At 46.1% G+C, this 122,341-nt stretch overlaps 1 protein-coding gene and 3 long non-coding RNA genes across 4 annotated transcripts; 2 read left to right on the top strand and 2 right to left on the bottom strand.

Annotated features, from left to right (window-relative positions):
- Positions 1–18,751: 18,751 nt before the first annotated feature.
- LOC125759564 (uncharacterized) lies at positions 18,752–49,475 on the bottom strand. The gene is made up of 6 exons (XR_007417166.1): positions 49,350–49,475; positions 41,826–41,878; positions 34,169–34,249; positions 26,166–26,210; positions 23,764–23,805; positions 18,752–18,987 (listed from the first exon to the last, which is right to left on the bottom strand). It is a non-coding gene; the product is annotated as an uncharacterized LOC125759564 (long non-coding RNA).
- A 5,689-nt stretch (positions 49,476–55,164) lies between these two features.
- Positions 55,165–71,550, bottom strand: LOC119402185 (carbohydrate sulfotransferase 14). Its single transcript, XM_037669302.1, has 3 exons — positions 71,375–71,550; positions 58,351–58,997; positions 55,165–57,248 (listed from the first exon to the last, which is right to left on the bottom strand). Exons 1-3 carry the CDS (start codon positions 71,474–71,476, stop codon positions 56,999–57,001), a joined length of 999 nt encoding a protein of 332 aa, XP_037525230.1. The 5' UTR covers positions 71,477–71,550; the 3' UTR covers positions 55,165–56,998.
- Positions 71,551–81,979: 10,429 nt separating this feature from the next.
- Positions 81,980–96,671, top strand: LOC119402871 (uncharacterized). The gene is made up of 4 exons (XR_005185979.2): positions 81,980–82,213; positions 84,771–84,860; positions 91,380–91,470; positions 96,478–96,671. It is a non-coding gene; the product is annotated as an uncharacterized LOC119402871 (long non-coding RNA).
- Positions 96,672–117,253: 20,582 nt separating this feature from the next.
- LOC125759565 (uncharacterized) lies at positions 117,254–119,114 on the top strand. The gene is made up of 2 exons (XR_007417167.1): positions 117,254–117,337; positions 119,055–119,114. It is a non-coding gene; the product is annotated as an uncharacterized LOC125759565 (long non-coding RNA).
- Positions 119,115–122,341: the final 3,227 nt, after the last annotated feature.

Raw genomic sequence — 122,341 nt, 5'->3', positions numbered from 1 at the left:
TCGTTCTCGTGAGAATTTCGCTGTGTCGAAAATGGAAAAATGCGCACACCAATTACTTGACACAACCAAAATTAATTTAAAGAAATCAGTGATCTTGCACTGTTTCACGTTGCTTTGAAGGAATTTGAAGGCTCGAGCCGCGCAGGCTTATGGGCTTTGCATAGCTTCGTCTTCGTCGTGGTCGCCTAGGAAAGTGTGAATGATGTCAAGAGCATCTAGAACTTCGCGCGAACTTACTTGCCTTTCTTGCGTTTTGTTGCTTTCCTCACTGTCATCATCACACACGTTGATGTCATCAGAGGCGTTAGCACAAAGCTGCGCTCAGCAAAAAAAAAAAGAAGAAATCTTGTTATTATCATCAACATCAACCGACCTAATATAAACAGCAACAGTCGCACCGCTGCCTGTAGGCGGAACGTATGTGCTCGACTGGTCGAAAGAGCGGTGCTGCAATTTTCAAGCTTCTGGGTTCCCAACTAGCTCATGGGTTATAAAAAATGTTGCCGATCACTACTTGAAACTTTCGTTATTGCGGGAGTGCTTTTTAAAATCTCTTCGCTGTCGAGAGGGGCCAAATGCATAGAACTCTATGGACGTTCGCCGGGGACACTAAATTTGTTCGTTGCCGCCGGAATATCGTTCTTGAGGACTTTCGTTATTGAAAGCTTCAGTTGTACTTGCAAATGAGTTCTGCGGAATCCCGCAAGGTGGCGGAAGGGTAAAGAAAAATGAAAACAGACAACAACACGTTTGTAGCTCGAAACCACAAGGCAATCCATACGGATATCTCTGAAAGAAAGCTTCTATTGTACATATACTTCAAGAAACAGCGCAAAAGCGACCGGGCATACAGCAAAAGACGCACACAGCGCTGCGTGCGTCGTCTTGTGTACGTCCTGTAGCTTTTTGCGCTGTACTACAAAGGCTGTTCTTTACAGTACTCTCCCATCAAAAGTGGGCGCGTATGCGGAAATGGAAGAGCCAGAGAAACCTAAAACAGTGGTACAAGTGACTACAAGTACCAAAAACGATCGCCTTCATTCTAAGGGAAGAGGACGACAACGCAAGTTGTGAAAGACAAATAGGTGTGACGTGTACTAGTTGGCCTTGTATTCTTTACAGGAGTATTTCTCGCGCAATCTCTCTTTATGTAGGTGAGATTGTAGCTGCTTGTATCACTCATGCTGAGGAAAACACATAGTCTCCGGCGGATTTACCCCTTCGTTCTTTTAACATGAAAGCTGTTTAAGCTAGTCGTAATGTGCGGCCTATCATAGAACTATCATCGTCATGAACGGGTATGTGCCACAGAATTTGGGCAGATCTCACTACTAACCGCTGCCGTGTGGCTCGTAATAACCCTGAGAACGGGTAGCGAAAGAAAGAAAGAAAGAAAGAACGAAAGAAAGAAAGAAAGAAAGAAAGAAAGAAAGAAAGAAAGAAAGAAAGAAAGAAAGAAAGAAAGAAAGAAAGAAAGAAAGAAGCAAAGAGATAGACGGAAAGAAAAGTATAAAGAAGGAGAAAGAGGAAGAAAGTTCTTGCCGATAAAAAATTGTCTATCCGAAGGCGAGCGTCCAAACCACTCGGCTATCCAGGTGCGCTATCAGAGCATAGCATAGCCTTGTATAGTATAGTGTAGCAAGGGGCTGGGAAAGGGAAGTGAGCGTGAGGAGAAGAGATTTGATGGTGAGGAGGAGGAAATCCCACTGCTCACTACTGGCTAACTAAGAGAGATAGAGAGAGAGAAAGATAAAGAAAGGGAGAGATAAAATAGCGAGAAAGAACGGGAATAAAGACATAAGACGACAGAAAGACTTGGCACGACTAGTGCGAAGCTACCATACTAGCGAACGGGAAAGGCAACGGCGGCTGGGAGAACCCTAAGCGATGGAAGCCCTAGGCCGAGGACGACGCGCCCGTAGATCTATGAGAGGTGCGAACGCTCCAGCCTGGAATTTTGACATCCGTGTCGTGACTAACCTAGCTGAAGCCTAACAGCCTAGAAGCAACCAAATTGGACTTCAGAATCGTCCACTTTCGCTGCTTCAAGGCTTCCGCGACCGAGTGCCAGCTTCGGCAGCTTTTTAGATGCGAAGCATCTTTTGCTCGGTGCTGTGTTGGTCCTTCCCTCACGTGTCCGCTCTCCACTGCGCATGCGTCAACTCTCCACACACTCCTCGCGTGAGCGCGAGGAGGTGGGGTGGAGGAGCTGGCGTGAACGCTGCCTCCACTTCGTTTCTCCTCTCCCGTTTCTCTTTCTCCGCCACAGCTGCGCACTCGTATATAATGCGGCGCTCGCTCGCTCCCGTTGCACTCTCCTTCGCAACAGCGCTATGGACTCTCGCGAAGCTGAACGTAAACGGCGACGCCGGCAAGCGTTTCACTCTCCTTCGCAACGGCGCTGTGGACGCTCGCCAAGCTGAACGCAAACGGCAACGCCGGCAAGCGAATTTCGAAGCTGCGAGGCAACGTGAAGCCGAAGCGCAACAGAAACCTCGAGCTGGGGGGGGGGGGGGGGTGTAACATAAGCGGTACACAACATATACACAGCTACACACACAAATGAAACACACTCGGGAACATACAAATGGAAGAACAATGGAAACACAAGTGAACACCCTGCGCTGCTTCGCATCTCCACATGGTTCGCTTTAGTGGGAGATGGTGTAATTTCTTTTGTTAGATTCACTGCACGAGTACAGCCCCGATAGTGAGTGTACTGCAACATCCTTGCCATTTACTTTCAGTTCGTTGGCTATTGTCTGCGTCTAAAACGCTGAATCAAATCCCGGTGCTCAGTGTAGTGAGTGCGTTGACAGAACTGTTAAGTCAACCATGAATTAACTTGGAAATATGCAGAAAACAACTAGCGCAAGTGATGAGTAAATCTTTTTAGGCAAATTGGTTGATGAGTGTCGAAGCCTTTGTAGCACAAGACAAAAAAATCACGAACATGTAGCAGACACCACACATGAAGAAAAAAAATCAAATGTTTGGGCAGTATTCTTGCAATGAAATAATAATGTTAATCTGGCTAGCCCGCGTTTCCTTTCTTGAGAACTCGTGTCGCCCCTTACCCAAGAGGAATGCTATGCCACGCTGATAGCGCGCACGCCGTTCGTGACCGCGAAGTGCCGAGATCGTGGCGATAACGAAAGAAAAACACGCGCCGTAGATGATGATTATAGTTGCGTGCCTGAAATGCTCCCGAAAATGCTCCATTATTGCTTACACACAAAAAAAAAAAGAACGCGTATAATGTTGTCTTTCTGTCCATCGACACTACACTCTTAAGAAAAAAATAGAGTATTTGGGGAGTATTTCTGCCACGCTACAAGAATCGTCATCTGGCTTCCTCGCGTTTCCTTTCTTGAAAACCCGGCTCTCGTCCCTTTCCGATCGAGAATGCTATGTTACGCTGATAACGCGCGCACCGTTCGTGACCGGGAATAGCCGGGACCGCGGTGATAACGCGAGGAAAGTACGCGAGATGGATGACGATTATAGTTGCGTGGCAGAAACACTCCTCAAATACTCGATCTTTTCTTAGAGTGTAAGAAAAAGTCGAGTATTTGGGGAGTATTTCTGCTACACAACAATAATCGTCATCCACCGCGCGTACTTTCCTCGCGTTATCACCGCGGTCCCGGCAATTCCCGGTCACGAACGGCGCGCGCGTTATCAGATTACCATAGCATTCTTGATAGGAAAGTGACAAGAGCCGGGTTTTCAAGAAAGGAAACGCGAGGAAGCCGGATGACGATTATTGTTGTGTAGCAGAAATACTCCCCAAATACTCGACTTTACCTTACACTCTAAGAAAAAAAAAAACGAGCATTTGGGGAGCATTTCTGCTACACAACAATAATCGTCATCCACCGCGCGTACTTTCCTCGCGTTATCACCGCGGTCGCAGCACTTGCCGTTCACGAACGGCGCGCGCGTTATCAGATTAACATAGCATTCTTGATAGGAAAGTGACGAGAGCCGGGTTTTCAAGAAAGGAAACGCTAGCAAGCCAGATGACGATTATTATTGTGTAGCAGAAATGCTCCCCAAATACTCGCGTTTTTTCTTAGAGTGTAGAGTGAATAATAATCGCCATCCATGTTGCTTGCCTTACATTTTATTGTCTTATCATCGCGCGCCCGGCGCTTTGAGGTCACGGATGCCCTGCGCGCCATTAGCGTAGCGTTGCATTCCTGATACGAAAGGGGCGAGCGCCGAGTTTTCAAGAAAGGAAGCGCAAGCTAGTGAGATGACTATTACTATGCGTCCGATCCAGCCGTTCACCGCCCTCTCCTCTCCTTCTTTTCTACCCTACCCTGTCGGCTAGCATTCGCTCCTGCTTTGTGTTAATGGGGAAGAGTGCGCTTTCCGTGGCGCCCCATGACAGAAATTAGTGGAGGTATTTTTTTGCTGAGTTGTGTTCCGATCCGTGGGACGGCGTCTTGCATCCCTCAAGAATAGAGAGTTTGAGAATTGGGGCTCGAAGGAGCTTGGGGACCCAAGAAGCTTGCGAGCCGCCAGGGCGCATGCGCAGAACCCAAGCCACTCTTGGGCTCTTGCGCTCGCGTTGACTCAAGACGCAAAAATCGAAAACTAGCGTGGGGCCCCAAGGCGTCTTTTGTCACCAGCGAGACGACACAGACGCAGCGCGCGCCACGGCGCAGTATGGCGGGCGTCTCGCATGATTTCAATTTCGCCACGTGTGGCGCTCCGTGCGCTTGACCGAACGCAGCCTGCGTTCGGCCCAATTCTCCAACTCCGCTGATCATCCGAAAGCAAGAGCAAGCTGCCCAACGCAGCTTGGGGGCCCAGCGTCTTAGGTCCCCAATTCTCAAGTTCTCTATTAGGGAGCCTATATGGGTCGGCTCCGTACTCATGATTAGAGTCACTATATATGCTACCTTGAGGTAGCAGAGTTGCGCATAGGTCTCGCTAGCAACCACAGCTATGCGGCGAAGCCGCACTCCCTTTTTGCAGGCGACATGCCTACCATGTCGCCGATCGACATGCTTGGCGCGTCGAAGAACGGTGATTCACTTGACTGTCGATGACTATTGTCAATCCAGTTCACTGCAGCGGCATCGTCAAAAGATACAAAAGTTGGCCCGAGCGTCAGCTTCTCCGCAACACATGGTTGCTCGCGGTGTTTTAAAGACAGATGCGCAACTCTGCTACCTAAAGGTAGCATATAGAGTGACTCTACTCATGATCACTATGTTGGCTGTCACGTTGGCTCTTGAGAGACGCGGTGTTTTGAGATGGCGCGTCTCTGTTCGTGGCGCTATGCGGGATATCAACGGAGACACGTCACTGCGACGCTGCTGCATGCGCTGGCTTTATATGATTTGCCCCACGAGCGCTGAGGCGGCGGCGGCATTGGTTCGAGCCACAAAGGAAGGAACAAATCTGACAGACGCATGATGTAGGAGAGGGACGGCGCGTGTACCGCATCCTCGTAGGAACGTGCTTAGCGCACGGGTGACGCAAGCGTTGCCCTAGAAAAACAGTTGGAAAAATTACCTAGTAAAGCGCATGCCTGCAAGTTCTTCTATAAGGCAAAGATAAGGAAAATTCAAAAATGCGTGTATCAGTTCCAAGTGAGAAGATGTGTAGTTGACACATGCCCTGCTAATAATTCTAGAATGAAAAGCTTCCAGAAGTTCACGAGTTGTAATGCTATTAGTTGGTTGAATTTTGGGTTTTCACGTCCAAGAGTGACTCAGGCTATGAGAGACGCCATGCCGGAGGGCTCCCGTTGATTTCTGCCATGTGAAGCTCATTAACCTGCACTGACGTCGCATAGTACACGGGCCTCTAGCACTGTCCTATCACTGCCTGCATTTTTCAAGATACAATTGCTTCAATACAATGTAATTGGAAGCCAGTCTCACCGCGCTCATCGAAGTCGTTTCCCCAGGGCGTCAGTATTAGATGCGTACAGAAACGGGTCGCGGGGTTGACCACCTCCTCCCAGAGATCCTTGCTGCGCATGCGGCATATGAGAAATCCCTTCTCCTGTGCTGCAGTATATAAAAACGCATGAAGGCAGATTAACAGGAACCTAGTTGAACATATTGAACATCGTTAACCTCTTTACTGCCATACAAAGATGCAGGCAAGAAAGAGGAATGCAGTTTGCAAGATCTTATTTCACAACTGAAAAAGAAAAATCCTGCGCTAATGTCACTCTTTTGTAGGTTTGTGTTTAGTTCTAAATCCTGAGCTTAATGCAGTTTCACTACCGTGAAAATTGACGAAATGCGTAGAACTGGAAACTCAGCGATTTCCTTGGCGCTTGGCACAACGTCGGCAGTCACGCGATTGCCGAGGCGGTGGCGCCCTCTCTCGCGCGGCTTGGATATCAGCCGGACGTTTCAGAAGCGTTTTTCGCAATTTTAGTTAAATTACTGTGATTAATTATTGGTTATTTCTGTAGTTTATATTATTTTAGACCTTTTTAGCTTATTTTGCGCCGGTTTTGAGCATTGCAAGCCTAGTTTTAGGCCTGTATTGACCACTGCGTGATCATGCGTCATGAGACGGATGGACGACAAGGCGGGCCCCTAAAGTGATACGCACTTGAAACACTGCGACAAAAATTTTATTTCAAGGGGCAGATACAGGCGTCCAAAAACCGATACTTTAGTTGTAAACATGGCCTAAACGCCACATATAATTGCGCGTTCCCGCTTTCAGTGCCTGAAATGTTTTTTAATGATTCCCAAAGGCCAACAGCACAACTATTGTTCGGACTACTTTGTGTGCAAAAAAATATTAATTAAAAAACTTTCAGTAGTTCGGCTTAGCGCCATTTTGTTTTGTCTAAGCACACGGATGTCCTTTGCATTTCGCCCTCATAAAAATTTTTCTGCGTGGCCGCTTTGCCATACAGAAGTGACATTCTCATGTACATCACGATGCTTTTCTGAAGAATACGTAGTTACATAACGGTATCAGTGATCCGAAATTCATATTTGCATATCAGTATACACTCCAATAATTTCTCTGCAGTAGTGGCAGTGTTGAGAAGCTTCCTATGTATGTTTAACATAACATCGAATAGAAGTCCTTTCGCATCCTTACAAAGCTCACCCGTTTCTTCAGCTTTGCCCCCGCGACCTGCGAAAAAGGAACGAGGGTAAAGATGGTCAAGGAGCGGTGTAGAATGAACTCACATAGAAGCCCTGCATCGTACTCGATGGTCACGCATTCGCAGATGACAGATTAATCATGGAATGGAAACGCAGTACAAATGTGTCAATTAAGATTGAAATTACCAACATTGTTATGGCACAACAGGTTTCCTATATCAACTATACAGTAAGTTCAACGAAAACGCTTTACGACCACGATCTTTTGATTCGTTGTCATTTTAGTCGTCTCCAGCCATCTGGGCAGTTGACTATTACACAAACGCTATACAGACTGAATCTCGGCCGCTGAATTTTTCACTGAGCGACCGTGACTGAATGAGCCACGCTATAGCGGACGATCCTGCGCTTTATGAAGTGAATACTTCACAGTTGTAGGGGTTAATTGCTAACGAATGGCGCACATATATGGCGCCATTATTCACAAAGCCTAGAACGTTATTCACCTTGCATACTACTTGCGCTTCAGCAGTCTGTAAAGTAGAAAAAATTAGGCTTTAAAAGCGTCATCGCGAATGCTTTAATATCGCCAGCTTCCGAGTTAGCAAGAGATCCTGCGCCACTAAGTACAAAATCACAAATACACAAGCACATTAAAGGGCCCCTAAAAAAAACGTCTGAAAATACAGAGAGGGAGCGGGCTATTGTCTCCTGGCATTTCCTGTCTTTTTGGCACAATTCGTGACGCCAGCAGTCTGTTCACGTGACCTCATCAGGAAATAACCTCTCGATTGGTCCATATGCGAGGAATAACACGTGAGTTGTCTCCCACTATGCTTTGCCATGCAGTTGCAAGCCCGCACTGCCTTGTCTCGCATGACTATTGTGCGCAAACAATTGACTTCACTTCGTTTTGTGAGCTTCCGGCAGCGCAAGCGGAGATAACAACGTGTAGCCGAAAAGTGCGGAATCCTGAGAGGCTCATCGCTTAGTACTGATATTGTCCACGCGTTTTATGAACAAACAAGTGGTGAGCAGGAGATGGCATCTAAGGAAGGTATTGAAGGCAAGAAAGCAAGATTAGCATAGTTTGAACTCACGGCTGAGGATAAATATGAGTCCTATGCCGAGGATGGCGAGTACGATGGGAACGAAGCAGGCAAACAGGACGTCGCTTTTGGTGTCCTCAAAGGACGGCTGGTCCTCCAGCTCCCGCCGTCTGCGAATAGGGCAGGAGTAGAGTGAATGGTATCAAAGTGGTTTACTGAGGCGAAAATCTTTGATATGAAACGCGAAGAATGACCATCGCCGTCAACACCAGGGATACAAAAATTCTCATCGCGTCATAGCGTCACCATATGACGTCATCATGACGTCATAGATAAGAACAATTTGTAATATCAAATTGTAGCTGATATCACAGCTAAAATTTACAATTGTAGCTGACACAGCAGATACATTTTTAGCTGATATCAGGGTTTGCAGCTGCCACCTTGACGTCACGTAACGCGACGTCACATGATGGCGTCATCACGACATCGTCGCTTGGTCCAAGGTGGGCCGATCACCGACGCAGTACAAAGCCAGGTCGGTGTGGAAAGCTTGGGCGCAGTGAAAAACCACGTTAGGTGCAGAACTCTTTCGGAGAGGGCCGCGAGAGGATCAATACATCGAGTGAAAACAAAGAGAAGATTGCTTTCGCGTTCGACTTTTCGTGGGTGAATGCACAGAGGACCCTCTCGAGTTTTAAGTGTAGCGTCAACTCACTCGCTAATAGATGGATTGAAAGGGAGAGAAATTTATATATACATATGACTTACCGGGCCCCATCGCCTTCAAAGAAAATTATAAGAAGCTGAGTTTTCACAAAAGAAAGAACGAAACAGACAGACACCTAGTAACGACTTGAGGAACACGGCAGAAGTACGTATTCCATGTACGCGCAGAAATCTCACTTTCAGGTACTTCGAATGATGTTTCAGCTCGAGAGACCCTCCCTAAATACACGTGAGAAGAGAACTCTTTTTTTTCCTGTTCACGTGTGTTCACCACTAAGCCGACATTACGGGGTTTGCTATAATTAAAGGAACTTAAGTCTAGTGGCAGGAGCAGTGATACTGTTCTTGTAGCTGCCACTTTTATTTCATTTTATTGGAACTAAAAGCATAACATACACTAAAGCCAAACAATAGATAACTTTCAACTGATAAATGCCCTCGTTTGCCAGCTTGATGAGGGTAGGTAAGTCAATATTGGGAATGGTAATGCCGATGTCGTAAATGACACCGGATATGGATGTATCATCTACTGGCATAAATGGGCGCATTTTTTACCTTATGCAAACTCTACATTCGTCAATTTTATACTTATAGGACTATTTTCAGAATAGCCGTGATCAGGATGCTGCAATTAGGGGGAGAGGGGGTTGGCGCCGCAGTTGGCTTGTGACTACATTAGAGCTCATCTGGATAAATAGATCATTAGTGCAACCGAATTTTTTATGAGATGTGGTTATCGAGCTTAAAGCACAATATGTAACAGAAACGATAAAACTGCTTTCGCTAAATGGAATAATCGGGAAACTTAATAAGCAGATGCTACAAGAGTTATTCACCTTGACATGTTCCCAGTGCTGTCTAGATCTCATTAAGGAAGTATAATCATGGCAGTGGCTACTACTGCAATGGTGGTAAGAAGATGACGTACTTATATTTATTCGAGCGACCCGCTTACATTAAGTCCTTCGCTTGTTAATTACAACAACCGAGCCGGATGTTTGGGCTATGCATGCAACTCATAACAATCCTACCGTATCCTCCGCAAAAACCTCATTCGCATAAGCGACAACTCAGCGCCTTAGAGACAAGATTTTTTTTGATAGTGCGAAGGTTGTCTTACCGGATTCGGCCACACCCTGATTTGCTGTAAGAAAGAGACCATCGTTCGCCAATGCCGATGCAAATTAACAAACAGCAATGAGCAATGATTGATTGCGTTCTACAAGGCAGAACAGCCATAACCGCAATTTTTAACGTCACCTTATGATTAACTCAACATTCACTGAAGTAAGATCATAAACCTCCCTCCAGTGCTCTGATCCGAATTTGTAAGATTGTTTGCACAAAACTCTTCAGTAGCCTAAACCAAAGTGAAGCCGCTAGTGAGGCGTGCTATGATTTGTGGTTTGTAAGCGGCTACACGCCCCTAACCATTTACAACTTGGGCGAATAGAGGGGGGGGGGGTGAATCCTTCGCCTCCCATCCCAGTACTTCTACTACTTCTTTTTAGGAGAAGTATAAATTCGGGCATATAAGAGACATGGTAAAAGCCGCATAAAGTGGCATCACAAGTCAGCTCGTACAGGTCAATCAAGCAAAAAAAAAAAAAAAACAAACAAAAAAACACAATCGATTAAGCATAAATATTCACAAAGGAAGACAAAAGATGACACAAAATAGAGGGCCGTAAAGAAGCGCTCAAGTTCACATAAAATGCAGCGAATATGCTGATGCATAACGGTACACGTGAAGTCCTGTGACGTAACGCTAAACTTAGCCCTAAGTCCAGTCACAGAGACAGGGAGTATGTTTATACGTAAAGCGACACGTAAGATGCTATGGTTAGGCCAAATTATATAAATAAGGTGAGATTCCCCTATTTACCAATTGCTTGCTTCAGTAATTTCCAAATATATAACTCGCCTCTAGAAGTTTATTTAGTGATAATTGCTTTTTAACTTGCTATGTCCATATTTGGAACGTACTAAGCGGAAATACCAAAGAGTTGTGCTGTGCAAATGCTTACGTGTGGCGTGTGAGAACGCAGCTGGCTGATCTGCGGGCCAAAATAAAAAGATTACCGAGAAAGTAAACATAAATCTTTAGTAAAACTTGTTGTTGGGCTAGTTGACGCTCTTTCCTTTCGCCTACTTTCCTCGGTGGTGTGCGTCGTCGAATTTTCTTGGAACATAAATCTTGTTTATTCGCTGGCAAAATTGTTGCTTGTGCTCTAAACGGGGACAGAGGCATTTTTTCTAAAGAGCTTGACCACGGAACAAACAATACTGACCTGGAATTTCGATGCGCTCCTCGGTGGCTGACAAAAGGCACGAAACAAAACGAGGTCGAAAAATATTAGCAAACTGTACGGCGAATGTTTCACGGAGTTTGAAAAAGTTATCAAAGTACGGAAGGAAGTACTAATATAGGACACGATACAGGCACTCAGATAGAAAAATGCAACAGATCTTGGTAACGCATTTTGTGAGCACCGCTTCATTTTTTTTTTTCAATCTCTTAGTTTCGAGTCCCAGTGTGTTTCAATAGGTAAGCCAGATACAGTGCACACTTTTCAATGTGATCGCTTATTATTTTGCTCCGCCTGTCAGTAACCCAGAGCACACGCCATTGTCATGTGTAAATCAAAAAGGGTGCTTTCTCATTGGCTATGGTTATAAGGCTGGGAAATAAATGAGGTCTCAATTCGACGCGCTTGTAAATACGCAGATAGCTTGTATTTACTTTCACTAGCTCAATGTTGCTAACCTCTGCTGTCACGTACTCGTCCCTACAGTTGGATTCTGCTCGACTTATTCAGAAGTGAATTCATTGCCCCTTGTACTAAGCTTGTACAGATCGCGGGATCGAAGCCGGGCCGCGGCGGCCGCATTTTAGATGGAGGCGAAAATGCTAGAGGCCCGTGTACTCAGATTTAAGGTGCAGTTTAAAGAACCACAGGTGGTCTAAATTTCCGGAGCCCTCCATTACAGCGTCTCTCATTATCATATCGTGGTTTAGACACCTTAAACCCTATCAATTATTATTAACTGTGCCCAGATTAGGAAAAGTAAACACGGCCCGAAGTCGATAAAGCTGAAACGAAAGTCATTGTGGGCTTTCGCTATATTGCTGGCTTCGACTGTAAAGAAACAGGCAAAAAAAAAAATTACGGAGAATGCTTAGAGCTTTCGAAGAGAGCGAAGGTGAAATCCTAGGTGGACGCACAGTGGTGTGAAATGAAGCTGTGAGCGAACGCCGCGACCTATAGACCTATAGCACGCGTCTCGTCCTTCTTCGCATCCCTCCAGCACTGCTTTTCAAGCGAACGGCGCAAGGACGACGTGGTCGAAGTAGACGCGAAGCTCGGGGGTTCACGTACTTTATTTCTGGACCATATTCTTCGGACTTAACAAGACCTTGAAACATAAGCTCTTTGGGCTTTCGCCTTAAAACGCAGAGTAAGCTGAACTCTCCGTGAGCTCGGAACGTGTGTGTGAACTTCTTTATTATTAGGCCGTCAAATACTTTGATAGCACAGTGACCATAATGATAGTGCCGTGCGCGCCTCTATCTTTATATAACCGGTCCATTGCACATGCACCCACCGCCTTGCGTAAACCGCGCCCGAACGTCTGGGAACCTTCCAGATTATTTTAGAATGTTCTGATAACCTTGAGCACGCAGCGCAAACGGTTAAGTTTCATTCTGGAACTAACGCGGCCGCCAACGATAAGGCTTAAATTTTCTACGGCTCATGTATAAATGCCGACTTGCCTTTAGCAGATCAGATTACCGTCGGCCGATACTCTGTTCGCCGCCATCAGCGTAAAGCGCGGTTCTACGTTTACTTTTCGTTTCCTGGGCACAAGTTGGGCCAATAAATTTTCGTCTTTAATAGCCCGAGTGCCTTCATCTTCGCCGTCACGACCACGTGACAATAGCAATCACAATGCATGTATCTGAAAGAGAAATACACGTCTCTCCATGATCGTATACACGCGCGAGTACTACGCGGGTGAAATTAACAGTGCGGGACAAGATGAACAGGCGCTTTTCGCTTCAACGCATCGCCTAAACATTGAGATAAGATGGCCTCCAACGCTAATGTTCTTGTGGGAAGAGAGCGCACATGAAGGCACCAGCCACGATGGCTTGCGCGGCAACCTACCACAAGTTACCTGCGAAGTAGGAAAGCTGGCCACCTGCGGGCTCTGTGCCGTGCTACCTATGCGTTTAGGGCCACCGTCTGCTCTCTTGTGTGACACGACACTCCAATACTTTACGCCGAACACACAGCGTAAGAATGTCAACATGCGATGCGATGATATTGCAATTGGGCTTTATAAGGGACAGCATGGCGACGTCGACAGCAGAAATTGTTCTGGAGGGTGTCAGTGATCGAAACTGCCATGGAAATGGAATAAATCAACTCGACTCACAGGAGCTGCTCTCGCCAGTCTTTCCAACTTGAGAAATCGCAATGGGCGACGCTCCGAGTGAGGACATTACTCCTGTTGACCTTGCCCCGGGTGGTGACATCACTCTTGGTGACTTTGCTTCTAGTGATGACATCCCTCCCGGTGACCTTGCCCCGAGTGGTGACATCATTCTTGGTGACCTTGCCCCGAGTGGCGACATCACTCTTGGTGAGCTTGCTCCTAGTGATGACATCCCTCCCGGTGACCTTGCAGTGGCGAGTGGTGATGTCACTATGGGGGACCCTGCTCCGAGTGACTCCTCAGGAAAGGGCGACGACTCCGACCTCGATGGGCTCGCCACGGTGGCCATAACGACAGACGACGCTTTTTGTCCGAACAATGCTGTAACTACAGAAATGCAGCTGTTCACAATCTTTCCTTGCAAGGGGTTTATTCAGCATGGATATTCCTAAGCCTCATTGATTTGGCGAGGAAATGTCGTATTGACTTGAACATGACTGTCTTCGGCACGATCACGTGTTTTCTGTTAAATGTCTCCAAAACTGATGATCTTCGTATACGCAGTTGGAGACAAAAGTGCTGCTACAGTATTCAGTATGACATAGGTTTGTAGCTATCTGCAGAACTGCAGTTACCACGTCGAGGGAGGCGATAGTAGGTGCAGAAACCGCAAAAAACACAAAGAACGGTCATAGACGTCAGACTCTGGAGTTTCCAAGACGTGTGGCGCCACCTGTCGGAGAAGTATTGAGTAGTGCATAGACCGACTTCCTCGCACAGTTTGCTATGGGACCAGGTGCAACTAGCGAGTGCGAAACAACGATTGAGCTTAATATCGCGTGTGCTTGCGCATTTAACACACAGAACGAAAGCTGTGAATTGCTTTCCGCTAGTCGGACGCGCCACCGTACCGTCGTGAAGTGCATGCTGGATCACTCGCCAGAACGACGGCGAAAACAGCAGCAGACGAGACCCCTCCGCACGCTACGAAGAAGCGCCGAAAAAGACGCACTGTTGCGTTGTGAATTGCCACGGACGTAAAAGACTGAATAACAACGTTCAGTTTTACCGATTTCCATAGTTGTCGTACGAAGAAGAAAGGCGAGAGCGATGGATATGGGATGTTGCGAGCGTGTTCGGTAAGCGAAGTACCCGCGTTCTCCACAGCCGGTCGCATGAGAAAGTATGGTAATGTTGCTCTGCTGTTGTTTTGCGTACCCCTGATAGAGAACCGTGGTAACCTTGACTATGAAGCTCAGCAGAGGCTCTGACCGCGGTGCTTGTCGTGTAACACGAAGTGAGCAGCTAGAGGCAGTCTGAAGACGCGTGATACGCACACCGCGACGAGTTGGTCGTCACAACACATCATCGCGGACGTACGTTTTGAAGGCTCAGAGTTCTGGTTCTAACTAACTAACACGTGCGCCATACAAGTAAATCGCAGAATGTTGGTCGTGACCACCTGCAGGTTTGTTTCGCCCGTGTCCTCCGCGGTTGCGGTAGCTATCTCGGAGGCCACGGTTTTGCCTTTGGTTGTACCCCGCGAAAGTGGACGCACGTATCCCCATTTGCAGTACACACAAACGGAAGACGACCATCAAGAGACCATTTGAGGATGCGTAATAAAACAGTCCAATGCACAGGAAGCGAGAGATGAATTAACGGAGAATGCAACTGCAAAGGCGAAAATCACCGGGCCCATTCGTCCCTGATGAACGCAGTTTTGTACCACTGATCGTAAGATGCCAATTGATCGTGTATGTACTTTATCGCTGTGGCATTACGTATATACCCGATTTTAACGCATTTAGGCGCTACAGAACGGATGTCGGAGGGCTTGCCTCGAATTCGATGTCGTGTGATGCTCGCTTGTACTTGCGAGTTGCAGCGCGCGGGAATAACTAAAACTTATTTTGCATTGTACTCGCAGTTCGCTTTGATCAGTTTCCTTTGTTTCTGAAGCGTGGATTGGCGGAAGAAGCTTTCCATGTCCTTGATTTTCAGGAAACGGCGCCTCGACACCAACGAAAGAGGAGGGATATATTGTGGCCTATGCACATTCGCTTGCGGACGGCTCTCTTTGCACTACCCAGTTAGTGCCAGGGTTGCGATGAGGGCGCTGGTGGCGGTGTTTTTCGCAGCGCCGCCTGGGCAGAGTCTGACGTCTATTCCAGAGTGGACGACTTCTTTCTGAGATTTCAATGAAATGACTGTGCATATTATAAAGTAGCGTAGGAAATTCACTGCTCCTAAAATGCACACAGGTCAAGAAGCCATATAGTATAGCTTTTTTAAAAGTATGACGTTAAATTAGTACGTAAAATACATGCAATACCAGATGGTTTGCGGTGTTTTCACGTCAGTTATTTTGCTGTCTTTGTAGCTGGATGTTAGCGGGAGCCATCGTTATCGCTGATCGCGCTCAGTTCGCGACAGACCCATCGGTACGCAATCAAATCCGCGTGCTGAGCTACGAAGCGGGACCGTGTGATGAGTGACTCTCCAAATGGGCATTCACCATCGCAACATTTGAAATTCGTCCTCTTGTTTCAGCACCAAACCCATCTAAATTCACTGCTTTCACATTCTATGTTCCCCCCAAAACAACTTCAAGCTGTCCTGAAATAGCAAACAGCGAACACAGCATATGCCTTATTGTAGCTATGAACATATCTACTTCGTCAGTAGTCCCTTCATGAGCAATATTATTTGGCCAGTTCCTGTACTGGTAGGTTAGAAGACACGACGCAGGTTCACCGATGTTTCCTGTCTCAAAGTACGACTTCGCTGTCAAGTTGGCGCTATCTTCAAGCAATTGTGAACTGATTAATACGTCCCTTCTTGGCACATTTGATTTAACCGCGCCCACGTGCAATATTTTTACTTACCGAATCCCTGGAGCAGAAAAAAATGGGACCAGCGAGCAGGAAACCAGACTTCTTCTTCGTCTTCCTTGAATTGTGCGCTAGACAGGAGAAAGCTCAGAAAAGGCTTTATCCGAAAAGAATGATACTGCAATTCTAACGCAATAATTGAGCATTTTCTTATCTAGAGCTTAAAGCTGTGCCTGAGATTTTCAATGCGGATGTTTTTTTTTTAACTTCTAACAATATTCGCTGTATTAAGAACTTGAGTTGTTTTCATGGCTTACCTATAATGAAAACCTGTGTGCACAGATAATGAAGGTACAAGGGACATTAATTGTAGTATTCTCAGCGCGTTGTAGTAATTCTGACATAGATGTGAGAAAAGTAAAGTGGATGAGACGACAACTTGCCGCCGGCAGGGACCGAAGCTGCAAGCTTCGGACTACGCGCCAAATGCTCTTACCGATTGAGCTACGGCGGCGGTCATCCCCTCGTCCACTTTGTGGGGTACTTACGTGCATGCACACCCTGGGAGCGTTAGTCAGCGCCACTGGCAGCCATGCGGGCGAGTGTAGAACATTCTTTGTTTTACCAGCTGGTGTAACTTAGCACGTGAATTAGCGGACAGCTGTTCATTTCTAAGTGTTTTCATGATTTAGAAATGACGAAATTGATTGCCGAAGCCTTATGCTGCTGTTCAATTTTTTATTTGTTAATTCCTACGACTGACGCTTCACTGACGTAATTTGCTTTCGTAGAATTCGCATGTATTTTGATCACTACTATTCGAATTAGTGCTATACCTGTATTTTCATGCCTGAAACTTCATTGGTAATATTCTTGTTGTAATACCTAGCTTGTATTTTTCATAACTTACTGCATCACCGAGTTTGTTTGTTGTGATGCCTTACAATAAACAACCCCGTAACTGCCTTATGGCCAACATTTTCGTGAACCAATTAAGCTGAAATCTGGAAGGTGCTATTTTCTATGCGGTGTTACGAGCGGCGTCGTTGGCCGACGCGGACCCAGGGGGTAGCGTGGAGCTGAGCGGCGGGAGTCGTACCGCAGGCCCAGCGACCTCCAGAACAGCAGGAAGCCGAGGCAGAGAGACCGGCGTTGAGGAAAACTTAACAGACGTTTATTTACATCATAGAGGACAGGATCATCAGAACGGCATCTAGTCCGATCGACCTCTGTCGAGCAGCCGCTCTGCTGCTCCTTAAATATGCTTTATTTCCAAGATAGGGAAACTCCTTAACTGCAAACGTCCAATCACAAACGTGCATGCCCTTGGATGGTCCGTCTCTTCGACACATTGGTCACCGCCCCCAGGATAGCAATGCCTGGGACCACTGCACTCTCACCCTCCACGTCCGATCAGTTCGAAAGAAAGGGGGGGGGGGGCAATGTCACTTCGGGGAACTGAAAATCCTTTTACGAACAAAGGCACCAGCTTTCACCAAAAACAAACTCGTTGCAAATACGCGTTCCACGGAGGAGACCCGCGCGTAGCTGCCAGCTTCCAGCCGAAGCGCCCAGTCCAGGGAAAAGACGGCAGGTGTAGGTGACAAATCCGTTCTCCGAAATAAGGGGGGGGGGTTAAAGAAGCGGGAAGACTCCTATGGGGACAGCTGGCCCAGGACCCTCGCATCTGCTTTGTAACAGCGGCTAAGGATTACTATCTCGATTACGCTTCCATACAACTTCGTACAGACTCGTTATTTCTTGATTTTATACTTGTACTTGTTTTATACTTGTACGTATGTAATCGGTCAATACAACGGCTAGTGCTTCACTGAGTTGGTAACCTAACCTTTAAATGGCCATTTGATTCTTTCCGTGAAAAGTAAAATGAAAACGACGGAGAGGTTGTGATCACCGAAGATTTCTCTACTGATTGCACTCAAATCACTTTTACCTGTAATCTTACCTGTGGCGCGTTTGCAGTGGCTACCGTGACATCATGACATATTTTTAAACGAGATCGCAGGTACAGTCGCGTGGATATACCTTGATGGTCTATTTACTCGAGTTATGCCAATTACAGCCTATGCCACTGCGTCTAGGTTAAGAAAATGCTTCTTATGTCAGGATTCAACAAATATGAACATACCGAGTCTAGAATTCAGTCATTTGCGTTCTTCGTTGAATAGCAAGTGAACTTTCTAATGTAAATCGGGACCATCTGTCACAACGTTTGGATAATCGGTACCACGGCTACATCTTTATTTATGCATGCCTGCTCTGGTGCCATTCCATCTATGTCAAAGCTGGAAGGAGCCTGTAAACATTGATCGCTTTTTAATTAGCAGTCGTCCACTTATAAATCAGTATCAATAGCATTTCGAAATTTCATGCAAATGGCTAGGGATACCAATACATCCCCAATATATTTTTTCCTTCGGGGCTTCTGCTTGGCGCTTCTCCGACAGGTTCACGCTCTGCGAATTCCTGGATGATAGAAGGAAGACACGTTGTCAGTTAATCAGAACCATACTTTCGTGCTGAGAAAAAATTAGCGACTTGTTTTTGACGTTTTCCTATTTATTTTTTTTTACCGATAAACATCGTTAGTCTGAGCAAAATTAACCGGCTGTTGCGCAGCCGCTTACCATCAAACAGCTTAAGACAGGTTGTTTTATTAGACACATACAGGTTGACTATCTGTGTTTCGGTGTCATCACGTTGCTGTCGCAGTGTGCTTCCACAATGGTAAATGCGATAGAGGATCCCAAGCTGTCAGCCTCTGAACAAGTAGGGCTCTTCAACTTTCGGAGGAAGCAGTTTCAGCCAACATTTCTGAAAACAGAATTGAAGACCAGTTTGCTGGTACCAGCATGCCAACAGGGACTGTGAATATTCTAGAACTTACGTATAAAAGAACTAAAACAAATACCAGTCAAACTGCTCTGGTACATCATGCATGTGCCCTTGTGCTTTATGAGTTAACCACGCCGACAAAAGTAACTTTTTCAGTCGCCAATAAGATAAGCTGACAATCGTAGACATTGAAAAAGAAGACAAAAATAAAAAAAAGATGCTGCGACGCCACCATTGCATATATTTTGCACCTAGTGAACCAGCTAGCCTAGGCAAAGCGAATTCGGGAAATGTGCACTTTAAGGTGTACATAAAGCACAGCATAGATAAAGCTGTAGCATTGTGCCAGTTTTTTTTCCTTCATTTACTGTCTTCGCGAACGTGCTTGAGGGCACTGTGTTCCTCAGGAGGTGGGTACGTAATCGCATCGCATGCTTAACATGTAAGGAGCTTTGTTCTTCAGTGGAAAGACAGAGACACGCAAAATGCATCTTGCCGAAAACACCCCAATTCTGTGATATCTAACGCAGTGGCGTAAATCCAGAAAAATCACGAGGGGGGACACATATCGTGCAGTGGCGGCCATTTTGTTTTGATAAAAATGATTTTTACTATATCAAAATTAAAATAATACTTTCAAATGAAATTAAAAAAAAACGTGTGTTTCTAAGCGTAACTATAACATTTCCAGCTCCCTCTGTTTCTCTCTACCTCTAACTTTCAAACTCCTCCAACCCTCTCGCCAGTGTAGGGTAGCATACCAGTTTTCCTAGACTGGTTAACATCCCTTCCTTTCCTCGCTCTCATGTTCCTTCCTTAATTCCTTCCTTCCTTCCTTCCTTCCTTCCTTCCTTCCTTCCTTCCTTCCTTCCTTCCTTCCTTCCTTCCTTCCTTCCTTCCTTCCTTCCTTCCTTCCTTCCTTCCTTCCTTCCTTCCTTCCAGACATGTCACTGAAGTTGAAGCACTCCGCGGTGTTCTGTTTTCTTACCTAGATATTTTTGACATCGACGACCGTCCTCTGGGGCGTACAAGCGCCGTAGCCCACCGTATCGACACCGGTGACGCCGGTCCACATCACAAACGCCCTTACCGTGTGTCTCACGCTGAGCGCCAAGTTATACAGACGGAGGTCGAGAAAATGCTCAGCGAAGACGTCATAGAGCCATCCTCTAGTCCTTGGGCATCACCTGTCGTGTTAGTTAAAAAGAAGGACAACAGGTGGCGCTTTTACGTCGACTATCACCATCTCAATCGGATCACCAAGAAAGACGTCTATCCTCTGCCTCGAATCGATGATGCGCTCGACTGCCTCCACGGTGCCAAGTATTTCTCATCGCTTGATCTTCGATCTGGATACTGGCAAATTTATGTCGATGACCGCGACCGTGAGAAGACAGCGCTCATCACACCCGACGGACTTTAGCAATTTAAAGTCATGCCTTTTGGGTTGTGCAATGCTCCTGCCACTTCTGAACGCATGATGGACTCCCTCCTACGCGGTTTCAAATGGTCGACCTGCCTTTGTTATTTGGACGATGTGATCTTTTTCTCACCCACCTTTGAAAGCCACCTTCGTCGTCTCTCGGCCATGCTTGACGTTTTTCGCTGTGCTGGCCTCCAGCTCAATTCGTCGAAGTGCACGTTCGGACGCCGGCAGATTAAACTACTTGGCCACCTTGCAGATGCTACTGGTGTCCAACCCGATCCTGACAAAGTCCGCGCTGTCCGCGAATTCCCGGTTCCGCGTTCCTCACAAGAAGTTCGCAGCTTTCTTGGGCTGTGCTCATACTTCCGCCGCTTTGTCATCAACTTCGCGAACATTGCTCGGCCCCTCACGGATCTCCTCAAAAAGAACGTGGCTTTTTCCTGGGGCCTATTGAAGTCCCAGCCGAGCCGTTTTATCGAGTAAGGTTGGACTTGTTAGGTCCCTTTCCAACTTTGACAAATGGATATAAACGGGTTGCAGTAGCCACGGATTATGCCACTCAGTATACAATCACTCGAGCGATACCGACCAGCTGTACGACTGACGTTGCAGATTTCCTCCTCTACGGCATCATTCTCCAGCATGGCGCTCCTCGTCACCTACTCACACACCGTGGTCGCTGCTTCTTGTCTCGTGTGGTTGATGACTTACTTCGATGTTGTGCTACTCGTCACAACTTCACCACGTCTTACCACCCTCAGACAAACGGACTTACGGGACGCCTCAACCGCACCCTGACAGACATGCTTTCCATGTATGTATCTGACGACCACACCGATTGGGACATTGCCCTCCCGTTCGTCACCTTCGCCTACAACTCATCGCATCACGAAATAGCAGGCTACTCACCCTTTTATCTTCTTTTTGGCCGTGATCCGTTACTACCTTTCGACTCCCTGCTTCCGTTTGACCCACCTTCCACCACTTCGTACGCTCAAGATGCCATCACCCGTGCTCGTATCGCGCGTACAGTAGCCCGCGCTCGGTTCTCGTCGTCCCAGACTGCACAAAAGTCCCTCTATGATAGTCGCCGTAGGGATGCCGATTTCCCTCCGGGCTCCCACGTTCTACTGTGGCTCCCATCTCGACGTGTTGGCCTCTGCGAGAAGCTCTTATCGCGATACGTCGGGCCCTACCGAGTCCTGCGCCAGGTGACACCTGTCACCTATGAGATCTCTCCGACGGCCAACTCAACGACTGCTACATTCAGAACTGACATAGTCCATGTTTCTCGTCTAAAGCCCTACAATGGTGCCACGTCCATTTAACCATAAAAGGCACCGGGACGGTGCTGTAGCGGCCGGAGTGATGTCACGGGTATGGAAAGGTGACTCAGGCACGGTTGGTTGGTTGGTTGGTTGTTCCTAGAGGAATGGCACAACCCACCACGGGGGATCGGCCACAGGCGCTGAAATGACATCTAATGGAGGAAGACGACAGCGTTGTTGTTGTGGGTTTGAGTCTGGAGCTGCCCTGTTGGCCTACGATCCTGTCCGCTCTGTGCAGCGGACCATTACCTCGATCAGTTTTAACTGAATAAATCATCCCCGTAACAATATGAAAGACAAATGCTATCACTTTTTTATGATAACGCGTAAAGCTATAGCTTTTCTTTCTCCATTCCCCATTATGTAAACCTTTTAGAAATAGCTTCCCACGATTTGCCCCCGGAAACTTTCTTGTAAAGCAATTTTATGTTCACCGATAATTTTTATTGAAATAACACAATAATAGCCGAGCAATCGCACTTATACTTTTTTGTGAATGGCTTCCAACAAATCGTCGACATAAATAAAGGTTGATCATCAGGGATTCTTTAATTTTTATTTCAAAGCTCAGCGTAATAAACGTTTGCGACACGCCAGAAGTAACCCGTAGCATTGCAGAACGCTCATGCTCTACAGTACTTTATGAATCGACAAGCAGCTTTCACTTGTGTACGTTGTTTCTGTTCGTTGGAAGGGTTTCAGATATCAGAGTGTTTTACGGCGAGTGCGCTATCCTTAACAGCCAATAAATTCAAATATGACGTTTGAAAGATAAATATCTAAAGGGGGGACACTAGCAAGGAGTGTACCCCCCAGCCTGAACATAAGGGGGCTCAGGACCCCCTTGACCCCTTCATGATTTACGCCACTGAATGCTTCTGTATTTTAGGCTTCCAGCATATGTACAGGGTGATTTTTTTAGAACTGATTTTCTAATGATGACCTACTACACATTATAATTTTTTTATTTGTGCAGCAGCACAAAACTGTCATGCAGCATGCGGTAAAAGGTGACGTTAAAAAAAACAACGTCACCTGACTAGGCCTCTGGCACCACATATGCATTCAACTGCGCAGAATAATGGCATGAGTGTGGCACACATTACACAAAATTAACGCAGTAGCACCGATAAATAAACAGCAAAAATGACATATAGAAAGTATAATATGTCTGACAGCTTGTTAATTATGACCCTAATCGATGGCAATTAACAAAATTGGACAGATGTTACACTCTTTTAACACAACAAGGCGGAAGCATGGCTGTACTCATGTCATACAAATGAGCCGCAACGAACAAGTACACATATATTGCATGTGTATCTGTTCTCTTTTGTCTCTGTATGTCTTTTTCGAAGGTGTGCAGATGTTGAAGTAGCCGTACGCGTCTATAAGGCAATACGCGCCACTGTGTAGCTGCACGCTTTGTTGATGCTGTGGCTGATGATAATAATGATGTATTGTGCAGCCTTTCGTCATGGGTGAGTAGCTTTGCACTACTCGTTACGCATTTCACATGGATGGAGGCCTGGTGCAGTTCTATGCTTATACCACGCAATATTACGCAATTAGCGTGACTCGTCGGCCGACATGACGCTGGCGTAGGGTGTTTTTCCAAAGCAGTTTTGATAAGACCAACTAAAACACCAGGTGTATTCTGAATTGGGTCCTGAACAATTAGTCCTTTTTAGGTAGAGCAATATAACAATTTCTGTTAGAAAGTCTGTCCAGCTCTGCTGGCACGCCTTGCAGGGATTACAATGTAATATTCCACAGGATTGCCAACTATCTCTAGTGTGCACTTGCCAGACATATGAAGAAAAAAAATATATGCTAGAATTTGAAAATGCAGGCCTAGTCGTTAGGACCACTAGTCTTCGTAGCGTGGGCACCTAGAGACTGCATATTCATAAAACTAATTATTAACTATGTTGATGCAAGAGTGATAGCATGCAAAAGAGATACCCCTGAAGAATTTTCTACAGGGTTGGGTCTACGCACCAGCATCCATTGGTAGAAGATGGGCCTGAAGTCGCAAGCATCCTGCACGTAAGAAAAAAATCAGTGCTCGCATCAAGTAAACAGTGAGTTTTGATGCTTGAATGTGCTTGCATTGCAGAAGTTCTTTTCCCGTTTATCTGCTAGGATGCGAGAGTATGCGCACAGGTGTGGGTAGAGGGAGAGGGGGTGCGGCTGCTCCCTCTAATGCCCTAAGGAGGGCGCCAAGTCCACCCCGTACCTCTGATCAGTAGGACTTGCCTCGCGATTATTTAAAATGCAGGGATATGACCATGCAGGTTTTGGGCGATAATGGCACAAGGACCCCTGATGTTGCCCTCCAGGAGTTTTCACTTCCCAACTTTACTTTTGGACTCAACCCGTAACGGGGGGGGGGTTGTTTCAGAACTCTGCGCAAGCCTATGAGTATGTTATATGTCATAGAGGAAGCGCTGGTCTGGGCTGGTTGGTACGTCATTTGAACGGAATCGCACATAACATTAAAAGATATAGGCCGAAGTTAGAGTGTTGTGGTGATCGCTGTTACCTCGTCCGGCCTGAAGCGCTCTTCGATAGCGTTTCAACGGCGCACGTGGCGTTGGGGGAAAATGGAGCATCTTGATGCAGGGATGTGTTTAACTTGAGACAAAAGCCATGGATGTTGCCCTAATTACTGAATGGTTATCGATGTAGCTACACTCGCGGACATCATTTCTTGGCAATGAATGGAAGGCTAGAGTGCCAACCTACGTGTGTGCTACCGCTGAAGATTATAGTCCCACAATTGCGTCCGTGTTTTCTGCGTGACAATAAAAAAACAACATTGCTTTATTTTCTACGGGGCGCTGTTTGAAGAGAGGGTCAGTGCGCACCAAGGAGACAATTATATTTCTTTTGCTTTATGCAGTGTCATTTCGCGTTTTTGCGCCCGTGAAAACGTCGCACCTTTTACGTGCACTTCATCGTCAAAATGGCGTCTTCGCCTTCAGGTGAGCGCTTGTCACCCTCCAGCTTTCCCGACGACTCGCCGAGGGAGCTTCTGACGAATTTCACTACCAAATGGCTGTTTAAGCCTGTGACGGCCGCTCGAAGAATCAAATGGCCGTCAGAGAAGATACGGAAGGTTCAAAAGACCAAAACTAATTTCGAAACGCGCGCCGAACCGGACTACTTCGCGGAGCAGTACATGTGCAGTAGCTCCACCCCGTAGCCTTCCCTTCATTGCCAAGAAAAGTTGTCTGCGAGTATAGGACTTACGGAGACAGCATGAAACGTCTGGGTTGAACCCCTATGTATACTGTATTGCAGAACTTACACTTTTGAAAGCACAAGCGAACTGCAAGTGATCGCTGCAATGCCATGTTTATAGCTTCCACGTAGAAAAAGATGGTCGGAGCATTATGTGAGCGTTGCTTTAGTCCGGTTGAACGCACTTTAACCTGCTTTTTTTTTGTTAGAGCCGCTGAACATTTTCTTTGTATTATGTCTGTTTTGCTTGATTGTCCGTTTCTTTATTGGTTTATTTTTAGCCGGACCTCCTTTGTGGCCCGGACGAGCCGGACCATCACCAACATGTGATCAAGACGCCTGAATTATATGGTAGGTGTCTGCTCCTTAATTTCGGCCAGCCAGCAATTTTTTACCGTTCACTAAAAATAAAGCACACGCGCACTTTCACATTTCGCACTCATCGATATATAACAACCTCAGCTGGGATCTAGCCTACGCCCTTGAGTACAGTAAAGCGACGCCGCAAGCACTCGGCTACACAGCTCAATAATGGCGTCAGCGTGAGTGATTATATTACCTGACAAACTGCCTTGCGACTTCTCGAGAACATGCATTCTGTTTTCTTGCAAAATAAATGCGTATGTCGTTTGGTTAGATCCCAGGTTAATATGTGCCGGCTTGTTCACTATAGGTTAAACACGGCTCAGCGTGGTCGGGTAAGGGACTTTTACGGCCGAACCTTGCGGAGCGCCAGTCCATCCGGCGCGGCCGAGCATCGAAGCAAAGGGGCGCATGCGCACAGGGACCCACGGGAGGTACTTCGCGTCGTCTGCTACAGCGCTGTAGCGCGCCGCTGTTCCTCTGCAGTAGTACAGCAAGAGCGACGCTCTCCTGCGCCGCTTCGTTTAGATGTGGCCACGCCGGATGCACTGGCGCTCCACGCCATGTTCACCCGAAAAGTGCACGAGCCTGTACGTACAAAGGAAATCACGATGCGCTTTCAAAGTGACCTGAACTATCTTATAAATCTTGCCGAATTGAGACAACTCCGCTAGTAGTTAAAGCCAAAATAAAATCTTTTCGGGTAAATTGGCCAGGGAATAATTAGGCTAAATGCGAAAAGTACGAGTGATTCACCGTGAAATGCACACGCCTACATCTAGTATCGGAATTACCTCAATCTTCTTGCTCCCAAGCCTCCAAATGCCAATGTAAAGTTTCTGTAACAAGAAATAGGAATATAAAGAGCCATTTTGTCCTTGAACTTGTAAGTTTTCCTTATCGCTAGACCTGCAGCAATAATCTCATGGGCTACGAGCTAAGAGAAACATTGATTGATGACTTCATCTTAGAGACTACACTCTTCAAAGCAGTAGTGGTATTTGCTAAGTTATGTAGTACGTGCTTGTCACAACATTCATTATTTATGTAGTAACTGCAGCTAGTAACTGCCAAGGGAGTAACTTTACTACTATGACACTTGCTACTTGCAGTTACTACCTACAGGGAAGTAGTAATACCCCTGTCAGACGGGGCAACTTAAGTGCACTTTGAGGGAGCGCACTTCGCCGCTAGTGCCATTCGCACGCTGTCACACGTGAACGCTTAGTGACACTCGCTGCAAAGCGCACTTGCCGGCGAGTGCGTTCGCCAAACTCACTTCGCCGAGACGGAGTGTGTAGCCTCGACAGCAGTGGCTCGAGAATAAATGAGTTATTATCCAAAGCCGAGTTCATAGCATTTTTGAACTATCGTTTTCTTTATTAGGAATATTCTTATGCATTAAAACATACTATAACACAAAAAACTACTTTGCTATTCTCGTTCTCGGGCAGTTTACAGCCAGGACCGCCAGGGGCATGCCCAGCGCACGCCGTGCAATGGCTGCAGCTGCCGCGTTTGTGCGTAAATTTTATTTTAAGGGCTGGTTATAGCTGTAACACAGTATTGCTTAAAATACATTGCCTGAAATAACAAATATCTGTTGTGCTACTTTATTACCCATCGCCATTACAATCATTTCCAAAGTGCACTTCCCTTTCTCGTGTAGCAGCGCGCAGCCAAAGTACCATTCTGGGGGCGTAAGTACATTCGCTCAAAATGACACTAAACTTGCCAGTGTGACCGAGGTATAATACAAAGTTAGTAACACTGCTATTACGAGAAGCTCGAATAGAAAAAAGTGAAACCTTATGGTATTGTCTCTTCATACGACTAACTCTGTAAATACACAGCACCATGACATCCTCGAATGACAACGTGTATTCGAAGGCATGAACGAATCATAAACCAGACCACAGAAATATACAGGCACGTACAGAACTTCGACTTACATTTATATTTTGGACCCTATTTTTATACCTTACTACGTTCACATACGTGTGCCATGACGTAGCACAAGACTGTTATTCCAACGCAATTTGGAAAAGTATAGTCCCAAATCTTTCGTAACAAATTTACAATTGCTGTATAACATACCGCGGCTGGTAGAGGTAGTAATGATTACGTACCGGCCACGAACGTAAGAAGCCAACGCTACTAATCGTGACACACTAAGTAGTAACGACAATGTTTACAACCTCTGATGTATTTGTAAAGGAAAAAAAAACGGTAGTGAAGCAGTAAAGTTGTCCAGGTGGTGGTATATACTGCAGCTACTCTCCTTTTTAATAGTGTAGGAGCATACTACTGGCATTTACCGAACCTCATCACCTTCAATATTTTTCTTATGCAGCGCTGCCTAGAACAACTATGTGTCTAGAATATACCACCATTTAATGCGGCAGACCAGCTAAAAATTGTCGTCTACTCATATATGCCTTCTGCTTAGCACTTCCTTGGTCCTCTAGTTTATATGTAGTAGACTACTGTCCCTATATTGTTTCAATCTTAAAGGGGTCATGAACCACTTTTCCAAGTAATGATCTAATGGCCTCAGTACCGGAGTGTACTGCCTTTCGAATCGATTGCCGCAAAAATTTCTCGAATCCGTCAAGAATCAGCGGAGTTACGGGGTTTGGCGCACGCTCCCAGCGCATTCTCTCTTTTCTCGTGCCGACGAGCGCACTGGAAGCTAGACAGGGAGGGATGGCATGGGGGAAAGAAGTTACGCCAGCGCGCGTCATGAAACGCGATCGCTCTCCCGCTGTGATTCGCTTGCGCGAGTGCGGCTACCGTGTACTGAGGAGTGCGGCGCCGGCAAGTGGCGGCACTCCGCGGCAAGAAGCGCATCTGATCCGAACGCCGCTCTCGATTTACGTCGGCTATCGGCCAATAAGCATGCTATGTCTCTTGCGACGTACAGCGGACCGACGCCCCGCCCACCGACGAGAGTGAGAACCGGCCTCTGTTTGAAAAGAGGGTGCCTGGGGAAACGGCAACTTCGCGCTCCGCTTGTGGCCATTACGCGGCGCGCACGACTGTAATATTTGGCAGAGCAGTTCATAGCCGTGTCAGCTTTCCGCGGGATGTGTTTTTTCAATCAGCCCAAGGGGTGCTTCATGACCCCTTTAACAGGCACATGGCATCAAGTAAAGTGCCAGCCGTTAAAGCGATGATTTAAATGACGTTCGCTCCTATGCCCGAGTTGAATTTGTAAAAAAAAACTGGGCTGATGCTTGAGCTTTGCCTTCAAGAGTAGAACGCGATAGCGTAATCGAGCCCCGTCAACCATGCCGGAAGGAAAAGAACGTGTGTGCGCGTAACATTGGCCATTTCAAACTATACTAGAACGTCTACTGGACGTACAATTGCTAAGTGCGCATTACGCCATTTTTCCTTTCGCAAATTGACAAAGTACCCACTTCTCGTCCCTTGCGCGACTACGCAGCTGCACACTTTGTATTGGGTGGGCAGCTTTGTGTATAAACCACCCATTCTTTGCGCAATTACCTTGTTTTGACACCTGCTGCGATTCTACGATTCTGCTACGCAATATTACGTGCGTTATGGAGACTCCACCCACTACATGACATTCTTGTAGCGTTTTTGTATAATACAGTTTCAAGCACTGGCGTGACTGCATGGTAGAACACTTCCTTGTCACGCAGAAGGCGTGACTTCGATTTTCACTCCGGGCGAATATTCTTTTATCACTTATTTATTTGCACCTATCGCGAATTTTCGCTCACGGAAAACGCTGATTTTTCGCTCACAACCAACGACGCCGACGCCGACACCGGAATTTCTTCGAAACGAGCTTTTAACTCTGTCGCGTTAAAACGCTATCGCGGTGGCATCAATACCGTCAATACCAATACAGGATATGACGAGTCATTGGTGCTCGTGGTACAGCACCAGCCCCGTTTCTCTTAGTTTGCGCACGTGTAATTTGCGTAGTTCTTAAGATGAAGCTTAGCCAAACTGCTGAGTTTAACCAACCAAATGACTAGTCGCAATAGTCGAACGCAATATGTGTTTCTTAAGATCTAAGGAGGAGTTACGTTGGGTTAACTAGCTTCAGTTTTACGTTTGCACAGTACAAGGCGACGGCGTTAAAAAAAAAGAAACCGTGGTTGTTTACTTTTGCCCTGTTTTCAGTCTGGCAATCGCGATTTACCAACGGCAGCACGAAAAAAAAATGGGCGAAGCTTGCACTAAGTCGCGCAAGGCTTGAAACAACGAAATTGGACGATTCTGAAGTCTCATAATCTGGTTGCTTCTAGGTTGTTGCTAAGCTTTAGCTATATTAGTCACGACAGGGATGTCGAAACCCCAGAAGCGAGCGTTCGCACCTCTCATAGATCTACGGGCACGTCGTCGTTGGCGTAGGGCTTCCATCTCTTCAGGCTATTCTCGCAGCCGCCGTTGCCTTTCACGTTCCCTAGTATGGCAGCTTCATACATATAGTGACAAGCCTGAAGAAAGAGTGCAGCTCACTGGCCTTTTTCTCATTATTTGTTTCTTTCTTTCTTCTCTTCCTTTCTTTCTCTTTGTTTCTTGTATCTCTACTTTTTATATGTTTCTCTCTATTTCTTTCTTTCTATTTCGTCCCCACGTGGGAGGCCTATACCCAGCTAACCAAACTGCTGGTTTCAATAAAAGTTTATTCCTCCTCCTCCTCTCTGTTTATTAAATGCGAAGCATTTCTTAGCGAACTTCTGCGACTTTGAGCGTATCTATCTATCTATCTATCTATCTATCTATCTATCTATCTATCTATCTATCTATCTATCTATCTATCTATCTATCTCTATCTATCTATCTATCTATCTATCTATCTATCTATCTATCTATCTATCTGTCTGTCTGTCTGTCTGTCTGTCTGTCTGTCTGTCTGTCTGTCTGTCTGTCTGTCTGTCTGTCTGTCTGTCTGTCTGTCTGTCTGTCTGTCTGTCTGTCTGTCTGTCTGTCTGTCTGTCTGTCTATCTATCTATCTATCTATCTATCTATCTATCTATCTATCTATCTATCTATCTATCTATCTATCTATCTATCTATCTATCTATCTATCTATCTATCTATCTATCTATCTATCTATCTATCTATCTATCTATCTATCTATCTATCTATCTATCTATCTATCTATCTATCTATCTATCTATCTATCTATCTATCTATCTAGCCCCCTACGACTTTGTGCTCTCCTGGCCGTTTCGTTAATCGGATGTATACCAAAATTGGTATGGCACAACATGACCGCATTACGAACAAAAATGGCAGGTCATGACGTGAAAATCATGAAGCGCATGTCATGGACAGCGTGATTTACATTACACAGCCTTGGGGCTCTTGCGGCCGTTCCGTTAATTTCATATATACCAAAATTGGTATGACGTGACAAGAGTTCATGACGAACATAATGACAGGTCCTAACCTGCAAATCAAAACACGCATGTCATGTGCAGCATGATTTACATGGCGTGGTCTCGGGGCGCTAGCGGCGGTTTAAATGAATGGATATATAAGCAGACTGGTAGGACGAGACATTTCTCTATGACGAACATAACTGAGACGTGGTAACATGAAATGATGACATTCATGTCATGTATGTGACGATTCACATGCCACGCTCATGGTGCATTCGCGGCCCTTTCGCTAGCTTGATATAAACCAAAATTGGTATTGCGCGACGCGACTGTATGACAAACGTAAATGAGAGTGGTAGCATGAAAATCATGACAGTCAAGTCATGTGCAACATGATTTACAAGCCATGCTCATGGTGCGCTCGCGGCCATTTCGCTCGCTTAATATACATCAAAATTGGCGTTGCGTGACGTGACTGTGACAAATATAAATGACAGGTGGTAACTTGAAAGTCATGATATGCATATCATTTACGGCATGATTTACATGCCGCTCTCATGGTGCATTCGCGGCCGTTTCGCTAGCTTGATATACACCAAAATTGGTATTGCACGACGCGACTGTACGATGAACGTAAACGAGAGGTGGTGACATGAAAATCATGACATGAATGACATGTACGACATGATTTACATGCCACGCTCATAGTGCATTCGCGGCCGTTTCACTAGCTTGATATACACCAAAATTGTTATCGCGGGACCCGACTCTATGACGAACATAAATGACCGGTCCTAAGATGCGAATCATGTTATATGCAATCATGTACGGTATGATTTACATGACACTGTCGTGGCGCGCTTCCGGTCGTTTTGTGAACTGGATAGATACCGAAAAAGTGTATGGGATGACACCAATGCATGATAAACATAAATGACAGGTCACGCATTGTATATACCAGAATATACGTTTCGTAAGCATGATATATACGAGATTGTGCATGCATGCGTGCATGGCAAACATGCGATTTATGGTCAACTAGATGCCATGGCATGAATGATTTCATTTGACGCAAAGACAAACAAGGCGACGTATGCAGCTCTTTGCTGGCTGCTTCGCATTACATCGATTCCCACAGTGCGTGGGATGTGCCGGATTTTTTCGATTTATTTCTCTCATGGTCTTTCTATTTTTTCTATCTCTTTATCTCTGCTGCTTCTTTCTTTCGCTTTCTTCTTCTTTCTCTCTCTTTCTCTATCGTTCTCTGTCGTTCTATCTTTTTATGTCCTACTCCCCTTATTTCTCTCTATTTTCTCTGCCTCTTTCTTTCTATAGCTTTCTTTCTCTCTCTCTTAGTGAGCCAGATGTGAGTAGTAGGATTTGTGCAAATTCAGTGGCCCATATCCGTTGATCATGATAGTTTTCTGATAGGCCACAAAAATAACGGCTAGCTCAAATAGTTTCGCTGTTAAAATATCCGTAGCGGAGACATCCAAATAAGTTTGCAGAAGGCTCGGTCACAGCAGAGCTGGTGAGCACGTTTCAGCTTCTGTTGTTAACCATCTGTAGAGAACGCTTAAGCGGTCATTGAGCGCGTGCCGGCTCATGGTGATGATAATTTTCTATTTACGACACACGGCAAACCTCGATCACAGCAGCTCTGCTGTAAAAGTCACAGTTTCGCTGGAAGGGCGAGGCAGTGAATGCGATAGCAACAAACTGCAGTGTCATAAGAAGTAAGGCCAGCAGCCTACTCCTTTAGAAGGAGAGGTAAACTAACAAAACGTTGGCGTAAGGAGATGCGGCCGCTATAGTGCGCGAAGCGACCTTCGTGTTGTCTATGGCTCCAATGAAAAAAATTTCGATGACACAACTACTACAAAGCTATGAGCCATCTGCTGAACCCTGTAAATATACAGCGCGCGCAACCGAGGGCGACACACACTCTCAGCCGGTCAAAGTACGAAGTTCCTGCCGAAGCCCCGTAGCCTCCTCTCCCCCTAGAACTCCTACTTCGGCGCGTTTTTTTCAGCGATGGAGACGGCCGGCACGTTTCCTCGGTGCTTGAGCCGCGATCGCTATCGGAGTTTTGAATTTCGATTTGACGGTGCGCGAGAGCTCGACTGCATTTTAAAGCATATTTTGCCATACTTTCATTTTATGTGTAACACACACACACACACAAGCGAGTTGAAAAGCGGCAATTTACGTGGAGCTACAGTGAGCACACGGCCATGCTTTGCGTGGCATAACCGTCTCATACACGCGAGTAGGCCGTGATACGCAGTAAGCTGCAGTTTTTTATCAGTAACACTGTGACGACATTTAGCAGAACCACGGCGCATTTTCCACTTTGTTTCCAACAGCAGCTGCCGGGAATCGCCCCTCGTCGGGTTCGGGACTATTTTCCCCGAGTACGCGTGTTCCCACTCATACTGCACACGATAGTACGTCATCTCGCTATGCATAATCGCGGTGCCACGTCGCAATTACCGGAGAGTCCTGAGCCGTATTTTGTACTATCTGTAGCTGCATTTCTTTTCAGTGCTTCAGACACGTGATATTGTCACGTGGACGTGACTGTGAAGTACGCAGAGCACAAGCTGGTATAGATGATAACTCTTTACTGGGCGAACTTGTGCCCAGCAAATGAAGAGTCAAGTACAAGCAATACGCACTGCACACTGACAACGGCGATCACCGGCTTCAGCCTTCGCAAATCTGCTCGTTGTGGAATGCGTCGGAATTCATAAATGCCTCATCGAATCTTTGAGCATTACCGCTGGCGCTCGCGTTAGCTCGAGAATAAACAAGGTTACTCGCGTCCTGCGTGTAATCTTGACTAAACGATCTCAAACAATCGCGAAGTTTCCAAGCAATGCGCCGTGGCCTGCGATGAGCGCTAGTAACAGTTTCTCGTGGGTGAACTCCTGCGCGAAATCTCAGCAGAACAATCGCGAAGCATCGCAAGCATAGCGGAGAGGCCAGCGCCGAGTGGTGCTAGCAGATCCTGTGGGTTAAAACCCGATCACATCAAAATAAAGAAATAAGGGCGCGTGGCAATATTGATAACGATTTTTCATGTGCATTGCAGTTCTAATCAGCGCTGATGGCCCTGTACTGTTCCTGAAAAGTGCTTTTTATTTAAAGCTATGTATGAATTTTGCTTTGCTTCGGTCAACCAGCTGAAGATGTTCAGGAAATGCGCTTTCCAGAACGCTTTGTCGTCGCTATAATATATATATATATATATATATATATATATATATATATATATATATATATATATATATATATATATATATATGAAAGTTTGAATGTGAGAGGACAAAACATTCGATAACTTCTGCACATTTCGAAGACAAATATTTGGGTGTAAAGGATCGACAGAATTCGGGAAAGGCAAAATGGAAATTACCGAAAGAACTTACCCTCTTAACTTGGTATGAGTCCATGCACATTTGTATCGGCGCATAGCAGGCAGCCTGGCCTTTCATGGTCAGGTTTACCGCCTTCAAAGAAGAGTAACAGTATCGGTAATTCAGGCTTTCAAATTTCCTGACCGAATCGCGTAGCCTAGATGCGAGTAAACATATCAATTAACGTATCGCTTATGCCCGTTGGTTTATGCAAAAATAATATTAGTGGATTGTGTAATAAAGGTGATAATTTACCACACAGCTGTGGGTAGGCCTAAGCTGCAAGGGAAGTCAGCAGATATGTCGATGGAGGGGCAAATGGTTGTGGTCCGTGTACTTAGATTTATGTGCATGTCAAAGAACACTAGTTGATATAAATTTCCGGAGCTCTCCACTACGGCGTCAATCATAATCATATCGTGGCTTTTAAGGCAGCAGATATTCGTTCGCGAGGCACGAAAAATTTTTACCAGGACAAATATTCTATCAATTCGCGAAGACTTCTTTCCGAAAATATTCATGAATTAAATTGAAGATTGGTGCTGCGCACGATTGGATACGTCTTCGTCCTTTGACGAGCCTGTCATCATTTTGCGTCTTCCACAGTATTCATTTGCTAGAAATGTGGTATTCAAGATTTTCAGCTGCAAGATTGATAAACGTGAGAGACTGGGGCGCTAGTGCAGTCTCCTTTTGTGTGAGTGTACTTTCCTTCAGCACTTTGTTCATATCTACTTTTCTAGTTATGCGACCGTTTTTTTTAAATTTTGCCTTTAAGGTGTGAATGCGAGACCCAGCAATCCATTAGCTCGCCTCACCTCTTTGGCTACCACGAGTACTGAGCTTTGTAAGAGAACGCACTCTAGATTGAAGAGAAAATAACGTTTTACATGAGGAATTTGCGAGGATGGGCAAGGAACAACGGTAGTGAACATTGCTATTAGAATACAAACAGCGCTGACAACTGCAATAGGCAACAACAACAATAACAACAATAAAAACACATCAGGAAGTGCTGACGGCCACTTGAAAGGCTCTGTTAACGCTCGAAGGCTTTTGAACACTTACATGAGTAGGAAATAAAAAAAAGCCGGGAAATACAAAGACACACACAAGAAGAAACGACAAATAAAGAAGTCGAACGCGCCTTAAGTGCGAAGAAGGCGAATTTTTCCGTCTCTTATACGCAGTTATAAGGGCACGCTAACCTCAGGTGCGACAAAACTAACTTAACCGGCGTGAACTACAGTTACTGGCAACTGTAGTTGGCACCTGTTACATGGTAAAAGCAGTCGATGGTTTTCGACTGTGAAGCAGGTCACGAGACACTCAGCTTCACGAATAGAAATATAAAGGTTTAGCTGCTTTTTATAAGTACACTGGCAAAAAAAGTATTTGCTTCAAAATAAATAATTCCTATTTTCACCTTCAGTCCTCGAGCGTATTGCATCAATGGTTTTGACACTTTTTGGCATACATTAAGGCTGGTCTCGCAACTACGGGCGAGTTCACCTCGCCGTCAGTGCGAAAGCCAAGACAGTCCAAACCGTGATATGTATACTGTCACCGTGTTTGGTGCGATGTTTGTTTTGCCGTACTATTTCGTGTATCAGTGTCTCTGCTGTTGTGAAAGGCCTGTTGACAAACATTTGGGAAGACGTTTCGACCTCCCTTCGAGCCACGTTACCATCGACTGGCGCCATGGGTGCCGCCATTTTGTAAATTATCGTCCCTAACTGAGGTGGTAAACCTCAGTTAGGATCAACCACGGTTATTGGGATAACTGCAGTTTAATTGGACGTGACTGCGGATTAAGGGAACGAAGGTTCATCGTAACTGAGGTTAGGGTGCACGTGTAACCGCGCTATTAGATCCGTATGTCGGTCCCTCATGCACGTTGGTGTGCGCTGTCATGAAACGCTGCTCAAGGCGGAAAGTTTTTTCCCGGTAAGCCCTGAGGCTGCGTGAACATTCGAAATTCGGTTCAATGCCGATGGGATACGACTGACCCACTAGTAAAATTTGCCGGCAAGGTAGTTGGTGATACACAGTTCATAGGTATAACAGAACAAGCGTAACAGACAACCAAGAAGACACAGCAGAGAGTACTGACTTCAACCGGTGTCGGGTCATGGTTTATTGTCGGGTCATCTTTCCTGTTTATGGAAAGCCATCAGTATCAGACAAGATATTGCCCAAAAAGAAAAGAAGAAGAAAACATGAAAAACATTTCCATAAACGTGCGCCACTGCATCATCAACTCCAGAACACAACGTGTACCTCCTATGTAATGACAACACAGGGCAGCAATTCTTGGTTCTTCTGGATTTTCTGTAACGCATAGAGTTTGCTCAGGCTGTATAGGAAAATGTGGGCCGAAGTAGCGCCGACCACAAGGGCACCGCCACTACACTACCGTTGTCATTGTTGCCTGCGAAATTTACAGAACGGCTAAAATTCGCACTACGCAACGCTACTGGTGTTGCAAACGCGGGCGGCTAGGCCGCTCCGCAGTGAACGGACAGGCGTCGACCAGCAAAAGACGTGCGTTTATTCGAAGCACGCTAACTTAAAGGAAACGGGGTGGGGGAGAAGGAAGACAGAAAGATACGAGGCATGCGCAGCGTTCGACTGCGCATCAGCAACTGGTGGCCTGCAAGTTGCAGCATTTCCCTTTTCTTAGAATCCATAACGCTCCACGGGTTTTCTTTCACGAGTGGAACGACGTAGCTGGGGTTGAACATCTGCTGCGACGTCCGGCGGTGCTGACTGAAGGGTTGTAGTTCCGTCACTGGGCTGTGCACCAGTTCCCTCGGAGTCATTGTTTGACATTGTAGCGGATGGTCTGTCTGGCATTCGTTTGCGAACTTGGTCTGCGTGACGGTGCACGATACCATTGTCTGTCTCTACAGACACCACTCTTGAGCCCTCCGTTGACTTGACCTTGCCCGGGGTCCACTTGTCACCGGCACCGTAATTTCGAACATACACGGCATCACCTGGCGCGATCGTCCATTGCTCGCAGTCCACCACTGTCGTCCGAGATGCTGGCGGCTCCCTGGGAGGAAAACACATATCAAGCCTTGTTCGCACTTTGTAACCCAGAAGCATTTCAGAGGGGGAAAGTCCAGATTCTTGCGGCGCGTTCCGATAATGACATAACAGCCTCGCCAACGATTTGTGAAGGTCTGTCGTACCCGCCTTCTTCAACCAGTCTTTTACAGTGCGCACCGCGCGCTCGGCCATACCGTTGCTCTGTGGGTGGTAGGGAGGGGTGCGAATGTGAATGATGCCATTTCGGTGCATAAATTCAACAAATTCCTGGCCGACGAATTGCGGACCGTTATCAGAGACAACTGTGCGTGGTAGCCCGAAACGGCTGAACAGGGTGCGCAGCGCATCGACAGTGCTCCGGGATGTTGCCTGCCCCAAAGGAATGGCCTCTAACCATTTACTGTGAGAGTCAACGACTATCAACAACATCTTGCCCTGAACAGGTCCTGCGAAGTCGACGTGTAGCCTAGACCATCTCTCAAGCGTTTCAGGCCAGCTTACTGGCTTCTGTGCAGGTGGCATTGGTAACGCCTGAACGCAGCTTCTACAACTCGAGGCAACTCTCTGAATGTCGTCGTCTAGCCTGGGCCACCAGAACTTTGACCTCGCAACTGCTTTCATGGTAGAAACCCCCTGATGGGCAGCATGTAGCAATTTCAAAAGCCTCGTTCGGACAACGGAGGGCACTACAACCCGGTGGCCTCGGTACAGCAGCCCCCGATGAACCGAGAGCTCGTGCCGCTTTTTGTGGTATTCTGAAAGGTCTCGCTCGTAGCTACTTGCACCTCTTGGCCAGCCATCGACGACATACCTGTAAACCGCAGCAAGCGTGACGTCCGCTGCCGTCGAGGCTTGTAGTTCCTTCACTGGAATAGCCGGTTCGTCCCACTGGTGTAGCAGGAGCACGCACTCAGTCGAGTCTTCCTCGGCACCGACTTCGTGCTGCAAAGGTTGAGGCAACCGACTCAGTGCATCAGCATTTACCAGCTGTTTACCGGGCTTGTATTGCAGGCGATACTTGTAAGCGCCTAGGAGGAGCGCCCACCTTTGAATTCTTGCCGCGGCCATTGCGGGTGTTTGACGATCTGGCCTTAGTAAGCCGAGCAGCGGCTGGTGATCAGTAACAAGAACAAATTCTCGTCCGAGCAGGTAATCTCGAAACCTTGTGACACCAAATACAAGTGCGAGTGCCTCTCGCTCAATTTGAGAGTAGTTTTTTTCGGCAGCTGTCAACGTTCGGGATCTGAATCCGATAGGCCGCTGCTCACCGTCAATGCGATGGAAGAGAACGGCACCAATGCCGTACGGCGACGCGTCGCATTCTAACAGAAGCTCCCGGTCAGGATCGAAATGGGCAAGCACAGGCGCTGAACAAAGCGAGTCTTTAGCACTCTTGAACGCAGTTTGTTCCTTCGCACCCCACACCCATTTGGCGGCTTTTTCCAGAAGCTTGTACAATGGTGCTAGCATCGTAGACAAGTTAGGCATGAACTTGTTGTAAAACGTTATCTAGCCTAGGAATGAACGAAGTTCACTGACGTTCCGCGGCTCCGGAGCTAATCTGATAGCCTCGACGTTTTTCTCGATTGGGTGTAAACCCTTCACATCGATACGATGGCCAAGATAAGCTACGGATGGCTCATGGAAACTGCACTTGTCTAAACGCAGCTTAATGCCATGTTCGCGGAAGCGCTGTAACACCGATCTTAAGTTTCTGTGCTCTCCATTCTTCTCGGACACGAGAACGTCGTCTAGGTATGCCTGCACTCCCGTTAGGCCTTGCAAGATGGTTTCTATGGTTTTCTGGAAAATTGCGGGAGCGGAAGAAATACCAAAAGGCAGCCGGTTGTATCGAAAAAGTCCTTTGTGAGTGTTGATAACTGCCAATTTACGGGAATCTTCGTCCAAAGGTATTTGGTTGTATGCATCTCTCAAGTCTAAGATGCTGAACTGCTCGCCACCACGCAAATTAGCAAACATGTCATCTATCACGGGCAGCGGATAGTGTTCTACATCGCACGCGGGGTTTAACGTGACTTTAAAATCGCCACAAATTCTTACTGCCCCATTCTTTTTTAGCACCGGGACTATCGGCGTGGCCCATTCAGAGTGCGATACGGGTGATAAGATTCCTTCGGCCACCAACCTGTCTAACTCGTTCGAAACTTTTTCGCGCAATGCAAATGGAACTTTCCTTGCCTTGCAAAATTTAGGCGATGTTCCATCCCGGAGAAGAAGACGCGCTGGTGGTCCCTTGACGAGCCCAAGGCCTTCTGTGAAGAGGTCTGCGAACTCTTCTTTGATGGTAGTGTCCGTGCTCTTCGGAAGGGTGAGTGCAGCAACATGACAGAGGGAGTGTCCTTCGGCATTCAGCTTCTGTAACAAGTCACGACCACAGAGATTAGGACCATGGCAGCCTAACACCACTAAACTGCACGGAACGGTTGCCGCCTTGTAGGAAACTTGCAGAGGCAGCACTCCGAGAATTGGAAGCTTCCCAAGATAACAAGACAGCTTGATCTTTGATGGCTGTAGCTGTGGCCACTGCTGACGGTGGGCTTCGTAGACGTTCTTCGGTACCACACAGACTGGAGAGCCAGTGTCTATGTCCATTTTTATTTCCACGCCATTCCACTTGAAAACTTCTTGAATGGGTGGTACCAGCGTGCTAGCAGTGGTTACGGACCAAATTTGCGACGCATCACTATCGCTTTCACCACTTGTGCCCGGGGCTATCGCGGCCATCGTTCGGTTCGTTGGTTTGTGCTGTTCGCACATCCGTGCCAAATGCCCTTGTAGGCCGCATTTGAAGCACCTGCGCTTGCGAACCGGGCATGCCGTATCGCGGTGACTTGATCTACCACAGCATTTGCACTGTTTTTCATTGTTGTGACGTTCAAACTTCCGAGTTGCCGACTTCTGCTGTTGCTTTAACCTTAGAATCTTTCCTTGCTCTGCTGACGTCGTGCCCATAATTTCCGCATCTTGTTCTGCGCTTTCTGCTGCCAGCACCAGTAACTCCGCCTCCTTCAGAGTCAATTCTTTTTTCGACAACAACTGCATTTGCAGATTCTTTGATTTCACTCCGCACACTATCCGGTCCCTTAACATCCTTTCCCTCATTGTGCCAAAATTGCAGTTTTGGGCCAGCTTCCGAATTTCTACTATGAATGCATGAACTGACTCGCCTTCCTGCTGACATCGGTTAAAGAACCTGAAGCTTTCTGCAATTTCATGCGGAGTGGGATCATAATAGTCATTCAGCACGTTCACCACTTGCTCATACGTTGCCTTGCTCGGCTTCTCTGGCGCAAGTCTTCCACACAGAATATCGACTGTTTTCGATCCTAGTGCGGCTACCAGCAGTGCTCTCTTCTTAGAATCATTAGTAATTTCATTCGCTTCGTAATAAGCTTCAGCTTTGATAAGGTAGGACGACCACTTATCTCTGTCTTCGTTGAACTCCGGTAGCGCTTGACTCATGGTGCTCCGCGGGTCCTTTTTGTCGTCTTCGTCATCCGTGAGAGAAGTTCTCGTCGCCACTGTTGCGAACGCGGGCGGCTAGGCCGCTCCGCAGTGAACGGACAGGCGTCGACCAGCAAAAGACGTGCGTTTATTCGAAGCACGCTAACTTAAAGGAAACGGGGTGGGGGAGAAGGAAGACAGAAAGATACGAGGCATGCGCAGCGTTCGACTGCGCATCAGCAACTGGTGGCTTGCAAGTTGCAGCAACTGGTAGTTGTAATATAAATCGAGCACATGCGTTCTTACGCATGAGAGACGTGCGAGCAGGGTTTGATGCTTATTTGGAATATTTTGAGGGAAGAATAAAGGTTGTTCAGGTCATGTACTGCGCGCTAGACTCGTGCCGCAGGAAGGAGTAATTGCATGCGCTTTTGCTACGTGACGCCACCATATACACTTGAGTTAGATGCTGCGGGCGATTGCGCGTCTTCTGAATGGCATTTGACACTTGGAACGTACTTACAACTGTACTCAAGGTGGCCTCACTTTCATTAGCTCCGATCAAAACTGAATACTACTATCAAGTCTTGCAAGCGTCTCAGTAGCTAGTAGCGTTCGCATGGTAATGTAATCGCGTCTATGGCGGCGGCCTTATGGTGGGAAATTGTAACACAAGGGCTTTATGGGGAGCTTTTCCTCTAGTAATCCTATGTTGTTACGTCTGCGCTAATATACAACACCAGCCGTGTTGCGCTACTATATAAAGCCGTTTAATGAAAGCGGTTGCTCTTGCACTGCAGTTGTCTTGCAAGGAAACGTTAAAGCGTACGGAATGCTGACTGTCACACTTTTTTACAGAGCGAACTACCACTGTCAAGCAGCCGCCATAGGGCACGTTGTTCTTGGCAGTAAAGTCAACCATCGTTGCGCATGTTTTGCTTCCTTCTTCACTTTGAGGGTAACTCCACGGGTGCATTGAATAAGGGATCATTTAGACCTGCCTTTCCATTTTACTTGCTTGGGAATTAGCGTTGGCTCTCGGTTTCCGTGTCCTGTTTCTTTTATGTTGCCCCGTTTTTAGCGCTCTTTGTTTCCCAGCCATGTACCAAGTAGCTCAGCAAAGCGCGGTTTGGAACTGGAGAAATCTTACACATGTGATGACACCCACATCAAGCGGTACGTTTTCCAAACAAGCCTTGGTACCTGCAAGAAAAACAAATATAAACGTGAAGTTTGACAATGAATCGTTGTAACACATCAAATAAGATCTGTAGGGTTTATGTTATTGAACTCCCCAGTGCCTGTTTTCTTTCTATTGAATGTTCCTAAATGATTGTGAATCACCATGTAATGTAATAAAAGAGCGCTTGGTGAAACAACTGCACGGTGAAAGCAAGATGACAACTTCTTGCCCCCATTACGGCAGTGATGCGGCAGCTGGTGATTTTGAATTTCCCACCTTGAACACTGTCCTCTATATAAGTTTCTTCACACATACCCGGTATCAGCACGAAAAAGAATATGCCACATGCTGAGATTTTGCAAATCGTCCTGGAATACATCAGCAAGAAATGCCCATGCTTGGCTCACATCTTTACCGACGCGTACGTCTTGCTCTGAACATAGCTTGTCATGTGGTTTATGCATATAATCCACTGATCAATATTTCTCTTATCGCCTTGAACGGTTATCACGAAGCACACGAGCTGAAGTGCATGCGATAAAAAAAAGCCATTCTCTACATCCAGCGGCAAGCTCCTGGATTATGGGTCATCTTAACATATTCGAAAAGAGCCCTACAGAGCATGAGTAACATCAATGCCACTCGTTAACAATATCCAGTGGCCCGAGACATCGGTTACATCCACCACATGGCCATTGTTTCCGGCACACTGTCATGTTTCAGTGAATCCCTGGACATTGCGGCGTGTACGGAAATAAAAAAAAACTGATCTGGCTGCCTTAGAGGTTTATACACTAGGAAGTTTTGGCGAACACACTTCACTAAACGAGATACATCAGCAATGACAAGAAGTATGCCCACGAAGAAAGGAATCGCTAATGGAATATTTCGCGTCAAGGTCTTTTTTTTTCCGTTCCATAGACCCTTTCCTAAAATCAAGACTTCCACATCGCCTTTCAAGTCACCCTGAGACACTCTATCACTGACTTTGCCTGAACGCAGCATTCAGCAGTACCTTTATGTGCCGCCTCGGTTTGACCATTGGCCCATACTGTGAGAACTGTGGTGCATTTTAAACAATGCGACATATTTTTCTTATATTTCCAGGCATACAAAGAAGAAAGAACTTGTCTCTAAAGTAGAATATGCTAGACTTGCCAAGCTCTGCTATATCTCGGGAAAATACTTGGACCTGTGCTTTCTCCTTCCCAGCAGCGTCAAATCTTAAAGTTTCTGTTAGGTTCCCAGAGAACTTAACTGATAAACTGTAAAGTGACTTATATCATAACGATTACGTACTCACATGTGGTTACCACGATCATGATATTTTTTTTTCTCATTTTCATTTCCTGCCCTCCTCCTCCTAGGGTCTTTCTGTTCTCAATCCCCTTCTCTTATACAGAGCAGCATGGAACCACCTTTATGTACGCCGGTAGTCTTCGCAATTATTCATTAAAGAAATTTATCTTTCTTTCTCACCTGCACGACGCGAACGTAGTAGTTTCGAAATGCAGTGTATATTAATAACGTGACTTCAGTTGACATATGTGCACATATTGCTATTTCGTGTGTTCCTTTATGTTTCCTATATATACTTAACTTTGTTTTCAATTGTGTAAGCTTTACCACTGCCTCCCGACTGAGCATTAGGTTTGTAAGCTCGCCAAGCCACCCTTGGGCAACTTCCATAATCTACAACCCCTCCATCTGTCTTGCAAGATGAGAAAATAAAATTGAAATTGAAATAATTTACGCTGCTGCGGCTCGCGAGAATACGATCATACACCTAGTGCATGACTCGTATTGCAGTGTGATAACGAAAAAATGCTAGCGTACATGAATGACAAAGGGTACCTTCGTGCGTTGAGGGACGAAAGTACTGAGACACCGGTTCTCATAACCACACAGAGCTTCAAATTGATTCTTTTTTTTATTGCAAGGTAAACTAGCCGTGAAGGCATAATATTTTGTTTGTATGTGTGTATCAGATATGCGCCATTAGGCCGTCGTTGTGTATGAAGTGAAGTAGTGTCTTGTGGAATTTGTTATTATGTTTCCAGCGGTCATAACTGGTCATGCCATCGTAGCGAAGGTCGGCTTGGTTCCGTCTGCAACTCTGGGCATGTCCATATAAGATAGTATGCAGGTGATTGCATCACTGGGATAGAACAGTACGGACACGTAGCACCCAGTAGCAAATGCGACAATTTCCACGTTGATATGACAGCCGGTGTAAGGGCCACCCTTGCCCGAAGCCTCCTAAGCACGACTTCTTCCGCCCTAGTAAGATGAAGGGGGATGGAGCAGACACACGGCGGGATAAGAGCGCGTGTATCCTGCCAGAGAACATTTTTACGCGCTCGGAGTGACGGTAGGGATTGAGGGGGAAAGGGAATGGATGGAAGATCTGTATTAGGAGGCCAGTGTGCCTGCTCGTCAGCAGCAATATTGTGAGGGTTTGCAGCATGGCCTTGAATACAATGCAACCTGACGCAAGTAGCTGTATTACGATTCATGGTGCGTATCGCCTCGCATATTTCCTACCCCTTCTGAACTTTCTTGTGTTCTGAAATAGCCGCTAGAGAATCAGTGATGTTGTCAAGTTGCTTAAGTGTGGGCAGCTTAGGGGTGACATCTTGCACAGTGTCATGGATAGCTTGAAGTTCCATTACTAGAGGGCTTGGTTCCGTAGATAAATAACGCCGGTGACCACTGATGAAGTTGTGCGTAGTACTCAGGAATGATGTCCTCCCACCGTTTGTAGTATAGCAGCACTTGAATAGACTTTGCAGCCGTTAGCGCATGATGCTTCGGTGATGGTGCGTTAGTCAATAATACTTGTTGTATCGCTGCGTCGTAACTTCGTTCACTTATTAGTTGTGATGGTGGTGAATTCACAGGGAGGCACTGGATTGGGCTCGTCAATGCGAGAGCCACCTTGAAATTGTGCATGCAACGCAGCAACAAAACAAACGGAACACCGATCTTGAACCACTTGGGGACTACTTGACAAGCTGGGAAGTTGCACCTCATGGGTGGGGTGGGGAGGGGCGGGGGTATAGGAGTGCGGGGCGTAGATATGCATGACGTCATTTTTATTGAGGCACTCTCGTGTGCATTAAGGTCGCGGTTCGTCGCCCAGATGTTTCACGGACGAAGGCTGGCCGCTGCAACCTTGCTGTTACAGAGAAAGGCAGAAAAGGGTTTTAAATTGTGGCGCTATCGTAACAGCGTCGAGTGGAGCTCGCTTAGTACAGAGATGCAACAGCTGCTATCTTGTTCCTTGCTCGGCGGCCAGCGCCGGGACTACCTCACGCACTGCGGCCTCCGAGTTCCAAGGTTAGGGAATCTATTGGTCTGCAGTTGATAAACCGCGCCTGCGTATCAACCGCGGTTTATCCGCAGTTAGTCTGTGGGAGGCTGGACGGCAAAGAAGGTGGTATCGTTTATAGTAATCGACAACGTATATCCTAGAGAGCTTAGGGCAGGGGTTCTCAAACTTTATGGCCTTGGGGAACCCCAACGGCTTTTCCAGAATGCCGCGGAACCCGTAACTTCTTGAGCATGAAGACAACTGAAAGCGGGGAGCAGGGAATGGGAGAGAGGAAGAGATGATAACGCCTCTCGACGCGCGTAACCACAGTAATAATACTGCCCGCCTTGGCCTGTTCTCTTTTTTTAACACGAAAGTGTTTTATGCCGGGTCCACCACCACTAACGTATTTCCGTCACGGATACGACGTTGTAAAATATACATTAACAGATAGCAAAGAAGAAAACTAGAAGAAAAAGTTCCGTTGCCAGGTAGTCGAACCTACGACCCCTCGCTCTGCAGCGCGAAACCACTCGGCCACAGTACGTACGTTCTTCAACTTACTAACGGCGAGCTATTTATATACACCATTTACCGTTGGCGGTACTCAGAGCTTGGTGTCTTCAACGTGTTCTTGTTATCACTAGCGAGATGGCGCGACGAGCGCGGTGGGCGCGCTTTAAAAGGCCTTCGCCCCGCGCCTTGCGATGCGAGCGTGCCTCTATAGGGATTGTTTCACGTGCGCGCGCGCTTATCTCGTGATGAGGGCGGTTTGTACGTCTCGTCCTTTCCCCACAAGTTTCCGTTGACGTTAAAAAAAGCCTGAAGGTCACTGCAGTGGCCGCGTTTGCGAAAGGAGCGCGCTGCTCACACACAAAGAAGTAACAGTTGTGACAGTTGTTAGTTCGTGCTCGTCCTGTGTATCTACTTTTCGTGCGCCCTGCTTTAGAGCGCGCTGCAAGTTTCGAGGTACTTGCCGTTCTTCGCGTGACATTATTGTTTGTTGCTACAGCATTCATTCCTTCGCCCTTGTGGCGAAACAATGCACAATAAACGCTCAAATAGCCCTGTGAAGACACGTTTCACTTTCGTGTTATGCCGATTCCTATGAAAGTTGGATCAGCAACGCTTTTTTTTTAAATATCGAAGGCCATCGCCGTTGATGTAGAATCCCGAGAATAGAGACTTGCGATTCCCCCCCGCGAGTCGAGTAAAGCGCCTGCGCACCGCGCACCGTAAGTAATGTGTTCACGTAAACGAAGCGCCGGACGTACAGAGGCATATTTCATTTTTTTTTGCAAGAGAAAGAAGGGGGCATATGCCCCGTGCACAACGAACGGCCGTCGACCGATAAACCGGTCATAAAGCTAAGCCTTAATGCTCGTGTAGCCCGTAGCCGGCATGAAGCGACGCCTCTTACGCGTATCAAATCGCTCATTGCGCGTTTTGATGACAAAACCGACATAGAACAGTGGCAAATCACAGTGTATGAAAATTGTGCCACGCGAACGCCGACGCGCCATGAGCCACGAATAAAGCGCCGAGGTGCGCGTTAATGTCGTTTGAGCTGGTTTGAACGATCGCGAGCATAAATTACTAGCGCTCCGCGCGTTTTGTCACCACGGGTCCGCAATTCGTGCAAGTTTCATGGCGCGCGCTTGGCGACCAGTCTTTAGTGCTGCTATCACGTGCACGTGGGTCTCTCGCTACCCGCAGACGCCTTATGTGTGATAGCTTCGTTAAATTGTATGCAATGCAAATTTACTTATCTAAGTAAATACGTTAGTTGCCAATGGGGGTAAAACGGGAGTGGATTTCATTTGTTCTGGCGGCTCTCGAAACCCTAAGATGTCCTTCACGGAATCCTTGGGTTCTGCGGAACCCAGTTTAAGAGCCGATGGCTTAGGGAATGCAGGAAGTTTCGTAGCCCTCGAGCAAGCGATACCATGTTGCCGCGAGGAGTAATGAAGTCTAGAACTTCTTCCTGGTCGAGTTGGTGCCTATGTGTTATATAGATCTGAATTATGTTTTTTAATAGCTCCTTTGATTACATGTCTGATGGCACGCTTTCACGCCACGGCGCATATATTGAAGCTTACTTTGATTTCCAGCGGTGACCTTCAACAAACAGTGGGTAGTTTGCGCTCCTCTGTCTCTTCTTTATCCTTCCTTCATGTTTCAAACATTGCGCCAGGAATAACACGGTTGACGAACATGTGCAGTTAAGTGCCGCCACGCCTGACGATGGCGCCATGAAGCGGTCATGCGTAGGGTGCCTCGATGCCAGCGTTCCTTCGTAGAGGGTAGTGACAAGTCCGGCAGTGCCGCCATGCTGTGCGGGAGCACGCAGGGATGCGCTTAACTGGGAACACCAAACAACGCGAAAGCACAACACACAGGTGTGGCCGCGTCCAACGGTTCGACAAAATAGAGTCTTCTAGCAAATTATGGAAACATGGTACGCGAATACGGTAAGGAAGTATGGTAACGCTCCACCTTTCCCACTTGTTTTGCTTAACCAACACCGTCTAGACTCTTAACCCGCTCCCACTTCCAGTGAGAGTGCGCCCTCCGAGCGACAGGCAACAATGAGGCGTAATAATCCCACAGTAATTATTGAAAAAGTTTTGTGTTGTGGTATTGAGGTGCCTTCACCGGCAAAAGTACAACGAGCGGGAAAGGAGGAGCACAACCGTATGGCTATACCGTATTTGCGTACCGTATTTTCGTTACTTGCTAAAAAACTCTAATATGATGGCGCCACGGTCAATGGGTGGCATCACCCTCACGACAGGAGGCGCCACTGGCATGGAGACAGCACATGTGTATTTTTTTCGGCCTTTTCAGAAGCGTCGGTCAAACCAAAGCCTGTGTGAGCCCGAGAGCGGTTAAATGATCACGCATAATTTGATGTGCTTTCACATAGTAAAAGTGTCGATAATTGCCGCCTCTAACATGGCAGCGTCATTATAAAAACGACACCTTCAGAACTCCAGTGTGCGTTTCGCTTCAGAAAATGACTATAGGTGGTGCGTGCTAATGAAGAAGAAAACAAAAATTTCTCGCGTAATATATCGCCTTGTTATCACCGAAGTTAAGTAAATTTAGAGAATATAATTGGAGCTCACAAAATACCAGAATAAGGTATCTATTTTTTCTGTTTGTATCAATACCTTCTCTGCATCGTTAGTGTGCAGGTACCCACCGCAGTGGTCTAGTGGTCATGGTGCTCGACTGCTGACACGAAGGTCGCGGGATCAAATCCGACCGCCGCGGCTGCATTTCAATGACGACAAAATGCTTTAGGTCCGTTCGCTTAGGTTTAGGTGCACGTTAAAAAACACCAGGTGCTCGAAATTTTTGGAGCCTACGGCGTCCCTCATAATGATATCATGGTTTTAGGACGTTAAAATCCAACAATTATTATTATACAGCAAGAGTGCACTTGTGCTTCAACAACCTTTAAAAATGTTGCTAAGAATGTAGCTGCCAAAGAAAGTTTGCAACGGCCACTGTGAATTCATTTAACAGCCTGTTACTAACATTTTACTAGCTGCCTACGAATGCAATGCACAGCTGCACCTGGGTAACATTTTCCTTGCTGCCTACGAATGCAATACACAGCTGCACTTGCCATAGATGCACAGCCATAGTGCCTTTGATTCTTTCACATTTGTGAATACAGCTATGTGCCACCCTTTGCGCACATGTTCGCGCGTACAGGGGTGTTACAGGTGTGCGCGACCACAACTACAGTTATTTCAGGAAATACATACCCATAAATGGGCAGAATGTGGAGTCCTCCACATACTTGCTACGGATATGTTTAAAGGCTCTAAGGATATATTGTTATTGCCATGCTGTTCGGCGCTGCTGCGTGATATCTTGCTGTCTCTGGTGTACATTTCGGCACATTGGTCTGCAGGTATGTTTTGTGCCATAATTAAAATAAGCTAATGAACACAAAACGTTAGCGCAGCTTGCACTAATTCGCGCAAGCGTGGGTCGCAGCAGAGCTGCTGGGCACGTTTCAGCTTCCATTCTTGACCATCTGCACGGTATGTCTTGGTCGGTGAGTGAGCGCGTGCAGGTTCATGATGATAACTTACGGCAAAAACTCCTGTAAAACTCCTATAGCGCGTACGTGCCACATAAACTGAGAAAATCGCACTACTCACCACACTGGTCGACTAAAAATTAACAAGGGAACACACTGGCGCGAAACAGCGATGAAGATTTCTGTGCAGACGTAACCAATAATTGAGGAAGATCTGAACGAACAGTCGGCATTAAACCAATCATAAACACCGGGGCCGCACGTCTGAGCGTTGTTAAACATCTGCGCAGAATGCTTTGGTGGTGCTTGAGCGCGTGCCGCTTCATGATGATGAAATTTTTTTATCTACGACACACGGTAAACCTCGTCCATAACAGTTCTGCAGTAAAGAAACTGAAAGTGAGAGTGGCGAATATAATTTTTTTGTCTGGACATTCTTGGAAATTCAAGCGGCCTGTCGCCGGCTCATTGTTATAACCGAGGGGGGGGGGGGATTTGAGACGTTAAAAGGACAACGTGGACTAGGGCAAATGAACGACAGGCGCTTACTTGCAACTCGGGTTTATTGCGAAAGCCAGAAAGAATGCGTACACGAAGAGAACAGCTCCGGAGGCCAGGATCAACACGTGCAATGACTAAGAGTGACAACTCATCAGAACCCAAAAGCACGGAGGTTAACAGAACAGGAGTAAGCAAGATTAGACAGCGGTGAAATCATGGTGGCCACCGCGTGTGCCTCAGGGTATGAGACATGCTCACTTTCATATTCGTAAATGAGGTATTCATAAGGCTTACAAGGCGTTGGTGCCGCTACAGAAGCCCCGCTAGCGTATCGCACTCTCGTTTAGCGGTAGAAATTGTTACTAACTTTAATGTTACTGGTGTAATTGTCACATATCTTCCTGTCCGTACTTGAGCCTTGTGCAATCCATTGTCTCATTTTTATTTTTTTGCTGCATCTACCATTATGCTGACGTGTGTGTAAGATGGCCACTTTGTTCTTAGCTATTTAATCAGCTTTTATTGCCTGGTCTCCGGCAACATTATTTATACTGCTGCTGCAAAAATAAAACAAAGAGAGAGAGGAACAAAAAAGCTGAAATAGACTCCTATATGTGCTAACCTGTATGTAGAAACCGATTTCTTCAAATTACGACAGCCTTTGCTTTAAGTTGACAAAAAAAAAAAACACTCAGAAGGAAAGTCGCTCTTTTATTATGCTGCTGTATGTGGAGCGGTATTATGAAGAAAAATATCATTTTTACACAGGAAAAAATATTGTTCTGTCTGCTTCAAATATTGCTAATAAATTCAAACGAACTCGATTTACTCCGTTAAAACAATTATTTTGTCCTTCGCACGCAGTACGCAGCCGTAAAAATCAGGTATTGCGTACATCCACTGTGAAATATTCCTATAAGTGTTCGGCAGAGCGCTTTCTCGAGCATAAAGAAGGCGAATGTCGCGCTAGGGAACTTGAGCCTCGCCTGTAAAACCGTGCTTCAGGCAGTATTGCTACTGGTCAGCGTCTTTCCAGAACAAATGTGGAAGCATTTACTGAAGTAACAGTGTGACACCTGCTGCGTTAGTAAGGTGCACATGGCTTTTATTGAAGCAACTTCCATGTACGCCGGCTATGAGGGCCCTGCGATAACAATTGTTTCTTTCTATACATGAGTGCAATAGGTGAGTTGTCGTTAGCGTCGCTTAATACGGTTGTCCTGCGGATCGCTGTCAGGATTGGCGGATGCTTTGACATCGCAATTTGACATCGCAACAACTCCGAGCTTATAGACGAGAGAGTGCTTTCTTTCTCGCCTTTACAACCCTTACTACAGGCTACATATCCTCCTCACCACCTATTCCTTCATAAAACAGGTGGACAATGTCAGCAGTAAGCTTTGAGACTATCAGGATTTTGCGCTTTTAGGATCAAGAGCTTATTTCCTCATGACGTTACGTGAACAAATTGCTGGCGTCATGAATTGTGGAGAAAAGACGGGAAATGCCAGGAGATAATTATGAGCTCGTCTTTTGTATTTTCAGAAGCTGTTGAGGGGCCCTTTATTTAAGAACGATTCCGTCTGGATTGGTTAATATAGGCAAAGTTTACAGGCACCCATTACGACGAAAACGATATGTAATCGACATGGCTGACTAAAACCGTCAGTAATTGAAACTCGGATACAAAACGACTTATTTTCGAATCCTGCTTAGCAAGTTTTGAAACTGATACAAGCTTATTTCTTAGATTCAGAAACCGGAGTCATTGTTAGGTTCTTAAAATGGAGAGGGTGCCCTTTTACCACCACCATGCGCAGTGGTCACGGAATGAAACGCGACAGCAATATAGGTCACTATAACAACAAATTTGCTCGAGATTACCACGTCACGTCGCTAAGAAAGTACCAAATAAAGGTGACGCAAGCAATGATAAAAGTTCGCGACCCAATGTAAGCGTCAATTTGACACGGAGGGCGAACGGTCAGAAACATAGTAAGTGCATTAGTTAGACCCGAATTGACTCGTTTATTTTTGTGGGCAGTGCACAATTCTGATGACCACAGATCCTGAAGTGCCAGAGAGAGCGACATATTGCCGGCAGTACTCCACGAACGAGGGCTTACCCATGGAGCACCCGTCTTCGTTGCAGGCCATTGGCGATGTGCATATGCCACTCGCCGCAAGAAACGATGTGACAAGACCAACAGTATACGCCATGACGACGCTGTCACTAGAGCAGTGCTCGCGACCGCCTGCAGTCCAGTTCTTACAAAAAAAAGCTGGGTAATCGACAAGCTGTTCCTGACGACGAAATAGCGTGAGCTGTGTCGATGGGTGCGACCTTCCTCGAAGACCCGAGTCTTCCGTGCTCGTTATTTTTGTTCATTCTCGGGAGTTGGTCGCGTGCGCACTAAAGTGGATATGTGAATTTACCTTTTAGTATAATATTCTCGCGCATTGACATTTTGTATTTCTTAGCTGGATATCTCACGTACACCGCTGTGGAGAGGGTGATCAAATTGCCAGAGTGAGGGAAATCTTAAAATGCCCGAGAACCCAATAATAACAAAAATACATTGCTCTTCGACATTAATCACAGGAAAGCGCTGGGCCGCGCTTGGTTTTAAGAGCACAGCACATTTCAGTTATTTTGACGCAGTCCAAAAAATAGGTTCGGATTAACCCAATTATAACTTGATTAATGAACGCGAAAGCCTTAGATGCCTCATAAAGCACTAAAATTGACCATCGGCGGCGTCGGCGTCAGCACAAGGAACGCAAAAAATCACCACGCGATGACGCTACAGTATGACGTTAACATGACGTCACAGATCGCAAAATTTTCTGACGTCACATAACCCGACGTCGCATTATGAAGCCATCACGTGACATCGTCGCTTGTTCAAGTGTGGGCAGATCACGGAGGCTGTGCAAAACCAGGTGAGGTGCAGAAGCTTTCGGAGGGGGGCGGGGGAGGATCAATACATCGACGGAGAAGAAAAAAAAGAATATGGCTTTCGCCTTCGACTCGTCATAGGCGAATGCGTAAGGGACCCTGTAAGTAGAGGCGTTGGGAGAAATTTTTTTTCTGGTCGGTGGGGGGGGGGGGGGAGGGTGTTGAAACCTTCCTACATTTATGTTCGTGCGTGTGCTTGTACGTGTGCGTCTACATATACACTTGCAAAATTGAAAAATTTCGGGGGGGGGGGGCAGGTTTGAACCACGCAGGCCCCCCTCCCCTGGCTATGCCTGTGAGCTTGTTTTCATTATCAGATATATCACATATATAATTAATACCGCCATGGCACCACGGGGTGATTTAGAAGGCATTGGTAAAGAGCTACTGTTTCAACTCAACAGAAGTTACTCGTGTGACGTATATCGCGAAATTGACAGATACAGTTCTTTACATATGGCAATTAAGCAGACCTGGAGAGGCAAGTAAGTAATAAAGACACGCACGAGGAAGCGCCATGGGCGTCCCTTATTGGTCATACCGCAATATACACACCATACAATTCTTTTTAAAGCAGAATAAATTTGGCGTCTCGAAAAGAGATAAGATAGTTGATAAGCACATGTTCCATATCTGAAAATTTCGTGGGGAGAAGAAAGCCAATCTCTGCATGAACTGCAGTAGGATAGAACAGCATAGGCTAAAGCTTAAAAAAAGGCATAATTTTTTACGAAATTATACGTCTACGATGAGTTTGTAATTACATTTGGCGGTACGTTAAGAAACCTTAGGGATGAATATTAATACGCAGACCTATACTAGTTTGTATCATCATAAGCCATCTATCACCTTAAAGCAATAATTGTGTTTGAATCAATCAATCGATAACTGAACCAGTTGATCAATTAAGGAATCATCACCATAAATGAAGTGTCTGAATAACTATTCATGCTCCTATCATTTTTAAATAAACGATATGCTTACAAGAAACCTTGCTGAATCGTATGGGAATAACTTCTGGCGTGTTCATATCGAGCAGACAGGGAGAAAAGAAACCTAGGTGGCGTCTAAATAGTCAATACTATATTCGCTGAGCATGACTTGGCAATGATTTATGGTTATTTGCTTCGTAGCATGACCATCGACCTAAAATGTTAAGCGTAGTATGTATGTGTCTCTATGTTATTTAATCTTATTTATTAGTTTATCGCCCGACTAACATGATCGACCTAAACTATCTGGAATTGTGAAGCAGCACCTACACTGAATTAGTCTCAGGCACATCAAGGAGTCTCTAACTAACTTGTGTAGAAGGAACACAATGTTCGGTGGCTAGTAGTAATGGCGTATACTTCCCACATCGCGTTATCTCCTCATGACGATGTAATAATATACACGAGCGAGATTGCGCGGCATGTAGACACCGGTAAGTTGTGAAAGCTAGCCGTTTTGCCAGATGCGGCAACATAATTTCATGTCAGTCAGTATGGTAGCATAATTTTTATTATCAACCATTTTTAAGAACACTATTCAATGATCCGGAAATTGCAGCTGGCTTGCAGTTTGGACTAGTGCTTACGTCGTTTCAGCGCTTTTACTGTGCTTTTACAGACTAGGCTGGGTTATATTTGTTGACAATTCAGTAGCACGGCGTAGATCAGTTTACCTATACACAGTCCACTGTACTGATAAAACTCGCTAATGCAGTGAGATGATGATAATAGTTTCTGCGGATTATTATCCCAGCTGCTCTGACGTTGACTATTCCAAGTGCGAGTTTCTTGCTATATGTATAAGACGTTTTCAGAAAAGGTGCACATTGTGAAAATGTTTAAGCCCGAACACTTAGTTTCGGTGGCAGAGGGAAATAAAGGTTCTCCTGTGTGCATTACCACATTAGATGGATCTGTAATTTCGCTCTAATAAACCGACCACAGATCAGTTGCTTGTCAATGCGAAACATAGAGCTGTTCCAGGAAGAACTCAGTTTCAGACAATACAAGAATAAGTTTCTGTCGGCACCCTGCTGAACAAAGGCATGAACTTTCTAATCAGGCAAATTTCCATTTTCATGTCTTCAAAAATCAGTCCCGCCAGAGGGCTTGCGCCAGGGCTGAGTAATTTCCCCTCTGCTCTGCTTTTTAATCTTGCATTGAACACCCTGCCGAACGCCCTCGTATGGCGGAAGCAATTCAACACTCCCTCTATGCATATGGCCTAACTAAATGGACACTTGGGCTATGAACTGCAAGGGAGCAGGACAGTGTGAAACAGGGGTCTCAAACACGAGGCCCGCGGACCTTTAGCTAGCGGCCCGGTCAGAATACGACTATCTTCGTCCCATGTATTTTTTCGTAAGTATATGTTCAAAAGCTGCACAGACATGATTGGTCGCAAGGATTTTTTATCGTGAAACACACCATGTGGTTGTGGGATGCCGTGTCGATGGAAGGACACATCCTCAACATAACACGTAACGACTGTTTATTGGCGTAGTAGCAGCAGCGGGGCGAATATACGGACGCTGGGCTCAGTGGGGTAGCGAAGGAATCAATACTTCCGAGCTTGGCAGCTTGGTTTTATAGCCACCGTCGGTGACGTAAGCCTCCGGTGACGCTGCGGTAGCGCTGTCCCTTATCGGAGGCGTGGTGTAGCATGCAGCAGTGTCACGCCGGGCTAGCTAGTGACGAGGCGGAGACTGCGCCGGTCTGTGCGCAGTGTGTCGCCACATGGTCATCATGCGTTCAAACACAATCGTACAAAAAAAAAAAACCTGTGTTACTGAATTGGCGTCCGGATTTGTAGTTATTCTGGAAATTGATATCGATATGTTGTTCTAATACGGACACCAAATGCTATTATGAAATGACCCTTACATGAGATATGGAAACCACCGCCTTTCAAGTGGCAACGTTTAACTGACATTCTCTGCAAACTACACCGCTCCTTCCCGCTTCTACCTACTTTACTGTCCCGTCCCTTGCAGCAAGAAATTTCGCTACTGCGACCCGATAGCTGAGGGGGTTTGAGAAGCCTAGTCTAAAACTTGCATAAGTCTTTACCAACAGCGGAATTAGCTACGGGACACCCTACCTAGATAAGAAGAATAGTGAAAGAGAAAAGCTGATTATACTCATAAGGAAGTCTCGTAAATTGGCAATGGGACTGCCACCAACCACGTGAACGGAAAAATGACTGAAACTAGGCGTCCGTAATACCCGGGAAGAAGCGCTGGAGGCTCACGAGATCAGCCAGACTGAACGGCTGAAACTTGCCCCTACTGGTCGAACATTTCTTAGAAGGCTTGATTAAACTGTGTAGGAAGGACGCAACAGTTCACAACGAGTGTCACTGTCTCTGAGAGCAAGGATACATGTAGATGCCATACCAAGAAACGTGTATCCAGAATACAACAAAGAGAGAAGACGAGCGAGAGCGACTTAACTACAAAAAATGCTCCCCAAAACAAACTCTGATGAGATGAGACGCACGGACGATGCAGTATACAAGCTCGACGATACGCTGCTCTTTTCACGAACATACAGTGTGAAAAGATGACAGCTGCACCTGTAGTTGTCAGTGAGATTAAAGTAGTGGTAAAGCTCGACATTGCAATGGCGAGTGCACCGCAGAAAGGACGTGCCACTTATCAAGGTTAATCACTCGCGAGCAGCCTTTCGCCATTCGATGGCAGGAAGAATTGCCATGAATGTGCTAAACATAATAAAACAACAAGGCATATTTGAAAGGTACGTGTATGGCCCCCAGAGAAAGCTTTATTGAAAGGCAGAGAATTTAGCCGGCGCTGACTTGCTACTCTGCGTGGGAAAGGGGAGTGAGGATGGAAAGACCGGGAGAGAGACGCAAAAAGTGAACAAAATGTTCACTTTTTGGGGAAAAAATAATCAGCCACTCAGTTTCCTTGCACTCGGACGGGGATGTATGGTGATATAGACTTTGATTGGTGCATCGTCCTAGAATGAGGCAACAAATTTCGCAACATGAAAAGTGGATGATGGTGACACACGAGGTAGAAGCACGTTGAACTAGAGCGGCCGCCACAAGCAATCGATCAGATTTACAGCTGACACATTCACAGGGTGATAACCGATAGCGATTGCATGTTGTCGACTCTTCACACCACAGGGAGAGTAGATTTCGCAGTTGCTAAAATAAAGAAACGTTACGAGAACCTCTGGCTTGTATGCGAAAAAGGGTATTCTGTCGTACACGGTGGAGGGCTGCATTCCACTTTGCAGCCTACGCAGCATTGTCAACTCTTTCTATCTATAATTTGTCTCTGAAGTCTCTCAGAACGCAGGAGTCGCATATCCCTTAAGTGTATAGCCGAAAAACTCGAAGTCGTACATGTAGATCGCATGCAACTGAAGCACCTGCTGTCGTGTGAGCTCCGCAAAATAATGTTTTGAACCGCCATCAGTGACATTGGCAGCAGTCTTTGCATTCTTCTTCGGAAATGACCAGCCAGCTAGTCCAATCCTCGGCAGCAAGAAGTCCAGGTCTCGGTGAAGCGTTTCCACCTTCACAATGAGGTCGTACCTGAAGAGTGAGATAAAAGCAGTGGCTGTTATATCTCTGCAGCGTAAACTATACTCTGTTTCATGCATATCAGTCAACGCTGTGGAGGCTATGGAAGTAGTTCGGTAGGCAAAGTGTATAACTCCGCTCGTCTCATCGCCGCGTTTCGTTGAGCTGGGGCTCGACGAAACGCAGCTTGACTAACAACCGCTTTATTCTTCTCGTGTGTTCTGGCGTTTATATGTGTTGTCACAAGAAGAATAAAGCAATTGTTAATCAGCACCAGTCCTTGTCTCATCTCTTCCTTGTGGTCCATCCTGGTTTGCGCTGAAGTTTTCACCTTGAAAGTTGCGTACCATTTAGGTCCAACCGAAGATTTATTGAAGCATGCTATCTTCAACCCTGCGCAAAATGCCACTGTTAACCCGTTCTCCCACTCGCTTTAGTGTGTGTTTCACACACAAAACCAAAATAACGCAAAATTGGAATTGCAAACAAAAAAAGCGGACGCCTTCACTGCGTTTGAGAGACACAACAGGTTCTACTATATAAGCCGCTACCTGTGTCATATGTTCCACGTGTCGCAAAAGCAGATGCGTAGTGGCAGTGAGACCAGGTCGCGGAAAAGCGTTGCGCTTTCCACTTTATTTTTAACAGCGCTATTCGAGTATCACTCGCATTGGGTTTTCAGGGAACTAGCCACACGCTCCCGTGGTGGCACTCATATTGCTCACGACATATACATCTGGTATACTGTTGTAATACCTGTAAAATAGTGTAGCTGAACAACTGCAGGGTGTCTTTTTAGACAATACAGATTAAAAAAAAAGTCGTATGACAGTAAGGCTCCTGTTGTTGTCGCATACGGACTCTACGCCGAGGAAAAATAATTTGCCCCAGCTGAAGCGACACTGTTGCGACTAGTTAAAAAAGCTCGTTAATGATCTTTTTAATTATTGAAGTTCTTTATGCCCGAAAGTTTCAGCCATGACAATTTATGGGATACCATTTTTGAGAAACCACGAAAGTTGCACTAACTGGAGATATTCATCATCAAAATTTAAAGGCTATATCGAAAATGATCGCGCCCGGCGCGCACTCTGTATAATAAAAACTGCCTCACCTCATGATACAAGGTCTGCATCGAGCAGTGTAGGGCGCCCAATGGGAGTCCCAGGAATCCACAGACATGTTCAATATGATCTTTACAAACTCGGCAAACGTGTAAGTCCCGTTGGGCCCACTACCACGGTAGCCATCTTTGTAGAGTTTCTTAGCTGCCGCTAGCGTCGGCCTGCTTGTGCGTATCTTGTTGACGTACGCCGACACGAGTCTTTCGAAGGGGTGCCGTACGATGATGACCCTGGTGTAGTTGGCCACGATATGGTGTCGCACGTACTCGCTGGGGCATAGTAAGCGAAACTTGCGCAGGAAGACGTTGTAGATGCCGTCAGCGTCGACGAGCTTCGCCGAAGCGTTTTGGGCCAGCAGGACGAGCGCCTTGATGCTCGACGTCGCGGCCTTGGGGACGGCGCAGAAGGCGAAGCGACGATCGTCCACGAGGTAAAGGGCGCGCGGGCCGCGCGTACACTTGGCGCTGCTCCTGCTGAGCGAGTCGTCCCAACTGTTCAACGCCTGTAATTCGCCGGCGTACTTCTCGCAGTAGGTGTCTATTTTCCTGAGCCTTCCAGCAATGTCATCTTCGTCGCTGGGCGTTTCGGCTTTTGTGGATTCTTGAAGGCGGGAAGTCCGGCAATCGCACTGCGCAAGCTGTGGGGCGAGAAATAAAGACAAATTAAAGAAAAGAGTTTCTTTGCCGATGCAGAAAGAAAAGTAGCTGTCCTACCTGCCGCTATAAAAAAACATTCAATCGCTGCGGACGATTGGAAACATGACTGTAAGATTTCGATAATGCCCGTTAGGAAGATAAAGGTCGAGACATGGGCGTCGGCAGGATTTTGTCTCGGGGGTTGCAAAATCGTGCTGCATCGTGACACGGCGGAGGGGCAACGCTGGTGTGGCTTGGGTGCGGGAAAGAGGGGAAAGTGCTCGTGCGCTTTATGGGGGCTGGTTGGCCGTTGCCCCTTTTGCTCCCACCCCCCCTTTCCGACGCTCATGAGTAGACACATTCCTCATTTCCTGACTTCTCCTACTCCTGGCCGCCTGAAAGCGCCCACTTCCTTTCACCTTTCACCCTCAAGGTTTGCTTGTTTTGATATGGCGACAAGGGTGCGATGACTGTTATCTCTGTATCCACGCTTAACGCTATCGTCGCAGTCACGGCGCGCGGAACCACGATCACGAGCAAACGTGTAGGCTCCGGCGCAAGCCAAAACAAAAAGAAGCAAAATGAAGCAAATCAGAAAACAAACGAAATAAACAAACCGAAAAATAAACAAAAGGTATGGCTAGCAGGGCGTGGCCACACACTAGCTTACTTGTAAAGGATCGGAATGAATGCAACGGCGTGACTCTAATCCGCAGACACGAAGGCGCAGATAAGCACACAATATCCTCGCCCACACTCTCGGGCTGTCTCCAGCAGCAATAATAGTGTATGTAACTATAGTCGGATAGAAGTTAAGACAACTGGAGAGGCCCCGCCCAGACGATCGAAGCGCGGTAGCCGATCGCCTCCGCGACTGAAGAAAAAGTCCCGCTGAAGCACGCGGCAATGGTCTCCGAAGGTGGGGTCACCGGCCGTCCTGCTCATGACGTCAGTCCGGAGTGCGCGCCCATTCTACGTGGAAAGGGGGCCGTCAGCTACGAGGAGGAGGTTGAGGTGGGGAAGAGACGTTTGTGCAGGCTTGCGTACATCCACGCTCGAGGAGGAAATGACGCGGACTTCAAAGTTGCATCCGACTATAGCTTCGGTTACAATCTTCGGGACGTTTACATTAACTGCGAATTGCGCATTAAAACAGATGATGAAGAGTGGGTGACTTGGTATCGCATTTTCGACATTAATACAACACGCCAAAAAGAAGAGGGAATGGCTGGGATGCCAAAAAAAGATGACTAAGGAGTACTGAACATAAGCTCTTTCCCTCCGCTAAGGCAAAACGTAGTCAAAGGAATATGCGGTTTATCTTTTTGGTTATTAATCGGGCTGCCGCAACTATTAATCTCTGTAAGTAGTAGAGGCGCCTGGTTTAACAAGTTGTCCACGTACACTTGAAGTTAAAAAAATCACACCTTATCAACGAAGTGAATTATGATTAAGGAGCTGGCTCGGAGAAGATCGGGAAAAGCTGTGAATCTTTTGAACCGGTAACATACATTGCAGCTATGGCCGAACGATCGATCGAGGAACTCGCGCTTGAAGCGAGCATCGGCGCCGCCATCTTCGGCTTGCGACCGCTTTCGGCGCTTGACCGCCGCTTCCCGCACCCGCTCCGCTTCGAGGTTCTCTTGCCGCCGCTTACGTGCCGCCTCCGCCTCGCGAGACTTCTTCTCGGGGTCCTCACGGCGCTGGCGTCTTTCTTCGGCCTCGCGATCTCGCACCGCAGTGTCTTGCCGGCGGGTCCGTGCTGCTGCTGCCCTAAGAGCTCTAACCGCCGCTTGCATCGCCTCCAAGGTATTCATGAGGGTAGCTGCGCTAACTAGCGCGCGCGTCGAGTGTGCAGGTTACAACGCGGGACTTCGCCCCAGCTTAAGAACCTGGCGAGCCAGCTCCTAAAAACTAGACGTTAGTCCCCCATAGTAGCGCTTCAATAGTGTAACATTTTGTTCTCACATTTGCACCCTATGATGTAAACTTATTTTGATTTATAATGCAGAGTCGGAGCAGCCGATGGACTCTGCGAGAGAGCACTCGGCAATGGCGTAGAGCAACGCCTCCAAATCCGCTATTGGAACGGAACCCGGAAGTTCTATCTTTTGTGCGACGAATTGCTCAGAATAAGTTGCGTGTATAGTCGGATACAACTTCAGAAGTCCGCGGCATTTCCGCCTCAAAGACGGATGCACAAAAGCCTGCACCAATGGGCGCGCACTCCAGAGTGACGTCATGAGCCGGACGGCCGGCTACCGCCTTCGGAGGACACTGCCGAGTTTATGAGCGGAACTATTTCTTAAGTCGCGGAGGCGATCAGCTTAAGTTGTCTCCAACTATAGTTTTTCCATTTAGCTGTCAAATTCTGACAAATTCCTGCCAGCCACGTGGCAGTTTCAGCGTCGCTGTCACTATCCGATGAATCGCCCGTGCAGGAATTGTAACTTTCTGACACCGAGCTTTCGCTATCGAGCAGCGGAAGCAATGCCGCACGATTTGCCGAGCATCCAAGTCCGCCATGACTGCCAAAACACGCGACTGCCGGCGGCGTTCCCGAGAAGGCAAACGTGTTAAAGGAAGTACGTTACGCAAAGTTCCGGTACACTTCGGCGATTTTGGCAGAGCAACTTTTCCTGCTGCACGGAGGTACTCCTGCTCTGAATACACTCCGACAGCCTCATTGGAACGCTTGACTCCCGAACTCACTCTGCCCTTGGAACACACTTGGTCCGAGTCAGCCGTTGAAATTCAACATAAATTTCCACAGTTGCACCTCACGAGGGAAAGTGTTAGTCCATTCTAGTGCCTCGGATAAATTATCTGTTTAAATAAGATGACCTGTTAAATGCCGGCGATGGCCTCCTCTTCCCGTCGGCGGCCCACAAGCGGTGTGAAAGAAAGCACACGATTGCTTTGGAAAATCGACGAGCCCAGACTTGAAAGAAACGTACGTACACAAGAGGAGAAAATTTGACGAACACACACGCTGGGACTAGCAACAATTTAATGAAACAGCAGCTACTCGAAACGAAAAACAAGGACGCACATGCGCCGTACATGATACGGTAGAGATGATAGTGCTGCGCATGAGGCAGACCAATCACAAACCAAAACGCCCATGCGCCTCAAAACTGCGCAGATAAAAAATGACAGCGCATAATGTCGTCTAAATGCATTTCAGAAAGGTCACCTCTATTCGTGATAACGTTAAGGACGGTACACTTACAAACCGATGATGTCGATGTTTTTGAATTTGATACGCTTCGATGATTTCCCTCTCAGATATCGTGGCTCGCCTGCCAATTATCTGGGTATCATTAAATATTCTTGAGCAGCCAAGCACTCTGCAATGAGCCGGCAAGTTCGCGCCGCCTTTCTAATGTGACAGACGGATCATGTTATGCACCGGATGGATGGATGGATGCTATGAGCGTCCCCTTTGTAACGGGGCGGTGACATGTCTGCCACCAGGCTCGGAGAAAAAAAAAAAAAACCTTCCTTGTTTTATGTTGGCCTAATACCTTATTTACATTGATTAAATCTGTGTTATTATACCAAAAAAAAATATAAATTCACGGTCTATCTCTGCCTCTTAAGGCAGAATGACCTTATTTTTCCCCCCATTATTTATTTTTGTTCTTTATCTCTACTTTTCTGCCACCAATACTCTAACCGTCTCTTACTTATTTCTATCGCGGACGTGTTCGGCTTTCCATTGTTGTCCCTAAAACCCAAGACTTCATGTAGACTCGTGCCCACACGTATACCTGGGTGAATATCGCCACATTCAATCAGTACATGTTCCATCGTTTCCTTAGTTCCCCCGCAGCATGTACATTGTTCTTCTTCGTTACTGAATCTCGCTCTATAACTACGCGTTCTAAGGCAGCCCGACCTTGCTTCAAACAGTAAAGCGCTTCCCCTTGAATTATCATAAAACCTTTCCCTCCTTATTTCGTTTTTTCCCTTTCGGTAGTTACTCAGAGCCGGCTTCTTTTCCATCGCTGCCATCCAATAAGTCCTCTCCGCCTCTCTGACCTTCCGCTTAATGCTCCTTGTTGCCATATCGCCCGCACTGCTAGCCGTATATTTACTGGTGAGCCTCCTAGTTCTTTTTCTCCACTGCGTGTCAACGCTTTTTCTATACAAATACCTGAAAACCTTCTCTGCCCATCTACTCTTCTTCATTTTCCTCAGCCTCTCTTCGAATCTCATTTTGCTCTGAGCTTTCCTCACTTCAAAGCCTGTCCATCCCACATCACCCTTTACAGCCTCATTTGTCGTCTTCCCGTGAGCGCCCAACGCGAGGCGGCCCACCGTCCTTTGATTTACATCCATTCCTGATTGTACCTCTGACTTCATGCACACCACTGAGTTCCCAAATGTAAGCCCCGGGACCATCACACCCTTCCACAGCCCTCGAAGCACCTCGTACCTATTGTACCCCCATAAAGCTCTGTGCTTCATAATTGCAGCATTCCTCTTTCCCTTTGCTACCGATGCTTTCTCTTGTACCTCCATATATCTATCCCCCTCATTTACCCATACTCCGAGGTACTTGTACTCGCTTACCCTCGGTATTTTTTGGCCCTGTATAAAGACCGCATGGTCTTCGTGATCATTGAATACCATCAATCCACATTTTGTTGCACTAAATCCTAGTCCTAAAGCCTCACATTCCCTTCCGCATATATCTGCCAGTCGCTGTATATCATCTTGACTGTCCGCAAATAAGACAATATCATCAGCATAAAATAGACCTGGAAGCTTCTGCTCAACCATCGTGCCGACCTGTTTGTGTGACAAATTAAATCCAATGTTGCTACCTTCTAGCGCTTTTTCCATCCTCACCATGTACAGCATGAATAACAGCGGGGACAAAGGACATCCCTGTCTCAGCCCCTTGCTGATTTCAACGCTGTCCTTGCTACTTATTCCTTCCCATTCTATACAAACTGTATTTTCTCGGTATATTTCCCTCAAAAGCTGTATACAGTCGTCACCTATGCCCACTTCTTTCAGTATATCCCACAAAATTTCCTGATTAACGTTGTCATACGCCCCGGTAATATCTAGATAAGCTACGTATAAGGGCCTGTTTTCTATTTTCGATATTTCTATACACTGGGTAAGAACAAACAGATTATCGTCTAACCGCCTGTCGATTCGAAATCCATTCTGAAGTTCTCCCAAAATATCATTTTGTTCTACCCACGCTTCTATTTTTAATTTTACTGCCTGCATCGCCAACCTGTATAGCACCGATGTAATGGTTAGCGGTCTATACGAGCGAATGTTATCTTTTCCTCCCCTGCCTTTATAGATTAAGTTCATTCTACTTTTTCGCCAACTGTCTGGTATTTCCCTCTCCTGTAAGCACTTTTCTACGGCTTTCAGCAGTGCTTCTTTAGTGTTATGTCCGAGTTCGTTAATGAGGCTGACGGGAACCCCATCTAAGCCCGGTGTAGTGCGCTTAGGAATTTTTCCTTCGGCTTTCTTCCAATTGAAATTCTCTAGTACTACATCTTCGTCGGTTGCACTCCTTTGCGCACTTTTACTCACCGGGGGAATCCCCTGGGCGACCTTTTTAAATGAATCGGCTGTTATCTTTCGGATGTAACCTAGCGCTTCATACCCTTCCAATTGATTTCCTCCTTCATCTACCATATGTTGTTGCATTGTGACAGACTTCCTACCCAGCGCTTTTAGGTAGCTCCAAAATATCCTAGGCGCGGCCTTCTTCTTTTCGCGAATCTCTGTCATCCAGCGTTCACTTTTACCTTTAATTTTTGCCTCGACTAATTTCTGCACAATGGATTTTTGCTCTAAATATATTTCCCATATTTGGTTGACTTCGTCCTGTGGCCGCTTCTCCTTTTTTGCTTGTCTGTGCTCCCGTGATGCCTCACGTCGCTTCTCGATCGCCTCCCGGATTTCTTTGTTCCACCAACTTTTTGGCTTTCTCTTTCCTTTCCAACAAATAGTTTTCTTCTCTTTTTCCATTTCTTTTGTGATTATATGTAGCAGCTCACTATACTTCCAGTCTTTACCTGGTAGTTCGTCTACTTTTTCCTCGAATCTTGCGGCTATATTTCTTATTTGTTTGTCATTTAGATACGAGCTGCCAAACTTTGATTCTATGTTCTTATTATCAGTTTTATATCCCATTTGTAATATTATGCGTTTATGATCACTACCCAAGCTGTTAATGCCTTCCTCGTCTATTCTCATCTCTCTAAGTTTGTCATATATTCCTTCTGTCATGAGAGAATAATCAATGCTCGATTGCCGGTTTCCGACTTCCCACGTGATCTGCCCCTCACACTTAGGCCCCACGTTAACTATCTCAAGACTATGTTGCTCGCAGAGATCTAGCAATAACTTGCCATTGGTGTCTGAATATCCGTCAAGGTCATGAATGTGAGCGTTCATGTCCCCTAGTAGGATTATTTCGGCATCATGACCAAATTCTTTAATATCGGTGCTTATGCATTTCACTATCTCCAGATTATTTTCTCTGCAGTTATTCCCCGTTCACAAGTAAGCTACACCTAGCCACGTTTTCTTTCCACCTACTGTGCCCGAAACCCATATGTGCTCTGAACACGTTTGTTTCACTCTCTCCCATTTTTTTCTGCTATGAATTAGCATTCCAACACCCCCACCTCTCCTTTCTGATGTGATCCTGTTACATGCTTCCCAAATATAATTGTCAATATGTGGTGGCTCTTCCAAGTCTCTAAGGTGTGTTTCTGTAACCGCATAAACACCTATCTGTTCCTTGCTTAACTGCTCCTCAATCTCTAACCATTTTGTCTTTTTTCTGCCACCCTGCATGTTTATGTAACTAATTGCAACACGCGCCTTCTCCCTTCTTTTACCTTTTCTCTGGTTTTTCGCTATACTGCCTGTCAAAGAGTCCCCCTGGTTGTTTTCCTCATCACAAGCTACCCTGGGCACCGAAGGGCCCGCGTGCCCCCCAAAAAAGCTACTGCGCGACCTGCCAGTCGCCAACCCACCTCATGACCAAGCCTCTTATCGAAGTGAATTCTGTCTCTTTGGAAACCGCCCCACCTGTGCACCTCTCTGTTTATTTCCACTACCTCGATGCCTTTCTCTCGACTAATTCGCCATATCTCTTTGTTTGCGTCGACAACCGCTCTTTGCAAGTTGATATTCCTCACTGGTACTTCCGGTATTGTGCATACCACTATCTGCACCTGAGGGGAAATGGCGCGCATGTCATCGACCCCTTTCGCCAATGTGGGCGCTAGTTCGGCTGATTCTTCATTCAAGACGTCGTTTAGGCCTCCCGCGATTATCACGAGGTTACGTCCATTAGCCTTAGTTGCGAGTTTTGCGCTAGCTCGTCTCATCACTGATCCCAGCCTATGTCCCGGGAACTTCCCTATTAAAACTCGTTTGTCGCCTCTCACCCTTTCCTTGACTGCTTCTTCGCATCTAACTAAATTCGAGTCCCCGGCGATTATCACGTGCTCCGACTCTTCTGCTGGACCGTCCCGCACCTGGCTACTGCCTCGGTTATTAGCCCGTGTCACTGCTGCGTTGTCCCCTCCCCTTCCCAAAACTACTTCGCGGAAGCTGGGTCCTGTGACCCTTGCACCTGTCTTTTCCAAACCTGTTTCCCCCTTCGCGTCTACCACTGTGGGGGTCGATGCCCCCCTGTCGCTTGCTTCTTTGTTCACCATTACTACCCTTGCTAACTTCTCCTCGGCTGACTTAAGCCTTTCCCCCATGGCCATCGTTTTTTCCCGCTCTGTCGCCAACGCAAACTCCAGCTCGGCGATTCTTACCATGAGCTCATTCTGGGCAGCCATCATTATTTCCATTTTCGCCTCTAACTCGCATTGCTTACACTTGGCGTCAGCTCCCTCTGTCTTCTCATCCGTACAAACCTCTATTTTCCATCCCATTCCGCACCCTGTACACTTTACGGTCTTTTTGACCATGGCTAGATCGTTCACACGGCGGATTAGTTACACTTAAAGTCAAATGGTATCACAAAACTCCGCAAGTATGCTATACTTCAAAGCACACGTGTGCCTTTCAGCCACGTGGTGACCGAAAAAAAAAAAAAAAGACCCAGGCGACTGTCACACAGGAAACAGTACAAAATTGTAAGCCCTATTAAGCTTCAATCTAGTGGCTTATGTACTCATATAACTAAAAAACAAGCTCGAATCATGCAAAAAAAAAAAACTTATCTGACGCTGTCATTCCGGAGCCCACGAAAAACACGTCCGTCCTCTCCCAAGTCCCAGCGCCCTTATGCAAAATATGCTGCCATCTAGAGGCCACCGTGTGCATTTCCGCCATGTTGAAGGCTATGTGGGCTTCGCATGTGCACACACGCAGCGTACGTATCAACGTATCGAGGCTAATAGGAACGGCAGTGCCGACATATTTTCGTGCGCCGTGTTTCCCACATTGAGGGAATCGATGTTGAAGAAGGATTTGCAGGGAACTAACCATCGCGTTAATAGATTTCCTCGCGGCCGACGAGAAGCGGCAGATCGTTCCGTTGCTCCGGCTACTGCTTACGACAAACGCCGTGTTTCCATTCGCCGTTCTTAATAGATGCGGTATGTGACAGCATTGGTGCTCATCAGAGAACACTCTTGCGTGTCATGCCGGAACGAGACAGTTTTCGCGCCGTTTGCTTGCAGGCATAGACAAAGCGGCTTAGTGTACGAGCGTCAAAGCTGCATCGCGGCTACTCGTGCATGCCTGAACTGCTGTTGACGTCGTTATGTTGCGATAAGAATTAGATGTTAGACAGGTAGCTAGTTCGTGTCATCGATGCTCAACGAACGGACCGATTGTGCTGGAGCGTTTTGTTTGTAGTTTGTTTTCGATCGGTGCTGAGGTCGTTTCGCACGCGTTCATTCGACGACGCAAAACTGTCTTGCTGCAACGGGGCCCACTGCAGTAGGCCCCGAAATCGACGATGTGAACGCAAATATTACTGGCGCATCGTGTTATTTAGGAGCACATGTCAGAAGGATATTGCATAGAGTACCAACTAATCGCCACCTACTCTTTGGAGCAACAAACACATTTCATTTTCACTTTTCACGTTCGTGAGATGCGTAAGTTTTTTGACAGTTTAATCGTACAGTAGTTCTACACATAAGTTACCTCAGTGACTACTGCAGCGAAATATTTTTTTTATTTTCACGAAAAAGACGACAACGTTTTATTTTCAATTAGATGCACAATAAGTCAGGACGTAGGGTGCCCCTTATGAAATATGCTTTAAAATGGGTCAACATCGCTTTCTTAATTACCGTCATCGCTGCGCCCAGTCGTATAGAGTGCCAAGGCATCTTCCCTGCCATCCTACACTACATGCCGGATATTAAGATAGCGAACAACACTTTATTCGCCACACTGAAAACAGACCTTACACCCCACCGCATAGCTTCATTCTCAACGATGGCAGGCCTGCATGTTCTTGTGAGGGGGTTATTTACACGTAATAACTATCAGCGCATCAACTACAAATGTCGGTAACATCTGCATGGTCCTTACGCACTCATCTGACATCTTTATGCCCCGACTGATTGCTATGAAAGCAGATACAAGCAAGCAGTTATAGCAGCGACAACAATACGATTCGGACACAAGCCTCTAACATGGCGCCGAAGCAGTAGCTTCATCAAACCTCCGACAGATGGCAGCAATTTTGCATAAGGTCTATTTCAAGCGAATACTGACATAGCGTCCCGTCTGCCCTATGTACGTACACTCCCCCACAAGAAAGCGGTATGCGATACACGATATTTGTGATGCATTCGGTGAATATAGTAGAATGGCAAGTGGTGCAAATTCCTTTTCGATTTTCATTCTTCAATGCTTGCACAAAGGCATGACAGCTTGCATGGGGCCGAGAACACGACTCGTACGCCATGCCTTGTGGCAACATTTTTGGCATTGTGTGAAATATTGTGTACATAAGGAAGCAGTGCCACTCGCGTACACTCCTCAATTTCACGGGCGCGTGGCACGCGATCTTTTTCCTTATTAAGTGCGGTACACATTAGGGGGCCGGCATGTCGTACGCTGTCGTAGCTTGGCGTAATGCAGGCAAAACCACGAATAGCATAGGGTCATTCCACGCCAACTGTCCCAGCCTTGGCGCTCGGCCATCTGCGATTTGAATGAAAAAAATCGAGGACTATCTATCCGAAGCAAGAAGTCTCCCGCCAAACTATTTTTGGCGAAAAAAATTTTTCAGTGCCGCAAACCGCATGTGAAGTTTTTCGGAACGCTCGACACTATGGCTCGTAAAACGCGTTTCCAAAAAACGTCTTCTTTCTGAATTAGGCTAGGACAAAGTTTTCCCTACAGAACGATCGTACGCTTTTCACTTAAAATAAGTTTCACGAACGTTTACGCTTTCTTGAGTTTTTTATGCGGCCTCAAATATGGACAATATGGCCCATTCTGGGTATTTTTTCATAGAAAGGTAGCATTCAGTGAAATATAATATTTTTATTAACTGATCGCCAGAAGTCTTATTGTAGCTGAAAATAGTTTGAGACTTACATGGCGTGAAATGGCGTGCACAGCTGACGACAAAGTTGCAAAAAGTCCGTTTTCGCACATGTTTAGTCGTAAATTTTAACATTGAGGTGGTCCTCGTAAACTTATGCTAAATAGCGCATTTACTAACAACATTAGTTGTCTACTGAGTGAAAAAGTTTTATCAAACTACTTTTTCTTTTAAGCAAGCAAAATATTTTTGAAGTTGCGTTCTGCCGGTGTCTGTTCTTGCTCGTGTTTTGTCTTCGCAGGAACGCGTCGAGCGGAAAGTACAACCAACGTGGGCGCGAGGTTCGCCATGGAACAGCTGGACAACATAATCATCTTTTCTCGTGCTTATTTGAGTGCTTTACCAGAGAGTATTGGCCTGAGTCAACGACAAATGCGAACCTCCCTAGAGTGCATTTAACCACATACAGCTGTTCATTGAAGGCCGGCATAGTGTGCTTACGCAACAGCGGGAAGTGACACCGATGCTTGCCACACCCCGTTGCATACCGCTTTCTTGTGGTGGAGTGTACACAGGGCAGACGGGGCGCTGTGTCAATACTCGCTTGAAATAACATGATCCGTCTGTCACATTAGAAAGGAGGCGTGACCTTGCTTTCTCATTGCAGAGTGCGTGGCTTCTCGAGAATTTTCAATGATACCCATATTATTGGTAGGGGAGCACGATATCTGAGAGGGAAATCATCGAAGCGTGTCAAATTCAAAAACATGGACACCATCGGTGTTTAATTGTACCTCCCTTATCGGTATCACGAAAAGGGGTCACCTTTAGAGCAATGTAATTAGACGGCATAATGCTTTTAATTTCATTTAGTTGTTTACCGGCACTGTCTGAATGCGCATGGGCTTTTTGGTTGTGTTGGTTTGCCTGATGCGCTGCGCTATCATCTGTATTGTATCATGTACGGCGCATGTGCGTTCTTGTTTTTCATTTCGAGTAGCTGTTGTTTCAACAAACTGTTGCTTGTCCCAGCGTGTGTGTGCGTCAAATTTCCTCCTCTTGTGTACCCGTCCTTGAAGGCTGGGTTCGTCGATTTTCCACACTATGTACCAACGGGCCTAACACCAGACTCTCACACGATTGCAATGAGTGGCTGCAGTGTTTGACTGGTTTTGCAGGAACTGTGAGAAGACACATTATTTTTCTTTTGTTAGCTTCCAGCACCACTGAGCAGATTAGAATGTTTCGCTGCTGAGCTCAAGGAAGCGAGTTAGATTTCCGGCTGCAGCAGCCATATTTCGTTGGAAGCGAAATGCAAAAGCACCCCAGTACTTAGACAAAAGTGCAATTTAAAAACCCGCAGGCGATCAAAATTAATTTGGAGTCCCTTCACAATGGCGCGCGTAAAAATTTCGGGGTTTTAGCACGCGTACTTGCAATTGCTGTATTTTTGCTGCAGGAGCGTTGACCACGTAATTACTACAAGAATCTCGCCAATAATTGCACATACACAATAAATAAACATAACAGACGAGGGAAAACGCTCGTCATTGTCGTGTTCATTTCTTGTGTGTTTGTGTGTGTGTGTTTGCAATATTCGCGCTATATTCTTGCAGTAATAATGTCACACCAAGCAGCACCACAAGCTGTCCTTCGTGAGGAAATAATGTTTGTGATTACAGACGTTATGCAAAGAGCCACATACGCTGGAAGGAAAGTATCAAAGAATAGGTCACCTTCTTTGGCCTAGCAATCGAGCGTTTTCCCAAAGCCACTCTTGCAATTTGCATTTAAGCACGCATTATTACAGCTCGGCAATTGCAGGACCTTGTAACACTCTTAGCCATTACAACACACCTGAGAGAAGATACGATGCCGTCCGACGATGGCTAGATGGGCTAGCACAACGGCAGCCACGACCAGTGCGATGACCAGTGATTTAGGCGACGGTGTCGCCATGGATGAAACCCCTCGCGCGTAAGCAAGCGGGAGATGTCACACTCGGCTGCGAAAATTCTCTCATACTGCGGAAGGCCTGCAATGGTCGGTGATTGGCACAGTTGTCAAGCGCTCGCAGCCTCGGTTCCTATTGCTAGGCAAAATGTCTACGCTTCGTACATATTTGCTTTTTTTTGGCCGCCTCCTTTGTACCGAGTCTCGTTCGCGAAATGCTCCAGCTGGTGCGCACGTGGCGTATAACGTGGAAAAATACGTCTATGTTCAATAGCGTCAAGTCCTCTTTGAGGTCGGACGCGTCGCTACAAATAACAGAGCGAACGCATCCAGTCGTAATGTAGGGGCCTTCGGACACGAAAAAAAAGTAGGATAGTATTTGATGGCCGCATATTAGTGCGACAACGGAAATTATCAGTGCAGATTTCGGCTAGCATATGATTTTTCTTCTGATTAAAACGGAAGGCTTCATAATGTTCTTTTATTGAAGTAAGAAAGCCAGCCCTTAGGCAGGTACTATGCGGTGTCAGAAATACACACGCAAATTTTCTTCATGTAGGTTGTCTAACAGCGAGCAGTAGAACGGTCCGTGAACCCAGCGATCGAGGTCGGGTGGTCGCTCAGACGTGAGGTCATTGTTACACTCAGTACGTAAAACTATGCCGTTGATAAACGGTTTATAAAAGTGCATATCTGGGCCAAAATTTCATTCAACAGCGACTTGACGACACCTAATCGGCATTGTGAAAACACGCTAAGCGTATCAAAGCGCACGCTTCCATTAAAGAATTTGTCCAAAAAATTAACCGCCATATAGTGGATAATACACAAAGCGCCTGAGCTTGCTTGTTTGCAAGCGGGATATTTTAAAGCATGTTCTACTCTGACTTATGAGGCTTGCGCATGTAGTGTGTGGATATCATTGGGCTTCGGAAGTAAATGCTTAGTATTCACATTCTTTTTTTAAAATCAAGAATATCAGGAATAAATCAGCGCGTACGTACACCGCTTCTCTGACATCGTCAACGTTATAATGACGTGTGCGATGGGACCGACCGTCCTGTTTAGAACCCGTTTTGTCTGCCGAAATGTTGAAGAAGTCAGCTATGTAAGTGCGATACGCTTTTAAAAAGTGACAGTTTCGCCTGAAGGGCGAAGCAGTGAATGCAGTAGCAAGAAATTGGAATGTCAGAGGAAGAACAGCAATCCCCTTAAAACTAGCTGCGTGCTGCTCAAGGACAAAGATGGACGCACGGATAGGACGCACAGATATACACAGGATGAGCGCCAACTGTCATAGTTGTTACTTCAACTAGCCCCTACTTTGGCTCTTCTAGCTAGCAGCCCACTCCTTTCGCCAATGCAGACGCTGTAGCGAGCAAAGTGACCTTCGTGCGGTCTATAGCTTCAACACAAACTTTGCGGTGAAAGCAAGGGACGTACAAAACTCCCGGGTCAAGATATAATCGCGCGAGCATGGTTTACCACGACCTTTATGTCAAAGTACAAGTCGAAGGCAACATCCCAACTCCGGCGAAACACTAGAGTTTTAGAATTGTGGACGCAAGAAATTTGCGAGCCGCCTGGGCGCATGCGCAGAGCGCGAGCCACTCTCGGACTCTTGCGATCGTGTTGTCCCAAGACCCCGCAGCGCCTTCCTTTGCGTGGCGAACAAAACCGGAGAGCGCGTGACCTCAAGAGATGCAGAATAAAGACGGCTCTTCGCAGTGGCGCGTGAAATCACGGCTCGCGTTCCCTGCGTTCGTCGATTCTGGTCTCTAAAATAAAACTTCATTTGGTTCTAGTTGGTACATATTCCTGGGGCTGGAATTACAATGCAAACGCACTTCTTTGTCATTCTTACTTCTTTACTTCTTTGTCCCTGCACCCATCTGAATATGATTTCATGTTTTCGCGTATCTAATACACTACCATCCTTGTTACACGCTTTGGTTTATAGCTATTGTTGTGTGCACATGTGCGTTGAAGTTGCCTTGGGCTTATATATGCGCTGGCGTACGAAAGAATAAAGCATTTGTTAGTCAGCGCTTGTGTCGTACGTATCTTTTCTTCTTGGGTGTCTTGTGCGCTTGAGCTCTAATTTTAGCCTCAGGATTCTGATCACGGTGTAATATATATACTGTGATTCTGGTTCAGCCGTCTCGTTCCTTTCCTGTGGCATAAGTCTACAAGAGCCAAAGCGTTCCCACTAACACGAGCCACCACGAGCCACGGGACGATCAATCTTTTTCTCTGGCCGACTGGCCACGTGTGGTGCGGCACTATAACCCCAAAATGGAAAACTGGTCGCCAGCGATACGACGCAAGCGCAGCGTGGTCAGCGATGCAACATGGCCCGCGTCTCGCATAATTTTAATTTCAACATTTCAATACAATTATTTTACCCTCACTCGCACAAAGCTTTAAAGAGGGGAGTGGGGTACATGAAATACCAAATTATAAACACATCAAACAAAATAACATCAAAATAATAACAATTACAACGCATATGAAGATACCATATAAGGATAATAGAACTTAATGCAAATGTAGGTACGACAAGAAGTACAGAACAAATACAGTGGAAAAAAATATATATTCAATACGAACTTCACGCGTCATCAAGTAAGTAATTGTGTACCGTGGAAGAAAACAAGTGATGATTTGGAATGAAAATGATGTCGGAGGGAAGGTGGTTCTAGCCACTGAACGTGCGTGGGACAAAGGAATGATAGAAAGTGTTAGTGCGGCAGCTAATGAGGTGTACCTTATGGTGATGATCTAAACGAGCACGGGACCCCGATGTGTGGCGTGCCGCGCGTTTCATCCAACGCCGAGTGCGTTTGTATTCTGCCGTTAGCATCCTGTAGAAGGAATGACGCCTGAACGCTTGTGTGTGATTGCCTGACGTTTGAAGTGCCTCCAACTGTCGGGAACAATGTGGGTGTTCTGTATGTTAAGGTAATTCTAATGTGACGAATTATGCAGTCCGCTGTTCACAGCAATAACAGGTCATCTTACCATGAATTAAAAAAAAAGTGACGCATGGCGTAGTTGTCTAAGGCAGCGCGCTGCAGAGCGGTGGGTCGCAGGTTCGAATCCCCAGTCACGCGCTTCGAAATAATTTTCTGAAATATTTTTATTTATGGTTTTTATTTATATATATTCATACATATACGGGACGTGACGGCGACGGCAAAATTTCGCCGAAAGTGTCCATCTAATTGCTATAGCAATACAAAGAACGTAGTGAATAAGGTCATCGTTGGTCATTTTTGTTCTTGGATGTTTTTCTTTCCAAAAGAAAAAGTGGGAATGATGATGGAGGTTAATGGCTAACAGCCGAGAAAATGCTGTTTGTTCCTATGGCGTCGCACTGGAATTTGGATCGTCCACCATTCCGTAGGCGCTTAGCAAAACGAGTGTTATTGTTTTGCTCACCGCTTACGGATGGTTGCAGCTTATCCGTGCTGAGTTGGAGTTTGTTGGATTCGCCGATCTAGTGTTCCCGCTCATGCTGCAGCAGATGCCGCTTGCCATCCTGTAAAGGTCATGTAACCCTTACCTCTGCTCCTGCTGCCACCTTCTGACACTGTGGATATCCACAAAGAAAGTCTTCGGCGCACCACTCTCGTACCTCCGCGTGGTCATGACCTCCCGAGTGGACTTACTGGTCAAGAGGAGGTATCGCCGCGAAGAGTTCGCGTGAGTGCGGCTGTGACGCCTTCAATCTGCGCCAAGTGAGGGCACACCGGAACAACTTCGAAATGCCCATTTTGTCCTGCGCCGGTGCGGGAAGCAGACCTGAACCAACTTCTTTGGACAAGCCCTGGGCTACAAGCGGCTCGTCGACGCCACCTGCGGCATCCGGGGCTTCAACACACCAGGGCGCGTGACTTGCAGCGATGGATCTACGATCCGAATCATAGGACTTTCCTGGACTTTATGGAGCAAACACAGGTATACAACTTTGTGTAATGTGTATTGATGGGGTACGGCAAAATAACGCAATGAAAAAAAAAGTGGTATTCGTATTGAAAAATGGGATGAGTCAGCAGCGTTGAAAATGTTCTGCAACGCACTTGCAAATGGTCATCAAATGCGACGAAGTATCACTTGAGGCTGTAGAAAATGCTTCCTGAACGAAGTGCTTAGGATAACTAGAGGTAACACCCGTGGCCGCGATCGAACCCGCAACGTTCGGGTCGGCAGCCGAGCGCCGTAACCACTGTACTACTGCGGAGGGCAGAAAAGAGAGAAAGAAGGTCATGTGCGCAGCGTGTGTATTTGTCGTAATTGCTTGGGTTTAACGTACCAAAACAACGATATGATTATGAGGGACGCCGTAGTAGAGGGCTACGGAAGTATCGGCCAGCTGGGGTTCTTTAACGTGCACCTAAATCTAAGTACACGGGCCTCAACCATTTTCGCCTCCACCGAAAATTCCGCCGGCGCGGCCGGGATTCGATCCCGTGACCTTCGGGTCAGCAGTCGAGCACCATAACCACTAGACCACTGTGGCGGGTCATGCGTATTTCTCAGCGATTATAGTAAAGCATAGCCAATTGTCGGGAACGCAGCATTAATGTGCACAGTAGCAAGCAGTAACCAAGATGGATGGGTGGAAAACACTTTATTTCGTCAGAAAGCATGCGCGCACAATTCAGCGGTAGGTATGTACTATAACGTACACCCCTGCGGGCATGTATTAGCAATCTTTTCCCTTAAAAAAATCTAAGCGCGTAGCATTCGTGAGTCGACACTTACTCGAATATTAGGATTTGTCCGTATATTCGCCTCTTTTACCAGATATTATGCCATAGTCCAATAGTCGAGAAGAATATGAATTTTTCGAAACGAATACGCTTCAAATGAGGAAAATATTTTATTAGTATTCGAAATTTCTAATATTCGCAGACACCTCGAAAAAACGTTATATCTAAGTAAATCCATCGTTAACGATATACGCTGTGAGTGCGTAGTTCGCCAGAGCCAGGACACATTTTTGCCTTCCTGGTCTTGGCAAGAACAGGAAGCGCACGTAAACAAGAAGCATATATTCTTTTTTTGTGTGTGAGCAAGGCTCCAATCATAGAAGCAAAATGTGTCTTATTTCAATACATATTACTGTGGTTGTCGCTCGGGTACTATATCTTAAAAAAAAAACCGTCATTCCTGCTGGGCTCCAGTGTTATAATATACTGAACGAAAGAGCCGTAAATGTTAGGCTATCTTTATCTAAAACTTTGAGGACGCAGGCTAACGCTGATACTTTTCGTAGGTATAATTTAGTGCGCCCTTGAGAAGGATGCTTGCAACTGCAGTCGCGAGGTTTCGCACTATGCCAGCATTGTGAGACATCTGCTAGCTGCCGGGATGCAATGGCTTCCACACAGATGGTGTTTTTTCAGCGTGCTGCCTTACGTGAGCATATTCTTGGAACATTGTCGCAGGCTTTCAAGCGCAACGTTAAACCTCTCTAGTCTCCTATTCGAGCGGAAGTGTCACCGCATTTTTATACAATAGCAGTGGTTTTGAAGGCGAAAGCTTTTGCATTAACGACGTCATCGGTTTTTGAAAGAGAAAACATTTTGGTGCACTTCGTGCTACAATATCTTGATATCTGACTGGAGGGAAGCACAATAATACCGGTACATTTATATTTAAGCGCAGGTTAAAAAGCCCCAGATGGTCGAAGTTTACCCCGATTCTCCTCTAACGGCGTGCATCATAATTATAAGGTGGTTCTAGTGCGGAATACACGAGGGATTAGATATTTCGATATTTGTTATCATCGTCATCTTAATGTCCTTGGAAATGTTGACGTTAACAAAAACAAGGTCATCATGATCGTATGCTTCCATATTGCTAGCGAACACGCACAAAGGACGCGTGTTCGCTAGCAATATGGAAGCACACAATCAATACCAACTAGCCCAGCTTAATGCATTAACGAGTCATCATGATCATCTTTCTTTTGTGTTCGCTGCAGGACGAAGTCTTGTCCCGTTGGTCTCCAATTTATCTTGCCTTGCGTAAGATGAGTCCATTTTATCCCTGGAAATTTTCTGATGTCGTCATCCCCTAAGCGGTTGCAGTCCTGGGCTGCGTTTTTTATTCCTTGGTATCAATTCCTCTACCTCACCGTCTACCTCTGCCGATTGTCTGTACCGCTATCTGACCACCCATTATAACTCCTAACGTACAATGTCGCCCGACCAGCTCCATTTTTTTGCTGGTAACCTGAACTGGAATATAGGTGTCCCCCGTTTGTTTTCCTATCCTCTGTTTCTTCCTGTCTTCTAATGTTACGCGAATATTTGTCAGTAAATTTTCGTCCGAACTCGGTATACGGTTCGGACGAGGTTCTTGGTGGCGAAGCAAAGCCGGGATCGTTGCTTCGCGAGGATGATCGCCGCCGTCTTCGTGACTTTACTCCGGAGGAAGACGCCTTCACCCGCTGGACGTTTTACCAATACAACTTTATGTACACAACTGTTTACAATTCAAAAAGGCAGCAAAAAAAGAGTATGACCCGCAGTGGGGCCTAAAGCGGTCGTGCCGGTGTCTAGCCGGCCAGCTCTCCTCGTAGACTCAAAAGACCCCCGCGTCTTTTCCCGGGCGCTCCTTTTATCCCCCCGTCCTCGTTGCCCGTGGCCCTCGTCGACACCGGACAGGCAGTTTCGTGGAAGGAGCAGGGGAGGCAGAGTAAGCTGAGGCGCCGTTTCTCGGGAATCCGTCAGGCAGGCGAGGAAGGGGGTGCCACGTCGAGCCGGCTCCGTTTCTCGGGAAGACGTTACCAAGGAGGAAGGGGGCGGGGGATGTCACGCCGAGCGCGACCTTACATTGTCCAAACCATCGCACGCGGCGCGGTCGTTCGTTACTTCCTAAACTCCCTTGATGTACTCCTTGTTTCCGCTTAAAACGCAGGGTGGTGCCGATTCTCAAGGAACACGGAAGACGAGAAGGAGTCCTCTTCGTCGATGCAACCAGGTGTCCGCGGCGCGCCGGCGAAGGCGACGAGGGACGACCACCGCCACCGCTGCTACAATAGAACGTACGAGACAAACCGGTGCTCCCCCCTCACCCCTCCCACCACCACCACCGCCCCTACTACTGCTACAACAACGGCAACAGCGAAGCGGCATCAACGACAAGGCCCGCCAGCGGTGCCGGCGCCAATGGCGGTCATAGATACGACGGGAAGGGTCCGAGCCACGGCGTCGGCGAGGCTGCCGTCGGCCGAAGCAGCGGAGAGGATGGCCATAGCCCTCGTGGCACCCGACGGTGGTGCAGAGGACATTTAGTGATCAGCGACTGGAAATTGGCGATACGGAACAACAACAAAGACTGGGGTCCGCAGAGGTGGCGCACATGCCCAGCACCAGGGCAGGGGGCTTTGAGTCGGGCAAGATTACTGACAAGGCCCTGAGGTGGTTCCCCGCTCACATGGGGGACATTGGAAGTGTCAACGACAGCCGCAACAGCAATAACAATACCTGCCGTAGAAGACCCGCCGGCACTCCAACCAACAACAACGAGCGCATCCATCTCGTCGTGAGGCAGCTTACCCTCCGCTATGCGGTCACCCAGGTAGCAGCCGGCGGAGTTGTTGTGCGGCACGCCAGCAGAAGAACGGCGGCGGAGGCCACAGAGTCTGGCGCCGCCACAGTCGCCACCACCACCGCCGCCGCCTTTGTGGCAATCGAAGTCGCGGCGGAAGAAACTAACGGCCAGAGGGATGACGACCACTGTGCCGAAGAGTTCCCGGCAACGTACCGGGATGTGCTTGGGCACTACAGAAAGGATCAAAACAAATATCCACAACCCCACGCGCTTCTGGACAGGTCCCAGGCGGTCAATTTGAGGCGGCTGCGGACGGGCACTTTCATTAACTCCTACCGCCAGCACTGCCTGTGTACCGCGCTGCTTCCGTCGCCTGGCTGCCGTGATACCAGCAGGAACGGGCCGATATGGCCCATGTGTTTTGGGAATGCAAACGGCTCGAGAAATAAATACCAAGAGGAAGAAGGACGACAACAGCAGGACCCTATGGAGCGGGGTGCCTCGCAGAGCGATGGCAAGCCACCCTCCTCAGCGAGGTCCCCAAAGACCAAGAGTGGGCCGTCCAGCGGGCCAGGGCCACCGCCGAGGACCTTGGAAGATGTTCCTCGAGCGATGGATCCCTGCCACCCTAGCCACGGGCACAAGTTGCAATAACCGTTGGACTATAAAGTTTATTCAACTCAACTAAGCTCATATATATTAGAACTGGCAACATGAAATGGTAGCAGGACTGAAAGTTGGGCCAGTTGGTGATACATAATGGGCAAAAAACAGCGCGCAGACGGACGGGACGAAGAAAGGTACACACAAAGCAGCGCTTGTTCTCTGTATACCTTTCCTCGTCCCGTCTGTCTGCGCGCTGTTTTTTGCCCATTATGAAATGTTAGTGCTATTTTTTTAAGTACAGCTATGATATGACAGTCAATATTTAGAAAAACCTGCCGTGTTTGTTGCAGCCCGTCTTTATTCTTCTTTAAATACAGTTTCCCCTCCCTCCCTCTTCCTAATTGAGCTTCCTTCTAATCGCTCCGGCTGTTTTTGCCATTCTTCAATTCTCGCTTCATCGTCAGGCTACTTCAAGGTTTCCCTTTGTCATCTGAATAATTATTTTCAAACTTCCTTGGACACTTCCCTGCCCTGTTGAGATCTTGAAAGATGACACCATTTTAGGTGCAAGTAAAGCTGCCATGGGGGCTAGTTGGTGCGAATACATGGCCTGTTCGCGCTGCCAGGAACTGGACGATTTTGAAATGGAAAAAGACACGCACAGGAATTGTGTGGCACGAAAATAAGCAGTTCGTAGTACGCGCTTTACCCTGTGTGTGTCTTCTTCCGTTTCAAAGTCGTCCAGTTCCTGGCAGCGCGAACAAGCCACGTGAACCATTTTAGGTGTACTTACGTAGGCTAAGGCTCGTCAGCCTTCGAAAGGCTTTTAATAAAGAACATAGACACCGGCGGGGTGGTTGCAGGAGCCTGCCTTAATTCTACACTGGCCGGGACGAAGCATAAAAAGAATCAATTAGCATACTGCGCCAGGTAACCTCTGCAACAAATTGTTGCATTCTCACTTCGTAGATTTCTGCATTCTAGAATTCGCGACTAGGTAATTTCACAAGTACACAATACCTTGGCTATTGGATTTCGTGCCGTGAGCCACTGTCGAGAAATGTACCAGTTTTCTGAGGTTAGCGCGATAATAGTACTTGAAGTCTCGCAGCTCAGAGAACTCAGTGTGTGCGGGACTCTAAACAAGCTATTGGTTGGCATAGCCAGTACCACTGCAGTCTGGTGTGGCGGAACCTTCTTTTCTCCGGCCAATTAGACGATCTTGCTGCAGTTTCATGGCGCCTTCTCAAAACCGACAGAGAGACCTGAAAGTGAAAGTGCGCAAGCTCTTTGTACAAATACATTAGACTGTATGCTATAGGTCAGAAAATGTTTTTGAGTGTTGAAACGGAGGGAGGTTTAGCATGCTAGCGCTGAAGCATTGAAAGTGTTGCAGTCGCGGATGGAGGTTATGCAAAGCAATTTTAGCAAATAGTCCTTGTGTACGGCTACATCTGAAACATTTTTTTTATTGGAAAAGGCAACACTCCGATTAAGTTCTTAGCCCCACTCACAAAAGAAAGCTTGATCCCTAGCAAATAATAGGAATGCATGTTATTTTTGCCGCAATGCTTACAACATGAAAAAAGGACACAGAAAAGAGACAGATGAGCGCCATCTGCCTGGCGTGCCTCTGCTGGCGTTCCTCTGTTTCTTTCCTTTTTCCTTTCTTTATGTTATAAGCACTGTGCCAGAAATAACATGTTTAAAAAACACAGGCACCAACTCGCCCAGGGACATGCTTTTCCATTAGGAATGCAATTTCTGAAAAAAAAAATCGAGGACTACATTTACAGCTGTGCGCTGTCCTTGAAAGCCGAGAGCGGAAGAAAGAATTTTCATTGTTTCTCTTAAACATAGCGACATCTCTTCTGCGAAAAGTGAAGCGTGAACCTTATAATAGCACGGAGCACCTGATAACAGAAGTGATGTTTTTGTACTAAGGCTGCAATGCAATAGCTAGGAAATCAACACAGAACCAACGCTTGGGCTGTGTGACTAAGAGAAGCGTTGTGTGAATATATATATATATATATATATATATATATATATATATATATATATATATATATATATATATATATATATATATATATATATATATATATATATATATATATATATATATATATATATATATATATAAAACGCGACATTTTCAGCAAAGCAGAAAACTGGGCGAGTTGGTATGTATTCATCGGCACAGGATAGCGCGCACTCACAACGGGGACAAAGGGAGAAGAACACGACAACACAAGCGCTAACTTTCGCACACCCATTGTGCTTGCTTAATGCCAATTTTTTGGGTTATTGTATTTCACTTTGATATATATACCCGGAATAAGGGTGCGTATTTACACACAATAAATGCTGCTTGAACACGTCTTACTGATGCAGCTATGAGTCCGGTTTTCGGCCTAAAAGTTTTAGCTGCACTCAGCTTAATTTCCCTCATTTTCATTTTCGGACAAGCTCCAACGTATGTGCTTGCAGGAAAGCTACCACCGGGACCTGGAGGCATGCCGAACCTAAATTTAGGAGAGGAAGAGCATCGTCAAGCAAGTGGACTGAGTGCGCATTCACCTTTATTATTGCAATACATTGATTGTGAGTCGGAAAAGAACCGGTATATGATACGGACACTGTAAGCAGGGCTGCCGCTGAGGGGAATTGAAAAATAAGCAGTATTGAAACTGAAATTAGCCAAAGTAGCCATGCCATTTAAAGTTGTCGACATACCTGTAGCGAAATATAGCAACGGTCATCCATTACAGGTTTATTAACACCATCACAGGCTTATTAACAGAAGATAAAATCAAGTTCAAAGACTCATTTTTAAATTTCGCGCCGAAATCTCCCCGCGTGACGTCACGGATTTCAAAGTGTATTGATTGTTTTTTGGCACCATTCGCTCAACAAAATTACCCCAAACTTTGTATGTTAAGTCTATGACCCCCTCAGAGGACAATGTATTTCATTTTTACCGATTAGGAACTACGTAGTTCCTAGTAGGCACCGTCAAAACAAGTGACGTCACGGTGAATGGTGCAGAAACATCAAGGTGGCGTCGCCACCCACATTTTGTTTTTCCGCGTTTTCTCGCTTACTAAGCGTCTTCTCGCCGTAATCGTGCTGTTTTCGGTATTGTGAAAGAGTATGAGAAAAATGGTTTCGCTCTTCAGTGTCCATTTAATTCGCCACAGCAGAGGTTGAAAAGTAGCCGGAAAGTAGCCATTGATCCAACCTGAAATTATGGTCGCTAGACGGGCTCATAAAGCAGTCAGTTTGACTAGAAGACAGATAAGGGGCCCACTCGCACTGAAAGTAGTTTCTCATTAGTGTACCTTGTTTCACTCTAAGAAAAAATAGTATTTTGACTCTTTTTGGGGTGTCTTGACATGCCACGTATATGACTCTCTTTAAAGAGACACGTTAATTGTCTTGAGGGTCACGCGACTCTCCGAAGAGAGTACGATGATCTACAAATAGAGTTGACGTGCCTCTCACATACGTGGCATGTGAAGACACGCCAAAAAGAGTCAAAACACTCTTTTTTTTTCTTAGAGTGTACGACCGCGCGAACGTTCTTTAAGTTTCGATGTTAAGGCTAGAATAAGGATCTCTAGGAGTACGCCTACAAAGTAATCTTTTAATTCTGTTTGTTAGTGTAAAAATACTCGTTTTGTATTCAGGAGTACAGATATCCAGATGCTATATGGGGTGATGCATTACCGTGCCTGTATTCCATTCTTCATCTTAACGTCAGTTTCTAATCAGAAGCATACCTGATTATCGTTCTTCATCGTGAGTGGCAGGAGTGCAAAATAACCAGTACCTTATATTAGAGGTCGCGCTGGTACGCATAACTGATTGTACAATAATGACGGGTGTGCACGAGGTACAATCAATTGACTTTACCATGGCTGCGCTTGAATGCCAGAACTTTTGCTTGCCTTTGAGCGCAGCCGAGGCTGTATAAGACCTGTATGGAGATGTCAGCATTTAGGCTTGATATTGAGCAGAAATTATTTAACGATGACAGTTTTGATTGAAACATTTAACGAAAGCAATATCACCTAGCAATAGCAAGCAAAGTCAAAATCTGACGTACCTTTGTTGATAAGCGCGCTGGAGGTTCTGAATGAAGACGTTTAAGATTTCTGCAAACAGTAACTTCTCAGCAAAGTGTCCTCTTGTGTAATATCGCTTGTGTCTGAATGTCTGCCTCTTGGACAGTTATCGCGGAGAGGTTTCCGGTTTTGATAAGTCATTGAATTCTTTAGTGAACACCGAAAGTGATTAGGTAAATCTTAAATGACTGTTCCTCAGCCTACGCTGCACATAAGATTTCTCTCAATATATTTTTCTTGAAAAGTATTTTTTTTTCACCAGGAGATTTCCCTTTTATGCAGTATAAGTCATGACTCCCCAGTAATGGCACTCATCAATGTCTTTTAGACACAAGAGTCTTTCACACGTCATACTTCTCCTCATACGTCAGATAAAGTCGTATTATTTCATTCGCATAAGCACTACTGAAGTGAAGAAATTGGAAAACAAGCCATTTTGTTTTGTGTGTGGAGGTTTCAAGGGAGCTCTATATCACGGGCCTCTTTCGCCTCCATTGACATGCGACCGCTGCGGCCGGGATCGAACCCAGGTCTTTCGAGTCACCATCCGAGCACTGTAACTACGGCATCACCGCGGTGGCGCTTTTATGACCCTTTGACTAGAGTTACTGTATATGCTACCTTTAGGTAGCAGAGTTGCGCATCTGCTTTCCAACGCCGCTAGCAACCATGCACTGCGGAGAAGCTGACGCTCGGGCCAATTTTTGTATTTCTCGACGCCGCCGCTGCAGCTCACTCAATTAACGCTAGTCATCGAGAGCCAATGTTTATCGCCAGCCTTCGACACGCCAGACATGTTTATCGGCGACGCGGTAGGCATGTCGCCTGCAAAAATGGAGTGCGACTTCACCGCATAGCTGTGGTTGCTAGCCGGACCTATGCGTTACTCTGCTACCTAAAGGTAGCATATACAGTGACTCTACCTTTGACTAGAATGGCATCTAGTTTGGCAATTGATGCTTTTAATGATTTTCCTTGCTGTTTTGCTTTGAAAATAGCATTGGGCAACAGACGACAAAAGCGCACGGCACCAAATCGCCGCACGTATGGATCACCACCGCAGTCACCTCCCCGACAAAGCGCTGCAAGTACGTATTTTTATTTTGGTATATAGAAAGAACAGAGCTAAAAAAAAAGAAATTGGAAGTGTTCTCAGAATCATCCTAACGCTGTGGTAAACACTGATTAGACCTAGACCCGCTGCTGCTGGCAGTATTGTGTGCATAGTGTGTACGGCGTAGCATTCTCGCACAGCTTGCTCGCACCACCGATACAGAAATGCACAGAAAGGCTTTTGTAGGCCTACCGGTATACAGGATGCTTTGTGAAACCCGATATCGTTTACTAAAATTATAACAAACACCGCAAATAAATGGACCATTAAAGGCATGAGAACACTTCCTCAGCAATAATGACATCCGAAAGCTATATATTCTTTAAGAAATTATGCGAGACAAAGCTCTGCTAATATATATATATACGTACGCAATGAAATTATTAAGTCAATTGTTGCAAAACGAAGCGTCAGCGACTAAGTGCATCGATTTTGGAGACAGTGGAGTACTACCTTTGCTATTTCCTGTTGAGATGTAGCAAGCCGGCGTAACGAAGCCAGAACATGCGATAAGGATGGCGTATTCTTTACTGAAAACTTGTGCTCTCCCCTCTTTCTCTCTTTCTTTACTCTTCTTTCAATCTCCCCCATTAATTCCCCCTGTGCAGGGAAGCATACCGGTTATGCCAAACTGGTTAACATCCCTGTCTTTCATCTCTCTCGTTTTCCTCCTCCTCCTCTGCTCTAGATGACATGTTTCTGTTGCACTGAGGAGAATCAGTGTTGTTTGTTGTTTTATTGGGTAGTTGCGCCGAGAACAATCAGAAGACAGCGCCTCTGTAGAAGTTGTCGAGATGGTATAGAAGAAGGAGAAAAAAAAATTGCCGTGGCTTAGCTTGGCTATGCCAGGATACACGCAGCGTCAGCAAAGGTTCAGCTGATTATTCTTAGCTTTCCAGATTGTCTAGGATTATTAACCTTCTTCTGTTCATTCTTCGTACGCTTAACCGCTAATTGCCAGGCAACTACTTCGGGATCCGATGAGATAAGCTTTTCGGCTCTTCTGCGCCGTCGAGCAGCATTTGCACTCTCTTTCTCCATGGTGTTACCCACCTGCAAACGCCAGTCAGAGGCGCTATCAAGCGGCCCCAGCGCAGCGTCAGACGGCGACTGCACAGCGAAGGCGAACAGCTGCGTGCGCGCCGGCGCCAGCTTGTCTGCCGTGCCTACGATGCTACTCCTCCCGAACGCGCAGACCAGCAGCGGCGAGCCGCGCGCAGCGGTGTCGGAGAGCGCGTGAGATGCCAGCTCCGGTGACCCAGTGGTGTGACATCACTGATCCTCGCGCATGCGCAGCACGGCTCCTGACGCTCCGCGCGAAATCGGCTCCGGCTAGGCAAGTGTAGCTAACGCTACAAAAACGTTTCTTCACTCTAGGTTTATCCATAAGGGGAGGTAGTCTGCCAGGCTATGCCTGCCAGCCCCCTTCCCGGCTCTGTTAATGGGCCGAAGCTGAACCCCCCCCCCCCCCCCCCGGGTTGTTTGGCGACAGTATTTTTTCCCTTGCTCATCATGCGGGGTAATAGTGACCCTCTCCCATATTCTCTGGAACTGCAAGAAAGACCCTCCCCCACCTAATCCCCTGGTTACTCCCTTACCTGTGGCATGAGATGGGGAAACAAATATATCAGGAGCAAAGGCTGTTCACTATCTTCGTGATATGACTCGGTGGTGGGATTTCTTCATGTTCGACGACAGGAAATCTTAGAAATAAATGAGTAAAAGAAAATGAACTTTCGTGGTCGGGCTTGATTTGAAAGGCACCCCTCCGCTCCGAAGGTAAGTGTCTTGACCACTGGGTTACACATTCTTGCAGAAGGTAAATATATCTAAACCACATGAATATTACCACGTGCCAAATACGACGCAGGGTTCGGTAACTCAGGTTTATTGAAGCGATCTTGTGCTCCACAATATACTTAAAGAAGATATAAGCGGCGAAGAAGCAGTCAACAGAGCGACGTGCACACGTGAGCGACGGCGAAAAACTATTGCCGCGGCGTTTTTCCGCGAGCATTTATACACAAGCGCTATTCCTCCTGGAGCCATTGGATTAGACCAATAACACTGCTATAGTGACGACAGTGCGAAGCTCTATCCGTATAAAATCAGATAGCCGGCGCGGATTACAAGAGAGAGAGAGAAAGAGCGAAACAAGAACTTTAATTCAAGCATAGATAAGTCCACCGGGCGCGGCGAGTCTTCAGCAACAAAACATATACAAGAACAAACCAGCAGGCACTGCTGGATGCAAAACATCGTAGCCGCAGTACAAAACAAATTTAAAGAAAGAAAGCTTTCTATGAAGGCCTCGTCGACATTCATGGCAGTACTATAAACGCCCTCCTCAGGTCAGCATGTAAAGCCGACATGGAGTATCGAACATATGAGGAAAGTGCGGCTTTGCGAAAATTTGATGCCAAATAATATGCGCCTTGGTGCTCGAGCTCTCCCCCTTTTAACGGGCCGCTAAAGAAGCTGACGAATGCTAGGAAGAAGATGGATGGATGGATGCTATGAGCGTCCCCTTTATAACGGGGCGGTGACATGTCTGCCACCAGGCTCGAAGGAGAAAAAAAAAAGAGAAAGAAGAAAAAAAGCTTCCTTGTTTCATGTTGTCCTAATGTCTTATCTACATTGATTAAATCTATGTTATTATACCAAAAAATATAAATTCACGGTCCATCTCTCTGCCTCTTAAGGCAGAATGACTTTATTTTCCCCCATTATTTATTTTTGTACTTTATCTCTACTTTTCTGCCACCAATACTCTAACTCTTACTTATTTCTATCGCGGACGTGTTCAGCTTTCCATTGTTGTCCCTAAAACCCAAGGCTTCATGTAGACTCGTGCCCACACGTATACCTGGGTGAATATCGCCACATTCAATCAGTACATGTTCCATCGTTTCCTTAGTTCCCCCGCAGCATGTACAATGTTCTTCTTCGTTACTGAATCTCGCTTTATAACTACGCGTTCTAAGGCAGCCCGACCTTGCTTCAAACAGTAAAGCGCTTCCCCTTGAAATATCATAAAACCTTTCCCTCCTTATTTCGTTTTTTCCTTTTCGGTAGTTACTCAGAACCGGCTTCTTTTCCATCGCTGTCATCCAATAAGTCCTCTCCGCCTCTCTGACCTTCCGCTTAATGCTCCTTGTTGCCATATCGCCCGCACTGCCAGCCGTATATTTACTGGTGAGCCTCCTAGTTCTTTTTCTCCACTGCGTGTCAACGCTTTTTCTATACAAATACCTGAAAACCTTCTCTGCCCATCTACTCTCCTTCATTTTCCTCAGCCTCTCTTCGAATCTCATTTTGCTCTGCGCTTCCCTCACTTCAAAGCCTGTCCATCACATATCACCCTTTACCGCCTCATTTGTCGTCTTCCCGTGAGCGCCCAACGCGAGGCGGCCCACCACACGCCATGCGGGTGCGCCCCATTCCGATCCAGGCAATAAATGATTGCGTACGTTGGTTGAAAATTCTGTGTAACATCTGTGTGCTGTGCTAAGCACCTTCGCTGGTCGTCCAACTGCACAGAGTGGAATAGCTCCTCAATTTATTTTTTCGTACAGATGGGCTCTTGGCGACAAGTCTAGAAGTTTCTAAATATTGGTCTCTAGCTCCTGTAGAATACTATGGCATTATTTTTACCCAAAGTAAATAGTTGATCCGAGGGGGTGGTAAGGGATATGTCGTTACAACGACAGTGCACGAAAACTTCTCTTTGACGCGGCAACATTTCTTCATTTGCTGTTATTTTTCCTGTTTACCTAGAAACTTGCCACCGAGAAAGTTACTTTTGTATTAAAGCAGCATCGACACTTACGGTTACTGCTTAAATAAATTGTCTTTTCAGAGCAGTAGTAGTAGTGTTTATTGTGGAAAGGACGCTTGATTCTGCAGCCCAAAATAGAGCATGGCGTAGCTTCAGGGGAAGGGGAAGTGCGAAATAAAGACGATAGTAGAAGAGAGAAAGATGAACAGCCGGGTCTCGTCGATTCATGGGGGAGGCCGATGGTGAAGGGAGTGTCCAGCAAGTTGCGGGCGCTTAACGGTAGGCGGTGATTACGGTCGCTTCCACAAACTACAAGAGGCTGTGGAGAGCCCAGAGTTTGGGAGGCGAAGGGAACAGGAGGTCGTTGGTAGTCGTAGCAGGGAGGCCCTGTTGCCTGTAGGCAGCAGTGAGCATTGAGCCTTTAAGATTGGCTACAGTAACAAAACATTTATATACAGGGTGCCCCAGGTATCTCTAGCCAGAGCTTAAAAATACGCCAACGCACTCCATGCCGACGGGACCAAATACATTTTGCGGACTATTGCCTGGAGTATGTCACATAATTTTTCGTTTCCTTCTTAATTGCCTACTTAGGCATGTTTAATTCATTAAATATTGAAACCATGAAGCTGGGAAAGAACTTCCAATGAAAAAGTTGTACATCACTTTGCGAAACTTCCGATTAGAGAGTTTCTAACTTTTTATCTATTAAGTATTAGCGTTTTTCTGCTTACTACAGATACCCGCGAAAAAATACCATGTGACATGCCCGCTTGCTCGCCTATGCGCGCCGTGATTGCCGTGCTCCCTAACGTTCCGCGTACAAACGATATGCTTCCTTCGCGGCGGTTCATGACAACGATAAGCAGACGCAACGGTTATCGTTTGTGTTTCCGCTAGCAAAACGTGCGTCTTAGCGCAGCCCTGTCGAGGCAATACATCCGGTCAAATGCTATAGCCGTAATATTTTAGAGCAGCGCAAAAGATGGGACAAAGGACAAGAAGTTCACAGACGAGCGCTTTTTTGAACCAAGGAAAAGAAAACATACAGAAGGTGACCCAAATGATCTGTGTTATCGCCGCCACGTGGGGATCATACTAACTTCTTGTCCTTTGTCCCGTCTTTTGCGCTGCTCTAAAATATTATGGAACCTTACCAACTAGCCCAACTGTCGACCTTGCTGCTATAGCCGTTTTCACGTTGAACGTTACGCAGCAATGCAATGCGGCGCACAAGTGTTCATGTCACGGGGTGTATTTTTGTATTTCGCGGGCATCTGTAGTAAGCATAAAAATGCCAATACTTAACAAATAGAAAGTTATTAACTGTCCAGTCGGACGTTAACAAACTGAGCTACAACTTTCTCATTGGAATTTTTTGCGCAGCTTCGTTGCTTGAAAGTTTAGTTAATTAAACATGTACAAATAGGCAATCAAGAGGTACAAAAAAGTGTGACGTACTTCGTACAGCAACATGCATTTGGTCGTGTCGTCATAGAGTGGTTCGGCATAGTTTTAAACTCAGGCTAGAAATAGCTAGGGCACACTGTATGTTACGATATAAGCGGTTTTCTGCGATATATCGTAAATGTGAAAAAAAAATGCATTCTTTAAGAGCTGATTTGTAGCCGCGTAAAAGCCTTTTCCACACTACGCTTTGCGTTCATAGACAATTACGGACAACATGAGCTCTGACGATAAATACAAAGAAAAAAAACATTTAAAGGGTAGTTTTAGTAACCTTATATGCTACAGCTTATATCCATACCTCGGATCAGTTGAAGCTGTATCGAGAAATGGCAGTCTAAACAAGGAAGTAATTAAACCAATAGGGCTGTTCAACTCAAATTCTTAGTGTTTCAGGAGTTCAAAACGTATTTTCTTGGGTTGAAGACATCTGATTTGATCTGATTTCGCAGAGCTGAAGGGATCTGAAAATACAAGTCGCGTGCAATACACTGCTTTAAAATATCGCAGCCGATCTACCTTTCAGATTACAGTACTCGATCCCGTTGGCCTTTCGTAGTCACCATTCATTGCAGTGTAAACAGATTCCCAAGGGTATTTGCCTAAGAACTTGACATTCGCCGACCTAGCAAGTCACAAATTAGCTGGAGTGAATGTTACAGAATGGCAAAAACTCCGAATGAAGTGCGAACAAATATTGCAAGGCATTTATTATAAAGTAAGCAGCACTAAAGGTGACATTGACGCGACAGCTTCACTGCATGAACCACAGGTGAGCTCTTATTTTTACTCATAAAGAGCGTCCAACCATCTCCCTTTTGCTGGAATATAATATCAGGCATTCGTAGGCATTCACCTAGTCAGCCATGTGTACCATATGTAATCATGAAGCCAAGAGACGTGGAAAGGCTGAAATATTTGCTAAATTCATGAAAGAAGCTTTTCCTGGAGCCTCTTCATTTTGTTGCGGCCACCGACTATTCACAGGGATAAGCTAGCGAGAGCGCGGTTTTCTTTTCTTTGCACCCAAGAAAAGTGACACGTAGCTATAACTTTTCAGTAGTGCTTTCTACGGGACCATTATTACCAATATTCACTCTGAATTTCATGTACAAAAACAGTGACTATTGATATTGGTGTTTTATAGCAGTACATGGTTTGCCGGTGAATAAAAGGGTTTTGCAAATGGATAACTTGTGTTACATTTTTAAATGGGGAATTATGATGTGCCAACGTCTATGGTTGCAGGACGACGACAGAGAAGATCCCAATGGCCGGGATAGTGCAACCTACCCAGAAAATTTTATTCCATTAGCCAATGCTTCTCCATTCCTTTGCAGTACGTATGTTTTCGTTTTCTTGATTAAATCCTACCTCGTTTTACAGTTTCTGTTACCTCGTTTCGCGTGTACAGCGGCAGCCGAAATCGGGATGCACGTTTAGATGCACAATTTTTTGGCAGATGACCACAGGCGTGCGCACGGGGGGGGGGGGGGCTGCAGTGGGGGGCGGCTGTCCCCTCTGGTCACCTAAGAGGGGGGGGGGGCGCACAGTCTGCCCCATACTTCGACTTAGTGAGGGGAGGGGGCGCTCCAATGAACGTTCGCCCCCCGCTCCCCCCCGCCCACCCTCCTTGATGAGCACGCCTATGCAGATGACCAATTCCATAGATGAATTACCTGTTACCCAGTCTGAAGATTGTTAGAATACTGGCAATGCCTACCTCGCCATAATTTTCCAGGTTAATGCTAGAACTAGTGTTTTGTGGGTGCCACAGGTTTGATGACATTAGTGACAGCCCTTCTTTTCTGCATGACGCCTATACTTCTCTCCGATCTCTTCCGCGAACGGTGCTTCTTTCCTGGGAGCAAATTCGAGCGGATCCGAATGGCGATGTCCTAGTTTTTTTTTATTTATAGACCAACGTGAATGATGCCTCGGTCTCACTAGCGTATTACGCTACCTGTTTTGCTTAGACGCGCGCATGCACGACCTTTCCCGCTGAAAGCATGGCGCCCAGATGCTATAATTGCTCGCCACACCTCTGGTCAGTGTTTGAGTTTTAGTTGGGACAAGGCTGTTACCTTCTAAATTCGCTTTTTCGCTAAATCAGATTGACGTGCTAAAGTTGTAGCTTTTTTCTGTTCTGTTTAGGGTCTCGATGCTTTCTCCTTGATCACAGATATTAACGCATACGTGCCAAATTATTCTAAAAAGAGACAGGGCGTGCAAACACGAACACAAGAAAGAGGTCAGGACAGCACAAACGCCGACTAACAACTGAAGAGACGCACACCGGCTGAAAAGAAAGAAGGCACGAAAACTTATCTGCGCATGGCCATGCAACAGGCGAACCTATCAATCCGGCACGCGTGGCGGTCTACGTGGAAGATAACTGTTAAGGCATTTGATTTCATCTTTATGCAAGTTAATCGACGGTTGGCTCACGCATGCGCTACCACTATTCTCGATGTGCCATGCTTCAATCATCAGGCGCGTTTCTTCATTTCTATGCAGGTACAACACTGCGCATTCATCGAATTTTGGCGTGCGCTTACAATCTCGACAATGTAAGGATAGATTAGAAGGTGAGCCTCCTGTTTGCGATCTCTTAGGTTCCAACAATCTCTGGTTAGTGCATCGCGCCGTCTGCCCTACGTAGAAGCGGCCGCAGCTGAAAGGGACCTTATACACCACACTTGTACGGCAATCAGTGAATTTGTTGGTGTGTTTTACGAAAGAAATATCGGTCCGCTTCTTGTCTTTTACTCGCTCATTGTTCCTCTGCACAGCGGCACAAATCTTACCTAGCTTATTGGCAGCCGTGAAAACAACATTAACGCCGTATCTACTTCCTACTTTCTTTAGCCTGTGAGATATGCAATGAATGCACGGTATACCTACGACACGTTTCTTCCTATCGCTTTCTGCAACCATGCTCGGACTTAACACAATGGACTTCTTTAAACGTTCAGCGACCGTGGCCACTGCATCACGAGGATACCCAACATCTAAAAGACGCATAACCTGTACGCTAAAGCTATCACTCATTTTGTGCTCACACGACTTGGTGAGGGCTGACTTAAGGCAAGACATGGCGATGCCGTTTTTTACAACCTTCGAGTGCTTCGACAAAAAATTTAATAGCGGTTTCGAAGATCTAGGAGAATACTGCCAGCACACGTGGTTCTTCTGGAACGTTAAGGAAATGTCTAGAAATTGTATTCCATTATTCTGAGGCACCTCTTTAGTAAAGCTCAGCCCTCCTCCATTTAATTCAAATTTTTCGCTCACGGAAGTTACCACCTTTTCGAAGTCCTCACCACTGCAAAAAATCAAGTAATCGTCCACATAACGAAAAACCTTAATAACCAAATTACCTAAGGCGCCTTCCAAAAGATTGTCAGTCTTGCTAAGGTATAAATCACTAAGAACCGGAGCAACCTTGGAACCAATACATATCCCTGATTTCTGCACGTAAACGCCTTCCTTCCAACCTACCAGCGTCGACTTTAAATACATGGAAAGGATTTCTAGAAATGCCCCGGTAGAAACACCACATTTATAGGTGAAAAGCGTCTGGTGCGTTTGTTCGTTAATACATTCATTAACACAATTTTAACAAGTCCTTATGTGGCAAAGAATAATACATGTCTGCAATATCCATACTAAAAGCTTTACAACAGCCGGGGTTCTCCTCTGAAAGGAACTGAACTAGCGCCTGAGAATTACGCATATGAAAGGGGTCTGAAAAACTCAAAGAGGTAAAGCAGTTCTGCAAATAACTAGATACAGCGACTTGCCAGGTGCCTTGCTCTGAAACGATTGCTCGAAACGGAATCTCGTTCTTATGTGTTTTGGCTGAAAAAATAATTTTAAAGTAAGTGATTTAGCCTTCTTGACATTACAAGCTATTCTCTCAAGATTATGTCTTAATAAAAGGTCGACAGTACGTTGCCTAACTACCGATGGCGTAAGTTTTACCGTCCTAAAATTATTTTCTATGGCTTTTAATGCTTTTTCTGAGAACAAACTGTTAAATTTTTCGTCGAAGCACTCGAAGGTTGGAAAAAACGGCATCGCCATGTCTTGCCTTAAGTCAGCCCTCACCAAGTCGTGTGAGCACAAAATGAGTGATAGCTTTAGCGTACAGGTTACGCGTCTTTTAGATGTAGGGCATCCTCGTGATGCAGTGGCCACGGTCGCTGAACGTTTAAAGAAGTCTATTGTGTTAAGTCCGAGCATGGTTGCAGAAAGCGATAGGAAGAAGCGCGTCGTAGGTATACCGTACATCCATCGCGTATCTCACAGGCTAAAGAAAGTAGGAAGTAGATACGGCGTTAATGTTGTTTTCATGGCTGCCAATAAGCTTGGTAAGATTTGTGCCGCTGTGCAGAGGAAGAATGAGGGAGTAAAAGACAAGAAGCGGACCGATATTTGTTTCGTAAAACACACCAACAATTTCACTGATTGCCGTACGAGTGTGGTGTATAAGGTCCCTTTCAGCTGCGGCCGCTTCTACGTAGGACAGACGGGCCGATGCATTAATCAGAGATTGTTGGAACATAAGAGATCGCTAACAGGAAGCTCAACTTCTATCTTTACACAGTCGAGATTATAAGCGCACGCCAAAATTCGATGAATGCCCAGTGTTGTACCGGCATAGAAATGAAGAAACGCGCCTGATGATTGAAGCATGGCACATCGAGAATAGTGGTAGCGCATGCGTGAGCCAACCGTCGATTAACTTGCATAAAGATGAAATCAAATGCCTTAACAGTTATCTTCCACGTAGACCCACACGCGTGCCGGATTGACAGGTTCGCCTGTTGCATGGCCATGCGCAGATAAGTTTTCGTGCCTTCTTTCTTTTCAGCCGGTGTACGTCTCTTCAGTTGTTAGACGGTGTTTGTGGTGTCCTGACCTCTTTCATGTGTCCGTGTTTGCACGCCCTGTCTCTTTTTAGAACGAATACGTACCAACTAGCTCAGCTCTCTGTTATTCTGTGCCAAATTAGGTAGCAACTGAAATGATTTCGCAGCTATTATGATGCCAATGCGTGAGGTAAAAGGGTCTGCATACTCTATCCTGGCGCTTTATTACACTGCATATTTTTATACATGTCCATTTCAGTACAGCAGAAATAATTAGGCTACAGCATTTCTGGAATACAGAGTATGGATAATTTGTTAGATTAAAGCCGTATGGATATCCAGGTCTTTAATTACAGTGGAGCATACTCATTATAAGGAAATTGACTAAAGAAATGGATGAAATTGAGCGCAAATGCCCAGCAAAGTAATCACTATATGTTGCTCGTACGAATAGATAAGGCTAAAACTTGGTGAGTTACAATCAAGCTCAACGAAAAGTGAAGGACCACGCAGCATGCGATGACGCAGAAAATTATAGGCATAACACTTAGATATTAGAAGACAGCACAATGGTTCAGAGAACAAAATGGCGAGCCAATATTTCACTTGGCGTTAAAGAGAAACTGAACCTGTGCTGACCGTATAATGCACACAACAGACAGCCGGTGGCCAGTTTGAGCACCCGAATGGCTACCGAGTAAGGCCGAATACGGCAGATAGTGAGACAAGGCGATAAAAGTTGCGAAGTTGTAGGGATATAATAATGAGCTCACGCAAGGCAGGGCAAATTGCACATCGTTGGGAGACGCCTTCGTCCTTGAGAAGATATAGATCAGGGTGATGATTATGATAGTGATGAAATGGAATTTTGCAATGCTTTTCAGTTTCAGCATATTTTGTAATCTGGCAAAATGTTTTCTTTTATTGCGTGAATATTATGTCGTTGAAGCCCTTTAGATAAGTTTATTAGTGACGTGCGACTATTACACGTTGTTTGACAGCTCAGATGTATTTTCTTTCAGTGTCTAGTTGATAAGTCATGTTTTATATTTACAAGATGTTAACAACTTTCTCCTCTCATGATTTAAGTGCATGCTAGGGGCAACATGCAGCGTAATTTTCGAGTGCAGGTTGTTTATAACGTTCATATTTAAGGTAGCAAAATAACCAGCGACCGTACAACACGTGTGTGTATACTGGTGTGGCAGTCAACTAGCCACAGAGCTGAAATGCAAAAAGATATAACAGCTGCCTAATAAACGCACAATAGCCTCACCTTTCCTGACACACATTCCGAACACTAAATAACGTATGAGACGGTGTGCGACATCTCAGTAAATTTACACCACATGCGACCCGATGCAGTAAACACAAAGCTTGAAACGCAATGTTTCTTTTTTTCGTTTTTTACGAGTCCAACCACTCTGGCTGGGCATGCATGCTAGTAACTAGGAAGCTATCTTCTCTTGCAGATGTTGATGAGCGGCGTAGAAGAAAGAAAAAAAAACAAACTAATGAAGTATTTTGCGACAGAACCCATATCAGTGGCACGAGTAATATAAGGCATAGCGCGGTTTTGGTTTGTATGGCGGTACGTTTATATTGTAGAAAGAATTCCTGACTCATGACCACAATAAAGAAAATGAAAACAAATATTGAGACGTTCTTCATAATTAAAGCCTTCAATTCCTTTCTTCCCATTCATTTATTGCCGCCCTTATATGATGCGGCACCATGAAACCGTATATGTTTGATTGCCCAATAAAAGAAGAAAAGAACGTAATCTGCGATTCAGATCGTTACTCTTGTATTGGTCGTTAATTTTCTTTTTGCAGTAAAAAGGAAGGCTGGGAAATGTTATCGCAGGGAAGAAATACCAGACAATAGAGAGCCAAAAGCAAATAGGAGGAAGTCAAAGATCAGTGGCTAGCAGCGGTGTAGGCAGAAATTTGTTTAGGAGTGGCGGGGGGGGGGGCACGCCCTTAATCTGACGTGGGGTCCGGGCAGGTAAGTGTGGTCGAGTGTCTTTTCGTGCTCTGTGACAGATGGCAGAAAATATTTCGGGTGGGGGGGGGGGGGCAGGGGCCCGGTGTGCACACCCCTGGCTATCCCACTGTTGGCTAATGACCACAGTTGTTATGCTCTAAAAGTGCGACCATATGTGGTCTTTGTGCTTCTTCTACCTGTGTACTGGTTTTCAGGTTACTTCAGCGTGAGAATATGTCTGATGAAGGTGAGGGGTAATGAACCACGCTGATCTGCAGCGAACTCAGCACAAGCTCTACCCAAAGGAGCGGTGTGAGCGCACGAACTCTACGTCCGTGGCGCGGCATTCTAACCTCCATTGTCTTGACCCAACCGGAAGAACCGGGAAGCTTCTGTGGCATTGACGGTGCGCCTGCCGAAGGCAGAATTCGCTGGTACGTGCGAGTGTGGGAGCACGCCATGGCACGCAAAGCAAATGGTGGAGCATGTTATAATTTACGTTTCAGTGGTAGCGCAAGTTTGCTTTTTTAACACCCACAAAGTTGACATAATGAGCTGAGATGCCTGTAAGAAAAACTCACAGGGTCCCTTATGCATTTACGTAAGACGCCTTGAAGGTGAAAGCCTTCTTCTACTTCTTCTCAGTCAATGTACTGATCCTCTCCCGCCCACCACCGAAAGCTTTCTGCACCTACCACGTGATGAAGCAAACATGTAATGACGTCATCATGTGACGTCACAAATTTTGGTGATCTGTGACTTCATGATGATGTCATACAGTGACGTCTTCACATAATGACGATTTTTTGCAACACTCTTGTTGCCACCGACTCCGCGGGAGGCCGACGCCTACGGTCAATTGTCGCGTTTGATGAGGCATCTAAGGCTTTCGCCTTAAAAAACTGAAATATCTGTCTGGGAAGCTGAAACTCTGTTTGAACTGAAACTGAAATATCTGTTTGAACTGAGCCTTGCGCTGCGTACATCTACAATGTGCTTGAGCTTTGTCGTAAGCTCGAAGGCAGTATGCAAGGACGGCCACGGTTGGAAGGGAATATGATTGGCCAAGGCATGAGGGAGGCAGAGCAAACATGAGAAGAGAGCCACCATGCAGTGAGCATGAATGCATGTCCCTGACTCCGTTCATGGTACAGTTTCGGATTCTGCGTACGTCGTATTTAGCAGAACGTGCACTCGCACCAGCACGTGACTTCTGAATTGGCCAGATGAACGCTTATCTACCAGAGAAAGCAGGCAACATCTAGTCTACATTAGACAGCATTTGTCAAGAAAAGAAAGGACTTTCAAGGAAAGAAAATAATTTCCAATTTCCAAAATTTCAAGGACCTGAATGCTACTTGGTGGTTAAGGCCATTGAGAATACTGTAGGTGAGAATCAGCGAGAACTCATTTAAATCGTTTATGAACTGTATTGATTGATGTTGTGTGCCTAAGCCAATTCTTATTGTACAAATAAAATCTTGCTGTATAATTGTTTAGTGTATGAATACAAATGCAGACTATTTACAGAAGCGTTTACCATTGAGTGCATGTATTTCATAGTGGCAGTGAGCACGAGTCTCAAATCATCTCGTGATATTGGAGCACTGGTAAAGGTGAGAGTTCATCGTGCCTTATAAGACTGTTTCTACATGCCCGTTGTAACTGAGTGGTTGTGGCATTGAGTTGCTGAACACAGTATTGCAGGCTTGAATCCTGACCACTGCAGTGTTATTGCTAATGAGGTGAACCGCACAAATGCTTCTTTATCTTGCTTTGGGTGCCATTGAAAAAGCGCACGCATATGGCCAAAGGTAATCAAGAGCTTAGGGTGACAGCAAGTTGTGCTGGTCGGCAGGGGTTCATCGTGAAAGAAAGACGCGTAAACGCAACCACACGAGAATCCTACGATGCAGTGTAGTCTGGTTGTGTCTTTGATTCTCATGAGATGGTCGTTATGTTTGCACGCGTGATTTTCTAACACAATTACACTAATTCTCTTCCCTATAACCTCCGTCATAGCCCACTGTTTATTTCTGGTGTGTTCCACCACACAATTTATTTTTTACATACCCGCATCTCCAGACAGGAGATTTCTACGGCGCCTATTTTTTAGGAGGAGGACAAAGATAATTCGCTATAGCAGAGCATTACTTTTAGTGCACGAGAATTCACAGGTGTGCTCCCTTGCAAAACAGTGCCTCTACCATGCTGCCAATTAGTAACATTTGTAATGTTATAACTTTTCAATGTCACAAAATGGGCATGAACTATCAAATTATTTTCCAATTACAAGGTGTCTTAACGTGACACTTTTTAATTGGAAAAGATTGATAATTGTCCAATTTGTGACATTGCAAAGATATAAAATTGCAAATGTGACTAATTGGAAGCATTTGGGTTGACCTCCCGAAAAATTTTCATACGAATATGCAGGGCTCCATAGGAAACATATAGTGGTGAACAATTCGAGCCCACAACTTACCAAGTGTGTCGGAGCTTGAACCCTCGACCTCCGATTTACATGGAGATTTGGACCCCAAACATTTTTAGTGTCCATAGGGGTACCGAACCCTCAGCCTTCATAGTATATAGAAACTAGATTTTGTTGTACATGAGCGACATCCCCAAAAGGCTGGATAAGGTTGAGGCAATAATGTGTGCTGATTATACATTAATTTTCATATAAAGGAAGGATACTATTCACTGCGAAACTACAGCTAAAAGAGAACTAATGGAGCTAATAGAAAACTGAAGGAAGTCATTCGAGGACAAAAACTTAACGCTAAATATATCTAAACAAAGTACATTAGATTTTCACCCAACAGAGGTAAAAGAACATCAGTAACTTTGAAGATAGCAACAACAATTACAGAAACTAAATACGTTGTTATACCGGTAGATTCATACCTTCATTACAAGGCACACAAAGCAAACGTCTGCAGCCGGCTCAATCATACACTTTTCATTTTATACCAGGCACGTGAGCATATTGCAGCGTATACACTACGGCTGGTTTATAGCGGAACTTTTCATTTAACCTACTGTATCAAGACATGGGGACTGACGTATTTGTCGTACCTAGATCCAGTGATGAAGCTGCAAAGAATGTTCTTTAAATTACGTCCTCTTCTGAGTTTACGGAACACAGAGAACCATTATTCAGAAATTTTAGAAATGTTCCATTCTTCCCTACTTGGGGTTTGACGACTGTGTGTTAAGTTCACGCTAAGCTATTGGACAATAATCGACTTCCAAGTAGACTATTTTCATCGTGCAGCAGAGGAACACAGTGGAACAGAAATTATAACCACCTGTTATCAGGCGAAGGTTAGCCTGCATCGAAAAAAAAGGGCTAACCTCACGACGTAAAAACGCGCGCCTCTCTCTTTCATAAGATATATCATCATCCCCTTTTACAAAACCAACTCCTTTCGGCACCACATTACGTATCATCTCGCACTGATCACCGACACAAAGTCGGCATTCCATCTTGTAGGTCCTCCTCTTTCCTTCACTCATTTGTACCACACACAAGTGATGAGTGGAATCACCTTCCTGGAGATGTTGTCACCATCACGGATACTAACCAATTTAAAAAAGCTCTACGTGATATCTATATCTAAGTCTTCTTTCTTTTCCTTTTAAACTAGGCACCATCATTATTACTTATAGCAAGTGTCTATCTTCATTGATACACCGAATTTTTACATTAGTTCATAATTAACGTATCATGTATTCTGTTTTCTTTTTTGTGCCGCTATAATATGTGTAACTACTTGTAATCTTTGGGAAATTTGTTTATGAATTGTTGTGAGTTTTTTTTAACTTTCCGCTAAAAATATTGTGTAATTCCTTGTGACCTGTTTCTGAGCTATTTCAAATTTTCTGTATTTTTGCCCCACCCCCCTCTGTAATGCCATTGTCTCGGAGGGTATTCTAAATAAATAAATAAATATTTAAATAAATAAATAAGAACAATAAAAGACAGTCCAAAATTTTCGTATGTTCTTACGGAAGCTGTGATTTGTAACGAGTATGTGTCATTAGCGCAGCATTCTATCATTTTGATATTTTTTGTTGTACCTGTGTGTATTACAAGGCGTATTATATTCGTGTTAGTAACGACGTTAGCGTAATCTACACTTATATATCACATTACCTGTTAACCTGAGTTCCAGTGATGTTTTGTATTATTCTGCATCGGCTCAGAACTAGCTGTGTTGCGAAGGGCCCAGGTTATTTTTCAGCAACCCTCTGCAAGCAAATACAAATAAATTGATCCCACAGACGTTCATATCACCACAGCAGTATTATATCCTGTCATGTTAGCTTTGATCTCTTACACATTCTATGCCCTGCTCGAATGTACGTTGTCTGTATAAAACAATAAAAAAAACGCCAGGCCTGCGCGGAAAGCGCAGCACAGTCACAGCGAAAGCTGGAAGAGCGGTATTTCTAGAGCCCGTTATAAACTCTCCTGTGGCTACTAATACCGGTACATTAGCAACGTACCCACTACGCAACAAAGCGTAATTTTTGGGACGTTGGGAAGCACCCAGCACGACATTATTCGTTGTTCTGCGGAGAAGCGAGGTACCATATGTAAGCGATTATCTGCAGTTTGTTGATGCGGCGGTTGATGACGATTGTAAGGACCGAGTGGTGGTTCGTCACGTTTGCGAGTGCGTGGCTCAACGGGACGGGCGACAAGAGAATACGCACGAATGAGTTTAGATCAACATTTATGGGGACAAGATATGCTAGGGACGATGACGAAAAAAACAAGCACGGAGCTAAACACACATAAATTAATCTGAAAGTCTTAACCGCGGAATGTCCGTTCAAGGTAGCAAGAAAACGAAGTCTCACGACTCGTAGACGACGTTGCCTTGACGAAGGTCAGTCCACATGCGGCGACGAGTGTCGTTGAAGGCAAGCCCAGGCACGCAGGTGACGCGTCCCGTGTGCCTTATAGCAGGAAGACAAGGCCTCCGGAAGGCCTCCCGTTTGATCACGGCCTTGCGCCGTCCCAGGTGGCGACGGTGTTCAGGAACTCGTGACGCCTGCCCGCCGACACAGCAGGAGCCGCGCCCTGTACCGGTAGCCTCAGGCAGGTACCTCGGCTCCCCAGGTCTCACCGAGAACAGGCAGGAGGAGCTCCCCGGACAGCGCCCTGGTCCGGCACGTCCTCGCTGAAGCCACCGCCAACGCCCGAACCACCAGGAAAGCACCAGTCCTCGCTGAGCACGGCCACGACGAACTTCTCGGACAGCGCCCTGGTCCGGCGTGTCCTTCGGCTAGCTTCGCTCAGCCCTCTGCGCGTTCCACACGCGCCGCTCTTCTTTCTCGTCTTCTTTTCCCTTGCTTTCTTTTCTCGTGCCGCCGCCGCGCATGCCACCTGCCTCTGGCTCGCCTTCATGTCACCGTCGTCTTCATTCTCACAAACATTTCAAAATTCCACCAAAAGTTCACAAACGTAAATTCCTTCCACAAATTCCCTCTATTCACTACAATTATCCCCCCACTCAAGAAAGTTGTTCGGCACAACAACTTTTCCACAGTCATCAAGTACAACAAGGCAATAATGCTATTTACATGAAGTCGCACATGTTTTGCGATAGTTCTGAGCAAATGTCAGCACACCTTCGTTCTAACAGGCACTATCGGTAACGGGGTTGTGTTTCCTTTTCCTCATATCTTTTGAGGAGGTTAGCGTGAAGTAAGCTAACTCGCGAACCTAGGTCTAATAGATAATCATTCTCGCTACGTTTCTCTAGGACTGTAAAGGGACCTTTCCACGTGAGGATTAGCTTATTCTTGGCCGATGGAAGGAGCAGCAACACTTTATCGCCTGCAGAGAGCTCTTGAAGTCTTTTCTTCCTGTCATCAGGCTTCTTTTGTGAAGCTTTTGCCTTCTGGACCTCTTCTTGAGCTATCTTGCAGGTGTTCTGCAACCTCTCTTTTAGCTCGATGACATCTCTGTACGCGGTCTTGATCTCCCAATCGACGTTTTCGCCTGCCCACAATTCCTTAAGTATGGACATTGGGCCACGCACGAATCGTCCGTAAAGGAGATCAAATGGCGAAAAACCAAGGCTCGCTTGCGGGACCTCGCGATAAGCGAACAGTAGTGGAGCCACGTACCTGTCCCATTGTTTAGGGCACTCCTGACACATTCTCCGAATCATCTGCTTGAGTGTCCCATTGAATTTTTCGACAAGCCGCCCATTCGCCATGGGATGGTACGGCGTTGTGGGAAGTTGTCGAAATGACAGTAATCGTCCCAGTTCGCGCATCAGGTTAGATGTGAATGATTTACCACGGTCACTCACTATTTCTCGTGGGACTCCAACGCGAGCGAACATTTCTAGTAGCGCTTCTGCTACTCGCTCCGTTTCAATACTTGGCAAGGCTACCGCATCTGGGTAGCGCGTAGCAAAGTCTATCATGGTTAAGACGTATCTATTTCCTTTTTCAGAAGTTGGGGACAGAGGACCGATAATATCAATCGCGACTCGGTGTAATGGAGTCTCGATTATGGGCATATTCCTCAAAGGCACACGACCCACGAGGTGCTTTGGTACTGTTCTCTGACATATGTCACACGATTTTACAAAGCGTGTGACATCCGCTTGTACTCCAGGCCAATAAAACTCCTCAAGGACACGATCTACTGTCCTCGTTTGCCCCTGATGTCCAGCGAGCAATCCCTCGTGTGCCATCTTCATTACTGTGGCGCGTAGCTTCTTCGGAACCACCAGTTGTTCGAAGTGTCGCTGTTCCGAAGTCTGGTGATGCCGGAAAAGGATGCCATGGACCAGCACGAACTTGGTAGTAGCTCGTTTCTTGGACGTTGTCGTTTGGTCCAATGCCTGGAAACAAGCCTCCAGTGTCTGATCCGTGCTCTGCAATTGCCGAAGTTCTTCCTGGCTGACGTTTAAGGGGTCATCTTGCGGTGCAGGTAATTTTTGCAGCTTTCCCGTCTTTCCTGCAGCGGCCGTCACTTCCCCACTCTGTACTTCACGCTTTTTCTCTGTATCCTTGGCTTCCTCTTTCAATGAATTTGCTTGCTTGGAATCATGATCCGCCATTGGGACAGCACCTTCGATGTTGCCAAGGATGACCTCGTACAAAGGGTTCTCCATGCAAACGGCGACCGCAACTCCTCTGAAGAACGGGGAATCAATAAATACTTCGGCCTCCGGCAAACTCTTTTCAGACCGGTCGAGTAGGCGTATAACGCGGTTATTACCACTCAGCTTGGAGTCGGGAACGAGGGACCGTTTCACTACAACCGTGTTGCAGCCGGTGTCTCGCAAGATCGTCACCAAGGTTCCCTCAAGACGACCAATTACCGTCGGCATCTTTTCCAGCGCTCCACAGCACGTTGTGCAGCTCTGGGCAACGTCCAGCATACCATGACTTTTGCATGCACTGGTTTGGGCAGGCTTCCGTTGTTTTTCCTGCTCATCCTGCAATTCTTCCTGTCTTACAACAGCGCATGAAGCTTCACCATGTCTCCCAGAGCCAATAGAGCACGTGTCGGCGCTATGACCAGACTTATTGCACTTCCAGCATGGTGATGACTTCGGTGCTCTAGATCTAGTCCAGCAGTCGGAAGCTTTATGTCCCGGCTTTTTGCAAAGAAAGCAGAGAGGCTTTCCTTTGCTCTTTGTCGTCGCAGCTGCTTTATAATGGCCAGGTGGCTTTCCCTTCTCTTCTCTGGTTTCTTTGCCTTTAGCAAGATTAAGGATGCCTTGAGCTTCCAAGTACTGGTCGGCTGTCGTGACCAGTGTATCTAGGTTATGACACGCTCTTTCCTTCAGAAAGATCGCCAACTTTTCCTCGCAGCTGCCTAGAAACTGCTCCGACACGATCTTGTCTCGCAGCGCTTCATACGTCTTCGGTGTCTTGGCTAACTCTTGCCAATGGTCAAAATAGCCTAGAAGACGACCGGCAAACTGTCGTGCTGTCTCAGCGTTTTCAGGCTTCGCATCCCGGAACTTTACACGGTATCCTTCTTCCGTGTAGCGGAACCGCTGCAGCAAGGTCTGCTTGAGCTTGGCGTAATCGGTAGCGTCTTCCGCGGACATCCGACCTACTGCCGTTAGTGCTTCGCCCGTCAGACAAAGACTCAACGACAAGGCCCACTTGTCTTGTGGCCAACCTTGACTAGTCGCCACTCTCTCAAACCGTTGTATATAGGCATCTAGTTCATCCCTACCCTCGTTATAGGGAGGAATCATCTTGTGGGGGCTGCGAAAACCCTGACCACCAACTGTTTCATTGCCTACGACTCTCGGACTCGAACGCTCTGCCTCCAAGACACGCCTTCGCTCTTCGAGGAGCGCCCGTTCCGCCTCCATACGCGCCAACTCTCGCGCGTGTTCCTCCTGCGCCGCTACCCTCGCTTCTTCCCGCTCCTTAGCTCGCTGATCCCTCATATCCTTCTGTTCTGCGCTAACCCATGCCTGCAAGGCCTCTCCAGTGAGTCCCATCTCCTTCCCTAACTCAACGAGCGTTCTCTTTTCGTCCATTGCCGCCCACCACACACAAGCAACGTGAGGCTCTAAATTGTATGGAAGAGCTTGGTCCTGTCTCGCGGACGCCAGAAAATTGTAAGGACCGAGTGGTGGTTCGTCACGTTTGCGAGTGCGTGGCTCAACGGGACGGGCGACAAGAGAATACGCACGAATGAGTTTAGATCAACATTTATGGGGACAAGATATGCTAGGGACGATGACGAAAAAAACAAGCACGGAGCTAAACACACATAAATTAATCTGAAAGTCTTAACCGCGGAATGTCCGTTCAAGGTAGCAAGAAAACGAAGTCTCACGACTCGTAGCCTTGACGAAGGTCAGTCCACATGCGGCGACGAGTGTCGTTGAAGGCAAGCCCAGGCACGCAGGTGACGCGTCCCGTGTGCCTTATAGCAGGAAGACAAGGCCTCCGGAAGGCCTCCCGTTTGATCACGGCCTTGCGCCGTCCGAGGTGGCGACGGTGTTCAGGAACTCGTGACGCCTGCCCGCCGACACAGCAGGAGCCGCGCCCTGTACCGGTAGCCTCAGGCAGGTACCTCGGCTCCCCAGGTCTCACCGAGAACAGGCAGGAGGAGCTCCCCGGACAGCGCCCTGGTCCGGCACGTCCTCGCTGAAGCCACCGCCAACGCCCGAACCACCAGGAAAGCACCAGTCCTCGCTGAGCACGGCCACGACGAACTTCTCGGACAGCGCCCTGGTCCGGCGTGTCCTTCGGCTAGCTTCGCTCAGCCCTCTGCGCGTTCCACACGCGCCGCTCTTCTTTCTCGTCTTCTTTTCCCTTGCTTTCTTTTCTCGTGCCGCCGCCGCGCATGCCACCTGCCTCTGGCTCGCCTTCATGTCGCCGTCGTCTTCATTCTCACAAACATTTCAAAATTCCACCAAAAGTTCACAAACATAAATTCCTTCCACAAATTCCCTCTATTCACTACAACGATGAATAATTATGGTAGCGCCATTTGTAATGGGTTGGAAGCTTTAAACGACCCACTAGTTACGTAATGCATATTGTGTGACGCCCGGTCGTTATTTAACTGTCCCACCTAGCTTTATAACACACTTTAACCAGAGAAACGTAGAGCGAGAGAGAGAGAGAGAATTGACTTTATTGAGACCCTGAGGAAATGGATCATGGGAGCCTTATGGGCTTCCTTGGCAACCAACAGAAGTGCACTTGCGAGGAACCCACTACGCTATAAATCATTGTAATTTTTGAGAAGTAGGGCAGTAGGCACTGTGCCATTTTTCGTCATTCTACAGACAGCCGTGGTACCTGCTAAACGCATGTAAGGCATTATGCGCATTTTGTTGATGCTGTGCGTGATGACGATGAAGAATTATGGCAGAGCTCTTTGTAATGGGTTGGAAGCATTCAACAACCTACTCGTTGCGCAATTCGCATTGTGTGACGCCTGGTTACAGAATTCGCATTGTGCGACGCGTGGTGCTTATTCTACTCTTCTACCACGCTATATTGCATATGCTAGTGTGGTTCCTTCCCGACATGAAGCCTGTATAGGACCTTTTTGCAAAGCAGTTTCAAGTACCGGTATGGCTCAGATGTCTTTTCTCCAATACTGTTCACTGTCGCAGTAGAACTCCAGCGGCACTCCTAAATACTTCATATTTTCACTTTGTAATTGTATAGCTCTACCCTTTTTTTGTGAGCATGTAAATAGTCTAGGTATGCAAGGCAATAAAGAAAAAAAAAACCGGTATGGCTCAGAGGTTGAATACTGGGCTCCCACGCAGAGGGCCCAGGTTCGTACCTCGTTCCATCCTGGAATTTTTTTCTTATTTCGTTTTTTTTTTCTTATTTCGATCGATACTGGTTACGGACACCGGCGGCGGCGGCGGCGGACAACTACGGCGCTAAAAACGGCCGGTGAAATGATCTCATAACAGCTTTCGCTGTAAAAGTGCTGAGGTGATATCGATAAAGCCAAGAGGTACCTGTATATTTATGAAATGAATTGTGATTTGTGAAGACTTCATTGGTGTTTATGATCTTATTTCATAGGATACTTTCTTAATAAGCCTATTGTTGCCTGGTGAATGAAAGTTGAAACCACGAACAAGTCCAGATTGCAGTTTTGTTGTACCGGAGGCACCACTACGTAACTAAGTGTGTAGTGCACTGGCGTACGCTGGGGGTGTTCAGGGGTTGCAACACCCCCCAAAAAATTCCGTTTTCTGTGTCTGTATACACAGACACACATACAAACGCAGGCGCGAACATGCGGTTGATCCGCACCGGAGAAATATTTCTGGTTACGACCCTGGTGTAGTGAATTGCGACATGCTGCTTTTGCTGGGCACTCGTGCAGATTCACACTTCCGTTCACCAAAATACGCAGCTGTATTGCGAAGAAACCACGAGAAACGTTTAATTAGTGGTTGGGGTTTAACGTCCCAAAACCACGATTTGAATATGAGGGACGCCGTAGTGAAGGACACCGGAAATGTCGAGCACTTGGGTTTCTTTAACGCGCAACTAAATCTAAGTACACGGGGCCTCAGGCGTTTTCGCCTCCATCGAAAATGCGGCCGCCACGGCCAGCATTCGATCCCACGACCTTCAGGTCAGCATTCCATCACCATAATGACTAGACCACCGTGGCGGGTACGATAAACACGTATATATTTTCTCCTTTTGTAGTTTTCCGAAAACACTCGAAGCACTACATTTTACGTGAAGTTTTCCCGCGCAATTATCCCCAAAAAAGGTAATACCCTGTGCAATGAGCAATACTCATTCTCTCAATGGGTAGCGCAGTAAGGGGGCCAGTAGAGTAAGCTGCAGTGGCTGCCCGAGCATCGTATATGACCGCATTTGTACTGTGAATTCCGAAAGCATGGATACCATAGTTCCATTCTAAACTGCAGAAATTACTTACGAAGAGCAGCATCCCGACGTCAACGTCTTGTTTTTCACTGCATGCGGCTGTGTCCGCGTCTCGGCGATATCTGCGTCGTTGCAAACGAAGCAACACGGATTTCACAAGCGGAGCGCAACGTCGATAAAGACGTGCGCACAGCGTTTTTCGAAGCACCCAACGTTTCTTCACGTGCCTTCAATTCAACGTAAGCGGTTTTCCATGAATATATCGCCCCATCGCGCACTTTTTGTGTCTATTTTGTCGTCCCTGCAGCATCGTTGCGGATGCCGCCATCTTTGCTGACACGAACGCGAGCGTTGTATGTATTTGCTCAACACACGAACCAATGAGGGAGCAGCCGTCAAGACTTCCGTGGCCGAGTGCATTGTTGGTAGTTGCAGCCTCTCGCCTTTGGAAACACATATCCCGGTATTATGCTAACGCAATGAATCTTGACTGAAGTTCTCTATCAACGTTATCTGCGTGTTACTTGTCGGGGACGATATTTTTCTGTACCCTACTTTATTACACTGCTTGATTTTGATAGCTTGTGATCATGTTGGCGTCTATTATATGTACGTTAATAACTCCTCGTGTGTTACTCAACGTCACACTATTCATCTTAAAGCATAAAACGACAGACATTTCCCAATTTTCAGTTTTTAAAATAGCACGACTGCAGCGCACCACGGTTCCCCGACATGCTAAAATGTAATGCGATATAGACGGTCACTCGGAATTATCTAATTAGCGCTGACGAGCGCACGACGAATCATTCGGAGCGGCGCGACGAAGATCAGACATCAGGAGTGAAGTTAATCACTGGGAGTGAGAACGTTGCCAGGTGTCGGCGCCATTCGGCGCCGTGGTCAAAACACTCACATCGCTGACGTTATTGCTAGCGCATCGTCATTCAGGGTGGTATGGGCCAAATAGAGCGCGTCGCACTAATGTCAATGTCGCTAGGTGTTGAACGTCCCCCTGAGCTCTCGAATGCTGTTTGCCCTCGAAATAAAATAACTTCCATCTGACGGACCCCATTACCATTAGGCCAATAAGACTTAAGCATAGCGAACATTCGACTTAAGGGTAGACCTCGGGCTTAAAATTTTATGTAAAATGCACATTAATTTGGTACATATTAGTGTGCTTAGCGCTTTAAAGACCCCATCAGTCATGCTGGGTTTCATTGTTACAATACACTGAACAAAATAGGCCGTGGATGTTAAACTAGAGTGATCTAAAACTTCATTGAACGCTGAATAACGCCGAGAGCTATCGTAGGTGTAATTTTGAGCACCTATAAGAACGATGCCTGCTGCTGCAGACGAAAGGTTTTCTATTATGCCGGTATTGTGAGACACCTGCTAACTGCCGGGATGCAGTGGCTTCCACACAGCAGGTGTTTTTAAATGCGAAGCATTTCTTAGTGAACCCAAAGCACTTTCAGCGTTTCTATCTGTTTATCTATCTAGCCGCCTACGTCTGGGTGCTCTCGTGATCACCTCCTTAACTTGGCGTAGACCAAAATGAGCATGGGAGGGCAAGAGGATTTGTAAATATGACTGTCTGGTCATGACATGAATAACGTCCAATTCCTGTCGCGTGCGTCGTCAAACCCTTTACTCCAGACACCTGTGGCACATACCAGTGTACCATGGGCCACGGTGTACGGGTATGCGCCACAGATGATTGACAGTTCATATCTACCCAGGAACGACGAGAACAAACACTGGTAATGTTAATGCGAGAGCATTAAGAAAAACCGACATCGGCAGCGTTGACCGCACAAATGCAAAGAATAAAAATTAGGATTCCAGCAAGAAGCGAACCCAATCATTCTGCATGCCAGTGAGGTAGTCTACCACAGAGCCACGGACGGTCTAGAAACTGTTTTGGAAGAACACATTATGCAGGCGCAATGTCGGTGTAACGTCAGCTGCGACTGTTGTGCTGGCTCATTTTATAACAACGCAATAAACACTACAAGTGTCCTCCTACGAAACAGGTCTCACGTCAGGTTAACGTCTGTGGCTCCTGTGTCGGCTCCGCTTTCATTGCAGTTTAATAAACATTCCATTTGTATTCCTGTGATTCAGCAAGTTATCTTGAAGCGTTGCTCTACCCCAGAGGAATACGCTAAACAAAGTTACGTACACTCTAAGAAAAAAGAGAGTCAAAAGAGGGTCATGGAACCATGACTCTCTTCGGGTGTCCACCTGACCCCTTTTGGAAGGTACAGGCAGAGAAAAAGAGTTCGCATTTGGGAAAGAGTCACTGGACCCTCCTGAAGCGCGTTTCGATTGGCTTCGGCCAGAAGAGCCGCCGTATACGCCATACATATCGTGCGCTTGCCCTTTGGCGCCGTTGTGGCGCCTTGCTCGGCGATGCAGACGGTGTTGGCGCCGGGGTGGCGCGCCGCTCTCCTCTCTCAGTCGTCTCAGTCTCCTGGTCCGTTGGTTACGCGTCTTCGGTGGTGTTGACGCCGGCTCCGTGCACGAAGTGACGCTTGGAGGGTGGAATATTCATGGAGCTGCGGACACCGACAACGGGCGCCAGTTAACGGTGAGTGTACTGCTTTCGTAGGTACTAATTATACAGCATTAGCTGGGCGTCAGCAGCAGCCTTGCTGAAGTAATCCGCCAGCCATTTCCAACAGCAGCCTGCGTCCGCGGGGCTGTTACGGATGCCCATCTAAAGCTGTCAGTTAACGAGTTACCACCGTTATGCGCGTTGCTGTACAAGCTCCCATAAAGTGAGCGATGCAAACAATTATCGAGGGTCATTTCTTGCTGATCGCACGTTGTGTCTGCACTACTGAAGGTGCAATATGTCGTTTTGAGATGCACTTTAGTCTACTTCATAATAACAGTTCCATCGACCTTGAGTGTGCAGCGTGCTTCCGCGCGTGGGAACGTGGAAAAAAAAGCCTGTGTACATAACGCTCAGACGCACTATATATAATGGTTTTTGTTGGCTTAAAGACGGTAGTTTGAGGTGCAGATATCGTACGGTGGCTGCCAGAACGTACGCGATAGTCATTCAAGTTGGACACGCCTCGCCGGTAAAGTGAAAAAGCTCTAGACTTTCGACGGCGCGCGTTGTTGCGGCCGCCGGCGTGCACTCTTTTCCCTCGTTTCTGTTTGCTGTTTTCGTGGTTTGCATACACTGCGATGACGTTGGGCGCTATAACAGAATCGAGTGAGCGTACGTGATTGTGGGAGTTATGTGCGCTAATTCTAGCATATGACATGTCTGATCTCGACGTAGACAGCGTACGCACGCGCTGGGTGTCGTTCGGGCCCTAGTACTCGCATCTGTTTATCTGAGTAAGGATGGGTTACGTTTGTAAAAGAAGCGGTCAATAACCGCTCACGGCATGCCCCTGGCTGCCGGAGGATGTGCTTTGTTGTTTTGTTGTTAGCCTTTATTATGCCCGTGTGAACCACTTATTGTGTAGGTTTTGCAAACCTTTACTGCAATTTCATTTTCTCATCATAATATCATGTTCTGCTTTTCAGATACCGTTTTTCGTGGTGCTCACGCTGGACAGGAGCGACAACCTAGCAAGCCACAAGTCTGATGCCTCAAGCCGTCACCACTTTTTGATTTATTCTTAATCACAAGGAATAAATATGGAAACATGATGGCGATTTGTGCTGTTCATTTAGCACCATATGACGCTGTGCACATCACAGTCACATATTTTAGTTGGCTATACTCATAGAAGCATGTAAATGAGGAATACACAAACTTCTTAATTGGAAATTATAGACCATCTTTTCGCGCTTTCTATATAACTTTGCTGGAAAATATGTGTTGTTTTGACGAGTTTTATTAAAATAATGCTGAAACTGAACTATTCTTTTTTTACAGTCGCTGGGCAGAACGGCAAGTATTATTGGACTTGCTTAAAACGAATACTCCACTATTTTCAACAGTAGTCGCGCAAAAGTAGAGCAGGGGTCAAATGAGTAGCTTAAAATACTTGTGGAGTCGCTTGATGCTTCGGTGTGGGTCCCTTGACCCCCGTAGGAGCGTTACCGGCAAGAGTCGTCTGACTCCCTATAAGTGGCTACGTGATCCTTCGGATGCGAGTCTTTCCACTCTTCCTAGAGGGTCAGGGGACTCTCCTAGAGCGAGCCGACCCTGACCCACCAAGAGAGTCACCGTGACTATTTAAAGAGAGTCCTATACGTGGAAAGTCAGAACTCTCCGAAAAGAGTGACGCATACTCTTTTTTTTCTTAGAGTGTATGATATTCACATCATCACACCGTAAAGTGCATTTCGTTTCGATAATACTGACGTATGTGCCCTAACGTGAGTGCTGACGTTACGTCAGACCATATGTTACCCTTTAAGCACCAGTGTTGTCGACGTGCCTGGTAAGCTCGCGATGCGCACGCAACTACTACACTTACAAAAACACTTCGATCCACCTCGTAACGGTTGAATGCAAAAATATGCAGCATATAACAACTCTCTGTCTGCTTCACGTAAAAACAATTCCCACAGGGCGTGGGAATTGTTTTTACGTGATTGTATTTTTTTTGGCATGCTGCTTGACGCCCACTCTAAAAAATGGTTGTAAATTTACACATAAAATACATGAAATTTCTGTACCGCGAAAGAAACTTTGTGTAAATGTGCCATGAAGGAAATCTGTTAAAAAGAGAAACCGAAATGTCCTGTTATTCGTGACCTTCAGCAAAACAAGCGACTCAAAATTGAAACTCGACAGGTTTTATACCTTCAAAGATTACAAATATCCATGAAATAAGATTTTATGTTTTTCTGGTGTCTCGCACAACGCTATTTCGCGTGACAAATATTCAGAGCCTTTTCTGCGGTTCTATGTTCGCGCATCGCGGGCCCCTACATTTACAAGATGGCTACCGCTCGCGTCGAAGCGCGGCTACGCATGGCTGCAGCGTAATGCGCAGCTACGGCTCCCTCCTGCTCCTGCTTTTCGTGCGCCTGTCATTGAAAGGTGGGTGGTTTGCTTTTAACTAGAGTTCCTTACAGTAAGATCTCGTTGATATGCCTGCCCGCTTTCGAAATTCGCTCTCGCGTAGTTTCTAATGCAGCTTCGCGTCAGCCGCGCGCGCGACCACATCGTTGTGCGAGCGCCGGAATTTCTTGTATGCTATGATAGAAATACTGATAAGGCCTTGTAAGCGGGTGTTCGAGGGAACGCCTGCTGTTGTAGCACATTTATTTCTTTGCTGGTACCGGCAGCGTACATCAATGTATGCGAATATGTACTTGGACGGTTGGAGTGCGCATACTACAGCGTTCGCCGCGCACTTCATGCGCGTTCCCTGCGGGGAACCATTAACGAGGTTTTGCTGTACAGAATGATGAGAGGTATTTGTTCACCTTACCGGCTTTGTTTCTTTATTACAACAAACCTGTGTAGTCTGTGTTTCTGGACCTATTTTTTCTTTCTTGTTGCTTGGCCCGACTTCCTCTAAAAACTAATGAAGTGCGTATACCTGTCAACTCAGCTAACCGAGCGACGTTACATAGCATAGCGTTCTTTCATATTTAATGAGAGTACAAATGTTTCCTTTTTGTGTGTGTATCTACGTGTAATAGGTAGCTTTCTCCTACATAGTGAACATAGCCCTGAGCAATGATGTCGTGGCTTGGTGTACGTCGTTTAGTGTTTTTTCGTGGTCATTGCATGATAAGTTCTCCTTCCTTGTATAATGCGATGTATCTTGAACATTGCTGGTGGGAATATGAGAACGCATAACTTCTTGGCGTAGTATCATTGCATAACCTTCCTTACGAAGCGCTGAGTTCCTGGCGGAGGATAGATAACCTAGGTAAACCTAGTTTACCGAATGGACGTGTGGGGCACATCCATTCGGAAACTGATACCCCGAGTAACTAACCAATGGGGCACGGGCTTGACGTGTACACGCGCTACCTTGCGTCATCGCTCTCCTCCTGCGTTGCGGTGGAGCACGTCTTCTTCTCGGTAGGAGAAACTCGGCGCGTTTCGTATTAGCGTGTCCCTCTTGGAGCTCCTGTTAGATACGCGGTTGTTATCCATGGTTTACACACAACGGCATGAAGCCGTGAACACCTCTGGAAAGTGGGCCCAAGTGCGGTCATAGTGCAGTCGTTGAATCGTGGCACATGTCACATGTGATCTCTCAGTGGAGCACCAACGCCGACGCTGTGGTTCTAGCCGTGCGTGAAGGCATATTGTGGACATCGATCGTGACTACTGTTAAAGAATCCCGGGTTCCTGAGAAGCGGACTTGGTTTTTAGTGGTGTATTGAAGGGCGAATGGATCTTTCGTTGGCTCTCGCCCGTTTTGTTCACCAGTGCTTGGCGGTAGTTGTTATTGTACGCCATCGTCGAATAAAAGTACCGATACAAATTTTTAATGACACAACCAAGTTTCGAGATGTGTTCGTCGCTGAACGCGAAATTTTTAGCTCTTTCAGGCGCACGTTCTGTCGCGCGTGAGGTTTAGGGCGTCTGAAAAACAAAGGAGACATGCGCACGTTTTGGTCGACAGCTTTAGAAGAACATCCGTTCTATACCTCCGCCCTATCGACATGTAGGCTACAAAAAGAGCAGCTTGGCAGATAACAGCGGTTCCCGAACTGCTGAGACGAATGGCATATGACAGATTGGTTTGCGTGCTTAGCCAGCTATGCTACCGCGACAAATGTACGTTGCTTATTTGACGGCGCTGTTTCCTGCCGAATGTCGCCTTGCGAAACAAACTGTAATTACGCTAATACTATCACTGAAAAAATAATATCTACTCCTTTAAGCGCATCGCTCCTTTAATGAAGCGAATCGCTCATTAGAACTGCTCTGCGATTTGTAAACATTCACAATAGTCTATAGATTTTGAACATATATTGTCACGTGGCCGTAACGTCGACGAAGACAGCAGTCGGCGTTTGCAGGGTGAAACTGTTCATTTGGCCGAACTTGTGGCCGGAAAATGAGAACTAGAACTACAGCAATACACGCTGTACAATGATAGCGGCGAACAGGGCGTCGTCCGTCGATCAGCTGACAAGCGGTCAAGCGCGTCGGCTTTTATACAGGCGCTATCGAACTTTCCAGCAATATCGCTGGTGGCGGCGTTATCTCTCGACAAAGCTGGAACATTCGCGTGAGGGGTGCAATCTTAACAAAACGATCTACTGCAATCGGGAAGCTTCTCGAACACTGCTTCGCGGACAGCGTCGAGCGTTGATAACCGCCCCTGCCGGTCAAACCCGAATACATCAAAACAAGACAAGAAGTGGGCGTGGCAATATATTGCTTTGCTTTTTTGCGGAGAAGCGAATATCGTGGTATATATTTTACAGCACGTAATAGGCAGGAATTGGCGTACCAGGGTGGGGGGTTCAACCTCCCCCCTCCCCCAAATAATTGCTGGATTTTGCATGTGTAAATATGTACACACGAAGATACATAAAGAGCGGTTGAAACCTCCCGCCACTACCCCTCTCCGCCGAAATGAATTTCCGGCTACGGCCCTGTAGGCAGGTGCAACTTGTCTTCTGGCCCAATGGCTTACGTCAACTCTAACGAGTTTTTCAGTAAAAATAAAACCGATTTACCTTTTGCTTTTCATAAAATGAAGGACATTTTGCTCCATCTCAGGTGGCAAGTCTTTCCAGATTGATGCAGGTCATTGAACAAATTTCCCCACGCAACCGCCATTGCGAGCGTCATTGCGCATGCATTGTTGATTCCTTGCGTAAACGCTTTCTGTAATGGAGGTTCACTGAGCGCGACCTCCTGCTCAGGTGTTATTAGTCTGCATGCTTAGCCTCACGTTTCTGCAAATGCGCATGACTTTAAAGGATTTTTGAAAACATTATGAATATGCATCAATTACTTAGAGCATTTAATGTAAAAGATTCATTCTCCCTGAATTGGCAAAAATGTTTGTTACAGTCAGGCATTAGCCTCCTTTCCTTTCTTTTTATAGCCTTACAGATGTGCTTACCGTTATAACAGACTTTTCTATTTCTTTCGGTAACTGCAGTTTTTTTATTTATTTCAGTGATTGATGTCTGCAGTGTCTGTGATAGCACCAAGACGACTGTGCCACGTTTTATGAAGTATGCTGCACTGCACAAAAACATGAATGCATTCTGCATCAAGTGCCCTTTGCAACAGTACAAAAAAGTGTTCCGCCAGTTCCTTCTCTGAGTTTGTGGCTACGAGATAGCGAGGACGAAAATAGGACTGTAAAAAAAAAGGAAGAGTGCAAAAGGATTTATATAGTTGTGTGTCATGGAAGCCCAAATTACCTGCGCTGAGACACCACATAATGGATCACACTGAGTTGGCGCTGATGCTATAGTGCCTTAAGGTCGTGCTGCATCTCGAGCTGCCAGAAGGTAAGAGGATTATTTGACAGTGGCCTGCTCCTCAAATTGTTCGCTGCTTTAATTTACTTTCTATTATTGAGAGCGTTTATTTATTTCCATTTTATATAACCTCTACAATGTCTGTGGTTCAATAAACAATATTGTCCTAACTTTTTAGTTGTATTCGTACGCCTGTTCGAACTCCAGGGTACAGGAGTTTTAATTGCTACTTATCGCATAATTAACTTCATAACTTTTATTATCGCAGGCAAGTACAAGTGAAGATAACGTCAGAGACATGCTATGCTTCCAAAGGTACCTTATTGCTAAAGGTATTGTTAGGGATACTTGCAATATATCGCTTAATATTTCTAAGCGGGAAATATTTTGTTCCAGGAGTGAACATTCTGACTGCCGGGACAATTACAATCTGTATTGATAACCATGCTGTGATCGAATCCACCACACCGTGCCAGGCATTCAAGTTAATGTTTTTACACACTTCGCCTTTACTGTTGAATACCGCAAAGAGGTCAGCCTAACACTGGAGTTCACACAAAGGTAAAACTTAATGTGATTTTTCTGACTTTTTGAACAAGATTCATGCAACTAATTTAGATCAAGCAACATTAGATAGTACAAAAGTAGACAAGTACTCGAGAATGTCCAATATCTGATATTACACTCCCATTTGGATAAGCAAATGAGGGATTGTGTTGGAGGGAATGGCCAAATGGAAATGTTCAGCTTAAGTGTAAAACTGTCTACGGGAATTCTGAGTGGTCATAAAAAATTTTAAATAATAACGCTAGTATAAGAGCGGTTGACGTGTGAAGTATTTTAATCATTGTTTAATGAGGATTTCGAAGGGAGCACTAAGCTACATGAAAAGTTTCATTAATTTAAACAAGAGCTAGCACATTTTCTTTGCAGTTCTGCTGCCGGAGCAAGGTGTGTGTCCGGCTAGTTGATATACCATAATTGTGAGTAGAACGCAGAAAGAGAAACAAAAAAAAAGCAAAGGACCGACGAGGATTGGTGCTGTCAAGCGAGAATTCCCAAAATGGGCCCAGATTGCATCGGCGACACGTCTATAAGTTTATTTGGCATATATAGCGACACACGAATTTTTCATGTCTCTTACTGTTTGCAATGGAGAACATGTACACGTATGCGCTTTAATGAGTATGTTCTTTCCCTGCTTGTCTGGGGAAATCCCATAAAATCCGTGGTGAAAATTGCGCCCGTGGTGCCCCGTCATCCATTTTGTCCGTGTCCGCGCTACAATGGTTTCAGTGTCATTCTTAGCAGATATAAATTGTGAGACCAAGAGTGCCTACCATGCAGTCATGCATGTGCACATACACGCAGACCTGTACAGTAAAAGCTCGTTAAACTGACCATCGTTAATTACAACATGGGATACTTCGGCCGTGTTCTCTGGTCTCAGCAAGCACATGCATTGTTTATTGACAGCATTGTTTTGTTTAATAGCATGGCAGCTTTGTTCTGACTTTGGGCTATGCGCGCACAGTGTCACAAAGCTCATACATGGTGGAAGCTGTTGAAGAGGAGGGCCTTCAGCGGCACTCTGCATGTAGACATAAAACTCGCTTGCTACATTGCGATGGACAAGCGCTCAGTTGCCGGCCATATTTCGGCGACAAAATGATCCTCACGTGCGCGTGGTGGTGTTGCTCGCGGCGGTACTTAATAAGGGATGGGTTGAGAAAACGTTTCGGCTTAATACACGGGGTCTTGGGCCGCGGTCTCATTGTGAACGATGAACCTAATGACAAGAATTGGGGTTTTTACTCTTATGCAAAATAGGCACTGTTTTCCCATTCATCAAGAAAATGAAAATGCATTGATATAATAGCCACTTGTTTATTATTTTTTTGATAATCTCGATAATTGGGCATTCGGTTAATTCAGACATTTTTTCCGGTCCCGTGAAATGGCGAATTAATAATTTTTTACTGTATTTGCGTGTATGTTCAAAAGCACATGAACTTTGTTCTGTGAGGGAGCATTATTTCCTTTAAAGTCGTTACACTGCAATAAATAGCATTGTATGAAACATAATGTAATTTTGCAGAAATGAATCTCCATCCTGATCATGAGGTTATTTTTTTAACTGATTCCAGACGGCACACCTTAAAGAGGCAATGCGAGGGTTTCTTGAACGCTCTACCAACATAATCCATGTTGTTCTCAGTGTGGCTCATTGTGTTCAGCGTAGTCATGCAACACATAAAAAATCATTATTCGTTTTTAGGGCAGCCGCAGCATTCAACCCTGACAGAGGGAGCAAGGTCGAGAAGTCAAGGAAGCAGGGCTGCCTCACACCACAAATGGCCAACATAAAGCCCTGGAAGACTACGAATGCTAAGTGTTTCAACGAAAAATTTGCATTTTCATTATGCATATATATCTATACATTTTACAAACCAACTTGAGTCTACGGTGACAAGATGTATGCAGTTTTCATTATTTTGAAGTGTTTACACGCAGCATTTCCTGTGCTCAAATAAAGATTCGTTTCTTTTATCATGAAAGGTGAATCTACTGCAACGTGCTTGTCTTTATTGCGTTATTTACTAGAATGCTGGAAGCAACACCTCGCGGATGTAGCTCCAAGAATTTCACAATGTCCGCTGTGGTAGTAATGTGGCTCCGGTGCTCGGCTGCTTACCCGAAAGTCGCGAGTTCGACCCCGGCCGCAGCGGTCGCATTTCGACGGAGGCGAAATGGTTTTGGCTCGTAAAACCCAAGATATTGTTATTAAAAAAATTGGAATGCATTTGTATTATGCAAACGCAATATATTGGTATTTTTGCCATTGCATTTGGCTAAACAAAATATTATTGCGTGTCGCTTGTACAAGTGACACAACTAATTTTTAGTATTGCGGAATGCTTTTCTAAGACAATATATATAAATTATTCTTTATGCATAAAAATTTATGTTCACGAATTAAAATGCAATAATTAAATAACAGGAGGGAAGCAACAGAAAACTCAGCCTTTGTGACTCGACAACAGAACTTGTACTTATAGATAACGTTTCTGTAAACGATAACAGATACTAGTAGCGAAATAACAGATAAAATAAGAACAGAAAACAGAGTTTTTTCAGTGTCTGAAAACTGAAACGTGTTTTTAAACATAAAATTTCTGTACTGTAAAAGAGCAAATAACAGTGAAATAACACAAAGAAGACAAACAGAAAAGCAGGTTTTTTCTGTAACGCAAAACTGAAAATTATGTTTATGCAGAAAACTTTTGTAAAGTAACACGAAAAAAATCTGTTAAAACACAGAAAACTTGAACATAGAAAACATAGCTTTACAGAAATTTTGTGGCAAGAGAGCTGCCAGAGAATTTCTTTTTTTCAGAAAATATTTTTTACAGTGCTGCAGTGTATTGTCGGGATGTTGCGCGAGGGTTTCCGGTGCAACGCGATAGCTCTCTATCGCAGTCTATTTCGCCATTCGTTCAAAACAGTGAACATCTTTTACACACAATAACAATTGTTCTCAGAGCAAAAGCTTCTGAAATAATATCGTCAACGACTTTTAAGCGAGAAAATATATTGGTGTGCTTCGTGCTACAATATTTTGATATTTGAGTGTGGCGAAGCACAAGGACACACATATAATTATATTTAGGTGCGCGATGAGAAATGCCAGGTGGTTGAAGGCATTCGGGAGCCTCCTATAACGGCGTGCCTCCTAATCAAAAATGAGATATTTCGATATTTTTATCATCCTTAGATCAACATAGGTGGAAATTTTGACGTTAAGGAAAAGAATATCGTCATCAGCTTATATTTGTGCCGTTGATCTCCGATTTATATGTTCTCTGCAAATGTCAGCAATTTGTCTGAAGTCATCATCCTGGCAAGACGGGAAAATGCAATGGTTCTACTACATATATTTTTTGTTTCATGTACGGCGGTAAGCTGGTAGTCATTATTAAGAAATGCTTGCTGTACGCGTTACAGCCCATCTTTATTCGTCACTAAATTTTGTTTTACTACTAGGCTCTTATGGTGGTGGTGGTAAAAATTTATTGCCAAAGAAGGGGTCCTGAAGGACACTCGTCTAGGCACGAGGTGTAGAGGGCACCTCTCACGTCGGGACAGAGAGCCCAAAGCTCTCCGCCGCCTCGCGGGCCTGCTGGACAGCCCGAAGTTGGTCTTCTGGTAAAGCACTCTTTAGCATTTTGTCTCAATGTTCCTTCTGGGCGCAAATGTCACTCGATGCACGAACACATAGCCCATGGTTCAAATCTCCACGTTCACAACACTGTTCACACACATGTTGTCCGTCGTAGTCTGGGTCGATGTGCTTCATGCGCCAGGGGTTGGGGTGTGTTCGTCAGGAGCAAGCGTAACGTGACTGTTTGGCTGGGGCTGACTGCTGCCATTCTCGCATTCTCGCTCCATCGCCAGGATATTTTGACGTCTACTTTTTACTTATGCATAATTATCCCTGGCGTAGCAAGAGGGGGGTTCAGACCTGCGTCGAAATTTTTCTCTCAATTTTGCACGTATATATAGACTAGGACATATACAAACGCTCGCACGAACGTACATAAAGCATGGTTAAAACCACCCGAAAAAAGTTTCGGCTAGGCTACCGCTAATTATACTCAAATTTAGTTAGACTTTTTCTCTGTTGAAATCCTGTATAATTTTAGCTTTACATGAATGGACTTAGGCTTGTGAACCTTCGTAACCTTTCAATGAGGCACATCGATACCGGCGTTTTTGTTGCAAGAGCCTGACCTGATGCTACGCTTGTCGTGGAGCAGAATAACAAAAATCTGTTCGCCTACTGTGCCAGACAAGTTCTACAATAAATTCCTGCACTGTCTCTCTGCAGATTTTTGCATTGGGGAATGCACGACTAGGCGATTTCGCAGCCGCATGTTACCTTGAGTATATTTCATTTCGTGACGTGACCCGCTGCAGAAAAAGTACTAGCTTCTTGAGGTTAGTGCGATAACAGTACGTGTTCAAGACATGGAGATGAAAGAAAACATGATTGATCCCTCCATCATAGGAATCGGTATAACACGAAAGTAAAACGTGTCTTTACAGAAGTAGTTGAATGTTTACTGTACACTGATATAAGAGAGCTCGCACAAATAATACTGGTGTTTAACAGCTATAGCACCGTTTAACGTGGATACGCCCACGTTGACGCTTGGTGGCACATCTCCATCCCGACGACTAACGTCGATGATCAATGGTTAAACAAACCCTTGTGGTAGCTGTAGTAGTTAACGATGAGAGCGTAATATAAGAAAGCGGTGTGACAGCCAGAAGAGCGCCGCTGATTAGATGCAAAACCTAAGCTAAGGTCGCAATCCCGCCGCATATTAAAGAGTTATTGAACTGTACGGCGGGACTAGAGGAAAACGAAACGTGCGTCGTCTTTACCCTCTAGCCCGGCCGCGTGTTTTCAAGGGGCAGGCGTAAGCGGGGAAGGCGGCGGTATAGCCAGGGAGGCAGGCGTGCGTCGCAGAGCTATTTTGTAATGTGGAAGGATGCTGTAAG

This window comes from Rhipicephalus sanguineus, chromosome 8 (genome assembly GCF_013339695.2).
Source record: "Rhipicephalus sanguineus isolate Rsan-2018 chromosome 8, BIME_Rsan_1.4, whole genome shotgun sequence".
NCBI lineage: Eukaryota > Metazoa > Arthropoda > Arachnida > Ixodida > Ixodidae > Rhipicephalus > Rhipicephalus sanguineus.
The sequence above is the reverse complement of the archived record's forward strand: the minus strand, read 5'-3'. Positions and strand labels throughout refer to the sequence as shown.

Bases quoted from the DNA above. Each gene is read 5' to 3' on its own strand.
- LOC119402185 (XM_037669302.1), bottom strand. From the start codon at position 71,476: ATGGCGACACCGTCGCCTAAATCACTGGTCATCGCACTGGTCGTGGCT. The intron at 58,998-71,374 runs GTGTGTTGTAAT...CTCGCCCCACAG, and splicing joins GGCATCGTATCTTCTCTCAG to CTTGCGCAGTGCGATTGCCG. The intron at 57,249-58,350 runs GTGAGGCAGTTT...CTCACTCTTCAG, and splicing joins TGCAGACCTTGTATCATGAG to GTACGACCTCATTGTGAAGG.